The 144,179-nt window shown below is 38.8% G+C and overlaps 1 protein-coding gene across 7 annotated transcripts; it reads left to right on the top strand.

Moving 5' to 3' along the window:
• Nucleotides 1-50,709: 50,709 nt before the first annotated feature.
• On the top strand, nt 50,710-108,628 carry TSC22D2 (TSC22 domain family member 2). 7 transcript variants are annotated; one of them, XM_059064198.2, is made up of 4 exons: nt 50,710-56,039; nt 68,672-68,743; nt 99,803-99,854; nt 101,100-108,628. In XM_059064198.2, exons 1-4 carry the CDS (start codon nt 54,082-54,084, stop codon nt 101,358-101,360), a joined length of 2,343 nt encoding a protein of 780 aa, XP_058920181.1. In that variant the 5' UTR covers nt 50,710-54,081; the 3' UTR covers nt 101,361-108,628. The 7 variants fall into 7 exon arrangements, with proteins under 7 accessions (XP_058920181.1, XP_066889690.1, XP_058920182.1 ...); XM_067033589.1 differs by lacking the exon at nt 101,100-108,628 and adding an exon at nt 95,644-95,724 and having other exon boundaries at nt 99,803-99,851; XM_059064199.2 differs by lacking the exon at nt 68,672-68,743.
• Nucleotides 108,629-144,179: the final 35,551 nt, after the last annotated feature.

Below are 144,179 nucleotides of genomic sequence, written 5' to 3'. Positions count from 1 at the left end.
TCTGACTTACTTCACTTAGTATGATCATCTCTATGTCCATCCATGTTGCTGCAAATGTCACTAGGAAATAGCATTTTAAAAGCATAGTCTCTACCTTGAAGAATTTTACCTAATCAGGAAGAAAAAAATATTGTTTGCTAGCTAGATGTGTGATTAATTATGACTCACACTTCAGTTCTGAGCTTTGCCACTCTACCCTGGGTAGCCCTGGGCAAATCATTTAAATCTCCCCACGCCTCAGTTTTCTCATCTGTAAAATAGAACTAAGAATACCAGTCTTCCCCAGCCATTCAATGAAAATTAATTAATGCTTGAGATTCTCACATGAAATATTCTCTGGATGTACAGAGCGCTATTATACAAACAATAAAATTGTATCTATACATAGCTGGGCATGATTCCCGTGAAAAGAGACAAATTCCTGTAAGCTCTGTATCCTGTCAAGGCCAGGATGCATATCTACCCATTGATGGTGTAGGGCTTAGACTCTGTCCAGCAGAAATATAATGTGACCCACATATGTAATATTAGGTTTTCTCATTGCCAAATTAAAAACAAATAAAAATGGTTTTAATAATCTATTTGATTTAGCCTAATACATCCAAAATATCATTTCAACCTGCAATCCATGTAAGCAAGTACTAATGAGTTCTTTTACATTCTTCTCTCTCTCTTTTTTTTTTTTTAACTAAGCCACTGAAATCTGGTGTGTGTTTTGTACTCACAACACACCTCAGTTCAGACTAGCCAAGTTTCAAGTGCTCATCAGCTACATGTGGCAAGTGGCTCCCATACTGGAGAGTTCAAGTCTAAGAGCTCTTGCAGCACCAGGTTGTGAGTAATGTCCACTGATCCATGTAACTTTGGTTTCTCTTAGGTTATAGGTCAACACAAATATATTCTACATTTATCCTCTGTACTCTTGGGCTTCAGAGAGGATGACGCTAGAAAGTCTTGCTTCTGGTGGCACTCAGAGGAGTGGCATGATGGTAGTGGAAAATGCTCCAGAAAAAAATAAATAAATCTCCCCCACTTCTCCTATCCTCACCGAGGGGTGTCTTGAGACATTTGGGGGCAAGTTCCCTGTGTTTTCTACCATGATCTCCGGAATCACGGCATCCCACAGAAAGCACACAAACACAGCATTACCCCCACAAGGCTCCATTTAAGAACATGCAGTCAGGACTTCCCTGGTGGCGCAGTGGTTAAGGATCTGCCTGCCAATGCAGGGAAAACGGGTTTGAGCCCTGGTCTGGGAAGATCCCACACGCTGCGGAACAACTACTGAGCCTGCGCTCTAGAGCCCGTGCTCCACAACAAGAGAAGCCATGGCAATGAGTAGCCCATGCACCGGAAAGAAGAGTAGCCCCAGCTAGTGGCACCTAGAGAAAGCCTGCGCACTGCAACGAGGACCCATGGCAGCCAATAAATAAATAAATTTAAATAATAAAAGAATAAGGTATCCACCCTACGTTTGGTAGTGTTTATATGTCCCTGCCACTCTCTCACTTCGTCACAGCTTACCCTTCCCCCTCCCCATATCCTCAAGTCCATGCTCTAGTAGGTCTGTGTTTTATTCCCATCCTACCCCCAGGCTCTTCATGACAATTTTTTTTCTTAGATTCCATATATGTGTGTTAGCATACGGTATTTGTTTTTCTCCTTTTGACTTACTTCACTCTGTATGACAGATTCCAGGTCCATCCACCTCACTACAAATAACACAATTTCGTTTCTTTTTATGGCTGAGTAATATTCCATTGTATATATGTGCCACATCTTCTTTATCCATTCATCTGTTGATAGACACCTAGGTTGCTTCCATGTCCTGGCTATAGCAAATAGAGCTGCAATGAACATTTTGGTACATGACTCTTTGAATTATGGTTTTCTCAGGGTATATGCCCAGTAGTGGGATTGCTGGGTCATATGGTAGTTCTATTTGTAGTTTTTTAAGGAACCTCCATACTGTTCTCCATAGTGGCTGTATCAATTTACATTCCCACCAACAGTGCAAGAGGGTTCCCTTTTCTCCACACCCTCTCCAGCATTTATTGTTTGTAGATTTTTTGATGATGGCCATTCTGACTGGTGTGAGATGATATCTCATTGTAGTTTTGATTTGCATTTCTCCAACGATTAGTGATGTTGAGCATTCTTTCATGTGTTTGTTGGCAATCTGTATATCTTCTTTGGAGAAATGTCTATTTAGGTCTTCTGCCCATTTTTGGATTGGGTTGTTTGTTTTTTTGTTATTGAGCTACCTGAGTCGCTTATAAATTTTGGAGATTAATCCTTTGTCAGTTGCTCATTTGCAACTATTTTCTCCCATTCTGAGGGTTGTCTTTTGGTCTTGTTTATGGTATCCTTTGCTGTGCAAAAGCTTTTAAGTTTCATTAGGTCCCATTTGTTTATTTTTGTTTTTATTTCCATTTCTCTAGGAGGTGGGTCAAAAAAGATCTTGCTGTGATTTATGTCATAGAGTGTCCCGCTTATGTTTTCCTCTAAGAGTTTGATAGTGTCTGGCCTTACATTTAGGTCTTTAACCCATTTTGAGTTTATTTTTGTGTATGGTGTTAGGGAGTGTTCTAATTTCATACTTTTACATGTACCTGTCCAGTTTTCCAGTACCACTTATTGAAGAGGCTGTCTTTTCTCCACTGTATATCCTTCCCTCCTTTTTCAAAGATATGGTGACCATATGTGTGTGGGTTTATCTCTGGGCTTTCTATCCTGTTCCACTGATCTATATTTCTGTTTTTGTGCCAGTACCATACCGTCTTGATTACTGTAGGTTTGTAGTATAGTCTGAAGTCAGGGAGCCTGATTCTTCCAGCTCCATTTCTCGTTCTCAAGATTGCTTTGGCGGGCTTCCCTGGTGGTGCAGTGGTTGAGAGTCCACCTGCCGATGCAGGAGACGTGGGTTCATGCCCTTGTCTGGGAGGATCACGCATGCCGTAGAGCGACTGGGCCCGTGAGCCATGGCTGCTGAGCCTGCACGTCTGGAGCCTGTGCTCCACAGTGGGAGAGGCCACAACAGTGAGAGGGCCGCATACCACAAAAAAAAAAAAAAAAAGATTGCTTTTGGGCTTCCCTGGTGGCACAGTGGTTGAGAGTCCACCTGCCGATGCAGGGGACATGGGTTTGTGCCCCAGTCTGGGAAGATCCCACGTGCCGCAGAGCAGCTAGGCCCATGAGCCGTGGCCCCTGAGCCTGCGCCTCCAGAGCCCGTGCTCTGCAACGGGAGAGGCCACAACAGTGAGAGGCCCGCGTACCGCAAAAAAAAAAAAAAAAAAAAAAAAAAAAAGATTGTTTTGGCTCTTCAGGGTCTTTTGTGGTTCCATACAAGTTGTGAAATTTTTTGTTCTAGTTCTGTAAAAACTGCCAGTGGTAGTTTGATAGAGATTGCATTGAATCTGTAGATTGCTTTGGGTAGTAGAGTCATTTTCACAATGTTGATTCTTCCAATCCAAGAACATGGTATATCTCTCCATCTATTTGTATCATCTTTAATTTCTTTCATCAGTGTCTTATAATTTTCTGCGTACAGGTGGATAGCTAGTGGGAAGCAGCCGCATGGCACAGGGAGATCAGCTAGGTGGTTTGTGACCACCTAGAGGGGTGGGATAAAGAGGGTGGGAGGGAGGGAGATGCAAGAGGGAAGATATATGGGAATATATGTATATGTAAAACTGATTCACTTTGTTGTAAAGCAGAAACTAACACACCATTGTAAAGCAATTATACTCCAATAAAGATGTTTAAAAAACAAAAAGAATAAGGTAGTTAAAAAAAAAAAACCAACAGTCAACTTTAAATGACTCCCACTAGAGTTGATGAGAAGTTGAAGTGCAATAAACAGAATCTGTTTTGGTTTTCTTTTTTTCGTTTTAAAACAGAATCTGTTTTGGTTTTCTTTTTTTCATTTTATCTCTTTGTAGGGAAATTACTGTTGGATTTTTCTTTGGTTAGTTGGTTGTTTCCTAATATATATTAAGAGGGACCTAAACCATTGTTGATTTTAAACTTGAAACACATTTGCTTTAGACAAATCCTAACTCAAAAACTGTATTTTTCAAAGTCAATTTCAAACTTCCAAGCCAAAATGTAATATAATATAATGGCTTGCATAGTGCAAAATGCTCAAGAAAAATTATGCATTATGTGGACACGATGGCCATTTCACTCTTCCCACTGATCTTTGGGAAACTCTATCTTTTCTTTCTTATCTCCACATTTCGTATTGAAACTTTAGTTTCCACCTAAACACCAGTCTTGAATTTTGCCCCAGGATTCTGCCTACTACCCGGCCCGAAGCACATTCTCTGTGATCCTCTTCACACAAATTTCTGCCTGACCTTGAGTCTTTCCAAGCTGACCTCAGGTCATCAGATGTTTATTGAACATCTACCAGGAGCAAAACCTTGTACAGGGCACTGCAGGGAACATAAGTATGACAGAGGACTTGCCCTCAAGATGCCTATAACTAAAAGGAGTACTAGAAAACATACATTATTAGAGGAAAAGAAGGGCTGACCCATAACGGAAATACAAAGATTCCTTTATACAAGAATGTTTTAGTCAGCTCAGGCTGCTGTAACAAAGTAGACTGGGTGGCTTAAACATCAAAAATTTACTTTCTCACAGCTCTGGAAGCTAGAAGTTCCAGATCGGGGTCCAGCAGTGTTGGTTTCTGGTGAGAGCTCTCTTCTTGGCTTATAGATAGCTGCCTTCTTACTGGGGATTCACATGGCCTTTCCTGAGTATACATGGAGAGAGAGCAAGCTCCCTGGTGTCTCTTCTTATAACGACACTGATCCCATCAGACCAGCACCCCAGCTTCAAGACCTCATCTAATTCTAATTACCTCTCAAAGGCCCCATCTGTAATACCATCACATTAGGGGTTAGGACTTCAAAATATGAATTTGGAGGGGACATAAATATCCAGTCTATAACAAAGGGTCTCAGAGTAAAGAGACCCTACGCAATGGGTTGATCAGCAAAGACTTTATGAAGGAAGTTGTACCTGACATAACTATTAAGGTGCCCTCCCTTCTGGGCACTAAGAAGTCATGCATCAAGGGCCAAACAGATGAAATAACTTTTGTACATCAGTGCAGCTATTTCTGGTCAATGAGTCTATTACCCTAGCATTCAGCTCGTGTGGCTTTTACCTCTCCTTTGAGCTCCAAACCTGCATGTCCATCCACCTTCTAGACATCTCCACCTTCATGACCCACAAGTATCTAAAACTCAACATTACCAAAACACATTTCATTATCTTCCACCACCCAACTTGTCCCTGCTCCTACCTTCCCCTACAGTTTTGATACCAACACCCTCCACTCAGTCATTCAAGCTGGTAACCTCCTCCTTTCTTAACTAAACTGTCAAATCCACTCTTTATCCTTCTCATCTACATCCCCCTCCTCACAATTTCCACTGCCTGTACCTTGGTTCAGACCATCCTTATCTTTCTTATAAACTACTGAAAGACAATCATTGTTATATTTTAATAATAGCTAGCATGTATTGAGAGCTTTCTATATGGCAGGCTCTGCCCTGAGTGCTTTATAGGTATTGTTTCCTTTAAACTTCACAGCTATTACGATTTGCATTTTACAGATGAGGAAACCAAGTCAACAGAGAGGCTAAAAATGCTTGCCCAAACACACAGCTGCTAAGATAGAGAAGTAGGTGCTGAATCCCAGCAGTCTGAATTCAGAACTTGCCCTCACCACGACCCTAATGTATTCTACCTTATCAGCGGTGAACTCCCTCCTTCCAGACTCCTCACCATCAGTTCTTCCTCTGTTGCCATAATGATCTGTCCAAAATGCAAATCTAATGTCCTCATTCCTGGCTTCAAACCCTTCAACGTCTTCCATTTTCTATAGGATAAAACTCCATGGGACCCAAGGCCACAAAGCCCTCCAGACAGCAGCTCTTTCTTTCCAGCTTTGTCCACTTTTGCTTCCCCACCTCTCTTTTTATTTTAGCACTTCTAAATACTTACCATTCTCAGAAGATGCCTTTCCACTCCATACCTCCAAGATGACCCATGTGCTGTTCCCTTTTCACAGAATATCTTTTTTCATCAATTCTCCTCGTTCCTTCCCCTTCAAACTCCTATGCATTCTTTATATCTCAGCCTGAACAGAGCTTCCCCTCCAGGAAGTGAGCCAGCTAGTTAAAAATCATTTGCTGAAAGGGAATTCCTGAATGATTACTTTGTCAAGTGACCAATTACCCAAATTTATCAAAACATCTAAACTATTTAGAAAGTTTACAACAATTTATCTTGGATGGAATGGTTTCTACGCTTTTGAAGATTTCTGTGGGTAATCGTTGGCCAGGTTAATCAACTGATCCCAGGACCCTGATCTGCAGGTTTTTCCTTCTTTCTCTCTGTGGTTTCTGTGCCCGAGTCCACAGTTGATTGATGCATGTCATCATGTCTGAGATCCCAGGAGATTGTGAGCACCACGAGGGTCTGGCTATGTATTCTTATCTCTTATCCCTGTACCCAGTGGAGTGTAGAATAGGGTAACGCTTTAACAAATATCATATTAAGTTGAAACTTAAGTAGTCAATAAATACGCACTTATAGGTACTACTACCTTTCATTCATAAGGAAAAGGTAAATTATTAAACAAAACAAACTATACATGCTAGAAACTTAGAAGTCATAGAGTATGCATATTCAGGCCTGCTGTTAACAGATTTGGGGTCCACCTGGAGTACAAATGCAAGACCACATACCCACCATGTACAAAATATTTTGATGTTACAAAAGCAATCAAACAAACAAATATTAAATTAAATATATTCTACCTTTTTACCTTGAAAAAGGTAGCTTCAAAATTATCTGGAAAACAGGATTGCATTCAGAACTGCCAATGGTAGTGCGCAGATATCCAACCCCAGACCCTGACCCTTGGTCCCTGGTCCCTGGCCTGTAGTCTGTACTACTTTCTGCCCCCAGCTCAGTTTCACACTATGAAGTCACACACACACACACACACACACACACACACACACACACACACTCCCGTGGACATCCAGCCTCCTGAAACAACTGGCCCTTGGCTACCTTTCGATGCCACAGTGGTGCAGCCCATCCCCTCAGGAGATCAGGCCCTGGAGTGAGCTGAGGTCTTTGGGGCAAAGAATCCCCAGTCCCATGTAACTAGAATCCCCTTGGCTCACTGTCATTAAATATTATGTTGGAAATGGAAAAGTATTTATGGTATATTAAATTTTAAAAGCAGGGTTTGAAGGTTTTAAGACATCTGCCTGATATTCTAATTTTGTAAAAAATTACATATGTATATAGAGGTACATAAAAAATCCAAAGAAGTATACATCAAATTTATTATGGTTGTTATTATCGCCAGGTGCTGGGATCAGGTGTGATATTTTTTTCTTTTTACTTACTTGTATCTTATGTTTTCACTATGAACATGCATTACTTATATCACTTTTTTAATAATAAAAATTAAAATCAAAAACCTTAAAAAATAATATACGTAACACTGGGATAATCCCTATACTGCCTAAGTGAAACATGATATTTTTCACAACCTCAGAAATTTAGTACTTCCTATCCAGGAATAGTAGAGGATTTATAAAATATACCAGAGAACTCACTGGCTAGTGAGCCAAATGCATGAGGCTATTGAGAACCTCCTATTTACAGACATGCGCTCATGAGGCTATGAATGTACACATTTATACTGAGTCATAGAAAAATACTCAAAGTATACAGTGCATATGTGTTCTTCCTGGTGCCGGAATTCTTCGGACAGAGAGCTACTCTGTTCTCCATAGAGCCTGTCACTAGCTCACTGTCTGAATGTGGGCCCCAAACTGTGGAGTCAGGATATAAAACTAGTCATTAGCAAGATGCTTGCAGAGTCTCACAGAATGACCATCTATCTACCTGACTAATATTACTGCACTAACATGGAAGGGAAAGGGAAAGATATTATTTGTTAATAATCAGTGTAATTTTAAGTAGTGTGTGTGTGTGCACGTGCACACACATCATACCCCATGTACATATGCAAATTGAAAATGGAGCCTGGATGTTTATATGCATGGCCTTTTAATAACCTTAGATATTGTTGGGGTTTTTTTCCATTCAAAGTAAACTTCTACCTAGAGATGGAATCAAAATAATCATCATATAAATTTTCAACAGTCTCAGTGAATAATAAATGGACCGAAATATTCCCTCAAAGTTTTCAAGCTATAAATAAATTCTAAACTAAGCTTCTCTGAACTTATTTTTCAGAGTTAGTTTTAAATTAGCATTTCCTGCCATTTGTAATTTTTAAAAAGTGTCACATATAAACAAGAATGTGACAACATTTCTATTTTCAAGGGATTCTATCTAGACCATAAATACTCACTTCAGGATAAACACCTGGGGGAAAAAAAGTCCATTCGCAAAAGAACTGTTTATCTTCTTCATATTCTAAAAAATTGGTGTGTACAAAAATAAGAAAGTATTATACATTCAGAAGGTTTATGCATTCTGTTGTCAATTTTCCCGTGATACTAAAATGGAAATATAATTGCCTTCTTGAGCTACACTGGTAGCAAGTGAGAAATCAAAGAAACATTCTATGGTGAAAGAAAATGAAAAACATTGACCATACTGCCATAACATGCCACATTCACAGTCAAAATCTTGTGTCTATTCAAGATTTACTTGTCTAGGCAGTTCTCTACTGATGGGAAGGATGCATCCCCAAAGCTGGGCATTTGGACACTGGAATATATATATATATGTAAACATACATATATACACACACTCTTGGGATCAATATTAAATTTGGTAGGTAGGTACACAAGATAGCCTTAGAAGCCTATATCTAACCTACAACATAATAGGCTAGCCTTGGAAATTCACCATGATTTATAACATTGTTACCATGGGAAATGAATTCCAAAACACAGCTCAGGAAATCATTTAACCATCCTCCCTCCCCACTTTCCTGCACTTTGGAACACAAGAAGAAAGGAGCATAGTGGCTGAGAATTGCTTCTGGCACCTCAGGGTTAGAGGTGGTCTGTCTCTCTCTGTTTGCTGTTCATTTGTTTGTTTGTTTATTAACTGTGTTTTGTTCTAATTATAAAGGAAATCTATGTCTGTTGCTATAAAAATTAACAATGTAGAATATAGAACTTAAGAAGTGAACATCTCCCATGATCCTATTCTTCTGCTATACCCACACTAACAGTCTGGTGCCCAGTTGTCTTGTGCTTTTTATGTAATTGTTTATGAGCATTGGTATCTTACATTTAAAAAAAGCTATCATATCATACATAGTATTCTGTCAATAGGCACGTGAAAAGATATTCAGCATCATTAGCCATTAAGAAAATGCAAATCAAAATCACAGTGAAATACCACTTCACACTCACAAGAATGGCTATCACCAAAAATAGTACATACTGGGCTTTCCTGGTGGTGCAGTGGTTGAGAGTCCGCCTGCCGATGCAGCGGACACGGGTTCGTGCGCCGGTCCGGGAGGATCCCACGTGCCGCGGAGCAGCTGGGCCCGTGAGCCATGGCCGCTGGGCCTGCGCGTCCGGAGCCTGTGCTCCGGAATGGGAGAGGCCACAGCAGTGAGAGGCCCGCGTACCGCAAAAAAAAAAATTTTTTTAAATGAAGCATTCAGGCTTTCCGGGTGGCGCAGTGGTTGAGAGTCAGCCTGCCGATGCAGGGACACGGGTTCGTGCCCCGGTCCGGGAGGATCCCACGTGCCGCGGAGCGGCTGGGCCCGTGAGCCATGGCCGCTGCGCCTGCGCGTCCGGAGCCTGTGCTCCGCAACGGGAGAGGCCACAGCAGTGAGAGGCCCGCGTACCGGAAAAAAAAAAAAAAAAGTACATACTATTATGGATGCAGAGAAGTTAGAACCCTTATATGCTGCTGGTGGGAAGGTACAGTGGTACATCCACTGTAGAAAATATTCTAACAGTTCCTTGAAGGGTTGAAGTAGAGTTGTCACCTGATGCAGAAATTCCACCTCTAAGCTGTACTGAAGAGAAATCAAAACATATGTCCACACAAAACTTGTACACAAATGCTCATAGCAGCATTATTCACAATAGCCAAAAGGTGGAAACAACCCAAATGTCCATCAATTGGACCGTCAAACTGATAAATGTTTAACTAAAATGTGGTATATCCATATAAAGGAATATTTTTTTCACAATAAAAAGAAATGAAGTACTGATATATGCTATAACACGAATAGCTCTTGAAAATAATATGCAAAGAAGCCAGACACAAAAAGGCTGCATATTGTATGATCCCATTTATATGAAACGTCCAGAATAGGCAAATCCATATGGAAAGAAAGTACAGATTGGCTGGGACAAGGAGGAATAAGGGGTGAAAGCTACTGTGTACAGGGTTTCTTTCTGGGATGATGGAAAGGATCTAAAGTTAGATAGTAGGAGTTTGTGACTCTGCAAATATACTAAAAACTACTGAATTGTGCACTTTAGAAAGGTGAATTTTATCCTGTGTGAATTATATATCAATAAAGTGTTAATAAACTATATATATTAGCTATATGACCTTAGGTGATATAACCTCTGAGGTTTTTTTAAAAAATATGTATTTATTTATTTGGCTGTGCTGGGTCTTAGTTGCAGCTTGTGGGATCTTTTAGTTGAGGCATGTGAACTCTTAGTTGTGGCATGTGGGATCTAGCTCCCTGACCAGGGATAGAACAAGAGCCCCTGGTATTGGGAGGGTGGAGTCTTAGCCACTAGACCAACAGGGAAGTCCTAATCTCTCAGTCTTAATTTCTTATTTCATTAGGGTTCTGTGAGGGTTTATTAATATATATATAAGTTTAATAAATATTGATATATAATCACTCATATTTATGCATACATATACATATATAATCACTATTTTAAGTGATATCTATATATATATAAATGTATATATACGTTTATATATATGCATATATTTATCTATGCATCACTTAACACCGTGCCAGGCACAGAGCAGGCCCTCTGATAATGATAGTTATTACATTAAATTATTTATGCTACATCAAACCTCCTTTTTAACATCATTTTTACGTATTTTCTCATGTAAATTAGCTAGCTAATCGCCATATAATTTCCTCATCTTATATTTGAAAATTATAATTATTAAGCTACTTCTCAGTTCACCTCTCTTCTTGATGAGTAAATCTAGATTTATAACACTTACCTGACCGGTGAGTTTACATTTATCTGCTTGATTTCATTAATGTGTGTCTTGTACTAAACCATTCCAAGAAGGCAGGGTCCATGCCTGTTTTCATTCAGCCCTGAATCATCAGTGCTAGCCCAGGGCCAGACACATGTTAGAGCTTAAGAAATAGTTGTTGAATGAATGAATGAATGAATGGATGGATAGATATTATATCTGCTCAGTGAGTGGCCTTCCTGGAAGTGGGTGGTTCTCAGGAAGGGTTGGGGTGCGGAGAGAAGGTATGTTGTCATACAAGATACAGATTGTCATATCTGAATCACCTGGGGTGATTTTTTTAAGTTACCTGACACCTTCTCTCCAGAGCTTCTTCTCTATCAGAGCTTACAGTGTGCTATTTCAGGGGCAGGAAGGCCCACTCCACCCAAAATACACCTCCTACAACCAGTCACTGGTGACAGAAATTTCTTTCATAGGATACAAAACCTTTCATTCATAATCAGAGATAAATGTTAAGATACAAATAACTTTGGTCACTGTGATACGATAGAAACGCCACTGACTAGACCAGGAGTCAACAAAGCTGGTCTTTAGACCTGCCTTGACTTTGGATATGGGTATATGACAGGAAGGGGGATAAGTACACAGGCTGCCGAGCGTCCAAAGAAGTTGTGGAGAAGCAGAGCACAAGCGGTTGACAAGCACACATGGGATAAAGTGTGTAAGGCTTCATCTTCTCCGCAGTTTTGTTGGAGTCAAGCCTACCTTCTCCTGGGCTCGTCTGCTTTCTGCTCTCAAGGGGAAAAGCTCATATGTCATAATGCCCAAGTTTAGGATCTGCCTTGGCAATTGGGCATCTGACGCTGCCACACATAAGCCAGAAGAATTTCTTGTCTACTTCACTCTTATTTTCCTACATGTGTTCATTGTTTTTAACAGAGCCCTAGTTGCTAGTTCATGTTCACCTTGGATGCGGCCTGATTCCCAAGATCCTCTGCTGTACTCAAACTCTATTTTTACCTTTTTAAACTGTAAAATATAGCACATTGTTTGCATAGAACACAAGTGTACAGTTTAATGGGTTATTATAAAGTCAACATCTGCATAGGTAGCATACGTTTTACATTATACATTACATACATATATATACATTCTGCATATGTAAAGTGTTACATTAATTTTATTAAATGTGAGTTAAACCTCAATAAGAATGTTTAAAGGAAAAACAAAATGAAATAATATATTGTAAACACCTCAGATAGTCCCCACCCATAGTCCCTTTCTAATCACAACTCTTACATTCTTCCCTAAAGAAACCATTACTCTGACTTTTATGGTATTCGCTTTTCTTGCTTTTCTTAATGGATTTATCACTTAAATATGCATCTCTTAAAAGCAGTTTAATTTTATCTGCTTTTGAACGCTCCATAAAGAGAATCATATAACATATGTTACTTTGTAAGGGATCTCTTCCACTTGACATTGTTTTTAGGATTCATTCACATTATTGCCTGTAGCTATAGTTTTTGATTTCTATTTAAATGTAGTATTCTAGTGAATGAATGTTCCATAATTTGTTTATATATTCTACTGTGGAGGGATACTTGGTTTGTTTCCAGTTTCAGGCTATTATGAGTTATACTGCTATGAACATTCACGTACGTGTCTTTCAGTGTCCATGTGCACCTATATCTATTGCATATATGTCTAGGAGTAGGATTATGATAACTTATCTGGTGGTAGGTGCATCTTCACCTTTTTAGATGATATCAAACTACCTTCTGAAATGATTATGAATTTGCTTTCTGACCAAGAGTGTTTGACCTCTGGGCTTAGAAACTCTTGAATAGTGACACCAGCTCCAGTCAATGCCCTTTGGATATTCAATATTGGATTACAAGTTACATTCCTTTAAGGACCAGCCCTACTGCTGGACCAGGTCTCCTGCTACAGAGCTGGTTTCCTCTCTTTCCCACTATATATGAGTTCAAAGGATACCTCATGGCCTACCTCACTCCAGTAATGACAGCTGGACCTTACAAAATGCAAAGAATTCCCAATGCCTGGAATTGTCAGACTTTAAAATTTTAGCTGATCTGGAGAGAAGTAGGCTCTCACCATCATTTTAACATGCATTCCTACCCCATTTGGGGGGTACATTTTCTTTCCTAGTATTTGCTCTTCCTTAGCATTTTCTGATGATTTCTTTCCTATCTACTAGCATGAATTCATTATCTGTTCCTGTGTAGCAAGTCATACCCAAAATTATTGGCTTAAAACAATAAACTTTATCTCACACACTCACTTGTGTAGCTCAGGAATCCAGGAGTGCCTTAGCTGGGTGGCTCTGGCTTAGGGTCTCTCCTGTGGTTGTAGTCAAGGTGTCTACCAGGGCTGCAGTCATCTGAAGGCTCCTCTGGGACAGGAGGACTCACTTGTAAGGTGCTCACTCATATTCCTTGCAAGTTAGTGAAGGCCATTAGCAGAGTACCTCAGTTCCTCTCCTCATAGAGCCTCCATAGGGCTGCTCGAGCGTCTTCATAACATAGCAGCTCACTTCCCCCAAAGTGAGTGATCTGAGAGAGGGAGAGCAAAGAGGAAATCACAAGGCCTTTTATGAAATGGTCTTGAAGTCACTTCTGCCATTTTGTATTCATTAGAAGAGAGACACTAAGAATAGCTTATTTACAAGGAGAGGCGAAGCAGGCTCCATTTCTTAAAGGATGAAATGCCAAAGAACTTGTGGACATGTTTTAAAACCACCACACAACACAATTTTAAATCTCTTGACTTTCACCATTTGGCAAGTACCAAAGTAATTGTTATTTCAGGCATCAATGAATGTTAAAATAACCGAGTAAAAGTTTGATTTAAAAAGCAAACAAGAGGGAGTTCTCTGGTGGTCAAGTGGTTTAGGTTCCGGCGTTTTCGCTGCCGTGGCTGGGGTTCAATTCCTGGTTGGGGAACTGAGATACTATAAGCCTTGATGTGCAACAACAAACAAACAAACAAACAAACAAGAAATGTGTGTAGTTGCAAAGTATCTTCTCACAAGACATCTTAAAATTACAAAGGGAATGATAATAACTTTACAGTGGAAAGACTTAGCAAACGCGACCTTGACCAAGTTATCAACTTTAACATCATCAATAATGAGATGTATCATGTGACTTCCAATATGATGCACTTTCAGTGGTGTTCTTGCCAAAAATGCATAACTTAAATTTAATCATGAGGGAACATCAGATAAGCTAAACCCAAGTTGGCAAACATTCTACAAAAATAACTGGATAGTATTCTTCAATAGTATCAAGGTCATGAAAGACAAAGAAGGGCTGAAAAATTGCCCCAGATTAAAGGAAACTAAGGAAACGTAACAACAAAAAACAAGGTGTGATTTTTGAACCAGAAAAGAAAAATACACTAATCAGACAATGGGTGAAATGTGAATAAAGTTGGTAGACTAGTGAAAAGTATTAGGTCAATGTTAATGTCCTGATTTTAATAATTGTACAGTGGCTATATAAAATGGTAAAAATCGTGGAAGCTGGATGAAGAGTATATAAGAATTCCTTGTATTCATTTTGCAACTTTTTGGTAAATCTGAAATACTTTCAAAATGAAAACAAAAATTAAAAATTATTATAACAAATATATATCTAATTAAAGGATCAGTGAAAAACAATATAAATGATATTGTCCATCAGAAGCTCACTCATCTTTAACAGGGGAAGCTACTGAAAAGAACTACAGTCTTTTTCTATATGGCCTCTATCTCTCCCTGTTTCTAGTCCTACTATGCCCTCCTGATGAAATCCACAACAGCTGCCTTTCTAAAACACATATCCGATCATGTCAATTTTCTGCTTAAACCCTGTCAATGGCTTCTCATATCTTTGAATAAATCCATCTTTCCTAGCAAGGAATCCTCACACAAATCCTTGGCCATAACTATATGGAATTGAACACACTCCCTGAGACATGCCAAGGGTCTCCCACCTCCAGGTCTTTGCATATTTTATTCCCTCTTCTTTGCTAGAAAAGTCCTGTTTTTTCTTGTATATTAATCTCCAAATATCTGTTTGGAAAGCTTTTTTGGACTCTTTTTCTCTTCAAATAGAGGTAAATGTTATATCTCCTGTCCCCTATGGCATTTGGTAAGGGATCTCCTTTGCAGCATGTTGCATTGTGTTGTAAGTAGATGTTTATGCATCTGTTGTTGTTATTGGCATTGCCCTGCTGTTCTTCTGAGTACTATTAGCTTCTAGAGGGCAAAAATCTAAGCTATATTCATTCCCAGCACCTGGCACAGAAACAAACAAATGGTAGGCTTATTAATTGTTTACTGCTATGTAAAAAATTACTCTAAAAATTAGCATCTTAAGGCAACAGTTTCATTATTATTATCATACAGTTTCCAAGGGTCAGGAGCCCAAGAGCAGCTTAGGTGGGTGGGTTCAGGCTTAGGATCTCACAAGGCTAAAATCAAGGTGTCAGGCAGGGCTGCAGTCATCCAAAGACTTGACTGAAGCTGTTGAATCTGCTTCCAAGATAGCCGACTCACAAAACTGTTGACAAAAGGCCTCAATTCCTCATCACATGGGCCTCTCCATAGGCCACTTACTATCACCATAACATGGCAGCAGGCTTCCTCCAGAGAAAGTAGCCCAAGAGAGAAAGGAAGGCAGATATCACAATATTTTTTCTTTTTTTCTTTTTTTCTTTTTTTTGCGGTACGCAGGCCTCTCACCGCCGCCGCCTCTCCCGTCGCGGAGCACAGGCTCCAGACGCACATGCGCAGCGGCCACGGCTCACGGGCCCAGCCGCTCCGCGGCACGTGGGATCTTCCCGGACCGGGGCACGAACCCGCGTCTCCTGCATCGGCAGGCGGACTCTCAACCGCTGCACCACCAGGGAAGCCCAAGCCCAGTATTTTTAATAATCTGTCTCAGAAGTGACCTACCGTCACTGTTGCTGTATTCTGTTGGTCACAGAGAACAACACTGGTAAATGTAGAAGAGTGCCACATATGTCATGCATACCAGGAGGCAGGGATCATTGGGTTCCCTCTTAGTGGCTGACAGCCACAGTAGTACTTACTCAATCTAAGGACATGAATGAATGAATGAATGAATGAATGAAGTGACTTCCTCTGGACCATATCCCAAAGCGCTTAGTAATCAAAGAACCAAAATGAACTCATTTATCTGAAGGCAGTCTTGGCTATAATAAAGTCATCTCCAGATACTGACTAGGACCACGAACAGCACTTGAGAGAGGTTCCCATGAGTAATTCACCCACTCTCTGAATAGAAAGACCTTGTCATTTTTCAGTTCATTTTCGAACTCAGACCAGGGAAGATGCAGTGATTCACCTGAGGTCACTGAGAAGGTCAGGCAACCCAGGAAAAGACTTCCTGTCTACTAAGAATTACCAGTGTGAGTTTTAGATGATCACACCTTCTGGGTGCCGTCCAGTTGTTTAGAATGCTGAGTGTTCTCCTATTTTCATTAAAAGGTGATTCATGGGTCCAAGAAATGGCCAACTCATAGCACATCAATACGTTAAAATTTTTCCTTTTCTAATTTTGGTATAAGACACACTTTCCCCACTAAATCCTAATCTCTGGTATAAAATCTGCCATCCCTGCAGATTTTTATAGAAGATTCTCACATTACTTAATAGCTGTGTACCCTAAAGAACTTATACCTTCACCTTGTCTTTTTGTGTCACGCTAGTTCCCTATATGGACTCTCCTTTCTTTAACTTCTCATATCAACCTATTGTGATTCTACCAGTTCTAGTTCCAGCCAAGTTTCTGCTCCTTCAAGAAGTTTCCCTGATTATTCCCATCTAGAGAGTTCACTTCCTTATTGTATCAACCCTATCTCACAATTTGTTTCACTCTGTGGCACCTGAGTTTGTTTTATAAGTATTTAGGTACATGCAGGACATGTTATACATGCTTTTATTCTCTGGTTCCCCCAAACATTATTATTTAAATAAATAAATAGATATATTTGATTTCCTTTAATAGAATAACATTTAAAAAAATCTCTTTACTCTTGAAAACTCTAAGGTAAATATTTTTGTAATATTTAAACTCTTTTTCAATCTTCTGTTGTTTATTAGATTGTTTATTTTTGCTTTTTGTTGTGATTTCAGATTTTTTCAAATTATTAGACTCTTGAAGGCAGGACCATTATACATGTGCAGTGTTGATACGCTTCTCCTTTAACAAAATTAAACTCACTAATCACATTCATTTCTAAAGCCCTTTGAAAATATGTGTCATGCTTATGGGTGGCCGCATTCCAGAGAACTGAATATGTGCTGCAAAATGAAAGGAGGCTGGGGGTAGGGAGGAAACACTTACAAGGCAAGAGAACTGAGCATGTGCAAAGCTCTGCACTGAGGGAAGGAGGGCAGGGAAGTGAAGTGTTGGAAATGCTGGTGGTCAGTGGGGGCGGGGGGGGGGGATGGAAAGAGAAAGGGAATTTAAGGGAGAGAGGGGAGTTTGGCCACATTCGGGAGATTTCCCCCAGAACCCCCAAATGGAGAGAGAGTGCATTGAAGGAAGGGTACCTCTTACTCAGAGCACTGCTGACTTCCAGGCCCCTTCTGGCATCTCTTTACCAGCCCCCACCCTTTGAGGATGCTCAGACCAAGCTCTGGCTCCTCACACACAGTGACTCCTGAAATTCCAGCCCTTTCCCTGACATGTGATCTGTCACTTTGCATCAGACTTGTAGCTTTGGATTTCTGAGGGGTCGTGTGGTATGATGGAGTCCGATGGACTTGAAAAACTCCTAGCTCTGCTGCGTAGAAGCTGACAGGTTATCCAATCTCTTGAAGCCTCAATTTCCTCATCTATAAATTGGGAATAGTAATACCTACAATGCAGGTATTATTGTGGATCACAGCTACAGGTATCACAGGATTGTTGTGAAAGTTACACATTAGTAGGTACTCAATAAATAACAGCTGTGAAAAGCAGTGTAGCCCAGTTGTTAAAAGCAGAGAGTCTGGATCTAGACTATCTGAGTTTGAATTCTTGTTTCATTACCTACTCTCAGTGTGGTTTGTTTTCTCTGTGCCTCAATTGCCAAATCTATCAAATGGGGATAATAATAGTAGTTTCTATCTCACATAGTTGATGAAAGGATATGATGGTTATAATATAGTGCCTATCACATAAAAAGCATTAAGTAGATGGAAGTAGTGGTAGTGGTCGTTTTTGTTGTTGTTATTATTATAAAAGATGCAGTGGAGGGCAGCAGTTAAGGCTGTGCACTCTAGTGCTGACCGACACGGGTTCAGATCCTCATTCTACTCTTTACCAGCTGCACGATCCCAGAGTCTTCATTTCCTCATCTGTAAATTGGGAATAATAATAGTATCTAGTTCATAAGATGAAATAAATTCCCATAAGCAAAGTACGTAGTGCTTGTGCATAGTAAACAATAAATGTGAGCCACTGTTAGCATAAATTCCAATCAGCCTTAGCTCCAGTTTTTATGCATGTCTGTGGGTAATTTTAAAGCTCGATATTTTGTACAGTTTAATAAACTTAATAGTTAATGTATTCTGTGGTGATTAACCTGAACTACTAGTTCCCTTGGAAATAAGCCAGGCTTTTAACCATAAAAGGTTTTCAACTTGGTCCCAGCTGACCATCTCTTCAGTGTCTATGCATCTAGCAGATGGTGAGCTGCATTTTTTAAACTATGCCTTCCAAAGAGAAGACTGTAAAGTTCTCAGAAGAATTAAATGCCCTCATTACAAAAGAGTGCCACGGTCTCAGCCCTCTCACTCCACTCCATCATGACTGGTACACATAAACGGACAAGACCTCATAGTTAGTCGGAGAATCTCCTCATGTGCTACAGACTGATTTTCAAAGACACACCAAAAGCCAGCCTCTTCAACTCACATTTTTACTTCGCTCTCTGGCTGTACTGCAGTCACAGTACAAGTTGTTCGTTCAGATACCGGAAAGGCTGACAGTCCAGGAAACTTTTTTTTCATTTCTTCAGCCAGTAATCTTGTAGGCCGGTGATGTCACTCAACAATTATGCAATATGACTTAACTGTTGGAGAGGTGACAGGAATTCCACTGACACCAAGATCACAGTGAAACTGCTTAGCTACTAAATTAGTCATATTGTATATTACCGATAAGTCACTTCTAAACTGTGATTAACTGCCAGTTCAAACAGCACCATTGTTTAATGAGGGAAGTCAGGGCCCCATCACTCATAGTTTAAATGATCACATCCAGTTATTCCAGTGTCTGAATAATGCATATGAGGTGCTTATCAAACTTCACCACATCAGAGGCCATTTAAAAAGGAACACAATGTAAAAAGGAAACGCTTTCTATCCCCTATATTTAGGGGGAAATTTGTACAATATCTCCTTGGCTGTATCCTAAATTAGTCATTTCAATCTCTTGATTTCCCCAATCCAAATAGGATGAGAATAGGATCTTGTTCCTCAATGATAACAGGAATTATTTAGTGTTGTTTTCTGCTCTAACACAAGTTGGCTTCTGTCCTACAATCCAGCTACTCTGTGAAAAGGGACTTTTAATTGACCGCAAGCCGCAAGGTAGGTATCACTTATTGCATAATTCAGTTGTTAAAATAATGCTTCAATTTTCCCATTCAAAAAGTAATAGATGCGTGTTAGAAAAAGTTGAGGAAATACTGAAAAGTACAAAAAAAGAAGAAAAGGCCCCACAATCTCACCCTCCCCAAAACAGCCATAACTAAAACTCGGTAAATTTCTTCCAGTCTCAATAAAGAATGAATACAACAGCCTAACAAACTCCTTGCCTGGCAGTGTGGTAGATGCTGGGTGTAGAAAGATAATAAGATTCAATCCCTCTCCCTTAAGAAGCACACAGCTTAATGTAATGGGGTACCTGAACACAAAAGAGGCATTTAGTGCATGCTGGAGAGAACGGAATGTGGAGTGGGGGAGATGGAAGGGATTATCAGAGCAGATTAGGGAAACCCTAGAGCAGCGTGACTCAAAGTATGGTCCACAAAGTGACACCAGATCTTACAAGCTACCTACAGAAACTGAGAGATGGCATGTGAAACTTCTGGAGCAATTTGACAGTAATTGTATGCCTTTTAATCCAATAATAATTTTTAAAATTGGTCCTGTATTTTGCATGTGTTTTTTATTTCACTTTTGTATTTATTTTTATTTAAAAAAAAAATCAGTCCATAATAGATTAGAAATTAAAAATGTAAATCTCCTCTGTCACTATAAATAGTTTGAAAACTACTGTCCCCAGGGACACAGTAGCTTAGCTAAGTATAGGGTAACCAACTGTCCTGGTTTGCACTAAACCTGGCAAAGTCCCAGGCAAACCAGGATGAATTGGCCACCTTACAAGTGTTTAATTCCAAGAAAAAGTTAGCTTCATGAGAGAATAGATTAGATGAAGGGGAAGCAATCAGCAAAGAAATAAGAGAAGAAAACTTCTCTGGGGTAAAAGAGGTTTTAGTCTTTAGGTCAAGAGGGTTCACTAATAGCCAGGTAAGATTATTGAAAAGAAAACCACACTCAGCTACATCCTGTTATTCTTTCTAAATTCCAAGGATCAGGAGAGAAAAATCCGATGAGACTACATACACACAGCAAATTGAAATGAACACAATAAACTAGTAAGGTGGCAAAACACAATATTTATATTATATTCCTTTAACAAAAAGATATTTGCTTTAGCTCCCTGAGCTAAAGAGAGAAAAAAAATAAAGAACTGTCCTTTAAATACAAATATAACAATGAGGGTCATAAAATAGAAATAAAAAACAATACCACAAAAGAGGAAAGTGCAAACATGTTGACATTATTAACATAATTTATTTGATTTGGCATAAAATTTGGCTCTAAGCTTCCTGGTTGGCCATGGGGAGGTTAGGAATTACAATCATTCAGATTGCTGTTATTATGAGGAAGGAAGAAGTATATGAGTTTCTCAGCAAGACATTTTTTCCCGGAGCTGAAATTTAAAACAAATTCTCTCAAAGAGTTTAATATTGGGGACATCAAGTGGGGGTGATAGACTGTACTCAATACTCAACAGCATTTCTACAGCAAATATAGGACTGGATTTCACATACAGGCTTCTTATACGAATCCTCATTAAAGTCAGTGAAGGGTTTCAAGATACATAAATATATTATAGCCTAAAAACATAATTTGAGGGCTTCCCTGGTGGCGCAGTGGTTGAGAATCTGCCTGCCGATGCAGGGGACACGGGTTCGAGCCCTGGTCTGGGAAGATCCCACATGCCGCAGAGCGGCTGGGTCCGTGAGCCACAGCTGCTGAGCCTGCGCGTCTGGAGCCTGTGCTGCGTAACAAGAGAGGCCGCGATAGTGAGAGGCCCGCGCACCGCGATGAAGAGTGGCCCCCGCTTGCCACGGCTGGACAGAGCCCTCGCACAGAAACGAAGACCCAACACAGTAAAAATAAATAAATAAATAATATTAAAAAAAAAAAAAAAAAAAAAAAAAAAAAACATAATTTGATCCAAGGATAGAACTTTGAGTATCCTTAGAGGAGAAGTTGAATAGTATATTACTTAGTGTTCTCTGAATATTATTTTTCTCAGCCAGACTCATGTAATAATATAATTTGAGGTCTCATAATGTCTGAAAAGAAGTTAACTCTGCTGTTCTCTATTGCTGATTGAGGGTACATAAAAAATTCCAGTTTCAAAGGAAACAGAGTTAGACTTTCCGTACCCAGACCTTTCAGCACTGTTATTAGCATTAGACATCAAATTTGTGTGAGATTAGGCTATTATGCTTCACATAATGAATGTCATTTTAGAGGATATAAATAGCGTTAACACTCATTCGTTTTCTTTCTCCTCTGGTACTCTTAATAAATTTAATAAATGTTGTAACACTTTCATTAATGCAAATGGAATTGTTGATCAAAATATTGTTATAATAATCCATCCTAATAATTTTAAGGTAAAGAGACTTCTTTCACATGCCATCCGTTGAAAGAGCAAAAATCAGTTTGCAAATCATGTATGTACCTTATGATCACTTTTTGTAAAATATATATTTGTATAAACATAATATTTATTAATTCAGTTGACTCTTGACCAGCACAAGTGTGAACTGTGCAGGCCCACTTATATGCAGAGTTTTTTCAATAGTAAACACGACAGTACTACACAATCCCAAGTTGGTTGAATCCACAGATGCAGAACCTTCCATATGGAGGATGGACTATAAAGTTTTATGTGGATTTTCAACTGCTCAGAGGGACGGACCCCTAACCCCTGAGTTGTCCAAGGATCGGCTGTACATAAGCATACAAAAAAACATTAGAGAGATAAAATAAAAATATTAACCCTATTTAACTCTGGGTGGCAGGATTTAGGTGACTTTTATTTTCTTCTTTTTACTTGTCCGTGGGTGTGAATAACTTGTATTATCTTTGCAAGTAGAAAAAAAAAAAAAAACAAAACTATCGTTGCTTTACTTAAGGGCATGTAGTGGGACAGCAAGGGATGTCTCTACTCATCCCTAAAGCACATCAGCCAGGACGACTTTCCTGTACCAACATCTACCTCTTGCATCATTAAAGTTACCCTTTAAGGAATTACATGATGATTTTAAGGGTTGGATAGTTTATGAAAGAGTGCAATTTGGGGGTTGGCGACAATCCTCAACTTTGCTTCCTAAGCAGCTATGTGATTTGGGGCAAATTTTCACACTCTTGATTCTCTGGTTCCTCATCTTCAAAATGGAGAATGGACTGTTGTGAGCACAAAATGAAATCACTTGCACATCGTAAAGTGCCTGGAACGAAATAGGTGCTCAACAAATACTATATGCTAATTTGCTTGCCTCATCTCTCAGAGAATTTGTCCTGGGTCTACAGACACTAGTTCTCTTCTCTGCAGTGGTTTCACGTGGACCTGGTTTCACTTCAATAAAAGTGTTGGAAGAGTAAGGAAGTCTCTCTTTTCCCGTGTTCACTAGTTAAGAGCGGAGAAAAGGAGAAAAGGGAAGACTTACTGAGTATCAGACACTACGTTGTCTATGTTACTTTGCTTAAGGAAGGCTCCATATTTTCCTAAACACTTAAACATCTGTGAAGTCTCAAGTTTCTACCTTATTATTAATACATTTACCGCTTGAGAACTATCATCCATTATATCATCATTCACCCTAAAACAGCCTCTTTATTCCTACTTTTATCTTCCAGACTTCTAGTTGTGACACAGAACTTTGGTTGGTCATGTCATTATCACAGGTCACATTTTCAGAACTTCATTTAGGACCCTAGAAATGTAAGTTACATTTTTCCATCACTTCACCTACACGTCAAAATGTCTCCAATTTTTATTTTTTGTATTAATCTGTTGTAATCAGTTCTTCGAATATACGTTAAGCACGGCTTACTTAAATGAGCCTGATTCTATATGGAGAAAATTAGACAAAGAGATAGTGAAATGGGTATCTCTAATCATCAGGCCTTAGTATTGAAAGTTTGACTAGCTTGACCCTTCTAAAAAGAACTGAATCTCATCAAATTTATAATGCAGAAAAGCATTCCAGTACAAGAATGTTTCTGGGTCTATGACAACTTGTTCTCTTTATAACTTTGCTTCAATATTTCAGACAGAGACAGTTAAGCAATTGTAGAGAGGCCTGCAAGACTTGGGAATGGGGCCTCCTTCCTAATGATCTATTGCAGTTGTATTACACAGGGCTTGCACAACAAAGGTTTCTATTTTCCTACTTTTTTTCTGTATCATGTGCCAATGAAGCCTTTTTTTTTTCTTCACTCCCGTAAAACCTCACCCTTTCTCATCTTTTACGCTTTTGTTTCCCTGACATGAAAACTCTAAGAAGGCAAATTGCTAATTGCATCCCTCAAAAACCCCAAATAAATGCAATTAGCCACACAAACATGACCTGCATCTTCTCTCCTGAAAGCTTTCCCAGCAATTTATCTACTAAAGCTCGGATTTTCTCCAAACACATATCCTAGGAAATGTCCCCAGATGGCATGTGATCTTTCCATTTTAGACAAGCTGCCTTGATCAGGTGTCACCCAACTGACCTGCTTTTCTCCACCTTTATTCTCAACACAATGTTGTCTCAACAGACTATCCACCAAGTCCTGGTTTTTCTCCACTGAATTCCATTCTCACCTCTCTCCCTACACCACACCTGCCACATACACTAGTTGCTAATGTACCTTGTGTTATTCCCTCATGATTTTCACAGGGCCTCTGAGCAACCTTGAAGTTTCGTAGCCATTTCTCCAGCGTTCTCCTCCAATACTTTGCCTGTGTGGAGCTTGGCTTCAGGTTTTCATCTCCTCAATTCCATTTTTAGTTTCCAATTGGTTGGGAAACTACCTTGTGCTCTCTACCCCACGCTCACCTTGCAAGCTACTTACCCAGGTCATCTTTATTCATATTTCCCTCACTACTCAAAGAGTAAATCCAGCTCAAAACAGTAAAGGTGAGGAAAGGGGAAGAAATTCATGGGGGGGGGGCCAGCATGCTCTTAGATCACAGATCATAGAGTTGAAGCAATTCTAGTTGCCATCTAGTCCAATTCTGCCATTTCGTACATGATAGGGCTGGGATCTCAGAGTTTAAAATTACAGATCATTCAAATGAGTCAGTACCAGAGCTGCCAGGAAGAGCATTTCCAAGTGGTTAAAATTGCTGACTCTGCAATCACATGGATCTGGGTTCAAATCCCAAGCCGCGTGGTCTTGTACAATTAATTTAAACCCTCTAATCCACAGTATCCTTACTATTAACATGGGGATGATAACACTTGTTTTACTGGATTGTTGAGCTGGATATATGGTAGCTATTAATTATCAGCTATAATCCTGCTCTACTGACTTTTAGTCTAATGCTCTTTACAAGATAATTATTATGTTTCTAGCGCCAGTCTTCCAAGATTCCATTATTAAGATGTATTTTATTTATTTATTTTTTATTTTTGCCTGTGTTAGGTCTTTGTTGCTGCATGCGGACTTTCTCTAGTTGCAGCGAGCGGGGGCTACTCTTCGTTGCAGTGCACGAGCTTCTCATTGCGGTGGCTTCTCTTGTTGCGGAGCATGGGCTCTGGGCACACGGGCTCCAGTAGTTGTGGCACCTGGGCTCAGTGGTTGTGGCTCACGGGCTCTCGAGTGCAGGCTCAGTAGTTGTGGTGCACGGGCTTAGTTGCTCTGCAACATGTGGGATCTTCCCGGACCAGGGCTCGAACCCGTGTCCCCTGCACTGGCAGGCAGATTCTTAACCACTGCGCCACCAGGGAAGCCCCAAGATTCCTTTTATAATCTTGACTAATAGTGGTGTGACTTTGGACACCTTATTTACAAAACTATGTTTCAGTTGATTAATCCATAATGTAAAGCTAATCATAATATCTCGTGTACAGGTAGTTGTGAGGATTAAATAGATAATCCTTATAAATATAGCATTTCACACACTATCTGGCATATAGGAAACAATGAAACATTGAATGGTTCTATATAGTCCTAAATGCTCAGAACAAATGCATGAACGATCAGGATAATCTCCTGCCATGTGCCCTCAAAAACAAATGCAGGGTTATACATTTTGTTCTATTTGGTCCACAGTGTCCATATTCATTCGTTCAAGTTGGGCATTAAACAGAAGGTAGCATTAGGACATGAGAGATGAAAGAAAAGATGTTTTCCACCAAAGCAACAACTCTGAGCAAAGGAGGGAAAGTGTAAGGTCTCCAACACTAATTAATTCTATTTGGTTTCAAAGGCTTCAAATTGACCTCCCACCTATAGTTTCATGCCTTCCTATCCATCAACCTTGCTGCTGCCAGAAATGAAATACTAATTTGAACTTGATTATAATCCTTCCAATTTTACTGCTGCACTTCAAATTCAGAATAAAGACCCCACTGCTTAGCCCAGCTTTCCAGTCTCATCACCATCTCTTCCTGCCATCTTTGCCAGCCTCTATTCCTCCACTCTGCCAACTGCCTTCCCTCAATCACTTGCATTTATCTGAATCATCTGATTCACCTTCAGCCCTTTGCATGGGCTGTTTCCTTGGCCCCAAACATTATATGTCCTACTCGGCCTTTAAGATGCAGTTCAGAGGTTGCCTGTAGGAAGTCTTCTATGACATGCTTTGCCCACTCTCACCTCTGCTGTCCAAGAGCAGAGTTCCTTTTTCGGAGGTCCCAGAGCAGCCTGTGTTTACGTCAAGCACAGCTGGTAGCACGTGGGATTCCATATTTCTTCTTCCTTCCCTTCAGAATGCACATCCCCTGACCTCAGAGGCTAGGCCTTTTGGAGAGCCCACTGTGTGTCAGGCACCATTGTAGGAACTGGAAATACAAAGAACAAGAGAGGGAAGGTTCCCAGTATCTTGGGGCTCATAGTCCAGTGGGGGAAATCAGACAATTAACAAACATAAGGAATTCTCTGGCCGACTCCATACTTTCACTGCCAAGGCCACAGGCTCGATCCCTGCTCAGGGAACTAAGATCCCACAAGCGGCGCAGCATGGCCAAAAAAAGAAAAAAAATAATAAACCATAAATACATAAATGTTTTCAGATAGTGACAGGGGCTATGAAGATAATAAAACGGCATAATGTGCTACAGAGTGAGAAGGGAGGGGAAAGACAGCATAAGATAAAGTGGTCTAATCGTGGCATTTGAGCAAAAAAACTGATGAGGAGCTAATCATTCCTGGGTATATTAAAGGTAAGATTGTTCCAGGCTGAGGGAAGAGTAAGAGCTTGTCAATGTTTGTAGAAGGAAAGAAGGGATTGGTTGAGATCAAGTTCAAGGATGTGAAGGGTACTCAAACCACTCCCATATAGAAACCAGGATATACTAACTTTCCAGTAGAGGAACAAAAGGCAGACAAAAGCACCAAAATTATCAGATCCATCTTAGACTTGGGGTTTTCTGGGGGGTAAGGGAGGAGTGGTCAGGAGCTGGCTGAACTGGTGACCTTAGGGTGAAGTAGGTTTCTATAAACCAGCATTTCCTGAAGAATGTTCCAGAAACATTGGACTAGACCCTGGAGTCACCCTGAAGTTTCAGTTTGGTAAACACTTCTCCTCTTACACTGCTTCTCCCCACCCCCTATGTCCCCACCACCTGGGCACTCACAATGCACATTAGCATATTAAAGGCTCTGAATAACTCAACATTTGGAAAACCTGGTTAACTTTTATTTCTCAAATTAATTTAACCACTGTATGTGTTTTGTTGTTTTGTTTTGTTCTAACACGATACTACTTAAATCCTGCAGACCATTATTCTGTAAAACACATTTTGGGAAGCTCTGGTCTAAATCACTCTCCACAACCCACAAGCCTTGCTGTGGTAATTTCTAGCTTCCAGCTCCATTTTGTTCAGTGGAAGCAGTAAATAAATAAGGGGATATGATTTTTGAAAAGATACAATAGATAGTTTGTTTGCAGGTGTGAAAGTAAAGAATACAAGAGTCTCAGTAAATTTAAATTTCACTACATTTAGTCACCTTAAAATAATTTCAACAGAATTGAAAAATGGTTATTACTTGTAAGGATAAATATGTGTAATATATACTAATATATGTTCTGTGAAGAATAGGAAGTTTAATTACTAAAGGTTAAAATCCAGTTTGAATGCTTTTTTATGCACTGCAGCTTAGTTAGACTTTTAAAATTAAAATTAATTTCTGCTCAGCCAAGCGCAAAACAAATTAAGTCTACTCATCACAAACCCATCTTGCTTATTTTGATTACAACCGTTTTAAATGGCAGAATTATTAAACGCTTTAAGATTAATTTTTAAAAATCAAATACATTAGACTTCATAATAATATAGATACTTAATAGAGGGAAGAAATCGATGTCATAAGCTAATTAACAATGCTGACACTCTCCCAGTAGCTAAAAATAAGACTAAAAGCAAGTTCCTCCAATATCAGGCTGTATTATAATATATTTAAAGTCCATTTGGGAAACTGAATTTGCTTTAGGATTAGATTTTTTTCTAGTAAATCTAATTGTGCAAAATGGTTGTTCCAAACATCCGAAAATGTTAAATTTCAATCATAAAGTTCACCTGTGTATCATCAGAATACACAGAACCCACTTCCTAACTAGTATCACTATCTTTGTCAAATAACTCTTCATAAGTTTCCATTTTCTAATACCTTTAAAATTATGAGTCATCTCAAATAAAAAGTCTCCACGTCAAAATAAGTCACTGAGGGAATGAATGCTAATAGTGTAATAATAATAAACATTAGTAGTATAATTTATTCTGAAACTAAGTTTCATCTGGTAAATATCAAATAAGTTGTTACATTCTCAAAACTGGTCTTCAAAATATAAAAGAGAAGCTTATTCAGCTGATTAAAATACATCTAATAAAATAAGATCAGTACATTGTTAGCTAGAATTAACCCAAGCCACCTGAAATATTGATTTATACAAGCTTCCGGTCAAAATTCACTTTTTAAAGTCTAACTTTTATTTGGTTCGTAATAGTCAATTCAGAATTAGAACTAAGAGGGGTTTTTTTAAACCATATTTTAACAAATGCTTGACTGTTTTCAGCATCTTGATATTTATTCTTTATAGAATAAAGTACTTTAGCACTTACTCCAGTAATCTTTTTTGGAAGTTACTCAGGCAAGGAAGACTATGTAAGAAAATGCTCAATTAAAATGCTCTCTCAACTGGTTAAATAGCATATCTACATATGGCATGCATGAACCCATGTAAAACTCACATTGTTTAGGGAAGGAATGGTATCTTCAATAAATGACACTGCATTGATTAGAAACATAGATAAAAAATGAAAAAAAAGTCTTGATCCTCCACCTAAAACTATACTTAAAAATCAACTTTAGATGTATTATAGATCTAAATGTGAAAGGTAGACTAATATGACTTTTAGAAGAAAATATGAGAATATCTTCATGACCTTAAAATAGGCCAAGATTTCTCAAACAGAACACAGAAAGCACTAACCATCAAAGAAAATATTGATAAATTGGATTATATTAAAAATAAGAACTTCTATTCCATAAAAAGTCACCATTAAGAATGAAAAAGGGGCTTCCCTGGTGGCGCAGTAGTTGAGAGTCCGCCTGCCGATGCAGGGGACGCGGGTTTGTGCCCCGGTCCGGGAAGATCCCACATGCCGCGGAGCGGCTGGGCCCGTGAGCCGTGGCCGCTGAGCCTGTGCGTCCGGAGCCTGTGCTCCGCAACAGGAGAGGCCACAGCAGTGAGAGGCCCGTGTACCACACACACACACACACACAAAAAGAAAGAAAAGATAAGTCACAGAGTAGGAGAAGATATTTGTAGGACATATCCAACAAAGGACTCTTCCAAAGATATAAGGAACTCCTACAAGTCAGTATGAAAAAACAGACAACTCAGAGAAATAGGCAAAAGAGTGGAACAATCATTTCATAAAACAGAATATTCAAATGGCTGGTAAACATATGAAATAGAAATTAAAACCACAATACAATATTACTATCCACCCATCCAAGTGACAAAAGTTTTCTTGGATTTATTTTAAGTGAACATATCACCATTGTAATTTAAAAAAAAAAGATACTTATTATGCATGTGCTTCTGGAGAATTTATACAAAAAGAACAAATACATGGGCCTTATCTGTCTAGGCAAAAGAAGAGTCTCCAGAAATTACATTCAATGGCCTGGAATTTTTACATTTAAAATACCAAGTATTAGCAAGGATATGAAACAAGTGGTCCTCTTAGACATGACTGGTGAGAGAGTAAAATTGGAAGAGCCACTTTGGAAAACTGTTGGCATTATCTAGTAAAGGTAAACATATGTCTCGCCTATAAGCCGACGATCCATTTTTTGGAGAGAAAAGAGGCATATGTCAACCAACAGGTATGCACAAAGATGTTCAAAGCAGCACTATTTATAACAGCTTGGGAGGGGCAAAGGACACAAATGCCCATCAAAAATTGAATGGTTCAATAAATTGTGGTGTAGGCACACAATGGAATACTACACAACCAACTACAGCCATACACAAAAATGGAATGAATCTCACAATCATAATGATGAGAAAAGCTAGATGAAAACAAAAAAACCCCTACATACTGCAGTTTTCATAAATACCTTATTGTATAAAGCTCAAAACCGGGCTGGGGTGACAGAGGAATCTACGGTTTAGAAGTCAGGACAGTGGTAACCCTTGAGATGGAGCACAGTACATGGAAGGGGGCAAGAGGGAGGCTTTGGGGTGCCGGTATGTTTTGTTTCTGGGGTGCCTGTTGTGTTTTCTTGGTTACATGGGTGTGTTCACTTCGTGAACCTTCATCAAGCTGCACACTTAGAATTTGTGCATTTTCTGGATGTTATACTGCAATAAAATTTATACTTTAAAAATCCTGCTGTGTACATAGGAACGGGTCCATGGCATAGTGTTAAATAAAAAGAAGGGTGCAGAGTAGAATAAAACCATGGTCCCTACTGGGGGCAAAAGAGAAAGGAAGAAAATGCATGCGTGGATAGTGGCTGATTGGATGGATAAGCACCAAATAAGCAATTCTCTCTAAGTGTTGGTCCGCTTATTTTTATTTTTGGTACTTTTTCTGGATTTCCTTAAGTGAACATATCACCATTGCAATAAAAAAAAAAAATAAGTGTCCTCTGTACACTCCTGCCAGGATTTATACAAAAAGAATAAGCCAAATTTATCAACACATAGGCTTTATCTAGATAGGCAAAAGCAGGAGTTTTAAGCAACTGCCATTAATGGCCTGGAAAATTGAGTAAAAACATCAACCTGATGGGAAATATGTATTATATGAAATATATTATTGAGAAGCTGGGAAGTAAACTTGGATAAACATGGTCAAGAAATGACTGTCTCTTCAGTGTCAGGAACTTCTCTCTTTAGGAAGTATCTGAGAAATTGCCTCATTTTGCCCATAAAATCCAAGCACATCAATAGCTCCCCTACCACTTGGGCATGTCAACTATCTCATCAGAGGTCCAGTGAGATGCATTTTTATTGCAAAAAGGCACGGGATAATCCAGCTGCCTTTTAGCAGAAGAGCTAGATGAAAGAGTAAATGTTTCCGCCTCCTCACCGTCCTCCTCCTCCCCCTCTGCTGTCTCTTCTCTCACAGCTCCGTCCCTGGCCTCTCATCCTCCTAGGACAGCTTTGCTCTGCCCTGGTGCCTCCTCTTTTTCTTCCCTTGCCCAGTTTGGTCTCAGTCCTGTGGGTACAAATGGGACTGACAGGTCCTAAGCTTAGTTCTCCTAGTGTCCTTGAAACACCAGCTGAGTGAGAGATTTGCCTCCGTCACTCTAAAATTGGAAGTGCAAAGAGATAAGAGAAAGTGAACAATTATCGGTTTCTTCCCGCTCTCCCAGCTCCAGCCCCTCCCCCTCAGTTCCCCAAACCAGGCCCTGCTATAGGGCGAGATGAATGCAGCTGCTAGCTGTTCACACGGCCCCACACTTTTTCACGTGGTAGGTCACAGAGCAGTAGGGAAAGGGAAGTGGTGATGCAATATCCAATGGCCATGCTAGGGGTGGGGGGCCTAGAAAGTTAAGAAGGAAACAAGATGCAGACAGTGGGACGGAGCTTGTGCCCAAGTGGCTGAGAGTGGCCCTTCCCACTATAGCAACAGAAGGTGCAAAAGCAGGTGCCCTGCACGTTACAAAAAGGAAAAAAAAAAAAAAAAAAAAAACCAATAAATGCTTGTACAAGTGAGATTACATATAGCTAAGTTATCTGAAAACCCTGAAATTCTCCAAATATCAGGGATTCACTACAATGATGAAGATAAATGCTTTAGGGACTTTCAGAGCAACTCATATATTTAAAAAGAGTGTAAAATCTCAGGAAAATAAATAGGCATCCCAGAAATTCCCCCAACAGAAACTCTGAAAGCTGCATCTAGACTTTCCATTTCACAGAGACAACGAGGTATGGTGGTTTCCACTGTGCCTCAGAGAAAGGAACAGAAAGGTCGCCTCCTCTCAATCTGCAAACACCTGAAATCCCCCCACTGAGAACTGTGATATCAGAGCACACAGGAAGAGACTTCAGGCCAGAGCCAGGAGGTGAAGAATCTGCTCACAAAAGAAGCAAGGGAAGCTGCTTTTTTGGCTCTGCTGGCACCCCCGCCCCCCAGAACAGAAACACAGTAGGCTAGGATTGTGCTGTGGCCAGTCTTGCCTGGCAGAACTAGGTGGTGAGGTGGGAAAATGGCCTGAGGACACTGACTAGGTTCGAGCATGTGACGTCCGAGGGAGTTCTGGTGGGAGGCAGAAAACAAAACAATTTGATCAAAACGATGTGATAGGAAAACCATGAAGGCAGATGAAAATGACAGGGTGGAAGAGGGGATGCCGGCTGCAGGGAGGTGATGGTCAACAGGCTGAGAGACAGACTTTGAGGGGTAAAGGAAAAGAGTGGAAGGATAGAGGGGAAGGAGGAAAACCTCCCCAGAAGGAACAGAATTCACTGCAGAATACAATCTGAGGCCCGTATCTGAAATTGTTCAGGCCCAAGAGCTGTGGTTTGAGATGCCCTTGTTACACTGGGCAGAGAGTTTTCTTTTGAAATAAATGAACCAGAAATGACCCAAAGGATTTTTGCAAACTTTTTCTTATAGAAAATTGAACATGCGAAAAAAGCAAGCAGAATATAATGACTTTCATGTACCCATTACTCTGATTTGATCATTACCCAGCCAATCATGCCTCATCTACGTCCATCCATTTTCCCCCTTCACATAGGTCTTTTTAAAATTATTGTGGTTAAATATACCGTCATATTAGTTTAAAGCACATTCCACAAATATTACATTATGTATCCCTAAAAAACAAGGATTCCTTTTATTCTTTTAAAATAACCACAATATCAATATTATACCTTAAAAACAATTTCTTAATACCAGGAGATGTTTCATTTCTCTCTCTCTTTTTTTTTTTAAATTTATTTTTGGCTGCATTGGGTCTTCGTTGCTGCGCTCAGTCTTTCTCTACTTGCGGCATGCGGGGGGCTACTCTCCATTGTGGCGCGCAGGCTTCTCATTGCGGTGGCTTCTCTTGTTGCAGAGCACGGGCTCTAGGCGCGCGGGCTTCAGTAGTTGTGGCACACGGGCTTAGTTGCTCCGTGGCATGTTGGATCTTCCCGGACCAGGGCTAGAACCCATCCACATCCCCTGCACTGGCAGGCGGCTTATTAACCACTGCGCCACCAGGGAAGTCCCAATACCAGAAGATATTTTTAAGGCATTTCTACACTAAAGTCTTCTCTCCTGTTGCTGTACACAAAAGCACTCGTGCATTTCAAAAGACCTTAGAAGAGTGAGAGCAAATTTTACAAAGAGAAGGGTCCAGGAGGTGAAGCTGTAGCAGGAACCCTGGGAACAGCAAAGATCCAGCAAAAGAGACTGTACTTGATGGTTTTTCATATAGTACTGCTCTTTCTGGGGCTGTGAAATGGGGGACAAACATCTTGCAGGACTTCATACATCGCTCTAGAAACCTCTGCAGCAAATCAGTAGAAATGAAAAGCCAACATTTGAGCTGTTTTGATGAGCATAAAGAATCAAGAGACCGAAGTAATGGGAAAAAAGGGTCTTTTCTGTTCTGCCTATCTCAAAGGTTGTGAAGATTTTGATGATGCAACCCCAACCTAAAAAAAAAAAGTCTGTTGTATTAAAATAGCATGTGCACCATAAAATATTTTAAAAACAGATATCGTTAGAGGATGAGATTCAAAAATAAAGATAGAAGTTCTCATATTTTTCCCATAGCCTGACAAATCATCGTAGGCCTCTCCCTTCCAGACCACTGCACTTGGCTGTCAGTTTTCCCAAAGTAGTCCTTGAGTGGGTGATAGGGAAGTCGAGGTTTGCAGACTGAAAATGACCCTGGGATACCTGTACAGAGAACAGTAGAGGTCAGTGGTCTCAACCCTGCGGTACATCAGAGTGAGCCTGGGAGACTTTAAGAAATGTGGACACCCAGGCCCAACCCCATACCAAGCAAATCGGTAATTCTGGAGTGCAGTCTGTGCTTTTTGTTTGTAGGTTGGTTTGCTTGGTTATTTTTGTTTGTTTTGTTTTGTTTTTTAAGTACTCCAGGTGATTCTAATGCACAGGCAGGGTTGGAAAAACCACTGCTAGAGGTGTTTTTTAAAAAACGGTTGCTTAATGTGAGAATATTAGCTCTGATTTTAAAGCATTCTATTCACTACTTCCCATTTAAGAGTGGGGAAAATATTTTACTGTACATTAAAGAAAGGGTACAGGATAGTGAGAAGAAAAGAAATGCAGAGAAACTTTTAGGTAAAAAAGCATACCTAGGGCTTCCCTGGTGGCGCAGTGGTTGAGAGTCCGCCTGCCGATGCGGGGGACACGGCTTCGTGCCCCGGTCCGGGAAGATCCCACGTGCCGCGGAGGGGCTGGGCCCGTGAGCCGTGGCCGCTGCGCCTGCGCGTCCGGAGCCTGTGCTCCGCAACGGGAGAGATCACGACAGTGAGAGGCCCGTGTACCGCAAAAAAAAAAAAACAAAAAACAAAAAACAAAAGCAGCATACCTAATAAAATAATAGTGAGGTTCTCTCAGAAAAGGGTGGTTTCTATTTCCATATCCCAGATTCTAATTTATTACATCTTAAACTGCTCCAATTTTGACAGACCTTATTTTCATTTAACCCAGAACACTCATCCTATTAGATTAATACAATTTTCTAATGACTATTTCAAATTGCAATCATGGTTATTTCATATGTCAAAATAATTAATTCTGGCGACTTAAATCTTTTCTGTTTAATCAAGTTTATCTCTCAATTGGGAAGGAAAAAAAAAAAAAAAAAACCTGACCTTAAAAAAATAAAAAGACATTTTCTATCTCTGAGGAACTGACTTCATCAAATTATCCTGAAGGGAAAAAAAAAGTACAAAACTGTGAGCTACAGGCAGCTGGAAAGCAAAATAGTGTACAATGAATGACACACCAAATCCTGCAGGAAAATATGTCCCACAATACATTATTTCCTGTGGCTTCCTGCCTGAGGAACACTGAAGAACAGTAAAAATTCTTCCAGAAATTATTTCCTCAGCTGTCTCATTGATGGATTTAGCACAGGTATTTGGTCAACATGTTAAATCATGGTCAAATCCAAACATGCATATTTACCAGTGTTTATATATCTCATCACAGGGGCCACTTGGTTCCTTAAAATGAAGGTTAAAAGAAACTTGAACTGGATTCCATTCTACCACAAGCCTGGCATGCTGAAATGCTGTGACAAAGCTATCAATTCATTCATCTGAGTGAAAAGCCTGTAAAATCACAGGCCTTAATTTTCACATCCTTAAATGTCACCATTTTACCAATTCCACAAAAGTTATGTAGACATGACTGTACACGCCAGAAGTAAATTGTCGTCTGCAGGATACTTAAAATTAAATGGGCAATCTAAGTATATCTTACGATGTTTAAAGAGACTAAAACGGGCTGGTTCCACAAGTTGCTGACACGATCAATTCTGGGGAGTCGCGAGAGGACCCGTCTGATGGTAGCACGTACCTACTGTAGATGGTATTGTGCATTAGACTGGCCACAGGGAATCTTCATTTAACTAGGGACAGCTTGTCACAACACATCCCAAGTTATGACAGATAATCATTCCAATAATTAATATCTTTATATAATATGATATAGTGCTTTACATTTTTAAATGACTTCTGATTCCTTACCATCCCCTCCTTGAAATGCTCATTGCCACAGTTAAAGAACTCCATAGCTCTCTCTTGGGCTACTACCTATTCTCGCACCTCACTCTAGCCCATTCTCATTGCAATCAGTGTTTTTTGTTTTTGTTTTTGTTTTTTTTTTTGCGGTATGCGGGCCTCTCACTGCTGTGGCCTCTCCCGTTGCGGAGCACAGGCTCCGGACGCGCAGGCCTAGCGGCCATGGCTCACGGGCTTAGTTGCTCCGCGGCATGTGGGATCTTCCCGGACCGGGGCACGAACCCGTGTCTCCTGCATCGGCAGGCGGATTCTCAACCACTGCGCCACCAGGGAAGCCCCATCAGTGTTTTCTTGACAATCCATCTTGGAGCCTGTCAGTCATGTTACTTACCTATAGGATGTCCTACCTCTTGTTTCTTATCTCCACCAGCCTCCCATTTTTACTCCTTCCCCCAGCCACATGGAGCCGCATGCCATCCCCGGACACACTGTTTTGTTCTTAACTCTATTCCTTTACCATATACCATTCTTCTGTCATCCTTCACAAACGTCTTCAAGGTCCCCTTTGCCTGACTGGCAAACTCTCACAAGGCTTTCAAGACCAAGCCGGAGCTTCACCCCGTCTGTGGGAGCCTTTCTGAAGAGCCCCAGGGTTAGTCTTACTAGTTTTTGTGCTGTCTTAACCTTTGTACACTGTTTTATTGTCATCTTATCATCACTGTCTGTTTCCAAATCTAGGTTCCTCTGTCTCCACCAACATCCCTCAATAGAAAATGTGATCCTCCGGGCCAGCTACCCTGTCACAATCAGGGTGTCCCCAGATTGCAGCAGGTTCTCAATTCAAGGAACCAATGAATCTAGTTGATAAATTATTGAAAGGATTTTTGTTCCTGTTTGAGGTAGAGACAAATGCAATACTACAAAGTAGAAACTCAATGCTCTTTCACCTAGCTCAAAGGTGAGAAACCTATTTTACTGTGAACCGGTTCTGGAAAGATCAAAATGGTTACTGGCTGCTTTTTAAAACAATGTATATAAGATGAAAATATTTTTATTGACTGAAAGAACCGCAGTGTGAAAATAGGCACTTCTGTCGTAGGCAGTGAACTGTTACTACCTGTTAAGAGCATATTTGAGAGACAGCAACACAGAGGTAGTTGTTGTTATTGTTGGTGTTTAATTTTGCAACTGGAAATCCATTTCAGGCAGAATCACAAAGCTGAGGAAGTTGCAGGTGGCTCTCCATCAGCCAGGATCATTTATTCTTCGCATCTGGATTAGCAGGACCACAGGACCATGTGGTCCTTATTTCTTAGGAGGACTTTTCTTCAAAGGCTGACTTTTCTTTGCCATCCTCTCTCTATAAGGGGCCTTTTCAGCTTCTCTTCCCAAGTGGATTCTTCTCCACCATTCCACCCCGTTGCCCTTGTGAGGCAGGTGCTAGAGTTAATACTTAACAAGGCAAAAAAAAGAAAGTTGCTCTTTAGCTGCCTCACATAAATAATACCCTCAGGGAAATACCTGTATCTATGAATAGTTGTTTATAAACTATGATTCACAGGTTCTCCAGGGGTTATGTAGCAATTTGGGAGATTGGTTGGATGGGACAAGTTTTGACTATTCCATCACCTACAGGCCTTGAGCTTTTCTGAAGTCTTCCCACGGTACCAGGTCACATGTAACACATAAACACTCAAGTTGTATCTACAAGACATCAAAAAAGCTATATAATTTGAGCAAATCAGTTATTTTCCAAGCATATCCATTTAGAATGGGAGAACTGGTTGTTTCGCATCATTTTAAAGGTAAAACAAGCATGTGTGTGTGTGTGTGTGTGTGTGTGTATACATGGGACTAATAATCTACATTCAACAGTCTGGCATGGCTTATATGCAGTGATGGAGTAAGGCCCGAGTTGCATTGCCCTGGCTCATCTTCTGGGTTCCTTATTGCTCTGTGGGTCTCTGGCAGAGGTGCAGTATGAAAGGCAAAGCACTGGCTTTGTAGACACACAGACCTAAGGTCAACTCCAGCTCAGTCATATGCTACTTATGTGACCTCAGAAAAGTTACCTAACCTCTCTGAACTGTAATTTCTCATCTGTAAAATGGGGCTATGTGATACCCACCTCATAGCAGTCCTGAGTGACTAAATGAAATTATGTTTGTGAAGCACTTGGCAGATATTCAAAACATGTCAGTTCCTTCCCCTCGGAGGTAGTAATCTCCTCACAGGTGCAGAGGAATAATAATTTGAATATTTGTGTGTATATATATATATATTTTAAATTCTATACTTGCTTGTATTCGAGTTGAATAGGTGCCATCATCATATGTTTCGAATTATTATTGCTCTGTCCTTCACACCACACCTCTGCCAGAGGCCCACAGAGTTCTAAGGAACCCAGAAGATGCACCAGGGCAATGCAACTCAGGCCTTACTCCATCGCTGCATATAAGCCATGCCAGACTGTTGAGTGTGGATCGTTAGTCCCACGCAGCTCCCGGAAAGGAAACACCTCGTTTGTTTAGAAGCTCCTTTAGATCAACCTTTACTAGAACACAGCATTAGCCAAAATCCTGACTTCACCAATACAACAAGCAGTTACTTATCACTATAAGAAAAGACAAATTTCCCCACGTTTGGATATTATTAGGTAACCTCCTAACTATATTTTTATGTATTGATAGTTAATTTTATTTCTTCTTTGTTTGCTTGTTTTAATCAAAGTGATACATGCACATAGTTTGAAGAATCCAATTTACACAGTTTGCTGCAACAAATAGCAGCACCTCGTGCCTCCCATCAGTACCTTTCTCCCTACATCAAAGGCACCCATATTCAGTGTTTTTAGCTGCTCCGGACGCTCAGGCTCAGCGGCCATGGCTCACGGGCCCAACCGCTCCGCGGCACGTGGGATCCTCCCAGACCAGGGCACGAACCCATGTCCCCTGCGTCGGCAGGCGGACTCTCAACCACTGCGCCACCAGGGAAGCCCCTTAGCTGTTTTATTTTATTCGTTTGATTAGTTGGTTGGTTGCTGTTTTGGGTGTTTATTCCCAGAACTTTAAGGATGCTATATTTGCCTATACTGCTAATTTTATTTTTTGAAGTACAGGCATATGCTAAGACTTCTCACTGTGGAATATAATACATAGCTTTCTTGCACCACCCTCTCCCTTCCCATCACACACTTCCCCCTCCTTGTCTTTTCATCATTCCATATCACCAGATCATAATTTTGGTTAGATTAATACCTAGTGTTTATGTTACAGTCGGTGTATAAGGGTTATTCATTGGTAAGTTCTACCATTTTTATGCTATAATTCTTCCTTTCTTTTTGGCTCCAACTTGTTCCCTTGCAGTTGGTTTTTGTTTGCTTTGTCCAATATTCCGTGTACTATCATAAACTGAACCCCAAACTCTCCATCAATTTGTTGAGACATTTTTCTGAAAGTGTTCAGATGCATTAGAAATTTTTTGATTTTCACCTTCTTGAAGAAGACTCTCCTTGAACCTTGTTTACCTGCATCAGGCGAGATGGATGGTCCTGGTTCAGGTGCACACTGGCCACCCAGGTTGTCCCTTCCCTATGTCCTGGAACTCCCTTTGCCTGGATGCTCGATCCATTGTCTTCTCCTCTCTTGCTTCATCGTCTCATTTCGGTGGAGCACATTTGGAGGAGCTTCAGAGAATGGGTGTAAGAGTGGTAAACACTTTTTGGAACTCACATGGCTAAAATTCAACTTGTTTTCTGTTTTTACATTCCCAAATTTCTAACCTTTAATTATTTTCTATATCCTCGGAATCTCATCCACTTTGTTAAAAATCTCTTCAACTGGTAGGCCCAAGACTGACAGGAGTATTCCAGTAACAGTCTGGAGAATGTAATGCAAGAATTACTTTGTGATTCCTGAATTTGTACTCTAAATTCCTTTCTGCCACAGTTGTACATTGCAGTTATCATACATTTGTCTTTCCTGCCTACATGTGTTCCTATTTAGGATTATCGACTCTCAATTCTGCCAAGGTCATTTTGAATTCCATTCTTATATTCTGAAGTGTTAATAACCCTGATACTTAGCATCAGCCATAAACTGAGCTTCATAAATATCATCCCAATTACTAATAAAGTACACACGGTACTTCTAGACCCTCAAACTTGCTGCCTTCTCTTCTAATGGCTAATTCCAAAAGATTCCAAACCATTAAACAAGGGCAAAGCTTGATATATATTACATAATTGTTTCTTTATAAAGAAAAGAGTACTTTGATGGTTGAGTTTTAAATCTGGGGGACTTATCCTGGTATTTTTGCAATGGTGTTCAGCTTCTGCTTTTCAAAGGCAATCTCTTCCCTTATTTAAAAAACTAGGTGTTACATAATTCTTTTTCCAGACCTGAAGCATTCATTCTGTTAATACTAAACAGATATAATTAAAGAGGCAGCAAGGCATAGTAAAAGAGCACTTACTTGAAGAGTGAGAGGACTAATGTTACTAGTGTTTCTCTATGACCCAATATTTGTTGGATGTACTAATAATCCAATATCTATTAATCCATCAAATGTGTATTGAGCACCCATTATGTTCAGGTACTGTGGTAGGCATTGGGGCTACAGAGTGAAAAGGACAGACACGGTCCCAGCCTTTGTTAAATAGAACCACAGATACTGAGCAAATAACAAGTTGACCATTACAATAACTTAACCTCTATGAGGCTCAGTTTCCTCATGAATAAAATAAAGGAAATAATAGTACCACCTCATCAGTTCAACTGAGGTAAGGCAATAGAAAAACTTTATTAGCTCTCTTTTTTTCCAGACAAACTACAAACATCTACTAGCTATGATTTCCTAGGGGCAGGGAGCATATCTTACTCATCTTTGTAACCTCAGCAAGTAGGCAGCGCTTGTCAAGTTAGCAGGAACTCAACACGTGGACAGAGCAAACGACAACTCCGAAAGAAGATGAATATATTTTCACGCAATTACAGGTCTTTTCATTTTCTCACCAAGGTTATCCACCTGTTTGTGAACTAACGAACTTTATGTAGTTCAAAAGCACAAGGTAATTTTATAGTAAAATGTTTCCACTTAGCATGTACTCATCATTAATGTATATATGTTTGAATAACTGAAATAATGTAACATTTAAATTTTCATCTATTCCATTTCATATAGCAAGCAATTTTTCCTAAAATAATTTCTGAGGGCAGAGTGCAGTTTCGGGGGTGTTTGACAAAATTATTTGAGATTTTAAAAGCACCTAAATAGGACACTCAAAACAAGTCAATTACTTTAAATTTCAAAATGAAATGCTAAAAAAATTTTTTTTAATTTGACTCTCAAGCAAAGTTTCAGCTTACAGAAAAAATTTTTAACTTCACTAAAACACATTCAAATAAGTGTATGGAAATGTCAACTGACCTGCTTCCCAGCAAGTCTTCAGGATTAATGGACTTTAAATCTTTGGATACTAAAAGTTGTATAGCAGACAGAGAGTTTTACCATGGAAGGTAATTCCTTCCATATTGGCTTTATTCCCCCAAAAGGCCTAAGGGATAAACTGTGATTTCTGTTCTTCTCATGGAACCACACAGTGGAAGGGCTGGAAGGGGGTCTAGGAATTATCCGGTTCAGCCTACTTATTTTTCAGAGGAGGAAAACTAGAGGCCCAGAGAGGTAAGATGATTTGCCAGTTGCACAGCTGGGATTAGAACCAAAGTCTCCTGTTCTCTGGGACAGGAAGTAGCAGCAGCCTGCTGAAAGCATTGCCTGGTATCCCGGGAATTTGCTTGTCTGCTGTGTGGAGATAGTCTGACCCTAGAGAGTCTAATTCCAAGACAGTTACACATACATTCCAGCTAAAGATGCATCTTCATTTTAATTGAAATAGAATGAGAGACCCAACACCTCCAGTTGTTTTGTTTAAGAATAGAAAAATAAAATTCTTCATCTCGTATCATAAAAGCTCTCCTCCTTAATATAAACGCACAGAGAGTCCTCCAGGGAGCCTTATTCAACCACAGCAGAGGTCCTCAACACATCAGCCTAACTGACTGGCGTAACGCAAAGCCTGCGCTGGTTCATTGCTTCTTTCACACGGCAAGGAACTACCTCCGGCCCGCTTTCTTCCCCACTCAAGAACCTCACTAACAGCAACCCTTCTCCTCAAATTCATCCATAACAGGTTTAACCCCTTTCTCTTGGCCTCTCCTTCCACTGTCATGAGATCTCAAAACAAAACAAAAACCCAGAAAGTAGTTCCTCTTCACAAGTTTGGGAACATCTAATCTTGGTGGTTCATAAATTATCAGATGGAGTCAGGGCGCGAACATGGACCTGGGGAGTTCTCAGATCCAGTTCTGACATGGCTCTGATTCTAAACTCTTGAGGAAGTCCTCAGTCCCTCTCAGGTTGACTGTCTTCATCTCCAAACTAGAGGTGATAATCCTTATACCATAGCGTTGTTCTAGAGACTCAATGGAGACACATTTAAGCGTCTACCACACCGCCTGGCACGTGTTAAACACTCATTCTTTTCCACCTCTCTCTGTTGCTCACTTCTCCATTTTCAAGGAACCCCGCTGAATATGCAAGTATTGTCATTTGTTATACAATTCTTTCTACTTTCATGTATATCGGAATTTTCCATTATAAAGAAGTTTTTAATAAGATAACTTAAAATGATCTTTTTGGGAGGTTAGCAATGTTAGTAAATACAAATACTCTTTCAGTCATGTACATTTGGGTAATAATACATTTTAAAATGAACAATAATGTAGAAGCTAGAGAATATCATGTCATTCAAACTGAGACATCTTATAAAATATCCGATGTTCTTAAGGACGTTTCATTCTAATATGTAAGCTATATGGTAAGGCTGTATTAGCCAACCAAGTTAACTATTACGTATGAGATATTATTCTGATTATGTATATACATATTTGGAAAATATTTTTATCAAAAATATTACCTATTTCTCCTTTCAGTTTATGTAATTCAGAATAATTATGGGATTAATTACCCCCAAATTGGGTATCTTTTCAAACAAATTGGTTTTGTCATTAGTTGTCCTATGTATGTAGCCTGAATGGTGATCAATAACTGATAAAATCATATTCAGATTGATACATTTAAATAAAATTAGTGGGTTCATGGTTCAGAAGAAATATGTTTTTATTTTTTGGAAAGTACTATTCTCCACTTAAGAGGCAATATTTTGCCCTTTGTGATAAAAGCTCATGCTTTTTATCTAAGCTATAAAATATAAACATTTTAATCCATGGTTCTATGTGTTTCTTGGGAACAATGTGGTTAAATACTTAGGGCCAACTCACTTGTTCTCTCTAAATTTCAGTTTCCCAAGTTAGATAAATAATAATATCTTACATTTATAATAATACCTTTCTTTTAAAGAGTTCATAATGCATAGGACTACTCTATTTTAAATTCTGGAACATTCCTGTAGACTTAGTTAAGGGCATCTATTAAATGCAGTTTACCAAATAGGAACCATGGCCATGGGCTGAATGACTTGTCCAGGGTCACACAAGGGTCAAATGATATGACACATGGCAAGAGTTTGACAACCGTGAAGTGTTACATGAATGTAAGTTATGATCAGAGATATGAACAGATTCATAATGAGTTCTTACAGTTATTGACTTCCATTCTCAATACTCTTTTCCCTTGATTTTCTAGCCAAAACTAAAATAATACCTGCCACCAAAAAATCTCTAAAACATAGTGAGGAATAAGGAGAAACAGGGAAGTATACAGAACTCCGTGGAAATATGGTGCCATGTTATTTTTATGGATATTAATAGTGACCCTGCTATTGAAATAGCCTCCATGATTCATCTATTTCTTTTTTAAGAATAAAACAATTAATATACTTCAATTTTTTAAAAAAAGAATAAAACAATGAGGTTTGGAATTCTGACCAAACTCTAACTTGGGGCTTGACTTTCAGTACTTCTGAATGTCTCTTGCTGCATCTATTCAATTTCCTAATTGATTAGAGAATTACTGAGAAATCTTGTAGTGCATTTTCAGTATTTGCTACATGATGTTCTCTATATAGCTACAGAATATCAGCAAAACTTGTGTATTATTCTCTCTTATTCTCAGAACTGTTGCAGAGTATAATGAGCTGCTTCAAAGGGGTCCAAAAGCTTCTAATGAAAGGTGTTTAGGACATGCCAAATACCATGGTTGCTATGAAAATTATCAGCCAACTAGAAACATTAGCTATTTTATGCCAAAAACAGTGTTTTAACAATGATTCATTTTTAGTCATTAGATGATTATTCTGAATTCTCATCATCTTGAAACTATATTGGCACCAAGAAAAAAAATATGTTTTCAAATTTGGCTTCTTTTATGTGATGGTTCCATCTCTCATGTACCAACCATAAATTCTTTGCCTCTGGGACTGCAAGTGCTTCAGGATGTAATGGAAAGTTGGTATCACATGGCAAGACATTTGTTCCCATTGCAGAGTGAGGCCAGCTCTGAAATTCAAACCCTAATGAGAACAAGTATGTAAATGAGAGCAGCCAAACCAAACATGAAGAAAACAAAGCCCGAGGATTCTATAAAAGACATTTTTTTCAGCCTAGGTATTCATTAATCCATAGCACTTAGACTCTGTGAATTCAAAACAGAGCCTTTTTTCCAAAGTTTGTTACTATAGTGACATATCTATAAGACCTACATTTTAAAAAAACAAGTGATAAGGACTTTTTAACCCCTAGAGTGGCTCTATTTATTAAATTTTCCTGTGTAAAGGAAGTGTTATTTAAACTAGACTATTATACCAAATATTAAAAATATTTCAATGTGCCTTGAATTAAATATGATTAAGAATGGCTAGTGTCAGTGTGTATTCTTAATCAAAATTTCAATTTTATGGTTTCTACAGAATACTAAAGATACTGTATTCTCAAGGACTTCTGCGTATGATCCAATATACATCTTGCATATTTTCTGAAATATCTGTAAAAAATAAAATTGCTTCAATAAAAATGTTTTAAAAATCTTTGTCTAATAATTTAAATAATTTTTTTTCTTTTTCCTTTTATAGGTACATGTTTTTGCAGGGAATTTCCCACTGTTCCATGATTTTAGGCATATTTATTGTTTTACTTTCATAATATTGAATGAAAATGTAAGATGTTTTAAAAAATGGAAAATTCATTTATTTATACAATATCTATTGAGAATCTAATATGCCAGGCTCTATTACAGATCTTGGAAATACAAGAATGAACAAGACAGGTAAAAAGCCCTTGACCTCTTTGGAACAATCCATTTTAGTGTGGGAAGGTAGACAACAAATAAAAGAAGTAAATACATAATATATTAGAAGGTAATAAGTGCGATAGAGGAAAAACAAAGCAGGAAAGAGGGATGGGTGTGGGAAGAGCTTGTAGTTTTAAATAGTGTAGTCAGGGTAGTCACATTGAAAAGGTGACATATGAGCAAAGATTTGAAGAAAGTGAGGGAATTAGGCATGCAAATATCTCAGAGAATGAGCAGCAGGTACAGTAAGTGCAAAGGTCCTGAGGCAGGAGGGCTCCTTGGGGGGAATCAGGCAATAACTAGCATATTTGAGTCTTACCAAAGCTAAAGCTAAAACGTTTTGTGGACCCATTTATATGTTGGCTGTTGCACACAAAACCAAGACTCCAATCCTGTCCTTTGGAAATCTAGATTTATAAAATCTTAAAACCCGGTCCAGGGAGATCCCACATGCCACGAAGCAACTAAGCCCACGAGCCACAACTACTGAGCCCACGTGCCTAGAGCCCATGCTCTGCAACAAGAGAAGCCACCGCAATGAGAAGCCCGTGCACCGCAATGAAGAGTAGCCCCCGCTCGGCACAACTAGAGAAAGCCCGCACACAGCAAAGAAGACCCAATGCAGCCAAAAATAAATAAATTAATTAAAAAAAAAAAAAACCACCAAATTCTATATGAGATGATGGATGATCACAAAACTTATTGTGGTAATCATTTCATGAAGTATGTAAGTCAAATCGTTACGGCCTACACCTTAAATTTAAAAAACAAAACAAAAATTGCCATCAAATAATAAACGATATATTTCAAAAGTATTGGATAAGGTAAGCAAACCTTTTCCTTTTTGTTTGGAATTTATACCAGTCCGTTCACATTTACATAAAGTCCTATGGTACAAAACATCTAGGTGTTTCTTCTCCCATGTTCAACTAGGAAGATAAATGAACTTGGTGTGCTCCAGAGAAAGTAGTAATGGCCTATGCATCTATCTCTGCTGAAGCTATCAGACTTGATGGCCCTGCTTTGGAGTTTACCACAGTAAGAACTAATTTAACCTTAGTATACAATGGCCTGGAATTGGGAGAAAATAAAGGAAGGAGTGAAGAAAGTGATGAGGCCAGTTGTCACCACCAGTCCACCAGGGTATAGCCTCAATTAAATAATGCTATCTTAGCGTTCGCTTGCTAACAGAGAAATAGCCCATGAAACCGAGTAAAATTCCCTTAAAGGGAAATACGAAGTAGTAATCTCTAAAATAAAGTTAACCCACCAATACCAAAATGTATGGCCTTGCCTCCTACCTCTTCCATAAAGGTTCCTCCTCTGTGGCTCTTTTACGACTCACTGAATGCTTCCAAGTGTCCCTAGATTTATCTATGTATATTTCTATCTCAATGGAAAAATGAGGCTCAGCTCTGAGCCTCCCTAAAATTAGCTCTACTTGTTAGAAGTTCTTCTTGTCAGGTGGTTCTATCACACTTATCTAATAATTGCATTTAAGCAAAACGGTTTCTTTTTTCGCTGTTGTTCAGAGCTGTTTTTTCTTTCTTTTTTTTAAAAATGGGGCATTGCACGTTCTTCTTGAGTAATCAAAATCACTGCCATTAACTTAGTTTAGGGTTTCATTGAGAAAAGGATTTCTCTCTTACAGGTATTAAGCTTTTGTTTTGCTATAAAGTTATTAAATGTCTATATAAGAACTGTCATGTAGATTCTTAGATAGTTCTACCACTTTGGTATGACAAAATTATAGCCCTATAAACTTATCTCTGACTATATAATGAGAAGTTTAGATCTGTCTAAACATAATACACAACATAGTCTAAACTATGAGAGACTAAGAAAACAAAAAGGTTTCTTTTTAAATGTAAGTCAGATCATGTTAATCCTCTCCTTATAACCCTCCTGTGGCTTCCTATTATACTTAAAATAAAATACAGGTTTTTTCACTTGGCCCTGCTCCCTCCAGATGCCTCCAGCTCCCTCCCCACCACACACTGGTTTCTACCTCAGGGTCATTGTCTGCACCTGTCTCTCCTCCTTAAATGCTGGCTATTGACAAGGAGCTTGCCCTTGGCTCAAAAAGCCTTTCCTAGGGCCCACCTGGCACACACCTAAGGTGCCCTGGCTCCCACCTTCCATGACTGCTTTGTTTCTTCTTAACACTTATGAATATTTGAAATTACAACTTTTTTATTTGGTGTCTGTTTCCCTACTAAAACACAAGACCTATTAGAACAAGGGGTATAAGTGTTTTCCCCAAGTCTAGCAAAGAAGCCAACATATAGTGGGCTTCTAAATATGTTTTGAATGAAGGAACAAGTAGATATTTGAAGCTGTTTGTTACAAATATGAGGCTGGTGCTACTAGGAGATTTTTTTCTTTCACCAAAATATAATATTTCAAATGAAATATTAAAAAGCAAAATTATTTTAAACACAGTAGTTAAGCTGAAAGAAATTCAGTAGAGAATATTTGGATAATGTGAATGAGTCATTACCACATAATTTGTTTCTTGAAAATATGCATTTCTGTGGAAAGGGTTGATTATTTTTTCCTTCAAGGGTAGAACCGTTGTATTGATGGAGTACCTATAAAACAAGTAAGAATGAAATTTTTATAAACAAAAAATCTAGAATTAGATCAGTCAGTGAATAAACATTTGCAGTATGCAAAAAAAGAAAAATTAGTATCAAAATCCAGAAAAGACAGGGTGAAGATGGAGAAAAAATTCTAAATATTTGACGATGAAAATATATTTGTATCTAGTCAATTTAGGTTAAAAACAGCTAAGTGTCACAAAATGGATGTCATAGTAATACTATTATGATTATTCATTAGGGATTTGATGACCGCAACTGGAACGACCCTATGGTTAACATTTCACCTTGATTTTGTATTTTCCTTTATTTCCTTCTTTTCCAAAGATCCCAGGCAACAGATGAGGAAGGGAAGTGAGTATTAACTTGCAGAGAAGCAGCTCATTACACGGACATTTTAAGTAATACCCAAATCCTTGTGCAAACATGGGTCATGAGTTGAGATTTTAATGAGAATGAATGCTGTCAAAGTAGGATTTCAAGTATTCTAAAGTTAAATGCTAAAAGTGTTTTGTTTCCAGTGAGGAAAGAACTGGTTTTGAATTAAAATGTAACTTCAAATACAAAGTAGTCAAGATTCTCTGTGCCTTTCAACCCTTTGCTCCTATGAATTAAAAGTAGTCCAATTAGCCAGGTTAGAATGACCAACAGATTATCAGTGAACAACACGTAGACCACCTTCGTGTCCATATAAAGCTTATACAAGTTTCTACACTGAAACACACTTTTTAAAAACTTTGTAAGATGATAATAGTAACATACATAGGGAACTATAACCCAGAAGTCTAGAAATTGGCAATGTCTTTCAATGCTCTTTTGTGTTAAAGTTACAACCTAAAAGTAAAGGTATGTCATCATTTGAAATGATACATAATCACATCTGTGCATACACCAAATTCATATACACAAGAAGGACAGAACAGATGGTGAAGATTTCACATTACCAATGATAGGCCATTAAATGTCTGTAAATAACTAGTTCATCCATGATAGAATATGGCTTCTTCCTAAAATCAGGTGCACTTTATAACTTTCTTTTTAATTAACAAATTGTATTGAAAACATTACTGCTAATAGCATCACATTGAGTTCTATCTCTCCAAAGATGCCAAAACACTGCCACATGTTATTTTTTTCCATCCATTCTTTCTCTGGGGTTGGTAGTTTTAACGCCTCTTTACCACAATGTTGCTTCTTTTTAGTAATGGGGAAACTGAGGGATTAATATAGACTTGTCAGCAGTCAGAAAACAAGTCCATAGCAAAACTGGAGCTTACTCTTGATCTCAAGTTCTCTGCAATTAGGCAACGCAGATTTCTTTTATCCCAAACGGTAACATATAATGTTTTTTTTAAAAAAAGGAATATAGTCATTAATAGATTTTCTATTGAAGTTGCCCTACACTGCAGCATTTAAGCTAGATTTCAAAACCACAGAGCTAATGTTTTAGATTCTAAGTTCCATAATAAAAGAAAACAAGCTTAAATAGAACACTGTATTTATTATTAGTTCAAAATTCACCCTTTTCTTCCACCAAATTGCTCTATTTTGCCTGAACTTCCTTTGGAATTCAAGGAAATCTTCACTATTAAAAAAAGACATCATTGTTTGATACTATATTGAACTCTAGAAGAGTAGCTAATAGAACTTTTCCTACATGTGAAAATTTTACACACTTCATTCTCAAAGTTTGTACATCTCAATCAGATTATGTGTTTCTTTATAAGATTATTCATGGAATTTCATTAGCCTTAGTCCTCTTTTGTTACCCTTTTTCCCCCTTTGTGGATAATATTACACAACGGCTTCACTGCAGGGGGTTATTAATAAGATATAGTTCCAGAAATGGAACCCCAGGTAAATCACAGTAATAAGTCCAGTACTACTTGTTCAGACAACTGATATTTCCAGCAAACGCTTTTTGGAACCTGAAAACTAGTCCTCCACTTTGTATTTTTCTAACAATTTAGTGATAAAAATATAGAAAATAAACATGTTATTTCTAAATCCCAGAAAAATTTGTTGGCTGGGATACAAGCTGTCCAATTCCTAATGCACACAAGGGAACGCTCAATAAATGTCACCGTCTGACTGACAGTACTAATTCTAAAGGTTACTTAACCTAGACAGTTGCTTCATTTCTACTGAAAATATGATTGTCTTTACCCTATCCCACAGTGTTTGGATTAATGTACCATTACTAATTTAAATATGATACGCATTCATTGAAAAAAAAAAGTCAGGTTTTCTTGAGTATTTCTGTAGTTTACATTCCAGGATCTTGTGACGATGAAACAGTTTTCCATCTGGTAACTGATATGGTTAGATGCTAACCTAGCAGAATTTGGGGATAGGATGCGCTCAAATGATGAAAAGATCTTGCTGCCATAGTTGTTTCTTGCTTTGTTTTGTTTTATCTTTTTCCAATCAGCGGAAACAGTCCTTAGTTTCTAAGTCATTTTTCCCCCTGCACTGTTCTTCCTAAATATGCTTCCCATACATTGGTTCAAATTAAGTCTTTGAGGGAAGAACAAAGTGTAGAACAGTCAAGTTGGAGGTCCTTGAGCAGTAACCAAGGAATCCCACAGTTTCCACCTAAAGTTTCTGGGTGCAGGCAGAAAGCCAGGATAGTTGCAGTAAGACCCCTAGTCTTGAGGTATGGAACTCCAGGGATCTCCCCAGTTCCAGTGTGTTAGACTACCGAGTTACTTATTATGAACTCTCCACACACACACATACTTCCATGTACATCCTGCTTTCCATCATTTTATTTTTATTTTTATTTTTCGGTACGCGGGCCTCTCACTGTTGTGTGGCCTCTCCCATTGCAGAGCTCAGGCTCCGGACGCGCAGGCGCAGTGGCCATGGCTCACGGGCCCAGCCACTCTACGGCACGTGGGATCTTCCCGGACAGAGGCACCAACCCGCGTCCCCTGCATCGGCAGGCGGACTCTCAACCACCGCGCCACCAGGGAAGCCCCATCATTTTAATTAGTTACGTGACAGCTTTTAATTTTTTGTGGACCAACCAGAAATTACATAGCTTTTTGCAGTTATATGATTTTTTGCTCTCTATAAAATGATTTCAAACTTATCTGCAACAACCAGAATTCTTATCATTTCTTAAGAGAAGTTTTATGCAATAAGTTCCTTACGTTTTTAAAGAGCAAATGTATAAAAGAAGCTAGGGCCTTTAAAGCTTTTGTAAAACTTACTTTCAAAAGAACTATTTTATTAGTTTAAACACACACAAATCCTTAAATAGATAAATAAAACATTTTAACTTTATAAATCTTATTTTTTTGCTAGATGTCTTTTAACATCTTTAACCCCATCCTTACCAGAAATATAGCCCATTACTGATGTCTTCTAAATTATCTTTGTCATCATCTTCATTTCATAATAAATTCTTTACATGTTCTTTAAGGAGAAACGGTCTTACAGATTACTTTAAGATGATTCCTTTAAATGTGTGATTTAAGAGTATCATAACAAGTAATCAAGAAGTTGACGTCATAAAATAATGTAATGGGACAAGCAGGCATACAATACTTATTTTTCCAAAAGCCGCACAGTCAACATCACCCAATGGTCACCCTTTTTAACAATCTGGGAAATCAATCCAAAATGAAATTAAGTTTTTATAAATTCATATTGGATGTAACCAGTTGATCTAACTTACTGATGGAAAACTCTCTCACAATTACTGAAATTACAGATTTAGAACTGAAATATTCCATTAGCTGTCTCTGCCACAATAGCAGCATAATGTTACACTTTGTTACTTTACTCTCTCCCACCCGCTTAAGAAACAGGGATGTTATTGTGGTCTTATTTCACATCCTGACCTCAGTCACTTGGGTATGGAGGACATGGGTTCTACTAAAGTTAAACGACAAATCTCTGTATATTATTTACAACTAAGGACCTAAAAACTTCTCTGTAAATTTTAATTACCAAAACATCCTTTGGGATAAAAAGTATTTCTATTCTTCAAAGATTAGAGAACTGAGTACAGTGATTAACTGATTTATGTCAGTCATTATGGTATGACTGCTAAAGCTGTAATAGATATGAAATTTTGAATTCCATCAAGACATTTTAGCTTTTACCTAAATGATGTATTAGTATGTCAAAGTTCAAGAGCCGCCTTCCTCTTTTTTTTTTTTTTAAACTATTTAAAAGAATGGCCTTACCATTTTCTTTCGCCAGAAGGCAACTAAGTGATAAATTCTCCAGTACTGTCATAGCTGCTTTCTGGACAGGAAAGGGTGCTTTCTAACTTGTTCTGATTGTTCATGGCCCAATCCAAAACATCTAACACTCTGGCTCCAACTAGGAGTTTTAGAATAAACAAAAGAAAGAGCTACAACTATTTAACGCAGTAGGTTCTACATTTATGGAGCCCATAAGCTGATTTCATGCTGAAAGTAAAAACAATCTCAAGATGTTTAAATGAACTCTTCGATGCTGGAATCACAACAAACTCAGGAAAATTAGGAATATGTTGGTAACCTCCAATCTTTTTTTAAACTGACCTCACCCTGGGCAAGAAACCATCTCCTGATGCCATTGTTGGAGACAGAATTTCTGGCTATAAGATCCTTTTTCTGACTCAATCTGGCTTGCTATTCTTGGTTAATCATCCCCATTTCTCTCAACGTTTCACTCCTCTGACTATAGTGGATAACAATTATTATCAGGAAAGACTTTTTTAAGTGATTCGGTTCCTCCAGCCGTCTCCCTCCTTATCCTAGCTAAACGCCCCCAACCCCCATTCCTATCGCCTTGTTTCACTAAGATTTTGCTAAACATTAGACACAGCAAGCACATGACCTCCAGTCTTCCAGTGTCTCGGAATAAACCGATATAAAAACATTCGATTGGCGCGGCTGTAAGTTTTTCTAGGCTTGGAATTTAAGAGTCTTTAGTTCTTCAACTCTTAAAGACCTATAGCGCAAAATTTAAATTAAAAAAATTTTTAAATTAAAAAAAAAAAAACCGCTCCCCTTTTATAACCTTTAGCCCCGCCCATCGCCCCCCCAGCCTCCACGCGAAACTCCGCAGGAAACCGGAGGGGGCGGGACGGTTGACGTCACGACGCCGGTGCGTCACGGAACGGCGGCGGCTGCGGCGCTGGCGGTGGCTGCGGCAGCGGCGGCATTTTAGTCGGCAGCGGCGGCGGTAGCCGGGCTGCTGTTCCTCCCAGCATCCCTGGCGCGGCCATTTCAGCCCCATCTTGGCTGAGGGGAGGGAGCTGCAGCCGCCGCTTCAGCAGTTTGAATTTCAGTTTCTCCAGAGCCTGCGAACCGGTCGCACCGAGGAGGAGCCGAAGAAGCTACCGCCGCTACCTCACACACCCAGAGCGCCGCCGCTTGCCGGCCGCCGCCCCTCATTCTCTCAAGAGCCGCGAGGGGAGGCCGAGACCGCCGCCGCCGCCCGCCCGCGGGGGTTGCTCCCCCTGTAAGGGGAGGACCGAGCCGGCTTTCCCCTCCCCCGGAGTGGGTTTCCGCTAGAGACAGTCGACATGTCCCTGGGGCTGAGCTCCGGCTAGAGCCGGGGAGGGAGGGCCGCCCGGCCGCACCGAAGCTCCGCCGCCCGCGGCTCCTGGCTGAATCAGGAATCCCCGGTTCCGGACTCGCCACTCCTCCTTCTTCCCTCTCGGCGTCCGAGAGCCCGGAGCTGACGCCGGCACTGGCTCGAGGAGTGGGACAGCACCGCCCCTCACGCCGCCGCCGCCTCCTCCCCTTCGCCCTCCCACTCCCACCCCCAGCCTAGGCCTGCTGACCGCGCGGAGCGCCGAGCTGGACTGACCACGGCGGCCCGGCGACGCGAGGAGGAAGCAGCCGGCCCGCCCCTGGGATCGCGCTTTCGCCGCCACTGGGGGTATTGAATTGAGGCGCCGCGACTTTGGGAGGCGAGAAGGAAGGAGGAGCCGCCGCGCGAGTGAGACGGGGGCAGAGCCGAAGAGACCGACACGGAGAAGGAAACGGGAGGAGGATGTCTCGCGGAGCGACCGACGCACGGATCAACCCGTGACTCTTACAGCGGCGGGCCTCAGACCCCAGCGCGGACGCGGACTTTGTCTTTGGGGGCCCTGCTCTGCCCTTCCTGGTTTCCGGCAAGATCGCAGAGGAGCCGGCGTGCCTCTCTGCCCTCCAGCCTTCCTCACCATGTCCAAGATGCCGGCCAAGAAGAAGAGCTGCTTCCAGATCACCAGTGTCACCACGGCCCAGGTGGCCACTAGCATCACCGAGGACACCGAGAGCCTGGACGATCCGGACGAGTCACGCACAGAGGACGTCTCCTCCGAGATATTCGACGTTTCTCGGGCCACGGATTACGGCCCCGAGGAGGTCTGCGAGCGCAGCTCCTCCGAAGAGACGCTCAACAATGTTGGGGATGCGGAGACTCCCGGTACCGTCTCCCCCAACCTCGTCCTGGACGGGCAGCTGGCGGCCGCGGCGGCCACTCCCGCCAACGGAGGAGGAGCCGCTTCGGCCCGCAGCGTGGCTGGGGCGCTGGCCAGTACCTTAGCGGCGGCCGCCACCCCGGCCCCCTCCTCGGGGGCCCCCGGAGCCCCCCCGGTCGCGGGCCCCTCCGCCGGGCCAGGGACTGCCGCCCCCTCGCAGCCCCCCACCACATGTAGTTCCCGTTTCCGCGTGATCAAGCTGGACCACGGCAGCGGGGAGCCGTATAGACGCGGCCGATGGACGTGCATGGAATACTATGAGCGTGATTCCGACAGCAGCGTCCTGACCCGGTCCGGGGATTGCATTCGGCACAGCAGTACTTTTGACCAGACTGCGGATCGGGACAGCGGCCTGGGCGCCACCGGAGGGTCCGTGGTGGTGGTGGTGGCCTCCATGCCGGGGGCGCACGGGCCCGACTCGGGAACTGACAGCTCCTTGACTGCTGTGTCACAGCTACTGCCGTCGGAGAAAATGAGCCAGCCCGCCCCGGCCCCGCCGCAGAGTTTTGGCGTTGGGCAGCCGCAGCCGCAGCTGCCGCCCGTAGGTGGGGCTGTGGCTCCGAGCTCGGCTCCGCTGCCGCCGTTCCCGGGAGCCGCGGCCGGGCCGCCGCAGATGATGGCAGCCCCGCCGCCCAGCCAGCCCCAGGGCGCCGCGCCTGGCTCCGTCCCCCCGGGGCCCAACGGACAGGGCCTGCCGCTGACGAATGTAAGCCTGGCGCAGCCCGGCCTGGTCCTGCCTCCGCAGCCCGGCCCGGCCGTGGGCGCTTCTGCCGCGCCGACGCCCCAGCAGTTCGCGTATCCCCAGGCTCAGATTCCGCCGGGCCATCTGCTGCCCGTCCAGCCCGCCGGCCAGAGTGAGTACCTGCAGCCGCACAGCCCGGCGCAGCCCTCGTCCGCGGGCGCCGGAGCGGGCCCCGCCGCGGCGGTCGGCCTCCCCGGGGGCCCCGGCCAGAACGCCGCCTCCACGGGCGCGCAGATGATGGGCGCGGCCTCCCTGCCTGGCGAAGCCGTGGCTCCGGGGCCGGGCCCTGCGCAGGGCGGACCCGCCGCGCCCGGTCAGCCGGCCGGAGTGCCCCCGGCTGCCGTGGGAGGCGCGGCGCCATCGGGCCTGGTTCCCGCCGGGGCCGGGCAGCCGCAGCCCGCGCCTCCGCCGCAGATGGGTGGCAGCGGCGCGCCATCGGCAGTGCCCGGCGGCCCTCACGCCGTGGTGCCCGGAGTTACGAACGTGCCTGCCGCCGCGCCCGCTCCCAGCGTGCCTAGTGTGTCTACCACTTCTGTTACTATGCCAAATGTACCCGCGCCCTTGGCCCAGGCGCAGCAGCTGAGCAGCCATCCTCCGGTCAGCAGGAGCGGCAGCATCATCCAGCACGTGGGGCTGCCCTTAGCGCCAGGAGCGGCCAGCGCACCGACGAGTCTGCCGCAGTCTGACCTAAGCCAGTTTCAGACTCAGACCCAGCCTTTAGTCGGGCAAATTGACGATACTAGAAGAAAATCCGAACCCCTACCTCAACCACCACTTTCTCTCATTGCTGAAACTAAGCCTGTTGTGAAGCCTCCTGTTGCAGATGTCCTGGCAAACCCTCTTCAGTTAACACCTATGAACAGTCTCTCCACCTCTGTATTCAGCATAGCTATTCCTGTTGATGGTGATGAAGACAGGTATGGAAATCTTATTTGGAATATTTGATGGGAATGCTTGACTTGACCGGACATTGTAGTTTAGGATGCAACTGTGGGAGGTTCTTTTCTCAATTTGAGGCCCTTAATGTTTCTAAACATAAAAGTTAGTTTGTGTTTAGTAAAATTGATTCATCGGTTCTTGAAAAGACATTAATTTTAGATTACTGATGTTAAAAAAGATGTGTAAGAAGAGAATTGGTGTCACCGTTGTTTAGAAGCACTAAATTGGATAGGAATGCAATATTGTTGATTCAGAAGGGCGGATTTTAGTTTAATCCTCTCAATTTAGAAGTGGTGGCTAGTAGGTTATGCCGTGTAGGAGGAGTGTCTCTTTATTAGATATCAATCACACTTGAACACTTAATGGCAGAGTGTTTTGTCAGTGTGAGTTTTGAGACTGAGAGGTAAAATTAGGTAAACATGTCCCATTCTGGAAAACCAGAAAGCCCTCTAGTAGAGAAAGAACCACGTAAGGTATCTCCTTCAGTGTATCTGGAAAGGCTGGAGAGATAATGGTGAAATGTCAAATCCGGCTTTGAAGATCATATCTTTCTCAGCCCTTTAATAAAAGAGGATAGAAGGTCAGGAGGCTTCCCAGTGACTTCTTTAAGATGCTGCTGCTGCTTTTTTTTTTTTTTTTTAAGCAAAAAGTGTATTGGAAAGATGTTCTTATCTTCCATCAATCTTTTTACTACAGGCAGGGGAGGTAGGAGACTCTTGACAGTAGTGAAAGCTGTAGTTCTTTAAATTAGAGTAACTTTATAGTAAAAGTATGTTAACAGTTGGCTCCCTGTATTTAGGGAGGATGCTTTTAAATAGTTTTAAGGGAAAATTGGTGTATTACTCTACCAATTCTACTGCAATTGATGTTTGGTTATGGTTTAATGAGGATTTTAAGTGGTTTTGAGGAAATGTCACATGAAAATTTGATGTAGTGTGTATAATGCAGATGTTTAAAAACTGACATTACCAGATATTACATTTAAAGATTACAGGGAAAGTTTCAGGTACTTTACATTTAGAAATTTATTTTCTGAGGTTTTTGTTTTGAGAGAGGTTAATTTTAGATGGGTTGAAAGAGCAGAACTATTTTTATAGATTTCTTGAATAATTGGTGTGTGGACTACAATGAGAGCTGTTAAAGCTTTTTCTTTCTATTTTCTTCTGAGTCCCTTCACATTCTTTTCTTTTTCATTTCGAGTAAGTTTTGTGTTTTTGTTATATACTTCTTTTGGTTTGAAAAATGCTCACTGAAATTCATCTTGTTTGCTTTTTGTAATTCAAAGTTCATCTTTTTTTTGTAGGTGACTTGATTGTGGGGAGTCTTTCTTCCATTTGAGAACTCTTAGAGAGTACCACGTGTCCATGAGTGAGCTCAGCTAGCTAGTCATGGAGAAATTTTATATGGATGGGACTACCAAGTAAAGACACTGATTCCACAAGCCACTCAAAAATCCCTCTTTACATTTTCTGCTATATTTCACTTTTCACACGTAGGGGTACACCTGAAATGCCACTTGAGTTTATTTGTTCACCTTTGGTAATAGTCAACAGGCATCTTCCCTTTTTTAGCTGCCAGAAGCCAGTTTTTTGTGATGGGTTGGTAAATAACCATTTGCTTACTACCTCTCTGTTCCTGCTGTACACTGTATCTCTTCAAGAAATGATGACTGGTTTTCTCAACCCCTCACTCCCCAAAAACACATGCACACCTATGAATGAAAAATGTGTTTTCTCTCCTCTTCACACCTCTCAGTTTACAGCATTTGTAATTAACATCCCCCAGAACTTTTTGGTGACGATATGGTATGAAGCAGAGAGATCTGTTGATAAATGGCAACTTTGGGATGTATTCTTTAGGGTATGACCTCAAAGATGCATTTATTTCTTTTCTTACTTTATTAAAAGAGTTGAATTTCAAGAATCTCATTTCCAAACTTGTGACTATTTGAACTACAGATACGATTGTATCAGTGTTCTTATCAATTGTAACAGTTAATCCAGTGCAGGGGTTTACATTTGTGTATAGTCCTATCTTAAATGTGGCGCTTCCCTTCCCCACCCAGTCTTTTAAAATCTTCATTGCTTATCAAATGTGCATTTCTAATTTTTGTTATAGCCTTTTCATTGGTTTCTAATTTAACATGCCAGTTTCCAAGATGTAATCTTACACATTTGACTGTTTTTGTCACTGCACGAACACACCTGGTGAAGGAATAAATCCATTCAGTAGAAATAGTTTGGGTGTCTTTTTAAATTTGTTTTTTAATGGAAAGCCTTTGTAAAAGAAAGGGCATTTTTAAAGTTGTATTCTTGAAATTAAGTAACAGTTTTTCCAGACATATGTTTAAATTACTGAGATGACTACTTTTGAGGAGATAGTACTAACTAAATCGTGATTTTAATGTGATTTTAGGTTGCCTTTTTTTTTTTTTTTTTAGGTTGCCTTCTTAAATTAAAATCTTCGTACAATTTTATTTGCAGTCATTCAGATGTAAAATAAAACATTGGAGTGAGAGGTCTTGAGTAATTATTAATAGGTTGACAAATTTCAGATCCTTAGAAAATATTTGTAAAAAAAGATGTTTGCCTTTTAAAAAACCATTAAGACATTAGTAAACACAGTCTATCTCGTTGAGAAAAGGAAGGAAAATGGAAGATTAACAAAAAGATCAGGTGGTTTAAGTTGATATATTAAGCACCCTGTCTTGTGATTTTGTTTGCGCTACTTAATACAAGGATCTGTATTGGGTCATTCTGAGACCATTTATTTTAAAGAATCAGACCTTATATACTATCACACCTTTAAAAGGGCTGATGGTTGTATATACAAAATAAGAAAACTGTTAAATTTGTGAGTTAACATTGCTGATTGACCATGTGGTATTAATTAGCATGAAGTTGATATATCATTATGGTCAGTTGTTGAGATTCTTCAAATTGATTTTGTGTAAACTGGAGGATATAATAATGGTTGAAAATATAATTCATAAAAATGCATAGACACTTTTACAGTGAACATTACAAAATTTGTTTAAACTACCTACACGCTTAACAGACTCCTATTTGGTAAATAGGGGGAGGTGCAAAATATTACTGGCCCTTTTGGAAAAGGAACATGGTACAGATCATTTTCCATAGATAGCTGACCAGTGTGAACTCTGTAGGCCACATGCCAGGAAATCTTATGAATGGCTGCAATTGTGAACTGTCAACTGCAACCAAAAGACTGTTGAAAACCTGATTGTAAGGATCCTGTAGTGGCAGATATCTTTATATCTTGTTAATAGTTTTATTTGTGTAGTTTGCTAATGACTGCTGATAAAATATTATAAATTGTGAGTGTTAAATGGTATGTCCTGGTATGTGCTATAAATATAGATTTTGTTCATACACTTCATATGTATCTATATAGATGTATTTATGAGATATACATATATACACACTTCTTTTAATGGAGTTTTTTTTTTTTTTAACGTGATGTTTAAGAGAGGATTATGTAAATGTATATCAGGAGGCAGAACTACTCTTTGTTTCAAAAATCTATAGGGAACTTCTTAGAACTCTGAAAAAGTCTTACTGCATTTAGTCTTTAAAAATGAAAGCTCCTTAACTTGAATCTGTATTTCTTTGGGAGCTTATGGTTCTTTATCAGTATTGAAGTGTGAAGGTAATTTTGTCTTGCAGCTTTACAGTTGATGTTTAAATCACATGCCAGGTACTATCTTAGGCCTATCTAAGTAAGTAAGGATTTTGTAATCAAAGTAGTTATTTCCTGTGTATGAGTGACATCATTATTTAGTATAAAAATGATACTGATGCATTCATCAGAGTGCCATGTTGATATGCTTTAGTCATAAACCTGGCTCTAAGTTAAGGAAATTATCATAGATTTCCAGAAAGGCCGATGATCCAAAAGTGCCTGAAATTCCTAAAACCAAGAGTTGTATAAGGGGGAGCATGGCCTTTTTTATTCACAGTGATACACCATTGTTTAAAATTTTGTGTGAACTAAATTGTGTAGGCTGAACATTGGTTAACTTTTTAGGATATATAAGGGTTTTTATGTGTGTGGATAAGACACTCCAGGTAACTAATTTATTAACACTGTCTTTTTCTTGTAAGGGATGGAGGGTATCTTGAACTAAATTGTCTATGAGAAATCATTTTTGTTTTTTCATAGTACTGGTAGTGGGATATATGCTTTCTCCTTTATGAGAATAAATGTAATACCAATGTATTTGTTCTTTGAGAATTCTGATAGCACTGATTTGGAAATGATAAAACATGATACTGGATTTATGGATCTGGTACTTGGTAATTTAGAATAGAGTTTAGTCTTTCTCAGCACCAAAAGAGGTTGGAAGCAGTCATGCTCTATAGAGTCCTCTAGTAACAAAGAGCAGCCCCACCAATCAGATGCTAAAGAAACCAGTGAATTTCTTCCCTGAGGAATGGTTGATAGGGGAGTATAAAAGGAGCTTGATGTTTCTCTCCCGAAATGGTCGAAGCTGGGGCGTTGTGGGAGTAGGAAGTAATGGCAGGTAACCAACACGGAAGTAAAGGTAGTGAAATGACATGAAATAATGGTCTCAGAAGGAATAGGAACACGTGTTAATAGTGAGGAATAGTGGTCTAATTCCTTCTTTAATAATGGTTTTAGACCAGTATGTATTTCCTCTTCCAAACAGATACCGTTTATTTCTTAATTGAATTACTCTTGAAATACAAGAGAGGCTTTACAAAAACAGGTTATGTCTGGTTAAATGTAGCCTGAACTATGATATTTCTAAGTAATTTTTTATTATTGGGAAGATCAGATTTTTAATAAGAAATCTTAATTGATGACAGTATTTAAGGGGTCTGTGTAGCAAATTTCCTGAATTGGAATAAATCCTTTAAGTTTGTTTTTTCTTTATACTAAACCAGTAGACTTGTGATTTGAAGCTTGTGATTTAAATGGTGTAATAGGAATTACCGCATCACAAAGAATATGCATGCCTGAATCATTGGTATAATTTAGGCCTTTCCCACAGCAATTCTGTTGTGTTTGTTTGGCTGCATTGGGTCTTCCTTGCTGCGCTGGGTTTGTCTCCAGCTGCTGCTAGCAGAGGCCACTCCTCACGCCTCCTCATCACCGTGCTCCACGGCGGCCTCTCCCATCACGGAGCACAGGCTCCAGGTGCGTGGACCTCAGCAGTTGCGACACACGGACTCAGTAGCTGTGGCCTGAGGGCTCCAGAGCGCAGGCTCAGCAGCTGTGGAGCACGGGCCTAGCAGCTCCGCGGCATGTGGGATCTTCCCAGACCAGGGCAAGAACCTGCGTCCCCTGCATTGGCAGGCGAACTCCCAACCACTGCACCACCAAGCAAGCTCTCCCACAGCAATTCTTGAACATACCAGATTGAGATTACTCTATTTATTATATTCTTATTCTGGCATTGCTTAGGGTAAAAACTGGGACTCCTCCATAAAGATTTAGGAACAGTAACCAATTTGTATCATTCCTATACATCATTAGGTGACTTTCATAATATTTATACACTTCACATTTGGCTGGTAATATTAAAGGTATATTGATTATCTGCTTTACCTCTAAAAAGTATGTGCATAATTTCTACTTTTAAATCAGGTGAATTAAATTTCATATATGCTACTCTGGATTGCTTATCTCTCAAATTTAAAGCACCAAATCAGATTAAAGTATTTAGTTTTATATCTTTATACTCAAGCTACCCTTTGTTAAAAAGAATGAACTCACATTCTTTAAGTTGTATGTTTATATATGACAGTTATATGAAAATTCTGTAGATTGAATTAATAATTTAATAGTGTTCACCTCAGACATAGACGATTAGTAAATGTCTTGATAATTTATACTCATCAGAGTAGGCAAGACAAGTGAAGTCTGAATGTTAAATTACTTAAAGCCTCCTTTCCTGTAAGTTCTCACTGTACTTTGACTAAAGAGTATTGATGTATAGAAGAGAAACTACGATTAATGTGTCAATTATTATAAATAATGCTGGTGCGTTTTAAATGTTCTTTGTAAAGGTTTAGGCTATCCATCTTCATTATTATACAAGTAAATTGTTTAATCTGTTCATGAAGAATACCCAAAACAAAGTTTAAGGCCGACTAATTTCTTAAGTAGAATTAGAATTCAGTTTTACTGACAGGTTTTGTAAGTTAAACCAAAACAAATCCATGTTATATGGTCTACCTAACTTTTGAAAACAAAACAAAAGCAAAAAAAGGAGAGGGGGGCTCCTCATCAAATCAGTAGTGTGTTTAATTATGTACTATAGCATATCATATGAGTAACCATTATAGACAATGGAGTCAGGCATGCCTGGGCTGAAATTCAGCTGTGCTGCATACTTGAGACATTTGACCTTGAGCTAGTTGTTTAGCCCTCTAAGCCTTGTTTTTCCAAATGAAAAATGGGGATAATACCTACCTTGGAGAGTTTGAGAGGATTAAATGAGGTATGCAAGTGATTTGTGAACAATCATGCATAACCTGAAACAGTATGTATGGCAAACATACATCACAGAAACATCAGTGTTTCAGTGTCTACACTGTTTTCCCAGATCAACTCTTGACATGCTACAAACCATACCAAGAATGTTTGGTTTTGATCCAAAAATGTAATTGGATGGTATGGATATAATCAGAGAAAAGGAGACATTGTTTCAGGCCAGAAAACGCATGATGTAGTTAAGTGGTACAGCAAGTTGTGTTCTAATCCTGGCTCTTCCACCATTTAGCTGATTTCTTTGGTCAAGTCATTTAACTTTCTTGGTTTTCCTCATTGGTAAAATTAGAATTTGAGCCTTTGGTCAGATTTTAAGATTCCCTTGAGTATGAGTCCATACATAGACATGTTTCATGAGAGAGCTGCCAAAGTAAACCTTCCTCTTGGTCAAACCCTTTTCCTGCCCCCAGACTATTGTGTGGCAAAAAATGAAGTTTGCAAATACTCCTTAAGTAGGTTGAATGCCCAGGAAAACATTCAAAGTGGCAATATGTGAATCATTCAACTTTCTTTGTGGTTTCTGAGTAGTAAGTACTGGGATACAGAAATAAAACTATCCTACCTTCCAAGATCTCAGGCTATATGAAAGTAATTACGATATGAAGTTGCATACTTTGATATACGTTATAGGCTGTGATGGAGGAAATTTAAGTTATTAATGGGAACAATTTAGGACATCAAGTCAGATTTGTGTGGGGAGGAAGTAGTTAACTGATCTCTGTTTAAAATTAACTTATTCTCTGCAATAGGCAATACATTTATACAGTTCAAAATTCAAAATATATGAATATAAATCGAAAGCCATTCTGCTACCTCTGTCCTCCAGCCACCCAATTTCTGTCCTCAGAAGCAACCCATTATTACTTTTGCTTTCTTCTGAAGCTAACTCTAGAGTTGAATCTTAAGAGTCATTCAGATTAGGTCACTGAGGAGAGAAGCAGATGATTTTCCAAGTAGAAGGAGAAGGCAGTTTTGTGTAACAATATGGAAGAGTGAGAATATGTCAGATTTGGAACATGATGTGATTAATTTGACGGTAATCAGAGTGAAGGGTTTAAATGTCATGGAGAGAAATGGAAATTATTATTAAGTCTATGGTTGCTGTTAAGGTGTTTCTTGAGGCTTTTATTGTTAAAGTATGTATCTTGGAACCATTTCAATGTGCTTTTTAGTGATTATTGTATTTTTAATTAAAATCTTGTGGTGAAGTTGTGTATAAGGAAATCCTGGGGGAGCTCTGAATCCCAGAGGTGGAATTCTCCAATGGAATATACTCAATAGCTTGTTATACTTGGCTCTAAGTTTATGAATTGTTTGCCTTAAGTGTTCTGTTTGCCTCAGTAGTACCTTAATAATGATGAAATATTTGGTATATGTTTAAGATACTGTACCAAAAGTTGATCTTTATACAGCATATTTGGAAATCATAATCCTATGTTAAACATAGACCAGGCTTAATTGTTTCAGACTGTATGTATATATAATTTCATTTTATCTTTTCAGTAACTGTAATGAGTTTTTCTCCCCTTTTTTATGGATTAAGGAAACCGAGGTGCTGAGGATTTGAGTCACACAGCTATTAAGTCACACAAGGCATAAGGTCAGATTCAGGCCTTCTGACGCCAAAGCCAGTGCTCTTGGATATTCCCAGAGTTAGTTCTGTTTTATTACTTTCCTGACTATAAGATAGGATGAAGGAAAAGCTTCTGTTGCCCTGATCTGTTGTGTTGTAACCCTTTACCTAAAGGATATTTTAAAAATCATTTAAAATCCCTAGATGATAATGTTGGAGATGGCTCTTGTTGTTCCTCAGCTTACTGTATTTGCCCGGTTTCTATTTAGAGATTTCTGAAGTTGAGTTTTGACATAAGAGAAGGAGAAGGTATTTGCTGAGGAGAGGGCTCATGTACCTCATTCCTTAAGCTAAAAGAGTCTTTTAGCTTAGTTTTGAGGTAGAATATATACGTATGTTTTTCCTCGCTATTATAGTTACCCTACAAAGATAGTACCTGAGTTTAATAGGTAGACATATGTCACATTTAAGTTACTTTCTCATGTACTACTTTATGTACTTGGTGATTATCATGACAGACTGTTCAGTATATAAAGTCAGAGAGAAAAGAAGTATTTTGTTCGTTGGTTTTGAAAATTTTCTACAAATAGGAAAACTGTTTTAGGTGAGTCTTCCTAAGAAGTGCTTGATTGGCTTTATATTAAGTTTAGTAGCTTACATTGACATCAAATATGTTGTTAGAGAACAGTTTTCAAATTTTATTTCTTGAGCAGAAGAGAATTTGTGACCAAAGCTGCATAAAATTCAATATTTCTAACACATTTTTAATATCATTTGCCTCTTGGTGCCTTCAGATTTCATAGGCTGTAAACTTGAAATGATCCCCATTAACAGTGTTTTCCATAAACTCTTAATTTCCTCAATTTTATGCCATTCCAAAACAGGGACGTCTTTGATCAGGCCATTCAGTATTTACAGATGGCTCTTTTGAAGTTCTTGATCAACTAGGTTTCACAGACATGACTCCTTTAATCTGTGCTGCTAATCAATGTTTTGAGACTAATTGTTGCTATTTGCGAAAAATCAGTTTATGGATAACATCCCAGCTTAAGTATTCCAGAAATCAGATATTTCATATTTTATAAGACTAAATGTTTATCCTTGGAATCTCAAGTATTTAAAATTTTTTACACTACATAGATTGTATAACTCCATATGGCTTATTCATTTTGAATATATATGTAAAAAGGAATTGTTAACTGCCAGCTTTTGCAACCTAAGTGTATTTGTTGACATGTTCTAAAGACTTTAAGTCCATATATAGTACTGTATTTTATTTCACAGTTATTTTTCTCGCCCCCAAGATATACAACTAACTGCAGATATGTTCTTTTTTCACTTCTACATTTGACCTATGAGAAACATTTCGTTATTAGTGTCTGTGCTGTAAAAATTCTGGAATTTCATAACTAAAGTCATGTGACTTTATTTAAAACCAATTTATTTGGCATTTGAATTTGATTCAGATTAAATATATATGTATATATTTTTCCAGAATCAGGGGATCTGAAGTTCTTCTAAAGAATATCTTCCTTAAAAATATATTGTAAATGTTCTTTAATGAATTTTGAATTCCCGACTTGCAGAATAACTTCCAAGTTTACTCTTTGTTATTTTCTTGTATTTACTACCTTCCTCTTTGTGTCATGTCACTCTGTTTATTTTAAACCCAAAGTCTCCAAACAGACCTGTGTGAATAGCAGACTTATTCCCATATGGTCTTGGGTGAGCCTGGTAAAAAAGCCAAATTGAGTTTTCAGTTGGTTTAGTTGGCTTTCATTTAATTTGGCAGACTGATTTTCTAAGTACAGTGAAAAAAAAGGGGCCTAGCAAATATATCTTGAGAGGATACAAGCTGTTAACTAAACAGTAGTTATCAACCTGTTAATTCTTTCTTGATATTAGTAGGTCCAATCAGTGCCTTTAATTGCCTTAGACCTAGTCAGGAGAAAAGTAGAGAAACAGTTAAAAGAACAGAAAGGAGTTGAAGTAGGGGAAGCAAAAAGAAGTACACACACTGAAGACTCCTAATTAGTCAAACAGTTGCTTTGGTGACATACTGGCATCTAGTGTCTATCTGCCTTTCCCAGATTTGGATCATCTAACAGATTACCCTACTGGTTAAAATATAAAATGCCTTCTAGAAAATATTTTTTTTTACAATTCAGTAGATAAATATAGGTCTTCTTAAAAATTTATTTATTTATTTATTTTTGGCTGCGTTGGGTCTTCATTGCTCCATGCAGGCTTTCTCTAGTTGTGGCGAGTGGGAGCTACTCTTTGTTGCTGAGCACAGGCTCTAGGCATGCAGGCTTCAGTAGTTGTGGTGCATGGGCTTCGTTGCTCCATGACATGTGGGATCTTCCCAGACCAGGGCTCGAACCCGTGTCCCCTGCATTGGCAGGTGGATTCTAACCACTGCACCACCAGGGAAGTCCCCAGTATGTGTCTTTTCAGTTTTGTTTTGTTTGTTTATTTATTTTTGGCTGTGTTGTGTCTTCATTCCTGTGCACGAGCTTTGTCTAGTTGCAGCGAGCCAGGGCTACTCTTCATTGCGGTGCATGGCTTTCTCATTGCAGTGTCTTCTCTTGTTGCTGAGCATGGTCTCTAGGCGCGTGGGCTTCAGGGCTCAGTAGTTGTGGCTGTGGGCTCTAGAGCGCAGGCTCAGTAGTTGTGGCGCACGGGCTTAGTTGCTCCGCGGCATGTGGGATCTTCCAGGACCAGGACTTGAACCCATGTCCCCTGCGTTGGCAGGCGGATTCTTAAGCACTGCACCACCAGGGAAGTCCTGATAATATATGTCTTCATGTCCTATGAGTTTTGAAATGGAATTCTATTGAGTGAGTATTTTATTTGATGATCATTGATATTTGATTGCTATTCCAGTAGAAGTTGGAAATAGTTTTCTTATTGTACTAATAATACTACAGACTCTCCTAAGGCACTAGTTAGTGTCTCAGAATTGCCATGTTGTATCTGAACCTCATTTTGACGATAAAGATAATAACTGTCATTTATTGAGCATTGACTAAATGCCAGGAGCACTAGTTACCTATTACCCTGCAAGGCTAGATGGTAATATCACCATCTAACTGATGGAGACAGACCTAGAGAGGTTAAAATTTAACTCTGTTATATGCTTAGCATAGTGGTTTAAGAGCATAAACCCTGGGACCAGATTGCCACTTAACTAGCTCTGTGACATTGGGCAAGTTACTTCTGTCTGACCCAGTTTCCTTATCTGTGAGATGGTAATAATAGTAGCACCTAGCCCTTAGGGCTGTTGTAGTCTTGAGTTTAATAAATGTAAAGCACTTAGAATAGTGTCTGGTATACAGTAAGCACTTATATTCTTAGCTTGCTACTGTTAATCTGCTACAACACCAGTCAGGAATTTTAGAAATGATGTGGCAAGTTTTTGTTGGCTCCCTATTGTATGGGTTGGGAGTGGCTGGAGACCATGGAAATATTCTGAGGTGGAGACAGAACTGTTAGAGAGCAAGTTTGTCCAAAGGTTAGTCTCCTGAGAACTTCTGAGATGTGAGGTGAAACCAGCATGCTGAGAGCTTGCCCCATTAAGATTCCATAGTTACAGCCCTAGGGAATGTGTCTCCAGGGAATAGTAGAAATGGATGGTGATAATGGTGTATAAGCTCTTACCCCTTAAAAGGGGCACTGTACAAATGGAGGAAGTTAGAAGGCTGCCCTCCAATTGCAGCACCATTTTTTGCCTTAACCCAGAGAAACCACCCATAAATAAATGAATTCTGAAGGTGGAAATTGTGTCAAGTCCAACCCAGAAAAGGACTCATTGGTCACCATCAAATCCTGTCAAATAGGTCCTATGAAGAATTTTCATATCATGAAGCTATTGTTTAACTAATTTTACATGAATACTGTATCTGAGAACAGTTCTGTTAAACTGTTAAATGTGTAGGGATTTATAAAGGCATCTGATACAGAGTAGTTGTTGATTTAGGCTATGAACTGGTCACATTCATATGTATGTAAATGTATATACACACACAACTGGGTGCTAGTTAGTATTTCATTTTATCTGTATTACGCCTTTTTTTTAGAAGTGTGATCCTGAATTGTTGTTAGGGTCTGCTGGATTTTGTCCGGTTTTTAAATTTCTTTCAAAATGTTTTTAATCAAGCTTATGTGGGTTTTTTTTCTTTTTATTAAAGCAGTTGCATTGTATTAGAAATCTAAAATCTTTTAAAAATTTTTTGGGAAATGAGTTTATTTAATTTTTTAAATTTTTATTGGAGTATAGTTGCTTTACAATGTTGTGTTAGTTTCTACCGTACAGCAAAGTGAATCAGCGATACGTATGCATATATCCCCTCTTTTGGATTTCCTTCCCGTTTAGGTCATTGAGTAGAGTTCCCTGTGCTATACAGTAGGTTCTCATTAGTTTTCCATCTTGTTTTGAAAAGTAAGTGATTTTACTGTACTTTCTCAACTTCATTTCCATTTGATTCTTGGATCTCACAGGAATCCTTCAACTGCTTTCTTCCAAGCGTTCCATTTGAACACGATTCAGGAATCAAAGAACCTCTGGGATAGGTATGAATACTTTCATATGGAATGCATACATGCAAAAGTGTATGCATGAACTGCTTTGCACTGTAATGGTTTCTCATCGTTAAAGCTTATCTTTATTATTTGGGGGGGAGAATCACATGGTATCCAGCATGGGACAAAGCAGCAAAATAAACCAAAAGGACAAACTGTATTTTAAATAGAATACAGACATACTTTCCTTTTTACTGCACTTAAAAGTGTATTTTTTGAAGGACTTTTTCTATTGGATTTTATTACATGAAATATCCCCTTACCCATGTGTATTTAATGTAAAAACATTTTATAAAATAAACTACCTACAGTTATTTTAATTTTGCGCCATTTTATATGATTTCTCTGTAAAAGTCGTAGTGACTCAAAGCAAAATGTTTTTTTATATTAAGAAATTGGAGGAGGGAAAGGACTAAGGTATCAAAGTAGTAGTCATTGTTTAATTCTCGGCAAGAAAATTTAACCTTAAGCTTGTTTGCTAGAATTCACCAGATCTGCATTGCTGTTTTATAAACCCCTAAAGCAGTTTGTTTTCTCACAGAAATGTTGTATAAATTTTATTTTTAACTTTTTAAAATATAGACTGAAGTCTTGGAGTTCATGTATGGCAGCAGATACTTTGGTTTATCTTTCTGCTTAATACACATTTTAAGTAGTATATGCTCTGTTCACTTATTTTGCTGAATATTTATTAGCACTCCATCATTCTGTGTCTAATTAATAGAAGTTGAGTGCAAACAATGTTTTTAAAACTCACACAAAGCTTTGTTAGATTCTTTTAACTCTGCCTGGCAGCGCATTTGTGTCCTTTGGCATATGTTGGATAACACTCCTAGACTCAACTGCATCTCTTTCATTAGAATAGAGTATTGCTATGTGCATGTACGTGTCATGTGAAGACATGGTCTACATTGCTCAGGAATGAGGAATGATAACAGTAATTCTTAGGCTTGACTTACTGTATCACTCAAGAAATTTTCTAACAAACTGTCTTTTTGGTGATGTGTTCCTTACTTAAAAATGTTTTTAAATGGTTACTTGTAGAACAAGAAGTTTTAAAATGTATAGTGCTATGTTTATAAATTCAATTTTTAAATTGAATTTGAATTTGTAGCAATATAAATTGAGACATAAATGCAAATTGTGGCATGAAACAAGCATGAAGTTTTAATCATTCAGATGGCTTACCAGATGTAGCCAGGGTGAGTACTTTTGGGGTGTACTTTATACTTTTCCCTTAGAAAAAGGAAAAATAGTACTCTTTAGAAATGTTATAAAATAGTTTTCAGACATATGGTAATTTATTTCAAATAGCTAACTTTCACGAGCTACCATGACATCAGTATGAATAATATCTATTATTTTCATCAAAACAATGTAGAAAGTTTTGAGCTTTATTTTTTATAATTTGGATCTATTTAAAATTTCTTTTCATTATAAAGCAGCCATAGACATTGCCTGTTCATCATTTGTTACAACTAAATACTCCTTATCTGTTTTCTTTTTTAGATGCCAGAAACGTTTAAGGTATCAGAAATCAGGCTAGCTGCTTTATCTATAGTTTCTCATGGGTTGAAAATATTTTCTCTTCTCCTTGGAGCCTCTTGTCCAGAACCAAAGAATTTTAACAGATACTTGGATACTTGTCTATAGTGTGTTAGTGCCAAAATATAATCAAAACTTATATTCTCTATCAGCCATTCTTCACTGTAAGTTGGCATGTTGGTACCAAGGTGACAAGCCCAATGCAGTAGAAACTGACTAGTGGCTTCCTTTTAGCTTTTCAACTAGCTTAATTAATTTTCAGTTGAGAAGAGCAGTAGTGGCTGGCCTTATTAGTTCTAACCATGTACAACTTCAGTTGGCAGGTATCTGCAAACTTTTTCATAGGTTATGAGCTAATAAAGTATTGTGGGACTGTTCATTCGTTTTCTTCGTAGACAGGGGTTGAAGATTAATGTGTGTTAAGCTTTGAAAAATATCTCACCAAGCTGCCTTGTTCATTTTTGACTATTATAAATTTAAGATTTTTAAAATATTATTAATAATTTGGCAATTATCAGTATTTTTCAAGGATGATTCTATTAAATAGAACCATTCAGAGATTTAAGGGACTATAAATTTCTTACATTATCTACTTAAGAGGTATAAATTTGCCTAGCAATGTGGATATATACCATATTTCAGGCTCCTGTTTATGAAATCTTAGAAATCATTTTCAGTAGGGGCAGCTTTAAAGCCCTGTGTCAGTTTTTATTAAACCTGCCGTAGATATGTGAAGATTCTTGGTTTTTGTCTTACTTGAAAGACTGGTATCTTTTCTTCCCCAGAATTCTTTCAGCAGACTATCTTTTAATCAAAATATAAGTAACTAATATACCTTCCTCACATTGACTCAGAGCTCTCTAATGGCCCCTTTGTTTTCTCCACTATTTAAATTAGAGTTAGCAAGTTGGGAAGCTTTCCCTCAGTCTGCTTCTGCCTATATTTAGATATTCTCTTTCCATTGATACCCAATGTTTTATTCAGTTATTATACTAAAGTCGAAGCTCCTGTCAGGCCTTCCTTTCCCTTTTCCTGTAGGTGCCATCATTTTCTGTCTTCTGCATTTGTCATTTGCAGAGTCATCAGGGAATCAGTCAGCTGAAATCATCACCAAATATAAGAATAATAGACACTGATAGCTAAAATAATACAGGGAGCCCAGATTATTTGCATTGACTGTTTATTAAAATGAATAATGTAGCTTTATGGAGATTATCTTACTCTCCAGGAAGCTTTTAAGCCCTGTGCCAATTTTTAGTGATAGCCTAGCCTATTGGCATTTCAGAATAGTAACTTGAAAATTTGACTTCCTGTTTTTTCTTCTTTAAAAAACAGCTTCCCAGACTTAATCATTATTGGCATTACTTTGTTACATCGACAGAATTAGTTTAGAAACCTATTCTGATGATCACTGGGGAGCAGGCTCTCATTGGGAGTCCTTTGTAAAAGCTAAGGGTAAGAATTTATAGCAAACAACTTTACCCTCTTTGTAAATATCAGGTCAGTAAGGTGAAGGGGAGTACTAGAGGGAAGAAACTTTACCTCAGGTTGACTAAAGGAAGAAATCAGGTAGCTTGTAAGGATTTATCCTTACTGATAAACACTTAAAAGTGTTTCTGCCTCAATGAAGAAAATACTTAAATGTAGTTAACAAATGAGAGTAACAGTTGCTAGGTGCACCATCCCCTTGAGTCAGCTTGTCCTTCCTCATGATAGCACCAATATTTAAAGAGAAATGAATAAGGAAAGTAATAAACATGAATTATTAACTTAAAATGAATGAGTAAGCTTATGTCTTTGCTTATGTCTTTTTCTAGATACTTGATGATTGCCGTTAAATTAAGTCTTTATAGTGATTACTTACATCTGTTTACATCTAGTTTCACAATTGTTGTATTAAAATGTTCTTGTTAAATAACCTCAAGTTATTTTGTGCTAGACAAGGCATCCAATATTTCCTGTCATTGTGAGATTTCATTTTTGAAGTTAGGAGTAAATCAGAACTAAACTACTCCTATGACACAATTTGTTTTGTTTCACTTATACTCCAGGAAGCTTGGATACATCATTAACACCCACTTGTTAACCCACATGGTAAAAACTCAGGTTTCAGAATTTGGATAATGTAGTTTTTGAATGCTCGGTGCTAATGACTTTTTAAAAATCTTTTTATTGAAGTATATTTTGTATCAGAAAAGTCCACCATTCATAAATGTACAGCTCAAACTGAACATATCTGCATGACTAGCAGCACCCAGATCAAGGTACAGTAGTATAAGCTCTTCATGACCGCTTCGTGTCCCCTTCCTATTATTTCCCTCCTCTATCTTAACTTGCAGTAAGTGGAATCATACACTATGTATTTTGTGTCTGTCCTCTTTTATCCAGTATTATGTTTGAGGTTCATCTATATGTTTCTGCATAGTGGATCTGAACTACATAATTTTAAAGAATCACCACGGTGGGTTACTTGTTAGAGATTGTTACTGGTTAAATGTTCTCTCCTAATAATTATACTCTAAGTACCTTGAGGATGTAAGCCCAAACTGTTATGTAACCACACCAAATATATTTCCTAATAATTTGTACCTAGTACTTACATAATTTATTATCTGATTATATTTTGACCAGTTTCAGTTAAGGATATCTAGTAGAGGATAATCAGGGATGCTAAAATTTAGAGGAAAAGTTTTTAATGGCCTGTCATCTTTTTAGGACTGGATCTCAGATTTAGATGAAAACCTAAGAACATGCTTATAAAATGTCCAGATGATGTTAAAGCAGGAAGTCATAGCTATCATTGGATGATAGTATTTGTGAATTTAACAGTCTACAGTATGCGGCAATTGAGAAAGTGAAAGAACGTGTATGTAAATTCAGGGAGGTTGAAACTTAAGTTGAATAGGTAGAGTAAAAAGTACCTAGATACTAGTTGGCTGCATTTTACAGTAATTGGTTAGCAAGTGACAAGCCTGCTACAAAAGCTAATGTAATTTGAGGCAATATTTATCTAACTAGAATGAATAGGAAAAGATGGTGACAGACCTATTGTACTCCATTTCTATATGATAGTTACTCTAAATACAAAGCTAACTAGAAAATCTACTTTCTTTATATTCCACCTGGACAGCCAGGTGGGTGTTTCAACAGACCGGCTTGAGCTTACTTTCTGAAAGGAGATGGGCCCCCAGGGAAATAGTCTTGCCAATCACCAGAAATAATAAAGCTGTCATCCTATTAATCAGGAATGTTTGACTTTGAGGTTTAGAGCCAATTACTTTCAAAATCCTTACCTGTGTGGAGTTTTATTGGCCCACCACTTAATTCTAAAGGAAAAAAGAAAAGAGGTAAGAAAAGTTTTGAAATTGATCTCCTTTACTTCTGTTTTGTCTTTGTTGCCCATGATTTTAAGAGAACCTCAAAGAGCTGTGAGTTTGCTTAAGGAATGGAAGGCTAGCAAACTATTGTCTATTAGGAAAGAATTCCCATGTCAGAGACAATTAAGTGGTGGCCACAAATTGGGAAACCAATGATTGGGTAGAATTCGGTCACGCAGAGTGAAAGGACTGAGGGAAAAGGTACCTTCCAGTTAGAGGAAATACTGTGAACCACTGTGGAAGTACAGGGCATATGTGATAAGGATGGTTAAATTTGATTGGTGCATAAAACATGTGAAGACAACAGAGAAGAAATGGTGGATTGGATAGAGATCAGAGATATTAGAAAGGTAATGAAGGCCTGAATTAGGCAATGGAGATGAGGAAAGAATGGTTATCAGAAGGTTAGAATTGAATAATTTTGCTACTGATTAGATATGATAGGGAAGCAGTCAAATTTGACTCCAACGTGTCAGACCTGATTGAGGGAATGGTGGTACCATTAGGAAGTATTAGTGAAATAGTTGGTTTGGGAAGGAGAAAACAGTGATGAGATTTTTGTTTCGAGTCGAAGAGCCAGTGGAAAGTCAACGTGGAAGTAAGTACTCAGGGTTCAGCTTTCGCTGCAGACTTGCAGCTTGGTAGAGAAGTTAAGGCTAGAAGAGATTGAATAATCTTTTATTTATTTGTTTCTTTGTTTATATTATTTTATTTTAGAGTTCAAGCTTTAGGAAAGGCTAACATTTCCTAGGAACAGAGTAGGGGAAAAGAATCCAGCCAGGACCTTGGGCAGCACTACCTACATTTAGAGAACAACAGAAACTTTGAAGAAGATAGTGGTCTTAGAGACTAGAAGATTCTAAGAATATTATTTCCTAACCAAAAAGAAGGGAAAATCTTTGAATCTCTGTTTTGAAAAAATTTTTAATTTTCAATAATCTTACCAAGTTCAACATTTGTGAACATTTAGTCATACTTGCTTTATCATCCTAACATATTATTTAGGAGCCATTTAAGAGTAACTTGCAGATAGCATGTCTATTAACCCCAAAATACTTTAGCATGTTTCCTATTATGTAAAAAATAGTATAATTACCAAATTCAGATTTGTTACACTATTATCTAATATGTAACATACAGTTCATTTTCACATTTTTGCCAGTTGTCCCAATAATGTCATTCATGACCATTTTTTACCTGATCCAAGAGCCTAAACAAGATCACAGATAACATTTAATTATGAAACACCTGTCTTTTTTCCTCCTGTTTTATATAAATAAATAAGTACTTCACATCTATTAGCCTCCTTTAAGATTGTTTAAATATTCACCAAAAAAGGAAGTGCTAATGTTCTGGATGAAATACTGGGAAAAAATGCATCTGCTTAACTAGTACAGTATTACAGGGGCTGGGGAGAAGAGAGAGGAAAGGGAGTACTGCCTAAAATCCAGCTAAAACAACTACTGGGATTAGAGAAATTTTTAAGAGGAGTCTTTTATTTCTCAAAGTTTAGTAGGGGGTGGCAAGAGAAGAACATGTGGATATCAATGTGGGTATATCCCTTAGAACAGAAATTGAGGTATATTCTTACACTAGTTTTTTCTGTACTGTGATTTTTATACATATGTATTAAATTGGGATTTTAATTATCTTGAGTTGAGAAAAAATAGTATAATTTGAAGACATTTTTACTCACCACTTGGGTTCACAAAGTATGTGACTGCTATCCTTTATGGTCTGTTGTATCTTCCTAGTTTTATTGTGATAGTTGGCCTAAGGTGGATTGTCTGCTGCCAGATTTTTAACCATAGATCTGTATCTCATTGTTTGAAGTGGTGTTTCAGTGGATCCTAAGCATTTCTTCTCCTCTTAGCTTTTCTGTGGCTAGCTGAAATGGGACACCTGACATGCTGATATTATTTTCAGCACATGACTGGGCTTCAGAATTGGTGATGAGAAATTATTAACTGCTCATCCACTGTTACATGCTTCTGTTCATGTGTCTACCACCTTCTTCTTTAGTTAGTTAATTTTCTCTACGTAAGTCACCACAGCGTACCTACTCTGAGAGGTCTTGATAATTATTTTCAGCGTGAAATTTGAGAAACAATTAAAAAACTCAGAAATAGTTGGTAAGGTCTCTTTGTTATTGTTGTATTTTAACTTTTCATCAGATGGGTTTTAAGTAAACCAAGGCTTTGAACAGAACAGAAAAGTGTGTGTATAATTTGCTAAACCCATCTTATTTTTTTCCTGAAGAATGTAGAACTCTGTAGTAAAGCTTTTTAAGAAAAGACTGTTACTGAACTTGTTCAGATGAGAAGGAAATTTAAATATAGCCTGAAATTATTGAACCAGAACAAACATATAACATCTGTTTGGGGGTTTTTTCCATTCTAGTTCTTCAGCAATTTAAAAGTATGAACTCATACCTCTTCTATGTATTTAAACCTGCAGATAGTTTTGGCAGCCTATTGAGAAGAAAGAAATGTTAAGTGGAATTATTTTAATATTTTGTTTTCATTAAGATTTGGGTTGGTAGGTAGTTAGATGAGAGAAATGACTGACTCTATTCTAGCTGACATTCTTTGTGTGTGTGCGTGCACTTGTACTAATATTCTAAATCACACAAATCAGGAAATGTATTAGATTTTTGTGATGGATATAGAGCATTTAAATGCATTTGCTTACCAGAAATTAGCTTCTGTGTTTAGGCTTCACTTGACAACTTCTAAAATATTTTCCACATTTGACAAGTAAATTTAAATAGGTGGTAATAATTTAGAATGTGTATTCATTGATAAATATCCTCAAGAAGTAGCATTTTTATGCTGTTTTGTTTCCTGGTTATTGTCAGAGTTTGAAGATCCCCGGTGGTAAATACTAAAAAATTTGGACGATGCTCATTGTATTTTTTTCGGTTTTTAATTGTGATATTTGGCCCAGAAATAGTGGTGCTGTAACCTGTGTTCTGGAAGCCCAAAACATCTTTCTATAAATACATGTCTGCTAGTGGTAATAACAAGATAAAGAAGGTATTCCCTTTCTAGATCTACATACTATTAGAAGGAGAACAGGAAGGGAAAAAGAGTTGTTTCTGACTAATCCCACTCATGTTCACAGTGACTATTAACCATTAATCTTCAGAAAATTTCTGTCTTTATTTACAGCAGCTGTTTCTTAGATATTGCTAACTTAGTCCAGAAAATGTTGCTAAATGTATGTCTGGGATAGTCATAACAGTTTGTTTCAAGAAATTAGACGTTAACTCTTAGGCGTAACATGTGATGATATTTTTTTTTTTTTTTTTTTTTTTGTGGTACGCGGGCCTCTCACTGTTGTGGCCTCTCCCGTTGTGGAGCACGGGCTCCGGACGCGCAGGCTCAGTGGCCATGGCTCACGGGCCCAGCCGCTCCGCGGCATGTGGGATCTTCCCGGACCGGGGCACGAACCCGCGTCCCCTGAATCGGCAGGCGGATTCTCAACCACTGCGCCACCAGGGAAGCCCTGTGATGATATTTTAAATTTTAAGAACATTTATATTTCTTTTATGTTAACTGTAATTAACAAGAGCTCGAAGTCAAATATATAGCTCTGTGTTAACAAAGCCTGCAGGACCTTATTGCATATATTTGAGTAACACACAACTTGCTTCCGCTTACTTTGTTTTTTCCATTTTTATCTTCTCCCACCCCCAATTTCAATTTCCTTTTTTTTTTTTTTTTTTGGTATCCTCTCTATAAGCTGTTTCTACTCCTTTTGAAAGAAAGAAGAGTATGAATCCTTTGTGAATAAGCATGATCTGTTAAAAATATCGATCACTATCTTGTTAGAGCTCCTTTTCAAAGCTGCATTAATGAAATTCTTGCGTATCTTGCACCAGTAGGTGCATTTGATACAATACATAAAATGCTAAAAACCTTTTTTTTAAGTTTTTAACATAACTGATCATTGTCTTAAATTATATCTTGGCTCAACCACAGGTACAAGTTTCCTATAATTGTGTATGTCTTTCTATATGTGAGTTTCTTGGAACACTGTGTGTCAGTGTTCTTATTCTGTTAGGTACGTGTGGGCTAATTTTTTTTCCATAAGTTTATCTTTGATATTTCTAGTCTAATTTCTCCAATACATATGGAAAGACTATATGTAATTATCAGGGGCATGCAGAGTTGCCCCATTTTCCCCTTTTCACCATTAAAAAATAAGCATTTCTGACCTTTACAGAAGCAAGCATTGATCTATATAATGTCTAAGAATTCTCAAAACAGTGTAGTAAACTTTTTAAAGGAATGTGTTTTACACTTTGAAAGTGAAATTTTGTACCAAAAGAAGCTAAGCGCATTCATTCAAATAGCAAGTTCCTTTAGGAACTCTTAGGTATAGGTTTGTCTGATTTCACATATCAGTTTTCAAATAATGACTTGGAAATTGCATGTCATCTACCTCTTTGCCCCTGTGCCCACTCTTTTGTTCTATTAATATAATTTTGCCATAAAATAAGCTAAATAATGGTAAACTTAAGCCTAGTTCTTGCTGGACTATACTATAAGAACTTTCAGTAGCACGTTCTCGGTTAAATGGGATTTTTTTCCTCTCAATTAAAGAAGAATGAAATGATATCTATAGGAAGTGTTCAAGATTTGTTTTTGATAGCAATCTTGCCAGAGATTCAAGATTATGATTGATATATTAGAACAGCTTTCTAAATAAATATTCATTTTTAGGAGAATTCTAATTTTAAGTTAAATTTTAAATGATATCTAATTAATCTTAACTCTGTTACTCATCCACAAGCACTTCAGTTACTCAGTTTTATTTCAGATTTTTAATAAGGATTTCCTACATGTTGGAATTTAGTGATTGAAACTCTTCAGTTGTGAGCCTTTTACTCGGTAACAGCTAATTTTGAAAATGCATGCTCGGGAAAAATTTGATACAGAAGTTTTACATACTTTCAGTGTATACAGCTCTTACGTCCTAAATTTCCTATACACTTGTATGGTGCACACACCCTTAAAATTATCTTTTTCATAAGCTTCACAGTAAAATAACGAAGTCTGCTTTATATGGCTGGTTTAATTCTGTCTTCCAAAGATTTTTTTTTCCAGGCATTTATCATAACAGTGATTGTTGTTGGCAGTTCCTTTAACAAAGGACCCAGTAATCTGCCCTTTAAATGACCAGTTCATCAAAGCCTTACAGACAAGCAAATTACCAGCATTACTGATAGATATATCTCAGGAAGCGTTTACTTTGCTAAATAAGTATTGTATCTTCTCATGAGACTTGTCCTTCAAAAGAGTAAATCATTAAAGTATCTTCTTTTGTTTTTTAAATTATGGTAGTATTTTGGTTGATAGGAGACAAGAGTTGCATGAAAACTTTCTAAAAACATTTTGGTAATAATGTTGATGAAATGACCACAACCTTAAACTATTATTTATCCAAATAAATATGGATTTTTGCCTTCACCAGGTGATTACTGTCTTTTCAAAGCACAGCCTTATAATGTAGTTGTGTGGTTTTATTGAAGTCAAATGTGTTGTGAGATTACATTTGGAAAGATTATATTTGTAAATTGGAAAAATTCTAATAGATCTTCAGATTATATAGAAGACTTTTAAATGACTGTGTGTGTTTAATAGAAAATTTCCATTAAAAGTTAAAATCTATTATAACAACGTAACTCCATCCCCCTGTATTTGGGTCAAATATCTCTGGAGAGATGGCTGCAGAGTTTCCTTTACAGTGCTGTCTTTGAGTTTTCTATCGGTTTGCATGTATTAATCTTCTTGAATAAGGGCCTCCTCCTTTCCCCCTCCCCCTTACCCCATTATGCCATTTTATTTAGGGGGTTAATGTAGGTAAAAATATGCCCATAAATATGTGGGTTGCCTTTTCTGTGGATTACTGGCAACTAAAAATACAAATCAGCATTTTTATCAAACAGAAAATGTTATTAATATTACCTTCCAGCGATTAAAATAGGTGCCCAATTGAAAGCCTTTTTAAAAAATTTAATAAATGTAAGATTATATTCTTAAGGAAGTAAGTTTTACCATTATTAAATCCTCCTGCCCCCAATTTCCTTCCATGCCCATACGCAGATGAGCAGTAGGGTTACTCCTGAATAGGATGCATTGTTATATCTATTATATAAAACACATAATAACATTTCATTCTTTCCATCATGTTCTCCAATTTTAAAATTGGGGATGATAGAGATAGACTAGGATTTAGGTACAAAAATTGAATGCTGTCTTGAGCATTTAAATGAATGATATAGATTATTACTGATCCAGCCACCTATGCTGTGTAAGTCTAGAAATTCATATATGGATGTGGACCAAACCATAGAACTCAAGTGCCATTCTGCAGGACTACAAAGCTCTCTGTACCAAGTTATGGTGTTAAATCTTAATTTCTGGATCATGATCTTAAACCTTTGATTGGTTCCATTTCTACTTGACTCGTTTACTAACAAGTATTCTGATGGCCTGAAAGTCCATGTTATTTAAAGTTTGAAGTATCCATATCAAATATGAAATTATTTTACATTAAAAAATACTTAAGTACAAAATATCAGTTGTGTAATCATGGTAAAACATACAACTTTGCTATAAAAGATTTCTAAAGGCTATTTGATTAAAACACTTATTTACTTAAACTCTTTGCTAGAATTTTTTTTAGAATTCAGCATCGGAGGAGGAATGTGACATAATAATGATCGAAAGCCGAAAGTTTAAAAGTTGTGATGCCCTCACATGGTTGGAGGGTTATTCTAGCTTCTAAGGACTGAATGTTGTCCACAAGAGTGTCTCATCAGGTCATAAATTGGTAAGACTTAATGGATTAGATTTTATGTATTATACCTGATGTTATTGTATTGAGATGAATATTTATGAACAAACTGAGCACATTGTATAACTTAAGAGTATAGTATTAAATATTATAAGTTAAAATTTGGAATTTTAAATACTTGGAGTATGTAATTCTTTCAGAGTCTCATGAGGCTCAAGACCCTGTCTTTGCAGTGGTGTTTAATAATCAGTTTAAAAAATAAAGTGACATCCTATATTATAGTAAGATTATTTAAATATTGCTATTGCATCTGCTGTAGATGCTTACAATATAGTTAGGGGCCCCATATACCGTCTAGTTAATATCCCAAGAGATATTTGAGAAATAATATATTAATCTTTTATTTTTATAAAAAAATTTTCATCCATTTTCTCCACGAAATATAATTTAAATAGTTCTATTACTTGTGGAATTTTATTTTTCTCAATAAAAGGCATTTTTCCTGCCGTCTCTAAAACTAAAAGCCAAAGAAATTTTCTCAGTTCCTAGTTGAGAACACCTAAGATGACAATATCAAATGAAAATGATATATTTGAAGTCAATGTACACTTTTTGTGTGCCCTGAAAAAACATTTCCTTTCAGAACTGTATTCTGCTTAGAAAGCAAAAATTTTCAAATTTGTTTAGTATACCTTCTTATTTTGCTTTGTTTTACACAGCTGTATTTTGTAGGGGGACTCAAAATAATACAGTTTAGATTAGGATAATACTATTTAGATTCGGATATCATAATCTTCAACCTCATGATGATCATATTTTGTGTATGAAGAAAAAGAATCTGGGTTAAGTTATACTTCCAAGGTTATACAGAAAATATTAGAATTAATATTTTCATTAAAATATGGTGCACATATCCTATAAGTCTATCAAAGTTATTTGAAAGTATCATCTAAATAGGCTACAATATCTATTTCTGACCTTATTCTTAACCAGAGATATGATATTCTCTTATACACACACATACCCATTCTGTCTTTTGAATAATATTCTAAATTGTTTCAGATAATACTATTCCATGACTTCATGTTGATCATATTCTGTATATAAACTTAAGGTTCTTAAACCAGTAATAACAATCAATGGTAGTCTGGAAGGAAATACAACAAAACTGTTGTCCCTTATTCTATATATATTTTTCATTTTTATTTTTTTATTTTCTACAGTATATCTGTATAACTTTGGTAGTTAGGCAAATACATTCTAATTTCTTTAGTAGGATATCCATATTTAGTAGTCAGTGGGTGGCCTTCAGGGGATCCTGAAGCCTGTGGAATTTTGGATAGAACTTTATGTATGTTTTCAGTGAAAAGTTCAGAGCATTTGCCAGGTTTTCAAAAACAGCTGAGTAACAATTGCTAGTGAATGTTAGTGTCTAAGGGACAAGCCTCGTTAGACACCCAAGTGTGTGACTTATGAAGAAAGTTTTTAATGAATACACTGATCTGTTAACTCCTACTGATATTTTTCCAAGGCTAGTTTATTATAAGTGACGATTAGACTGATAGAACAAATCAGAGCCTAATTGCTTTTAGTTTAGAAATTGCATTCTGTCCGTCTCTGTGCTCAAGTGTTGATTGGATTTCTCCACAGAGTAGTTGCTTTTTTTTGCTACTTAGTGGTTACTGTGTGTCAGGGACTGCTAAGTAAAAATACTTAGCGTGATACCATAGTAAGTATTTTTTGACATGTTATCTCATTTAGTGTTCACAGCAGTTGTATAGATACTATCAATAGCCTCAGTTTATAGAGAAGAAAATTGAAAGCCTAGAGAGATTAAGCAACTTTTTCGGGTCACATAGCCATTAAGTGGTAGAACTAGGATTCAAATCTAGCTTTCTAAGTGGACCCTGGGCTCTCAATTGGTATGCAGGTATGGAGAGTAACCCTGGAAAACTTGAAGGATAAGGTAAGGGAAAATTTCATGTTGTATGAAGATGTGAATACATAAATTTGATTTCCTTTGAACTTAAGTATTAATGGCAATGGGTCATCCTCATTATAAAACCATCTTTTAAAGCACTTGCCAAAAATAAATTTGGTAAGTTGCTGACTATCCAAAATCATTTATTGTATTGTAAAATAACCTCCATTCAAATTTAATGCTTATACTTATAAGCAACTATATATGTATTAGAAAAGTTTTAGTACTTACTAGAATAGTATTGTACTAAGTGTAACCATTAAGGAATTCACCCTTTAATATTTGGGATTTATAAATAGCAAACACTGGAAGCAGTTTAAAAAGCTACTTCAAGCTGTGAATGTTTCTTGGGATAGGGACATGAATCACATGTAAAACCCCCTACTAAGCCACATCACATTTGCCCTTAGTTGTGAATAATTCTATAAAGAAACCTCTTTTATGTCTACTTTTAAAACATTTTTGCAGCAAAATTTATTTGGGGAGGGGAAATGGATTTTTTTATTGAGCACCTGCTTTGTGCAAATCCTTTTCATTGGTTTAATTTTATCCTCAATGAGCTCCAAACCTTATAACCTTAAGTGTTTATAATAAAGTTCCTGAGTCTAAATATGGCTTAAAGGTAAGTCTACAATAATAGTACTGCTTAAAACAAAAACTGTAAGAATTTTTTTTCTTCAGTTGAATTGAAATAGACTGCAGGTCAAGTATAAACTTGATTGAAAATATACAAACAACGTAATAGGTCATCAGAATATGAGAACCCTATATTAAAAGTCCCCTTTCAGATAATATATTTGTACGCCAGCTTTTTTAGTAGTAATATATGTACCCTTTCAAAATTAAGCTATGGAAGTTTGGGAAATAGAATAAGAACAATTACACCTAATCCATGTTTTTTTTTTTTTAACACAATTGCTATCTCAATGTTTACATATTCCCTTCCAGACTTTGAGCACATATTCATGGATATTAATAGTTGCAATCATGGTTAAGTAGCTTTTAAATAGTTTTTAGTGTTCCAAATATTTGTCCATTTGTACAAAGCTTATACTGATATATATAAGTTTTGAATTTTGGACTGATATTTCGACATCTGTGAAACCATCCTTTCCAGTTTTTCTTCCTATCTCTCTGGTTGTTTCTTCTCAGTCCCCTTGGCAGACTTTTCCTTTCTTTTTGTGCCTTTAAGTATTATTGGTGTACTCAGGATGACGTCCAGACCCACTCTTCACATTCTTCATCATGCTAAGAGCATATAGATGGCTTTGGATGTCCTCTATATGCTGTAGGAAGCCATGTATATGCACTTGGCACTCAAACTCATTACCTGTGCATCTGTCCTTACATTCAAATTTCCCTGATTTTTCAACAGCCAACTTTCATAGCTATCTGATCTTTCATAACCAGTTAATGACAAAGTGCTGCCATGTCTACCTCCTGAGTATTTCTTCAGCATGTTCATCTCTCTCATCATCTATTCAGGGCACAGTCCTTTCTTAATTGGAATTGCAACAAACTTCTAACTGACGTTCATTATTTGAGTTTTCTAAGGTGGCTAACTGTACCTGCTGTTCTTTTTACTTGGAACATTTGTGTGTGTGTATCCTTTTCTTCTCCACCTAACTGTGGCACTTCCTCTACTAAATATTTTTCCTTGACCCTAGATCTTGATTATATGCTCCCACAACACCCTCTATAATCTTGCCCTGTCTGAGCATTTATCACACCTCTAACTTGTCTGTCTCTTTCATTAAATTGTAAACTCTGGGATTATGTTTATTTGATAGTGTATTTCCTTAAAAAGCAAGAGTCAGCTGTAAAAATTAAATCACCTAACTCCTAAGTCAATATTCCTTGAGTATTTTATGACATTTAGATTTAGGCCACTATACCTTACTAATACAGATTACACAGTTAACGTATTAAGTGCTTACCATGTGCCAGACATTCCTGTGTTATGTCACTGAATCCTAGCATCTGGTCCTATTATTATCCTTTGGAGAGGCTAAATAACTTGTGTGAAGTCATATCATAAAAATCATGGAGTTGGGATTCAAACCTGGGTATGACTCCAGAGCCAAAGCCCTTTTCTTTGATACCACCTCCGAGTTTATCTTCTGAGTCTAGAATTATAAATCTGAGTTGGAGGGGAATTTAATGGTCATTTATTCCAACCACTTGTCTCATACTTGAATCGTGTCTGCAACACACCTTCCAAGTTGTCATCTACCCTTTGAACACCTCCAGTGATGTTTACCTTAGCATCCTGGTCTTCTTTCTTTTTCCATTTCATGTTTAAACCTTTTATAAATCCTTCCTGTACAGCAGAGAATCTAAAATGTGAAGCAGAAAAATATCTTGCCATCACTTAAAGATTTAGGAAAGCGATGAGGTTCATGTAAAAATGTAAGCTGCAGTACAGTCTATGAAAACATTGAACCGAGCATATTCTCTAGTTAGTTCTGTTAGTTTTCTTATCTGCTATAATCAAGAATATGGGTTCTAGTTCATGGCCTTAAGTCATCGGTTTTATTTCTAAAGCTCTTTTTCAAAATGGATAAGGAGACATTGCTTAACATCTTAGAGGTCACAAGGATGTTTCCCCTCTTCGAAATTCGGACTCCTTTATATGTGCTTTGATCCACCAGTGTAAAAAGAGTGAAGTACATCTGAATTTCTTCAGAATCCTGGATCTAGTTCACTTAGAACTTTTACTTGTTCATGACACTTGCTTAAAGCCATGACAGTTTGAGTTGTCTTCTTTCTCTGACTTGACCAAACCAGCAAGTCTTTGGCCTCCTCTTTCCACTTTCAGGATAGCTGTTGGTTTCTTTTACTTTTTCCCTTTAGATTCAGTTCTGTCTGTCTATAGAGAATGATATTGGGGAATACCCCATAGCTGGATATTTATTAAGTGTGATTATACAATTAAGCCTTCACTAGATTTACAAAAAGATTTTCCCCTGAATCCATGATTCTGATGTAAAAAGACGTTTGTCAAGATTTTTATCCAAAAGATCATTGAGTTTTTAAAGTCTGCTTTATTTTCCACAAAGTCTCCTATGACTTTGTCATCACCATGTTCCATACATGGAACTGCTAAGTTTTCAGTGGCATAATTTTGTCAGAAGTAACCTGAAAATCCATAGAGCTCTGACTTGTCTTTTCCTCAAACTTAGACAGTTTCTCTACTTACTTCAGTTGCCTATATTATATTAAAAAATGTTATACTTTCTTCCTTCTCAGTGAGAAACAATCAATCAGATGCTTTCATCACAAAAAGGTTTATTGGCTTTTTATTTAAGCTGAGTTTGTCAGGGAGAGAAAAGAAACAAATTCTCAGGAGGTCTTTCCATTTTCACTATGTTCCAGTGATACCCTTAATTAGTTTCTAATAGTTTAAGTAGCCGGTTAATTTCTGAACTTTTTCCTGGCACAGTAAGCTCAACTTGACATAAGTTCATGTTGAATTTACAAAATATAATTAGATAATATATTAAATACTGTATGTTTTATTCCATCTTTTTCTTCAATTAAATGTTCAGTATCAATTATATGCAGAGTGTTGCAATAAGTAGACCCTTGAGATGGACACAATTCCTGCCTTTAAGGTTTAATTCAAGGGAGAAGAACATTCAGTGAAAACAACAAAAGCAGAATTATTTATGGAGGAGTCAGAGGGATGGGGCCTATTGGCAAGAAAGGAAGAGAGCAAAGATTATGTTGGTAAAGCATCCCATTTCATTTCATTCTTATCGCTAGAATCTAAATTGATTTAACAAATTTCAAGTCACGATGTAAGTCTAGAAATCATCATAAAATTTTTACATAAATTGATGCCTACAAACTATTGTAAAGTTCTGCCATTAACCATGTCTATCTTACAGAATTGTTATTGCCTAGAATAATTCAAGGATGTGGATCTAGATTGAAATGAGAAAAAGTAGGGAATTCTTTGGTGGTCCAGTAGTTAGGACTTGGTGCTTTCACTGCGGGGCCCGGGTTCAATCCCTGGATCCCTCAAGCCAAGCAGCCAAAAAAAAAAGAAAGAAAGAAGTGAGAAAAAGTAGTTAGCTGTTAAAAACTTTTTGCCACTGAAAATATACGTATCTGAGTACAGTTCTCCTTGAGTAAAAAAACCTTATAACCCTTTAGATTTTATAATACTGCTACTTTATACTTTTCTTTATTGTCTTATACCAGAATCCCTTTTTGAGTTAGGTGATTCTAAAGCAGTGATTCTCAACTAGAGTAAATGTGGTTTAGAAGCAAAACAACACTTTATCCCACTCCTTTGAATTGTTTTTAGTAATATTTATTGTTGTAACGTCATGTAACACTAAAGAAAGGCATGAGATAGTTTTAGCTAAACAGTGTTTTGGAAGTTTTTATGTTGAATTAAACCAATTCAGTTATATCTCAGTGGGCTTTGGAAAAATTTCCCCCAGTAATTTAAGATTATTTATATTCTGAACAATGAAATTTTGAGATTCTATCGAGGATCAATAAGAATTTTACTAATGTTCAATCCACAGAATGCTGTGCTTAATAAATATTGATGTAAGTTTAAATCTCAAGTCAAACCATTTTTATTAGCGTATATTTTGTGACTGCATTGAATCTTTAACATTTGATTGAGTACAAAGAAATCAAGTAAATTTAAAGCATAACTAGGATTATTTCTTTATTTGGGTGAGACATAAATACAAAGGTTATTTCTTAATATTGATCATAATTTTTATTTGTACGTCACTGCTTCATTTGTAATCCAAGATACACTGGGATGGTAGACCTTATATAGTGTCAAAATCCAAATTGATCCAAAAAATAGAAGGAACAAAAATTTTTTAAGTGTCCACTATTGTGAAAAGTCTCATATAATCCTCACAGTAGTCTTTTAAGGTAGTACAAATTTTACAGATGAGGAAACTGGTTTCAGTATGTTAACTTGGTAGGATCACCTCATTATTAAGTAGTGGAGTTGGGATTTTAAAACCAGCTTGTCTAATTCTAAAGCCTGTATTCTTAAACCACTTTATTACTCTTTGAGAATTCAGCGTTTTGTTTTGGCAGCTGCTGAGAGGTAAGCTGTCTCACCCCCCACAGTGAAGTAGAGAGCAAAAGAGAGTTAGGCCAAGTGGTAGTAAAGTGATAACCTAGACAGTTAGGCCAAGTGGTAGTAAAGTGATAACCTAGACAGTTTTAACTCTTTAGGGCATTTCTTCACAGTACTTTTCTTGTATTTGTTGAAGATCAGCAATTTAATTCTTTGCTCAAACCCAAAGCAACCTAAATTTTTAAAACATCACAAATGCAAAACATTCATTGATTTATTAAAAGTAAGATAGACCAGATTTTTTCCCTGATAGAATATTCTCTTCATCTTATTGAAGGGTAATGACCATGCTTTGGTGCTGTCCCTTAATGAAGCAACTCTCTCTTTTAAAAACTTCATGATACTTTTATTCTTCTGGGTTTATCCCTATTTTGAAACAGTTCCTTGATAACCTCCATTTTCATTTATTACTATCCTTGGACTTTGGGGACAGATTAGGAAGGGACATAAGGTGGCAAAGAAAGATTAATTATTAACCTAGGAACAAAAGCTGGGTTTTAGTCAGATAACTCTAGTGGCTAATTTTGCTTTGTCAAATACATTGTCCATAGAATTATGTTTTTTCTGTAAAGCTATTTTAAATAATATCTCTGCATCTTCAAGAAATGGATATAAATAAAGAGATTAGCTATAACATGAGCAAAAATTATCTGTGTGCTCTTCACTGGTATTTGGCATTTAATATTCAAAGGGATAGTCTCATCTTGACTCATTTGGTTAGGCCTCATCGTGGAAATGGGATTGAGAGGATTTGTCCAAGAATAGCTGCTGAGTTGAAAAAAAGTAGTACGTGGAATGCTTGAGAAAGAAGAGGCAAATGTGAGGCCATTCCGCAAAAGAAATAATTAGCTTTCCCAAGAAAGGGTAGTTTCATCCCATCCCATCTTCTGCAACTCTTTACCTGCTAGTCTCCTCCAGTGTTTTGGCCCTTATTTGTCTTCACTCTTTAACCAAACCCATCTCTCACAATTTGAGCTACCTACACATTCTGATAACTCTCAAATCTAGACGCGTCGCCAGAGATTACTCCAGAGTTCTAGATGCCTATTTCTAGCAACCTTTCCTTATTTCTCAACCTTCTTTCTTTATTTATCCACCACGATCTATATCTCAGGTGTCTCAAAATTCAAAAGTCTCAAATGTAACTTCAAATTTCTCATTTTCATCTCAGGTTTCTCTGCCACTCATTCCTGCATCCCTCAAAAAAATCTAACCATCTTCCTGTGACACGTTAACTATTTCCCCACTCCTTAGTTGCTCCGTGCTAAAAACTGCCGTCGTCCTTGGCATTTTCTCTGTTATAGATGAGTCTCTTTCATTTATCACCCCTCTGATTTCTCACAGACTCTCTGTGCTTCAGTTATAAAAACTTTCACTTTCCCTTGCTTAATCCCTGTGACCAAGCATTTGGCAGCGTCCTGCTATCCCTTATTCCCCTTTGCTTGCTTAGGTAACTTTTTAAAGACCTGTCTTGAGTGTTACTATCCTTCCTTCTCACTAACCCTGCCCCCCCCACACATACACACACATACACGAAACACCACATTTGAGTGGTTACAGTAAGTTTCATAAAAAGTCTCTAAAACTAATGATGAAAGAAAAAAAGCCCAATGAGAATAACTTACCTCCAGTCACAGCAAATCTGAGGTGAGGCCAAGTTGCAGTGTGTCTTTGCTAACTCCACATCTAGTGATCTTCCCACTGCTGGACACTATCTAACTTCATGTTCTTCCACCCAGTATTTGTTGAGTATTGGGCGTGTGGAGAGGCGACAGATTGGAACTTTTTTTTTTTTTTAACAAAAGTGTCACCTAGAAAGGTAAATGTTACTGAGATTTGGCTATTAGGAAATAAGAGGCAAAAGTTTGTTCAGGATTTATGACCTGTTACCTCCAAAGGAATTTGGATTACCTAGGTATATGGATTAGATGTTAATATTAGGCAGCAAGAACATATGGCAAGTATAGTTTCAGACTGAAAATGAAATTAGGGAATGTTTCCCCAATTTTTTGAGTTTAGTTAAAGTAATAGCATTACCCATGTTTATTAAATACCAAGAAGTGCTTGGAAAAAGTCAGTTTTACCATTAAGTGTAGGAAGTGGCTTTGATCTAGTACAGCTACCTCATGTTACAGCTAAAAAAAGGGGGGGGGGCGCCCAGAGTAGCAGTAGCAAGTGATATATTTAGGACTCAAATTCCAAGTATACAGTTTTTGAGTCCAAGTATCTGTGGCATTCTTTATTAAATGGCTGCCAGCCTCATGGCAGATTTTTGTACAGCCAGTAGAGCTTCGTCTGGTAGGAGATAGATGCAACGTTAAAACATAGCCTATGTGGTTAGTGCTGTAAGTGTAGTGTGGAGCATGACTTACTATACTACTTCTGGAAGGGTTAGGGAAGCCTTTACAAAAGAGGAAATATTTGAACTGAAATCTATAGAAGAATGGTAGGGTTTCCACAGAAGTACTTAGAGAGTGAGGAACAGTATGAACAAAGAGAGTAAAAGTAAACCATGGAGGGTCTTAAAGGAGTTTAGGCTATCCAGTTCAAAAGTTGAGCAGGCATTTGGAACTGGGGGTAGTGGGGTGGGATAATGTAAAGGTTAGCATTAGAAATGTATACAAAACTAGTTCCTGATTTTCCCCCCTTTGGCCCATTTGTATGTCATTGCTGAAGAATTCTGAGTTACTTTAGAAATGTTAGATGAATGTAGCTACATAGGTTGTTTTTATAATAGGCCCACTGCCAAGTGAAAATTTATTCAATGCTTGTTGGTCTCTAAAATGAAATGCAAATCTTAAGAGCTTTACGTTTTTGTTTTTATTTCCCTTGACATTCTTTTTGAATTTTATTTTACTTATTTTTTTATACAGCAGGTTCTTATTAGTCATCCATTTCATACACATCAGTGTATACATGTCAATCACAATCGCCCAATTCATCACACCACACCCCCCACCCCCCGCTGCTTTCCCCCCTTGGTGTCCCTTGACATTCTTTTTTATTATGTTCTTTCTCCAGTTTTGTTCATTTTCATATACTTACACCATGAACATTTCCTTAGGTGGTGAAAGTGCTGTGATTTCCTCATAGTCAAAGGGAAGGAATACTATATTGTTAACCTTTTAAAGGAGAACTGATCTTAACTACAAAATGGCTGTTAGACATAGTCCTTTCCCTGGAAGGCTTTTTCTTAATCTTTATCCTTTTCCTAACACAGCTGGAGAAATTTGAACTCATGTGTTTTTAATGTCTTCATTCATATTAAGGATTTTCATTGAATTTTTCTCTTCTATTAAACTTTTGTACTTTGTAGGACAGATAGTCCTTAAAATCAGTATTGAAAACCATAGATCTTTTACTAAAGTATACAGTACTTTAATCACGAAATTCTGATGTTTTTATTTATTTATTTTAAATTTTATTTTATGGCTGTGCTGCGTGGCATGTGAGTTCTTAATTCCCTGACCAGGAATCGAACCCTCGCCCCCGCTGCATTGGAAGGGTGGAGTCTTAACCACTGTACCATCAGGGGAGGTCCAGTAAATTCTGATGTTTTTAGAAGTTGGTTAACCATCAGCTTCTATCCCAGCAGACTAAAGGAGTGGTTTTAGAATATCTAGAATGAATATATGAAACTATCAGTACATCCACTGTTACTTTTCAGTATAACTATGTTATTTAGGTCTTTGTCAGCTATTCTGAACTAGACGTCAGTTGGCAAAATTCCTTTCTAATCCCTCTCCTTTTTTGTACTCTCAGGTACCAGTGTACATCTCAGTCTAGATAATTGTCAATCATAATACTGTTTTCCCAGTCTCCAGGAAGTAAATTAAAGTAGCCAAGACTATAGTTTCAAATTTTTAATTTGGACTTAAGCCCCTTGGTTATGTATCCTTCACTCCCCCATAATTATGCTATCATCAAATTACCTGTTGCTGCTATGTAAACAGTAAAATGAAATCTCTTTCAAGAGAGTCTGCTCTAAATGTAAGCACTCCAACATTGGGGAAAATGCCACCCTCCTCCTACCCCTTTCTCACACCGTTTTGTTTTTCACTCTGACTCAGAGGAAGGAAATAACTTTTTCGTTGTGTCAAACCTTGTCTAATGTTAGTCTAATAAGAAATAACTAACTAGTGTATAAGCTCATTTAAGTAGATATGATTCCATGTTCTTATTACATTTAAGTATTTAACTTGAGATAATAGAATATTAGACAAACTTCCTTAGTTTATTGGACTGTTTGGCCTGTAATGGTAAAATTGCTGTGCTAGTTTACTTTTGTATAAGTCTCCAGTTTTTCCAGACTAAATTTTTACATCTTCCATCTTGACTGTTTTAACAGAAAAAAAATGTTTAGTTTGGCTAGTTTTTAAGTTGTTTCCTTAGAGTGGCTCTTCAAGAAAAAAAAAAAACACAACATAATTATATCAGAATTTTACCACCAAATACTAAAATAATTCTGCCAAAATATCATAACTTCGAAGTGTAAAGAGATCTGGAAGAAGAAGGTAAAGTTAGTATTAATCTTATCTGTACCTTCTTTGGAATTCATTTTTAATGCAACATTGTGTAAGGTTATGTAGCCTATTGTATCTTAGATATTTTTTGGAGAGACTTTTACTGTGTACTTACTAGCATCACTTTGAACAGAAATAACTATACTGGGAGTTATAAACATTATTTACACCATATTTTTAAGTGGTTTTAATTTACCTGTCTGCCATTTGTTCATGTCTTGAGTTTACACTGTACAGGGAAATAACTCCTTCATGAGTCATTTTCATTTTGGAATGTGTTTTTCAGTATTCTTCAAAGTGTAGAGAAAGTAGTCTTCTATCCCTGTTCCCCTTCGGCCTGCCTTCCAGATAAGCACTTAACTAAACAGATAAGCACTTTCTTAGTGTGTGTGTGTGTGTGTGTGTGTGTGTGTGTGTGTGTGTGTCCTTCTAGTCTCTTTATTGTATATACAAGCAAATATAATGTATATTATCTCCTTCTTCATACAAATGATAATATACACACATCTGTACCTTTACCTTTAAGGATCTTCAAGATACATTGTTTCCATCTCAGTACACAGAAAAGCATCCTTGTGGGTTTTTTTTTAATAAACAGCTAGTATTAAATTGAATGGATGACTATACTGTGATTTATTTAACCCCTTCCCCATTGCTAATCAAAAGCCTGCTGTTACAAAGTGTTGTAATGAGTAGTTTTGTAAATACATTATTTCCTATGTATGCAAAAGTATCTATAGGATAAATTCCCACTTGTAGGATTGCTAGTTCAAAGAGTGAACGGTGTGTTGTGTGTAAAATTTATTAGATATAACCAAATTGCTCTCTATAAGGGTTATACCATTATACCACTTTGCACCAGCACTGTAAGAGAAGGCCCATTTTCCCACAGCCTCAATAACTGTGTATTAAATTTTAGTATGTTTGCCAGTCTGTTTAGGGAAATAATATCACATTATAGTTTTAATCTCTATTTTTATTATGAATGAGATGTTGAGTATTTTTTCATGTCTTGTGAATGTTCGTGTGAATTCTACCCATGTTTCCATTTGGGCTTCTTGTCTTACAGATTCCTAGAAGTACTTTATATTTTAGGGAAATTATTAAAGAAGCTTTTTTTTAAAAAAATATTTTGAGGTATATAGTTAGAAAGTCCTCTCCTACTCCTCTCCAAAATAGTAAAGAAATTCTTCCTAAGTAGGCTTTTTAAAGGTCATTAATACAGATGATATGGTTGACTCTGGACAAAGGGGGTCTGAGGTAGGAGAGGGACTTTGTATTGATGGTACACTTTTTTGTGTATACTCTCTGGATTTATTCTTTACCATGTATATTTTTTAAAACTTTTATTTTGAGTAATTATAGATTAATAAGTTGCAAAACAAAAAAAAGTGCAGGGAGGTCTCATGTACCCCTTTACCCAGTTCTTCCCCAGTGATAACATCTTGCATGGCTATAGTATAATACCTGAAGCCAGGAAATTGACATTGGTATAATCCGCAGCATGTGTCCTTTTTTCCTCTTTTTAAATATTCTTTTCTGGTCAGGATTTTGACCTGAAATTAATTAGATGAATGTGAAAATATGCTGAGGGCATTGGTGAGCAAAGTTTTTATCGATGATAAAAACAAATATCAATCTTCATAGAAGTATTTAGCTCAGTTTTCAGTAGTTCCTTGGTAATAGCTTTTTTCACAGTAAGATTTGTTACTTGAGAAAATAATAACATTTAGTTTTGTGAGTAGCCATTTTCCCTGCTTGTTTAGCATGAATAATAGCTTTTATCATCCACAAAAATCACTGATTTTGTGTTACGGATAATAAAAATCTCCATGGGGCCTTTTTGTGCATTTTTTAAATCATGAAATTAAACAGGTTGTTTTTACATTGGTAGAACTTATGGTTAATAATTAGAATATGTACAATTTTGAGTTCTTAGCTTAATTTACTGTTAACTTTGTCTAATAGTTTTATTCTTAACCACAGAGGTTTGCATTTGGCCAGAGATTGTCTACATGAATTTAATCTATTTAGGCTCTTTTTTGGAAGGAGGATTGTTATTTGCTCTTAAATTGTGTTAAAGTGTAAATGTTTTTTAAATTTGTCTTACAGAAGGGTGATGGAATTTTTTTTTTCTTTTTAACCTTTATAGGCTTGCTGAGCTGTAGATTCATTAGATTTATTTTTTTGCAATCAGTGACTTAACAGTTTCTTTCTAAAAAGCAAAACATACATTTCTTAGAGAAGAGGCAAAATGTTGCCCAGATGAGAATTAAAGCATTTTTAGCACTACTGATGTTATAGAGCTTATTGCAGTGGGGCAAGGGGGTTAAGGTTGTAGATGATTTACTGGAAAACAGTACCTGATTCCTGAGGACTGGCCTCCAAGAAAGACTGTAGCTCCAACTTGCAAGTTTAAGAAGAATTGATTTTACCTGGTTTGGGTAAGGGGGCTTTAACATAAGTATTGATATATGAGATTTGCCAGCTCAAATAAGTTCTCATCACAAAACATTTTATTTTGTAATTTGGGGGATTCCTGTAGTGGATTTTTAATTGTGTTGTGATTCAACAGAGAAAGTTAGGAGGGTCTTGGAGTAAGGCAAGGTAAATTTTTTAATAATATTCTGCATATAGATCCATATAATCTTAAGATATCTTCATCTTTCTAACAAACCAAAAGAACGTTTTAGTCCTTAGCAAATAGGTGAACTATACTGGCTGTCTAAAGATCACTGAGCAAGTCCTTTTTCTAAGAAGTGACCTCCCTTGTTTTCAGAGCTGAACCTCTTCTAGGAATATGCTAGATAAGATAAATGGCATATTATGAACATAGTTTAATCTTTGGATCCACGGTTACAGTTTGACAACTAACATTTGGTGCTTGGTTAAAGCACTTTTCACAATGTACACAACGCTGGATTTCTTTTAGGTCATTATAGATAGTTGCTTTCTTCCTTTCACAATCTGACTGTTACGATAGGAAAAGTATATGTTTTGACATTAATTAGGTTAGGTTTTAATCCTCTCCCTAGGGTTGTGTCTGAATAAGTTACTTGGCTTCAGTTTCCTCACCTGTCAAGTGAGAGTGTTGCTCAGGCTTGTAGTAAGGACTCACTCAAGCAGTGTGCGCTGCCATGAGGTGGGCAGTCATTTGTGTTCTTTTTCTCTACCCTGTTGCTTTGTTAATAAGCACTTGTGGGACTTCCCTGGCGGTCCAGTGGTTAAGACTCAGCGCTTCCACGGCAGGGGGGCACAGGTTGGATCCCTGGTCAGGGAACTAAGATCCCACATGCTGTGTGGTTGTGGCCAATAAATAAATAATTTTTTTTAATAAGCATGTGTATTCAGGAGAAAGGAGAAGAAAGACAATGTAGCCAAAATGTAGTAAAGAAGAAATTTGCACTATTTCTATCTTAAACAGTAGCCATGATCATCTCTGTCCACGTTAATAAAGAAAAAAGTTGATTTCTCATAAAAAATTTTTCTTAAATGTGAGATCAAGTTAGCCTAACTGTGCCCTCACTGGTTTTAATTTTTAGAGAGGCAAGACGGGATGATTTGCAGAGTCACTGAGCTGAGAGCATGGATGAAACAGTTAGCCTATTAAGAAGGATGCACATGTAAGAACTTGTGATGCCGGAGCAGAGGTTCCTATCTGGCCTCTTGTCTTCTCAGTGAGATTGCAAGTAATCTATTGTGATAAGAGTAAGCAGGCCTGGGAAGCAAAGCTGTGGTGGGGAGCCAGTTGGGATGAACTAAAAGATGAACAGCATGGAAATCCAGTCTAGCTTGGTGTACCATTGACACTGTTAAGTTTTACTCTTCTTATGAAGGTGATTGTAATTTACTTTATTTAATCACTAAATTCAACCTCATTTGGTTCTTTTGGGAGCCGCGGTTCCAGTAAATGAAAATTCATTATATAAAAAGTCATTTAGTCGTTCTTTTCTCCCCATAGTTCTGTATTTCTGTCCGTTCCCTCCATAGCCACAGTTTTCTATTCATCTAGTAAATGCTAATCCAGTTACGATTTTATTCTAAAAGAGAGACCCATAGTAACAGAAAGTTTCTTTCTTTTTAAAAATTATCCCTTTTTATATAGCACTCTGTAGTTTAACAGAATAGTTACAAAGTCTTAGGAAGCCTTCCCTTAAGGAACTTAAGTTCGTAAACTGGTTAATCATCTAGTTAATAGTGTGGTGAATCGAATAAGAAAGAAAGCAAGGCCTAATACTGTAACATTAGGTCAGGGAAACAAATGAAAGGAAATTATTCATTCTGCTTCGGCTGATCATTCTCATTTTAAAAAGCTTAAAGCCCAAACCACTATGTTGACTTTGAACACAATGGAAAACTTGTTTCCCTCATTGAAACAATATTCTTAAACCATGTTCTGGGATCTTGAAATAGAATACACTCTTATTTGTTTATATTTAAAACTGCCATGTTGGTATCTTTATTAAAAATCAGGCTATTTAAGGCAGTGGCTCTCAAACTTCAGTTTCTTTCAAACCACCTGGAGGAGTTACTAAAATCGATTTCTTGGGTCCCACCTCAAAAGTATCTAATTCAGTAGGTCTGAGTGGACCCGAATATTTACATTTCTAACAGGTACCCACATGATGCTGATGGCTCCTAGTCCAGGGACCACACGTGGAGAGCTACCGATTTATTCAAACTCAAAAACATGTAATGGCTTCCTAACATGAACCAGTAATCGTTTCTAATCCAATTACTATCATATTGACTCTTTCAGTATGCATTTGAGCTCCTATGTGCCAAGCACTGTTCACTTCCTCACAGAGGTGAAGAAGATAATCCACCTCCCTCAAGGAGCTCAGTCCAATCGAGTTAACAGTGGTAGTATTATTTAAACTCACTTAATCTTCACAGGAGTTTTGTGGATTGGGGTATATAATCCTTATTTTAGGTAAAAACAAAAAACAAACAAACAAACAAAAACGAGGTCTAGAGAGGTTCAATAATTTCCTGGAATTCACAGTGAGTGTATGGAGGAGCCAGAATGTCCTGGTTACGCACTATGAAAAGTTTGTGATGATTTTCGTGGGCCACCAAAGGGATGGCATATCTGGTTCTAGCTTAGGAAAGCAGAAGGTGTGGCAGAAGAGGTGGCACTGAGCATCTTACGGAACAAGTTCAAGGTAGCCAGGTGACTTGGGACTGTGAGCACTTCCAGCTGAGGGAGCAGTTTCTGCAAAGCCAGGGAAACTTGAGAGAACATATGTTCCACAGCCTGCAGATAGCTCTGTGAGCCCGTCACACAATATGCCAGCTCGGGTACGAGAGGAGAGGAGACCGTAGAAGGCTGAGGTCAAGGTCGTAAAGGGTTTTGTATACAAGGCTAAGACATTTTTTAAGTAGAGTTAGGTTTTTTTTATTACTACTCTTCTAACTTTCATCTCTAAGCCAGTGGTTCTCAAAGTATGATTTGTCTGGCAACAGAATTGGCATCACCTGGAAACTTGTTAGAAATGCAAGTTCCTGGGCCCGACCCCAGACCTACTGAATCTGAAAGGCGGAGCCCAGCAATCTGTGTTTTAATAAAACACCTAGATGACTCTGGTACATGCTAAAGTTTGAGAAACCTCTGCAGTAGGTTGTAGGATTCTTGATAACAGCCTTCAGAGTGGCCACAGGTGACTATAGTGATAGTAGTTGTATCTGTGACTGATTTGATTCTGTTAAAGTACAGTGTTTAACAAAATTGGAATAGTAATACCGTTTAAGGGACACCTATCTTCAACATAATCCATTTATACTTTGCAAACCTGTTCCTCCTTAGCAGTAAAAGAGATCTGAGTCAGGACTAGAGGTTATTATATCAGCAAAGAATAGGACGCTAATTATTGTTCCTTAGCTGAGGGAATGGTTTGGAAACTGGCAAGGTTTTGTTTTAATTATCAGAAAGGAAGAAGAAGAAATAAACCTTTTTTTTAAGGTTTTTGAGGTTTATTTGGGTTTTTTGTTTTGTTTGCTCATTAATATGTAAAACTGGTGTTAAAGTTAGCATTTAAGATATTCTATTTAAAACTGATGTGTTAAAAGAATTGAATGTATTTAAGTCATGAAATGACTAAAACTATTTCATTTTTTCCTTGACATAGAAGTAAAAAATAAAGTATAATCTAGGATTCTCAGGCAAATTCTAATCTAAATGCCTGTCACTATCATTTTTGCCAAATTATGACCAGTGTTTGGTGAATTTTATCAATATGGTATCTGAACTGAACTTTAAAGTTTATATAGTTCTGTAGTTCATAGTTCCATGGAGCCATACTTTGCCCTCTACAAGCATTTAAAGCCTAACATATATAAGTATTTATTAATGATCTATATATCCTTTCCAGTTATTAGGTATGCAGAAGCCCCTTTTCATCTTGGCAACAAGAAGTGAAGTAGTATGCTGTAATTAATGTGGTTAATGCTCAGATAAACAAGCTGAGTGTTTTCCACGCATTGACTCAGGATTTAAAAGTTCATAGTCCACTGAGGCATTGACACCAGGCCCTTCATTTTACAGATGAGGAAACTGAGGTCCAGGGAGGTTAAATAGTTGATTACTGGTGGTCATATAGGTAGTGAGTAGCAGAACCAGGGTTACAACCAGATCTACTTGGATCATAATAAAAAAGGCACCACTATATCAGACGGGATATTTCTGAGGCTCAGTCTGATAGAACATTGAGGGTCCACATCATCTAAAGCAAAATAGTCTTCAGATATATTAGCACCTAGATTTAGCACTACATACTAAATGAAGAGTATGTAGTCGAAGTTTTGTATAAAGATGGTTTAAAGACCTCTTTTTGTATTGATACAGTAGATTAACATATCCGATTTATATTTACAAGAAAATCTAATAACTATTCTTTAAAGTTTACAAAAACACCAAGAAAAGGATATAGATCCTCGCTACATACATGGGAAAATATAAACTGCCAAAGAGAACAATTATTCAGCCTCCCGTGTCATTATCACAGAAATGCTAAGGTGATATTTAAACTTGGGATGTACTTACCAGCTAGACTATTTCCAATTATTTCTAGGAAAAATTGGTCTAAACCACATACCTTAGTAGGTGGTTTTTGCCAACTAGTAAACTACAGTCAAAGCATACAGGTCTGCCAGAATGTTGAGTTCCTTGTTAACCAACCCTGCAAGTACTGCTTGCCCAAAAGCCCTCTGAATCATTTTTACAAGCCAGTTTTTAAAATTTAAAAACCAGACATTAAAATATAAAATCTATAGTAGAAAAATCATCATCTGAATTTAATGCAATAAGTAATCACTGGAATTTCTACATGAAAGGCAATTAGAATATATAGTTGGTAAATGAAGAGATGTGGAGAGGGTACTTGTTCATTCGAAATGTATCTTAAGTTCACTGAACTGAGAACTCCTGAAAAGAATTGGGAGTTCCTTTTTAAAGTAGCATGTATATGTCATTGGCAAATTAGAAATATTGAAGCTACAAAGATTTTTACAAGCCATCTGTTTATTGAGATCATTTTCAAAACGAGAGCTCTGAGTATGAAATTGTGAGAATAGACGACTAATCTATTTTAAATTACTGTTTTTGGTTTTAAGTGAAACACAATTGTTTTTAATTATTTTAAGAGTTGGAAGGGAGCTTACATTTTTTAGAATAATTTAATGAAATATTCTAATTTTTTCCAGTGCATCTGGGGGAGGTGGTGTAGCCATTGACAACAAAATAGAACAAGCAATGGTAAGTAAAAATTTATAGTCCTCTCATTTCAGAGATTGTTGGGTTTTATCAATTCTAAAAAACAAATACCTAATTTCTTAAACCAAGATGACCAAAGTGTATTTTTTGATAAGGAGATTTGGTTGAAAATGCTAGAATGTTGAGAATTTTTTAGTCTAGAAATACCAGTGGAATAGATATTTCCCCTACTTTAACATGTTACATTTCATGCCATTTTGGGGAATATACATAATCAACATGCATTTGATCCTCTAAATATCTCAGCATCAAAAATAGTTTAGAGACAAAAGACTATTAAAATGAAAACTTCAGTTGGAAATCTTTCCCATCCTTTGGTTATTTACAGTGACTGTTTTACTCAGCTTTAATTAATAGACTTGTTTCTGTTGATTCTGATTTCTGCTATCACTATCAATTTTTTGGTTTTCTTAAAAATATTCTAGTCGGGGCTTCCCTGGTGGTGCAGTGGTTGAGAGTCCGCCTGCCGACGCAGGGGACGCGGGCTCGTGCCCCGGTCCGGGAAGATCCCACGTGCCGCGGAGCGGCTGGGCCCGTGAGCCGTGGCCTCTGGGCCTGCGCGTCCGGAGCCTGTGCTCCGCAACGGGAGAGGCCACAACAGGGAGAGGCCCGCGTATCACACACAAAAAAAATTCTACTCGTATTATTTAAAATATTTTGATTCAAGTTATTAAAACCATAGATAGATTATAAATAAAGGCCATTGGTCTCAAACTATATTTTTTTTAATCCTGAGGTTTTAAAGTTGGAAATTGCAGGTTACTTCATCTCTTAAAGCAGTACTACTATAACTAGTTTATTATCAGACAGTTTAATATCCTTTGTTCTCTTCGTCTGACATCTAAATATATGATTTTAAACTTTTTTTTAAATTCTAAGCTTATATTAATTGACAGTTTAAGGAGCTGGTATTTTTTGAAATCACTCCAAACTTTGAAAATAAAATCCCGTGGGCTTGCCGCCCTAGTTGGGAACTAGATTTTTTCCACCCCATCTTCCTTAGTGTCAGTCAAGAAACAGTAGAAACATTAAAAGCAAGAGTAGGAAAGCTATATAAATGTAGTTTAAATAAACTGTATTTATATTTATAGTATAAATATAAACTATATAAAACTATATAAATATAAAACTGCCTAATGTTTATAAGGTATCAGGTAGGCTAGAACCAAATAGGCAACTCCTTTCCCTTTCACTCTTTTTGACATTCCTAATTTTTGTTCTTCACAGGATCTGGTGAAAAGCCATTTGATGTATGCAGTAAGAGAAGAAGTGGAAGTTCTAAAGGAACAAATAAAAGAATTAGTTGAAAGAAACTCTTTACTTGAACGAGAAAATGCACTGTTAAAATCTCTTTCAAACAATGATCAGTTGTCCCAACTCCCAGCCCAACAGGCCAATGCTGGTAGCACTTCTCAACAGCAAGCAGTGATAGCACAGCCTCCGCAGCCAACGCAGCCTCCGCAGCAGCCGAATGTGTCCTCAGCATAAAGCTTTCTTGCCTCATTAAGAAAAAAACTGAAAGCAATCTACCCTTGTGTGCCACTGGTGTTCCTTCCACTTTATACGAAAGCAAGTAGCCATGCTTCAGTTGTGTGTTTGGCCTTTTCAGTATTAGACAATCATTCTACAAGAGCTTTTCCTCTCTTTAAGATGTCATGCAGTGCTGTTGATGTCCAGTGTATGTCATCAGTACACAAGGAGAATAATAGATGGGGTGTATTCAAGAGAGCAAAGTTAGCATTTTAACCTGGTGCACACGAGTGGGGTCTTTGAAGAGCTTTGGTGGCTCTCCCATGTTTCCTATTATCCATGGATTTACCCTGAGCCTTCCTATCGCATTATAAATAACAGTTCATCTAAAGAGCCACTTTTCTTTCAATATCAGTAACATTTGCCTACATAAGTTTTCATTTATTTGTGTTTTATTTATTACAGGGCTGCTATTTTCATAATGTACATGAACAATGTCACAGAACTTTTTTAATTTTTTTGAATAATTATAAGTATCAGTAAAGGAATTGAAAGACAGGATTGCATTTAATAGACGAAACGTTTAGGCAATAATTGAACAAAAGAATCCTGGCATATTTCTAACACTAATGGCAATTTACCTTCGGTATTTATTTTCAGTAGTCAAGACCCAGCTTGAATGTAAATTTTGTATAGTGTAAGTATGAAGAACATAGTGCAACTGTACAGGTAGTCACCAGTTATTGTGATATAATAAATAATTGGGCTATTTTGATGAAGAAAACTTTGTTCATTTGTTTCTACTTTCTAATAGAGAAATTGCCACGATTCCTCTGCTTTTTGACATTTCGTATGACTTTTTTTTCGGGTGGGAATAAAAAGCTGTGAAATTGTTCAACCTACTTTGTAACCAAAGAAGCAAAGCTGTGTAATGGAGTTGTTTTTGTTTTTTTGTTTTTATAATGCACATTCTTTATGTATTTTTATTTAGTGTTCTCTCGGTCACAATTTTCTTTGCTGTCTAGCATGATCTGCATGACCTATAATCTTTGAACCACTTTCGTACCTCATGTTTTTATCCAGCACTCTTATTGTAATATGTACTAGTCTGTGAACAATGTCAAATAAAAAAGAACGAACAGGTAGTATGGTGGAGCTGAGCTAGTGTACTATACACTAGTTGTAAAAAAAAAAAAAAAAAAAAAAAAATGAAGTGAGCCATCTTTTTGTTCATTTAAAATGGTGTTTTGAATTTCGTATGCAGAAAACGTTTTGTTACATTGCAGATTTTAATGTATTTAATAAATGCAACATGCAGATTAAGTGCAGTGTATACTGAGTATTTAAATTAAAATGTACATTTCATAAATACAGTTTCAAGAGAAAGCATCATTTTGTGTATACTAACACATTAAGTATATGTCAGAAATTGATGTATAAATATATATTTTAACACATTTTCTGAAATTAAACTGCAGTTTTGTTGAAATATTTGGCTCTATATGTGTTCAAAATTTAATTTGATTAGATTTGTATTTTCAGAGTTCCAAATATTCCTTCAATGAAAACCTATGTTATTAATGACTTAATGATGGTTCTTAAATTTTCAAAGTAAAATAATTTAAAGAATGCAAGAATGGTGAGCAATATTTGTACTCAATATTCATATTATGTCAATGACATTTAAGTAGGAAATCCTTGTCTACCAGAACTTTTACTTGAATTCAGAAAGGTGCCTGTAGAAATTAACATGCTCTGTATCCATAGCCAACTAGCTAATCAGGAGTTAATAAGAATCAATAGTTAGGCCTTTGCATTAAAAGAAGATAAGTGTTCTTTATCTGTCTAAAATTAAAACTTAAGTCACAAACTAAATGCATAAAATCAGAGTGTACATGGGATTTCCAATTATTTTATATTCTAGTTATGCTGCAGGATATATTCACTAAAAACACAATTTTAATGTTAATAGAAATAACTAAAGGAACTAAGTACTTAGGCTTGAAGCAACCTAAAGATATGAAGTAAGATTTTTTAATAGAGCCATCCCAGGTGAGCTAGAAAGTGAAACTTCCACGTTGGAATGTTAACCAAAAGTCTCACCGGGTGCACCCCTCACGTGCGAACAGTGTGATATTTAATACAGGTGGAAAAAAAGTATTAGAAAAGGTTGGGCTTTATGTGAAAATATAAATTTTGGTGTTGAGGGTAGAAAAACACATTATAAATGCTAAAGTAATAGTCACAAAGGAAATGATTAATAATGCTTTAAATGGTAATTAAAAGCAATTATTACTACTACATTAAAAAAATCACGATAGAAGAGAGAGCATGAATAGTTCACAGAAGAAATAAACGGCAGTTTCTAAAGGTTCACCCTCTAGTAACCTAAGAAATGCAAGTTAATATTTAACAGATTATTTGTCCTTTAAATAGCAGGACCTAATGTAGAAAGGCAAACTTCCTGTGAACTTCTAGAAAGTAAGATGGCAAAATGTATCGAGCCTTAAATAATAAACTTTTCAACTTAATGACATGAGAAGATACTCAACTACTGGTGCCATGTTCAAAAAATGCAAAACTATAGTAGTGCCTGTCCACTGCTTTCCCAACTCTCCCCCCCCCTTCTCTTGTATGACCCATCCCCCCCGTACAACCCCAGAAATAGCTGTGAAAGGAAACCTGTACATCCAAACTTACTCTCATGAGGCATGCCCCCAATCCAAAGTCAGAGACAAACTTAAGGGTGGGAAAGCTATGTGCTTTTCAGCATCAGATACACTGTATATTTGAAAACAACATCAAGCATTCCTCCAAATTATTAGTTTAGGATCTCAAGTAAATTTCAGTTTTTCCTCAGATATTTAGGGTCTCTAGTTAGCTGGAGTATTAATTTATTGAGATGCCAATTTGGGAGCACAGTCTTGTATGAATGCCATCTGTAATTTTCTCGAAATGCTCATAGATCAAGGTGCCACATACGTGTTCTGTTGGTTTACTTCAACCAACCACAAAATCATAGGTAGAAAATGTTTCTGATATGGCAATGTCTTCAGTACAAACCTAATTTTCCCCAAAGAAAAATCATTTCAAGTAGCTACAATGTGATTTTATAGTTTGATATATACCTCCCTCCCCCCAAGAAATAGAGGGATTGTGAGATATTAAATATATGGTTACTCTAACTCGTAATTTTTCGTTCAAAAATATTAGCTGGATATTTCCAATGTTCTGAGCTAAGCATAAATAAGTATAAAAACAGGAATAAGCGCTTTACCATCAAGCCCTCAGCGATGGGTAATTAAAACTGCCATTATTCACAAAGAATTGTCTCAGGTCAGAGATTAGGGTATTTCTCCAAATTCCAAACCATAGTCACTTCTGGACGTTTAAAAAAACGGGAAGTGGGGAGGGTGGGCGCAGTATCCTTCCAATTAGAGTAACCAAAATACCTGTTCATGAGAATTCATCCTTGTAGAACCAGAAATATCACCTGATTTTCTGGAAACAAATTTTTAAGATGATCTGAAGTCACATTTTAAAGGAAGCTTTATAGCTCAGTGGCAGGCACTTAGTGACATGACTCAATGCTCTTCAATAATCCTTTAAAAGGACAATGCCCAGCCCTCAAGTTTCAGAGTTTAAGGATATAGACAAACTAATAGATATGATGCAATAATAAAGACTTGTTATACACAGTCAAGGATGGCTTTGTTAGGGAAGGTTTCTTCAAGGAGGTGACACCTGAGTCTTGAAGGTCACAAAAGTAAAACAGTGCTCAAAGGCTTAAAGGAGAGCATAAGCAAAGCTCCTTGAGAAAACACAGAACTGTTCCACAGGAGGCACGCAGGCAACGACTGCCTCACCTGAGTAGTTTGGCATCAATTCGGAAAACAGGAATGATTTATTGAATGATTTTAAGCAATGGGATTGTAATCAGAATTGCATTTCAGAAAAATTAATCGTTCCAGTGGCACATGAGAGGTAGTTGGAGAGCTAAAACTAGAAACAAATAATTTAGGAGAGACAATAATAATCCAGAACAGAAATGATGGATAGGCAAAATTATATAGGCAATCTTGGTTCATGAAGGAAGTTTGTCTTGAGTTCTGTACCATTTTTCTCTCCACAGTGAACAGTCCATTCCCAGCATCAGGTGCCTGTTATTTCTTGCTCCAAGGAAAGATCATAGAGCTCCAAGTCTTAGAAAGTTTTAAGACTTTTCCTTCCAACAGCCATATATCTCTATGAGACGAAAGACTTTGTTTCTTGTTAAAGGAATTTCAAGAATTTAGCAAAGGGGTAGGGCGGAGTAGAGAAGCCTTAGCTGTCCCTTTATGCCTCTGTGTAAATCCAGCCCTAAAGGTAAACCAAATTTAGTCTTTTTATACTGGACTAGGATTAGAATGGCCCAGAAGCATGAATTCAAAGTCTGCCACTTAGAGCTAGCCCTTCCTCCCAAGAAAGGATAAAAGGGGTTCTAGACCCACTGCAGATATTGACAGCCCGTCAGAACAGGTTTTGCTAGGCTTTAACCTTTCATTCTTTGACACAATTCAGAAGGTTTCTTTCTGTCCTATAAGCCCCCTGCGTAAGCAAAACTGGACCATTTCTCCCGCCTCCTCCTGCCTAGTAATCCATGTTTTTATTTTCTAGCAATACTAATAGTGTATTATTTAGTGATGTGTATTTGCATCCAATTTTTCCCTTTTTGACATTCCAGTATGCATTCCTGTTTCATTTTTCTCTACAGTTCACAGAATTTTTAATAGTAAAATCTGTTCTTTAAATGCAAGTATTCCTTTCGTCAGTAGAGAGATTACTGTAAAGTGTAGTTTAATGATTTCCTTAGTGGTCTACAATTAGGTTGACATGCTGTGTTCACAAATAAAAATGCTAAGTGAGGCACTATACAAAGTAAGTTAAAGGTCAGAGACATCCTTTTTCTTTAAGAGAATCATCAAAAATAAAAGTAAGACTGTCTTTCAGGATTGGTAATTGTAAGGAGCTGGTATTTTGCACTGGCACGATTTACTTAGTCATAGAATTTGTTCAACATACTTGGGTGGTGAGTTAGCTTTATTTTTCCTTCTCCTCACCAGGGGAACTGATAGTTTTAAGCAGTTTGGGGAATTTTCCCATAATCTGATGTCTTGTGTTGAGCTGTAAAACAGAGCAGTGAAGTTTATGGGCTAAGGCATTCCCCATGAAAGCCAAAGCTACCCCTTTGAAAGAAGGAAGGAAAAGGTGTGCTAACTCAGATCATAAAAATAACTGAATTTTAAAATACGGCAAATGTCACACTTGTACTTTCCTATAAAAAAAGTTGAGTTTACCTTCCTTATTTCCTTCTTTTGCATGTCTGAGATATTTCTGTATAACAACTGTAAAGTATGCTTGCCCACTGCAATCCAAAATGTTTTCCAGATCACATTTCTGTCATTTAACAGGCAAGCAACATATCTATACATAAGGAAGTCCACGAACAGCAAGGGAACATTTTTCTCACACTTGGACATGAAATATCAGGTCAGTGTCTAAATCTAGCGTTCCTACTTTTAAAAATGAAAAAAAAAAAATATATATATATATATAATTTAATCAGATGGCAGATGGACAGAAAAAAATGTGTATAATTTTCTGATGCCCCTGAAGTAAAGGTTTTGTTTTTGAGAAGCTTGAGTTTTTTATTTTATAGAAACATTGTTGAAATGCAATTCAATTCTATTTCAGTTTAGGTGCTGCACCCAGTACTGGATGTTTGGGGATAGAGAGATGAATGAGACATGATTTGTGCACTCCAGGAGCTCATGGTCCAATGTAAAAGTAGAAGCTAGTGTCACATTGTTTTTTTCAAAGTATATGTCACAGTTTGTGGACCTCAGATCATTTGTTGAATGAAAGGTTCTTATAAATGAACAGTAATATTGCCATGCCACGTGATACCATTTGACATTGCCAGGAAAAAACTTTAAATCACCAAAAAGCTTTAATATCAAATACTTCTAGAAAGAGGGGAGCTGGTAAAAAGGATTCCATCTCTATATTTAGCCTGTGAGATGTTCCTTAAAAAAAAAGAAGTAATCTGAAAGAGAAGTTTACACATCTCTTAATACTCTGTAGATAACAGAACTGATTTAATTGAATAGAATTTGTGTGTTATGAATTACATCATCGACTGTCTCATAAAGAATACATTCATTATCTTGGCTGATAAAATCAGCTACCGTTCAATGAACCAAATTAAGAATAACTCAGGTACCTGATGCCAAAATTAAATCTGATAAAGCTGAGAATCCAGAAACAAACACAAATATATATTGAGTAAATGATGAAAATGACATTTCAAACCAATAAGGGAAGAATGGGTTATTCAACAAATAGTATTAAGACCACATAACCATTTGGGAAAAACAATTTTAGATCTCTAGCAAAAATTAAATTCCAGCCAGACTAGCAGTGAGCCTTATGCTTTTTGGTCACATACTCCTTTTAGAAATATCCTTGTGAAAACGCACGTGAGCAAAAAGTTTTACAAATAAGTTATGAAGAGATGCCCAACTTTAGCAAAATAAGGGAAATGCACATTAAAACACAAGAGACTATCTCAGATGCAATTGGCAAGTATTTAAAATAAATATGAATCAAGAATGTGGGGAAACAGGAATCCTACATTGCTGGTGAGCATATAAATTAGCATGGCCACTTTTTAAGGCAGCTGAGTGGTATCCATTACAATTTTAAATTCACATGCCCTGTGACCCAATAATTCCAATTTTTAATGAAACACACTTTACACATTTTTGTTCACAAGGTGGCTTGTATAATGATGACTGTTGTACCTTTGGTTGTAATAATATAAAATTGAAAAAACCAAAATATGCATCAAGGGGACGGAGCATGGTACATGTTATAAAACACTAGGCATCAGTGAAAAAGGACAAGTCCTACATGCACTGACATGAGATGATCTCTAAGATACAATGTTAAATTTTTTTAAAGTTTAGGGGAAAATGGAAGGACAATACATGAAATCCACAAGATACCATTGATGTTAAAAAACATACCACATCCATTCACATACACAAATACTGTATAGTGTACATCTTAAGTACCTAATTGTGTATTATAAAAATGTACAGAGAAGCTCTGGAAGGGTACTAACCAAACTGTTCACAGTAGTTTGGTGGAGTGCATTAGCTTTACCTGCAATGTCTGATGTTTTTGAGTATGCATTCATGTATTGTTTGTGTAATGACAAATTAATAAATTAGAAATAAAATCAAATAGAAGGTGTTTTCTTCTTGTCGCTGCTAAAGTCTCCCGTGGTACTCTGGATTTTATCATCTGCAGGCTTCTCTCCTCCCCACGATTGCTTTTCCCCCTCTCTCCCATTCCTTCTACTTGGCTCTCTCTTCTGGCTTCATCACATCAGTTGCTCACCACATGTCACATGCAATCTGGTTGGGGTCCCCACTGTGACCCCAACCGTTCTTGTCATGGTCACCAATGGTCACTTTTCTACTACAGTCATTCCATTCAATACGTTTCATTCTTATCTTATTGAACTGTTTGACCTAATTTCAGTGTCTTATCACTTGTTTAGTCTAGTAGATAGTTTTCTACCTCTTCGTTTTCCTCCTTTGTATTTTTTTAGGGGTTTCTTTTGTATATATATACATATATATATATGTATATATATATACGTATATATATATATGTATATATATATATATGGCTGAATTTATTTTAACCCAATCTTTGTTTTGTTTTTTTTGGTTTTTTTTTTGGCTGGGGAGGCGGGGCCCGCTCTGCACAGCTTGCAGGATCTTAGTTCCCCGACCAGGGATCGAACAGGGGCCCCCTGCAGTGGAAGCATGGACTCCTAACCACTGGACCACCGGGGAAGTCCCCAATCCATCTTTTTTTTTTTTTTGCCGTACGCGGGCCTCTCACTGTTGTGGCCTCTCCGGTTGCAGAGCGCAGGCTCCGGACGCGCAGGCGCAGCGGCCATGGCTCACGGGCCCAGCAGCTCCGCGGCACGTGGGATCTTCCCGGACCGGGGCACGAACCCGCGTCCCCTGCGTCGGCAGGCGGACTCTCAACCACTGCGCCACCAGGGAAGCCTGAATGGTTCATTTTTAAAAAAATTTTTATTTTTGCGGTACGCGGGCCTCTCACTGTTGTGGCCTCTCCCATTGCGGAGCACAGGCTCCGGACGCGCAGGCGCAGCAGCCATGGCTCACGGGCCCAGCCGCTCCGCGGCACGTGGGATCCTCCCGGACCGGGGCACGAACCCGCGTCCCCTGCGTCGGCAGGCGGACTCTCAACCACTGCGCCACCAGGGAAGCCCCCCAAAACCATCTTTTAATAGATTAATTATCTGATCCCATCTATTATCATTTACTGGCACATTTGGATATATTTCTGCCATCTTGTTTCGTGTTTTCTCCTTGAAATGCTTTTTAGATTCCCCCCCTCCTTTTTTCCCTTTTCCTGTCTTTTAATTGATTGTTTTCTTATTCATTTTTTCTCTCCTCTAATGGTTGGGAGTTATACATTCTATGTCCGTTCTTCCAGTGGTTTATCTTACATTTTTTTATAATTTTGTTGTGGAAATTTTCAGTTATGTACAAAAGTAAAGAGTATAATGAATTCCTACATACCTATCACCCAGCTTAAACAGTTATCTAATCTTGTATTATTTACAATTGCACCCATTTCCCCCATGATCCTCTGGACTATATTGAAAGAAATTCAAGATATCATAACACCTAACATATTTCTAAAATATAACATTTCTAAAATATAAGGTTTCTTTTTAAAAAGAAATAACCATAATACTATTATCCCACTACAAAATTAACAATAATTCATTAATATCATTAAAAATAGAGTTAATGTCTACGTTTTCCCCACTTGTCTTAAATTTTTTCATAGTGCATTTGTTTGAACTCTAATCAAAATAATGTCCATACATTGCAATTGGTTGGCATGCCTTTTAAGTTTCTTTTAACCTACAGACTCCTCACTCCCCTCTTTTTCTCTTGAAATTCTTTAAAAATCAGAGTTTTTTGTCCAGGAGCTTTCCCCAAGTCCAAGTTTTCCTGATTGCATTCTTGTAGAGACATCTACCCCCGTATTTCCGGTAAATTAGTAAGATCTAGGAGCTTAATCAGATTTTGCGTTCATATACATCAGTGGTGGTGTATACTTCCATCACATAATGTCTGGCGGTCTCTATTTTGTGATTTTGGCGGCCTTGATAAACATTACCTAGACCCATTAGCCTATTAATTCTCTCATTCCTCCTCACTCATTAGCAAAACACTTCTCTAAAGAGAAAATTGCCCTTTTCAGTTACTCAGTGACCCTGAGGTACAGTTCATATAAGGAATGCAGGGACTTAATTCTTTCCTTTTATTTCTCAGTTTTCAAAATAATAAGCTGAGTGTCTAGAAAGGAATAAAACTAAATAAGGAGTGATGGAGGAAGACTTCCTCAGATATTTTATTCTGAGAAGAAGGAAGAGAAAATAAAGTGAGTTGATTTGGGTTGGTATATTTCATGTGTTGGTAGGGAGAAACCAGGAAATAATAACCCCAAAAAGCTGAGGATGGGAAATGGCAACCCGAAGACTTGTCTGTTTACAGCTGAGTCTGGAAGTAACTTCTGAGTCAAGAGTACCTTGAGGGGATGTGGGAAGGAAGCCCATATCTGGGCAGAGTCGGGGCTGGTTCAGAAGCAGCAACAGAGGCCAGAAAAAACAGGTCCGGGGGCCCTGAGCATCCAGGAAGTAAAGAGTTACACAAACGAGCAGTGGATTATTGTGTGCTTAGTCTCTGCCAAATGGAGGCTGGAGATACTCCTCTTACAAGCTGACAACAAGCCAGGAAGTTTCCTAAGAAACACAGCATGGGATGGGTAACACTTAGCTTATGCAGCACTACTTCTAAGCAAGGCAATGAAGATCAGCAACACTGGTACCCAAGGGTTCTATTTATTGCCTTTGTCAACTGTGTCTTGACTCTCCTCGAAGATCAGCTGCTTTATCGACTGTCCTTGGTAAACACTCATTGGGAAAGATTGAGAAGGAACCTCTTCCCAGGAATATCAGCCTTTTTTAAAAAATTGGACTGTTGAAGTCTACCCTGTCCTGCCTTCCAGAGAGAATGAACAAGTGAAAACAGCACCAGCTGCAGGAACACGGCCAGCCCCCGGCTTCCAGCGGCCTTGAGTTCCAAACCTGTGAGTCTTGGCTTTTTCCCTGCCTTCAGCTTCCTGAACCCATCCAGTTCAGCATTAGGTAACGACTGTGATGACAGCTGAAGCTCATCTGGGAACGCAGTTTTCCTGGAGGTTTCCTCTGCTCAGATAATCACACCTTGGGAGGAAAAAACTGGTTAATAGAGGCTTCTCCCACTGGATATTCAAGAATGTTGGCTCAGGGGGAGGAGGAGAAAGGACATCAGGGTTCTGGGACCAACATATGAGACATCAAGTTAATAGTCCAAAAAACGTGGGGCAGGAGGGTGCCATTGCTTAGAGCCAGAAGCTGACTGGTATATAACTGAATGAGAAGACCTCCTTTGCCTTTGTTAGCTGGCGACCTTCAAACCCGGTTGCCCTCAAAGGTAAGATCTGTGAGAGCAAGGACTTATGCTTTTTTATTCACAGTTGTACTCCTGGTACCTAATACTATTACTAAATGGATGAATGAATGAGGGTTCACGCTTAGGTTACTGGTTCTTTTAGGTTACTTAGGCTCTTTCTTCTTGAGTTTTCTGATCTGCAAATGTAGCCTGAGATACCAAGTCATAGGTGTGTTGTGAGGATAAAACAAGATGAAATATGTACATCGCTTAACTGGGACCTGGCCCATAGTGAGAGCATGCAGTGAATGCTTTCTCTCGTCTTCCTTTCTTCCTCTTTCTAAGCCATGCTCTCTTTCCTCATCACTTCTTGACCGAAAGCTCTAGGAAAAGATTGGGTGTTTTTTTTTAGGACCTGGGAATAGCACCTATGGTAATAGAGGTCACCTAGATAAGTTAAACCACCTTCTCCAAAATCTTTTTCCCCCTTTATCTCATTAGATCCTCACAACTATCCTTGTAAGTTTTGGGAAAGGAAATATTTTTCTCATTTGACAGATAGGGAAACAGGTTTAGAGAATCCAGAGAGCTTGTAATCTGTCCAAGATCTCAGATCTGGTTAGCGGTAGAACTAGTTTCCAGGCTCTGGAACAAAACCATATCCCATGTTTTTCTCCCAATTGTACTCAAGTGAGTTAGAGGTCACAGGAAGAAAAGACTTTTCTAGAACGAATTATGTTGAAGCTTTACACAAATTATTCCTGTTCATTGATTCATCTATTTTATTTCATTGAGGCAGCTCTGTGATCACAGCATCTGTGATTGAAAAGATGGCCATGTGAGATGGGTAAAATGAACAGTATATGACGATATATCCTCCTTGGATGAAGAAAGGTAAGTCACCATCCATAGAATACCAACCACTCTGCAATTGGCTTACTGATAGCTGATTTCTTCAGCCTCAGTGCAGCGGAGGGGTGCTGACTATTGTTTATTTGTTTGAAGTGTGAATTTTCTTAAGTAGCACATACTCATTAAAAAAATTCCAATGAAGAAGCTTAACTTTAAAAAAAAAAAAAGCCAAAATATCCTCTCCCTACTCATCCTCAACCCCACTCTGCAGAGTTAATCTTTGCTAATAGTTTTCTCTGCATATAACTAAGATACATATGCGTACACACATTGATCTTATACCTTGTAACCTTGTTGAACTCATTTATTGGTTTTAGCAGTGTGTGTGTATGTGTTTGGGAGGTGGGTGAGTTTCTTAGGATTTTCTACATACAGGCCTATGTCATCTGCAAATACAGACAGTTTTACTTCTTTTACAGTCTGAATGCCATTAATTAATTAATTAATTAATATTATTTCATTTATTGCACTGACCAGAACATCTAGTAAAATGTTGAAGAGAAGAGGATATCTTTGTCTTATTTCTGATCATAGGGGAGAAACTTTCAGTCTTTCATGATTAAGTATATTGTTAGCTGTGACTTCTTTTGTATACGTCTTTTTTTTAAAAAAAAAAGCTTTTTTAAAAAATTATATTTATTTATATATATTATTATATATATTATTACATATATTTATTATATATTATATTTATATCTATTTATATTTTCTATTTCCCTCTTCATTATATTAACATTCTCGTCAGTCCTTGTGCATATTTGTAATAGCTAAAGTGCTTGCCTGCTATTTCCATTGTTCATCCTTTCTGGGTTTGATTCTCTCTTTTTTTTTTAATTCACGTTTTTTTAAAAATTAATTAATTTATTTATTTTTGGCTACGTTGGGTCTTCGTTACTGCGTGCGGGCTTTCTCTAGTTGTGCAAGCGGGGCTACTCTTCGTTGCGGTGCGCGGGCTTCTCATTGCAGTGGCTTCTCTTGTTGTGGAGCATGGGCTCTAGGCACTCAGGCTTCAGTAGTTGTGGCACACGGGCTCAGTAGTTGTGGCTCATGGGATCTAGAGCGCAGGCTCAGTAGTTGTGGCGCACAGGCTTAGTTGCTCCGCGGCATGTGGGATCTTCCCGGACCAGGGCTCAAACCCGTGTACCCTGCATTGGCAGACGGATTCTTAACCGCTGTGTCACCAGGAAAGCCCTGGATTTGTTTCTATTTACTTATTTTTCTCCTAATTAAGGGTCACATTTTCCTCCTTTTTCACATCTAGTAATATTTGACTAGATGCTAGACATTGTAAATTTTATATTCTTGATTACTGAATTTTGTTGACTTCCTTAAAAGAGTGTCAGACTTGGGCCCTTCCCTGGTGGCGCAGTGGTTAAGAATCCGCCTGCCAATGAAGGGGACACGGGTTTGAGCCCCGGTCAGGGAAGATCCCACATGCCGCGGAGCAACTAAGCCCGTGTGCCACAACTACCGAGCCTGCGCTGTAGAGCCTGTGAGCCACAACTACTGAAGCCCACGTGCCACAACTACTGAAGCCCATGCACCTAGAGCCCGTGCTCCACAACAAGAGAAGCCACCTCAAGAAGAAGCCCGCACACCACAAGGAAGACCCAGCGCAGCCAAAAATAAATGAATAAAAATAAATAAATAAATAAATTTATTTTTAAAAAAAAATCTGACAGTTAGTTAAGCAAGCTGAGGATAAGCTTAATCTTTCTGAGGCTGATTTTTAACCTTTTGAAAGGGCAGCCCAAGAGTAGCTTTTCCTCTGGAGCTAGTTTAGCCCCTGCTTTTAAGGTATGACTCCTGTCTGGACTCTACAGAAGGCCTGGGTGTTCACTGCAGATTTCACACTGTGGCTGATTGGAATTCAAATAAGCTCTGAGACGTCCATCTTTCAACCCTCTGGTGGTTCTTTGCCTCGTCCCATATAATTTTGCCCTACACATACATGTACAATTGGGTATTGAGCAATATACTCACTGGGAACCCTATGGAATTTTCTGGAGCTATGTCTCCATTCAGCTCCTTCTTCTGCAGCACTCTGCCCTGTAAATTCCAACCTCCTCGGCTTTCCCAAACTCCCATCTCAGTCTTCTCAATTCAGTGACACTGCTGTGCCCTATTTGAGTTTTCCCTCCCTGTGCATTGAGCTAGAAATTACCTCTATGCAGAAATCTAGGGTGACTGTAGGGCTCATCTCATTTGTTTTCCTCCTGTCAGGGATCACAGTTTTGCATTGTTTTTGGTCCAGTGTTTGGAAACAGTTGTTTCATAATACGGTCTCAGTTACTCCATCATTGCCATTGGTAGAAATCCAATTTTTTTTAATTTTGAAAATTTACAAATTTATCCAAAACTAAAACCTGTATAGGCCCATTACTCAAATTTCTTAATTGTCAAGATGAATAAGTTCTGAGAATCTAATGTACAGCGTGGTGACTATAGTTAACAATATACTATTATATACCTTAAAATTGAAAATTGATGAGAGTAGATCTTTAGCATTCTATCCACAAAAAAAAAAGAAAAAAGAGTTAACTATGTGAAGCAATGGATGTGTTCATTTTCTTGATCTTGTAATCATTCCACAATGTACAGGTATATCAAATCATCATGTTCTACACTTTAAATATGTATAATTATATTTGTCAATTTTTCCTCAATAACATTGGATAAATAAATAAATAAAATTTAGTGATTATCAAGATTTTGTGGGCTGAATGGTGGCCCTGCAAAAGATATGCCCACATTCTAATATCCTTAACTTAATCACATCTTTTTTTTTTTTTAATTAATTCTAAAGTCCTCTGATTCTACTTTCAGAGAACTACTTTGTGCTTGGTCTGTTGAGCTAGAGAAGAAAGGGCATGCATCTTAAATTTATTTATTTAATTTATTTATTTTTGGCTACATTGGGTCTTTGTTGCTGCACACAGACTTTCTCTAGTTGTGGCAAGTGGGGACTACTCTTCATGGCGGTGCGCGGGCTTCTCATTGCAGTGGCTTCTCTTGTTGTGGAGCCCAGGCTCTAGGCACACGGGCTTCAGTAGTTGTGGCACGTGGGTTCAGTAGTTGTGGCACGCAGGCTCAGTAGTTGTGGTGCATGGGCTTAGTTGCTCCGCGGCATGAGGGATCTTCCTGGACCAGGGCTAGAACCCATGTCCCTTGCATTGGCAGGCGGATTCTTAACCACTGCACCACCAGGGAAGCCCTAATCACATCTTTTGCCATAAAAGATAATATTGCCTTACATGGCAAAGGAGTGGATATTATCTTATATGGCAAAAGATGTAATTAAGTTAAGGATATTGAGAGGAGGTACTTATCCTGAATTATCCCGGGGGCTCTAAATGCAACTGCATGTATCCTTATAAGAAAGAGATATAGGGAGTTTTGACATAGAAGATGGGGAGGCAATATGACCGTGGAGGCCGAGATTGGAGAGATGCAGCCACAAACCAAGGAAAAGCTGGAGTCAGTGGAAGCTGGAAGGGGCAGAAAATGACTCCTCCCTGGGAGCCTTTGGGGGGAGTACAGCTTTCCCAACACCTTGATTTTGGTCTTTGGGCCTCCAAACTTACAGAGAAAGCATCTCTGTTATTTAAAGCCACCAAGTTTGTGATAATTTGTTATGGCAGCCACAGGAAACTAATGCACATTTCTTTCACTTTTTTTTCCTTACTGAAGTATTTTACAGCAAATCTCAGCTCAAATGTTATCATTTAACCTTTTCTTTTCTCCCCCCTCCCCCATTTCCTGTAAATAGGAGTGTACCTCCAGAGGCCTCCTTAGACTCAAGTCCTCGTTGCTGGCTAGAAGCTTGCTACGAGGTGCTCTGTGCCTCAGACTGCACACATTGGCAGACACACAGTATCTGATTGTTCCTTAATGCATTTTTAATGAGGCCCAGCTTTTAAAATAACTTATGCAATCCCTGCTTAAAGACAATTTCCAAACTAATTTTAAACCCACATTTAAAATGTCTTCCAATCCACCCATAAAAACAGTGTTTCAAATAATATTTGGTCTGAAAATATTCCACTATTCCCATTCACACTTAACAAAATCGTTCTCACCCTTCTTGCTTCTAACTCTGGATTAAACACCTCTAAGCTTCTGTCTCCAGTTAGCACTGAATCACCCATGCTGCGGTTCCCCAGAATGATCAAACAAAACAGGAATAAAATAGACAACTATCAAATAACTGCAGTTTTCCAAGAGGCCTACATTATGCAGTTTTCCAGTACGGACCTTCACTTTTCTCCCTCAGTTGTACTGTAATGAGACTGTATTTATTTTTTCTGGTCACTGTCTCTCTCTCCTCAGCTCTTTACTTTTGCTTCAAAGCTCCCTGACCTCCCCCTGGAAACTCAACCATTTAAGAGTTTCTTCTTTCTCTCTCCTTCACCTCAGAATGCTTCCCTGCCAACCACCAACCTAACAGAGGGCACCAGGCTCACAGTTTATCCCCTGGTCCAACACCTAAGGACCAGGTGTTATTTCAAAATAAACATCCTTTGTGTTACAAGGAAAGTGTGCTGGACTGAGTCAAAGGGCTGAGTTCAAGCCCTGGATCTGGCTCTGGCTCTGTATGTCTTAAATCTTTTTAGGGAAGTTAACATGTTGTAGGATAGAGTTTCCCACCCTGTGAGATGACCTTGTGCAGACATTTATCCAGCAAAAAAATTATATTGACTCCCATAGAAAGTTATTCAAATTTCAATTAATGTCCAATTTGTGTGATTAGGTCACCTCGATTTTGTGTTTCGGTGCCTTTGCGACCTCTTTTAACATTAGCTATTCTTTTTTCTTTTTAATTGTGGTAAAATACACATTATAAAATTGGCCATTTTAACTGGTTTTTTTTTTCTTTTTTTTTTTTTTTTTTTGGTGGTACGCGGGCCTCTCACTGCCGTGGCCTCTCCCGTTGCGGAGCACAGGCTCCGGACGCGCAGGCGCAGCGGCCACGGCTCACGGGCCCAGCCGCTCCGCGGCACGTGGGATCCTCCCGGACCGGGGCGCGAACCCGCGTCCCCTGCATCGGCAGGCGGACTCCCAACCACTGCGCCACCAGGGAAGCCCTTAACTGGTTTTTAAGTGTACGGTTCCGTTGCATTAAATACGTGCACGTGGTTGTGCCACCATCGCCACCATCCATCCACAGAATTCTTTTCATATTGAAGGACTAAAGCTCCGTACTCATGAAACAGTAACTCCACATTCTGCCTTCCCCCCGGCCCCTGGCAACCACCATTCTACTGTCTATCTCTATGAATTTGACTACTCTAAGTGCATAATATAATTGAAATTATTTGCAGTATTTGTCTCTTTGTGACTGGCTTATTTCATTTAGCATAATGCCCTCAAGTTTCATCAGTGTTGTAGCATGTGTCAGAATTTCCTTCCTTTTAAACTATGAATAACATTCCATTGTGTGTATGCACCATATTTTGTTTGCTCATTCATTTATCGGTGGACACTCAGGTTGCTTCCACCTTTTGTTTATTGCCAAAAATGCTGCTGTGAACATGGGTGTAACATTGACTATTCTTCCTTTTAATGAAAAGACGGTAAGGCTCAAGCCTGTCTTCAGTAGATTCCTAAGCATTTAGCTGGAATTTAATAACATTTCAGAGCATCGTCTTGTTTTTATGGTTTTATATTTATGGCAAGTATGCTAGTTTACGAGGGGTGCCATAACAAGCTGGATGACTTTTTAAAAAATTATTACCTTACAGTTTTGGAGGCTAAAAGTCCAAAATCAAGGTGTTGGCAGGGCCGTATCCCTCTGGGACTCTGGGCAGAATCCTTCCTTGCCTCTTCCTAGCTTTCTGTGGTGACCAGCAATCCTTGACGTTCCCTGATCTGCAGCAGCATCAGTGCAATCTCTGCCTTCATCAACACGTGGCCATGTCCACACTGTCTTCCTTTTGTGCATGTCTGTGTCTGTGTCCAAATTCCCCCTTCTTATAAGGACACCAGCCAGACTGGATTAGGACGCACCCTAAGAACACCCATTTTTAACTTGGTAATCTCTGTAATGACTCGATTTCCAATTAGTGTCATATTTGGGGGTGGCAGGAACTAGAATTTCAATATATCTTTGGGGGGGGACACAATTCAATCTATAACAGCAAGGAAAATTTCGTTTCTATTTGTATGGTGATACAGAGCAGTAGAATCAAAATCCCTTAGTGACTACACCTAAAAATGAACAGGCTCTTCTTTAACAAGCGGAAATTGCACGATTCCTTTTCTCCTTGAATTTCCATTTTCTGTTAACGCCACCACAGAATTATAACCTAATGTAGTGGTTCTCAACTGTAGGTGATTTTGTGCCACAAGAGACTTTTGGCAATATCTAGATCATTTTTGGTTGTCATAACTTGGGGCCAGGGGGGAGTGTGCTACTGATATCTAGTTGGTAGAAGCCAGGAATGCTGCTAATTATTCTTAAGAGCACAGGAAAGCACTCCCCGAAACAACAACAGAGAATTAACTGTCCCATAATGTATTGTGGTTAAGAAACCCTGGGCTTCCCTGGTGGCGCAGTGGTTGGGAGTCCGCCTGCCGACGCAGGGGACGCGGGTTCGTGCCCCGGTCCGGGAGGATCCCACGTGCCGCGGAGCGGCTGGGCCCGTGAGCCGTGGCCGCTGAGCCTGCGCGTCCGGAGCCTGTGCTCCACAACGGGAGAGGCCGCGACAGTGAGAGGCCCGCGTACCACACACACACACACACACAAAGAAACCCTGACCCCATATAATACATTCTTAAGCCTAAAAGCCTTTATAACCCTATTCTACCTACTGCAATAAAAATATGTTAATAAGAACCAACATACAGGGCTTCCCTGGTGGTGCAGTGGTTGAGAATCCACCTGCCAATGCAGGGGACACGGGTTCGAGCCCTGGTCCGGGAACATCCCACATGCCACGGAGCAGCTAAGCCTGTGCGCCGCAACTACTGAGCCTGCGCTCTAGAGCCTGTGAGCCACAACTGCTGAGCCCGTGTGCCACAACTATTGAAGCCCGTGCGCCTAGAGCTCGTGCTCTGCAACAACAGAAGCCACCGCAATGAGAAGCCCGCGCACCACAACGAAGGGTAGCCCCCACTCACCGCAACTAAAGAAAAGCCTGCACGCAGCAACGAAGACCCAAAGCAGCCAAAAATAAACAAATTAATTAAAAAATAATAATAATACTGTTTAAAAAGAAAGAACCAACATACGTTTTTGCTATAGACTGAATGTTTTTAATCACCCCAAAATTTTTATGTTGAAATCCTAACTTCCAATGTGATGCTATTAGGGGGTGAAGCCTTTGGGAAGTGATTAGGTCGTGAGAGTGGAGCCTCATGTTCTTATAAAAGAGACTTCAGGGAGATCCCTCACGCCTTCCACCATGTAAGGACACAGCAAGAAGATGGCCCTCTATGAACTAGGAAGTGGGTCTTCAGCAGACTCTGAATCTGCCAGCATATTGATCTTGGACTTCCCAGCCTCCAGAACTGTGGGAAATAAATTTCTGTTGTTTGTAAGCCGTCTAATCTAAGGTATTTTTGTTATAGCAGCCTGAACAGACTACAGCGATTTTCATTACCCATGACCATAAAGTTCTAGGTGTTAAACTTTTTTTCTCTCAATTAAGTTATAATTATATCCGTACACATTGATCAAAAAACCTAAATATGCTAAAATTCATTATGAATTTCAAACTTAAAAAGAGAAGCTGAATTGAAAAAACACATCTTAACAAGATGAATATGGCCGATAATTTTTTAAGTTAACTGGTGAATATTACATACCGGTTGAATGAAACAGATTTAGCTTCAACTCTGTTTCTGTTTTTCATTTTCATGGATGTCAGCTCTGAAAAACCCGGTTGACATAAATAAATGGGAAAGGGAGTTTTGATACAGCAACATCAATCTTTGAATTCATTTGCGTTCTATCCCAAAGTCCAAAGAGTGATCTTTCCTCACATATTACTCTTACTGATCAATAAGCTGAAAACAGCATCAGGTCTTTCTTTAATTTTGCTGAAATCAAAAGAATATTTCAAAATATCTGTTTGTTTGGACCCCACAGATTTTTATCCCCAGGGTAAGGCCACCCAGTAAGAACAGGATGGGGGAGGGGAGAAGGCAGGAGCAAGTTCTCAGGCAGAGTAAAGAGGACCCATTGAAGTTCAGGATCTGAAAACGATTGCCTTAAAACTATCCTTGGGGGAGTTCCCTGCCGGTCCAGTGGTTAGGAGTCGTGTTCTCACTGCCGTGGCCTGGGTTCAATCCTGTTGAGGAACTAAGATCTCGCAAGCCACACAGCACAGCCAAGATTTTTTTAAAAAATCCTTGCCTGGTTCCTTTCATAAAGTCTTCACTCCCCACTTTGAAGATCACCATTATAAAATTTCCTTTTATAATATGCTGATGTAAAAAGCAAACCCCCCAAAATGAGTCAATTTAAAAATAAATCTTGGGCTTCCCTGGTGGCGCAGTGGTTGAGAATCCGCCTGCCGATGCAGGAGACACGGGTTCGTGCCCCGGTCCGGGAAGATCCCACGTGCCGCGGAGCAACTAAGCCCGTGAGCCATGGCCACTGCGCCTGCGCGTCCGGAGCCTGTGCTCTGCAACGGGAGAGGCCACAACAGTGAGAGGCCCGCATACCGCAAAAAAAAAAATAAAATAAAATAAAATAAAAAAATAAAAATAAATCTTAATCAAGAAGTAAGGCAGCGGTACAGGGAGCAAAAATGTTAATGGTGGGTAAGCATTGGGAATCTTGCCACGGTGGATAAAACGTCAGCTTTGACAGCAAACACAAATTTGATTTCTAGGGACCCTGCACAAGTCGCTTTACCACTCTGAGCCTCACTTTCTTAATCTGTAAAATGGCAATAATACACTGTTCCACAGTGTGTTTCTAAGGGTTAAATGAAATTATCTATACACAATGCTTTGTAGACTATAAAAGAAAGTTATAAAGCCTCGATGAAAGTGATGGGAGGGCGTTTCCTTTCCTGCTCACCCTCAATATTAATTGAATTAATGGAAGATGTCTCACTAGAGGAATATCCTCCCTTAGGCCTAAGTCTTGGGCTGAAGAATTCAGATTCAGGAGTTTTATTCTGATATTAGAAACAAATGACCCTGAAGTTAAATTTACAGCATCTTTTTAGCATTTATTTACTCCCTTGCTAAATATAACAATTGGGTCTTAAACCATAAAACTTCATCAAATTCTAAGGTTGCTTCCTACCTCAGAATGCAAGGAAATTGCAGGAGAAAAATACCTAGTGTGTAAGTTTATGCCTGGAAAACTCACTCCTCTGAGCGCCTCACCACACATCCTCCTCTTTTGGATGATGACTGCTCTTCCTGCCACGTGTCTTATCTCATAACTGACACATACATTTGAGGCTATTATTTGTTGTTTACGGTATTATTAAACACATAATATACAAACTTGCTCCTCATAGACTGAAGCCTGAAAGAAAAAAGTTTCCAATGAAAAACAGTCCTGTAGTTCAAAAGCTTTGTGCAAATTAAAAGAGCAGAATTACTGAACAAGTCAACATAAAAATGAATGATCGGGGCTTCCCTGGTGGCGCAGTGGTTGAGAGTCCGCCTGCCGATGCAGGGGACACGGGTTCGTGCCCCGGTCCGGGAAGATCCCACGTGCCGCGGAGCAGCTGGGCCTGTGAGCCATGGCCGCTGAGCCTGCGTGTCCGGAGCAACAGGAGAGGCCACAACCGTGAGAGGCCTGCGTACCACAAAAAAAAAAGAAAAAAAAAAAAGAAAAAAGAAAGAAAGAAAAAAAAGAATGATCGTACCCGTCAGTTTCCAGAAAAATCAGCAGAGAGCTATCAAACAGGATTAATTAAGTATTTTTAGAGGATCTAAGTCAAGAATACATGAAGACCATAAAATGTTTGTATGGTTTGTGTACTTCTTTCTTTTGTTACAGTGTTCTTATATTAAAAATGGGATTTTTTAAAATATTGTACTATGAGTCAACACATAGCAACAGATCTGATATTTTACCACATATAAGATTTTTACCTCCACAAGAGTATTGCAGCTATTAAGCTATGTGATAAAATAAACCCAAAATGCTATTTTTATTTTGAGTTTGCTTTTATGTCACATTTTATAACAAAATATAAAATGAAAACTTTTACTTAATCTCAACATGATTTGTTCTTTGTAAAATATGATGATTTAATTTTTTCACTCATTATTCTTCCTGTTATAAAGATTTTAAAATGCCATAAATTAAATTTATATCATTTCTTGCAGTATAAGCTGTTCGGGAGACATTGTTTTGCTGTCTACTTTAATCCAAGCACACATTGTCTGCCTTGAGTACTTGTGGATATTAGTTGTGGCGTGCGGGTTTTCTCTCTCTAGTTGTGGGGTGTGGGCTCTCTAGCTGTGGCACACGGGGCTCCAGAGTGCATGGGCTCTGTAGTTTGCGGCACATGGGAGATCTAGTTGAGGCATGCGGTCTCAGTAGTTGTGGTGCGCGGGCTTAGTTACCCCGTGGCATGTAGGATCTTAGTTCCCTGACCAGGGATCAAACACATGTCCCCTGCATTGGAGGGTGGATTCTTTACCACTGGACCACCAGGGAAGCCCCCAGTCAAAATACATTCTAATTTTAAGTGTTCTGAGGTCAAATACGTTTCATAAAGATTAAACATTTAAAACCTGCTTGTGTTCTATAGAATTGGCTAGATATATAATGACACAGAAAAATAGCCATGATCTATCGTCTACTGAAAAATTACAGAATAACATCAGTAATAATTTTGTTGTTTAAAGGTTACATGTATGTATATCAAAAAGCATGCATGTATATAAAAAAGAAAATATTCTCCAAATTGTTAGCAGTGATGACGGGGGCATTTAGGGCTGAGAATGGGAGGAGAGTGTCAGAGGATTTTCAGATTTTTATACACATTTTTATTGAATATATTTATAATATGCAGACGTTATTTTTCTAACTTATAAAGATTTTAATTACAATCAACTGGGAATGTAGTTTTAGCAGTAGCAAAACCAAGTCGACTTTGATAGTTAATTTTTTTTAACATCTTTATTAGAGTATAATTGCTTTACAATGGTGTGTTAGTTTCTGCTTTATAACAAAGTGAATCAGCTATACATATACATATGTTCCCATATCTCTTCCCTTTTGCATCTCCCTCCCTCCAACCCTCCCTATCCCACCCCTCTAGGTGGTCACAAAGCACCGAGCTGATCTCCCTGTGCTATGCGGCTGCTTCCCACTAGCTACCTATTTTACGTTTGGTGGTGTATCTATGTCCATGCCACTCTCTCACTTTGTCCCAGCTTACCCTTCCCTGTCCCCATATCCTCAAGTCCATTCTCTAGTAGGTCTGCATCTTTATTTTTATTCCCGTCTTGCCCCTAGGTTCTTCTGACCATTTTCTTTCTTTTTTAAGATTCATTAGTTAACTTTTGAAAGTGGGGTCTCTACCCCACCAAGGTGTTTGAAATTGCCCTGGTGCAGCTGTAAAGGAATTTGAGAACATCTCCTCCAACATCTGCCCCAAACTCCCTGAATCCCAGGAGTTTCCCTTCACTCCCACCCCAGGGCTAATTATTGTAGGCATGCAAGGCTCATTCAATTAGCACTTCTTGAGCACCTACTATGTGCTAGTGTGGAAGTGCCGTGCAGGACTCCAGAGCTAGGTTTTCAGAAGAGACTCAATCTCAGCTGAGGCAAAATGAAAGGAAGGTCATTCAGTTTATGAATGTATAAATAATTTTAGCCTTTTGGGTTCTGGTTTGAAGGGCTGATTTCCCTTGCCTTAGATTTGGTTTCTCTGTAGCACTGTTTCTGCTCAGTAAAATAGTTACCTTCTCCAGACGCTTTTTTTTTTTTTTTTTTTAAATTTATTTTATTATTTATTTTTGGCTGCATTGAGTCTTCGTTTCTGTGCACCGGCTTCCTCTAGTTGCGGCGAGCGGGGGCTACTCTTTGTTACGGTGCACGGGCTTCTCATTGCGGTGGCTTCTCTTGTGGAGCGTGGGCTCTAGGTGCGCGGGCTTCAGTAGTTGTGGCATGTGCGCTCAGTAGTTGTGGCTCACGGGCTTAGTTGCTCTGCGGCATGTGGGATCTTCCTGGACCAGGGCTCGAACCCGTGTCCCTTGTGTTGGCAGGTGGATTCCCAACCACTGCACCACCAGGGAAGCCCTCCAGACTCTTTCTCCATATCTCTTGGTAAAGTACCTCCCAAACTTGTCTGATCACAAAAATCACCAGGGATGTTTGTTAGAAATAAGATTCCAAGGAGCCACCCCAGACCTGCTTACTCTGAAGTACTTTGAAATCACCAAGTGAGTATTATGACCAGGTAAGTTTGGAAAACATTGCCTTAGTTAAATGAATAACTCCAACAGAGTCTTAAAGTTTTGTAACCAGATGAGTCCTAGAGATGTTCTAGGCCAGTGGCTCTAAACTCTAGGGTTCAGCAGAATCACCTAGAACACTCATTAAACCCCGATTGCCGGGCTCCACCCCGACTTTCTGCTACAGTAAATCTGGGATGGGATTGAAGAAATTGCCTTGCTAATAAGTTCTCATATGATACTGCTGCTGGTCCGAGGATGAAACGTTAATGTTCTAGTCCAGTTGCTTTCAATTTTCTTTTCAGCATAAGCCACACAGTAGGACATACATTTTACATCCGAATCCAGGACTCACACATGTGTTCATCTGAAGAGTTTCACGGAACAATACTTAATTCTTACTACAAGCAATGCACTCTGACATTTTATACTTTTTTATTTTATTTTTTTGAAATTCCCTAAATGGATTGTACAATCCAATGACAGGTTGCAACAAGCAATTTAAAAAAACACTGAATGTAGCCCCATCTTGGAAAGGTGAAGGTCAGTAATCTCCACACCTCTTTGTTCATATGCCATTGAGTGAAACATTTTTGAACATGCACTCCCCACTTTTGTATATCTATAAATTATATACTTGTGCTCTCTTGATCCACATATCAAATATTAGTAAAGCTTCATATTTTTTCTTACATTTCAGATGGAAAAATGTAAATAAAGCTTCTAATATTTCCTCCAGCTCCCTAGTGGATGTTCTTAACCCAGGCTTCAGGAGGGAATGCTCCACCTTCAAGATTCAGACACCCCGAGAGATGGAATAAGCAGCCCAAAGTCACACGGCTGGCTCCAGTAAGGCAATTTGGGTTTGTTTGTTTGTTTTATTTTGGCCGCTTTGGGTCTTTGTTGCTGCTCATGGGCTTTCTCTAGTTGCGGCAAGCGGGGACTACTCTTCGTTGCAGTGCGCAGGCTTCTCACTGCGGCGGCTTCTCTTGTTGCGGCGCACGGGCTCTAGAGCGCAGGCTCAATAGTTGTAGCACGCGGGCTCTATTGCGCAGGCGCAGTAGTTGTGGCGCGCGGGCTCTAGAGCGCAGGCGCAGTAGTTGCGGCGCGCAGACTCAGTTGCTGCGCGTGTGGGAACTTCCCGAACGCCTGTCAGGCGGATTAAGGTCCTTTAAAAGTAAGTAGATACTTGTTAAATAGTAGGACAACATTAGCTTTCTTTTGTGCTCCACTTTTTTTAATCCCCAAGTGGTATAGGAAGAAATATGGGGAGTTCCTTGGTGGTCCAGTGGTTAGGACTCAGCGCTTTCACTGACGTAGCCTGGGTTCAATCCTTGGTTGGGGAACTAAGATACTGCAAGCCACACGGTGCGGCCACCACCACCCCCCCACCCAAAAAAGAAGAAAGAAATCTGAATACTGTCACATTTTTGTCAAAAGGCTACCAACTTTCCAATGATGTAATTTCACAGAAGCCTCAAAACGGTGGTGATTCACAGTACCTATGAGACGGGCTTTTCTTGAACAAGGAAACTGGTTCCAATGTCCCCATGACTTTCTAGTTACAATGACAGCTATGCCAGACAGTCTGCACAACAAGACCCTCAGGGAGAAGTTCTGCTGCTAATTTCATTGCGTCCAGTTCCTGATAAGTAAGGAGAAGTGAGCAACAGACACAGGGCTATTTCCCCCTCTTTGTGGTGAGCTGTAGTGACTGAAATTTTTGGATCCCCAAAGAGGCAGGAAACAGGGTCTGCTGTTCCCCAGAGGGCAATTTTGTCTCTGTTCCTACCATAGAACATCTTCACAAGTCTCAGGCAGCAGGCCTGTGACCCACTGTGGCTCTCACACACTCACAGACAGAGGTTTGACTGGCAAAAAGGTTCAGAACAATTATATGGCCACTAGGATGATTATAACTTCCAAATATTATGGAATGAGAAACCCCTAACTTAAAAAAAAGACATAAGGCTAGCTGACTGCTTCTGAATAGTAAATATCTCACCCCCAAAGACAGGACTTGTAAAATTACAAAAAAGAAACTTTAAAAACACAAGTGATTGCTTTACATGGGGTGGAAAAATTTTTCAAGTTGGATGGAAAAAGAAATCTTCGTTTTAATTTTAAACTTGGAATTTTGGAAATAAAAGCAGACCCAGTTCCTAGTTCAGAAAGGGGGTTGCTTGGAGGCTAATCAGCCTTGGAAAGAGCTCTGTGGGATTGCTAGCCTCGGGGCCCGGGGAGGGCGCTTGCCCCAGGACAGACAAGCAGACTAGGCTCCCTCTGTTTCTCTCTCACACTCCAGCCCACCTTTCAACCACTGGTGTTTCACTCTGTGTAGGCCTGTCTGTGTCTGCTTTTTCTTTCTTCCTCTTTTTTTTTCTTTTTTTGGCCTCTGTTTTTCTCTAGTTCATCTCACTCACCCTCTAACTGGCCCTAAGGTAACACGAAAATATATTTACTTTTGTTAAACGTATTTAAAATATACAGGTTTTGGAACCTCCCTGGCAGTCCAGTGGTTAAGACTCCACGCTTCTGCTGCAGGGGACATAGGTTTAATCCCTGGTCAGGGAACTAAGATTCCGCATGCTGAGCGGTGCAGCCAGAATAAAATAAAATAAAATATACAGGTTTCCCAGTATTAATTTTAAAAGTCCTTGATCTGAACACAGTAGGTTCTCTTGTGAAAATTGTGTTTGTTTTGAATTTGCATGTGGTCTTTGATCTATGGTTTTATGCCCTGGAAGGTCAGTGGTTCACTCAGAAGAGAAAAAAAAATTCTCCTTGCCCCTGATTGAGCTTAAGGAATTGTGCAAGTTCAGTATAAAGCAGACTTAGGGAACACTTGAATTAGTTTTGTGTGGGCCCCCCCTGGTGGTTGGAAAGCAGAATACAAACCCTTAATGGAACTGGAAAAAAGTACTCATTTCAGTTCCTCCCTGCAAGTACAGAATCCACAAATAATAAGCCTTGACTGTGTTTCTCCAGTGTCGGTCTCCCTGATGAATTGTAAGCTACAAGAGGACAAGAACTGTGGCTCTGCTTGTTCACTGCTATTTCCTCAGGGCACAGGGCCTTACCTACAGTAAAATCCTCAATAAATAGATCATGAACAAACCAATAAGTGAAAAGCACTTGATATAGTTTAACTTCAATGTCTTTACCGGCCCTCCTGTTGCTCTTGTTCTTTTAATATACCATAATTATGCTTTTCGTATATTCTTTTTTCATATTTTAGTATTGCAGAGAAATCCAGATGAGTCATTCGACTTGGTGCCGTGTTCACTGTCGACACCCCAGGAGGCAGCTGCGACATGGTTGCCATTGCCTGTGCGTCCGTGTACTTGGTTCTGGCTGTTCATGTGATCTTCTCTTCTGCTGAGTGTTATGCACTGTCTTATCGGATGTGTTAAGCTTTATTGCCCTTTAAAATGTCTTCAGAATGTTTACAGTATGATTCAATATTGAAAGAAAAAGTCATTGTATACAAAGAAAGCCCTAGTAGCAAAGGTGTGGTACTTAAGTTTGATATTTGTAAAGCAAATATATGTTGTTGAAGGAATTATTGCAACTAATTTTTTTGCGAAGCAGCAAGCGCTTTACTATCTCTCTCCCCTTCCCCTCTGGTAACCATAAGTTTGTTTTCTATGTCTGTGAGTCTATTTCTGTTTTGTAAATAAGTTCATTTGTATCATTTTTTTAGATTCCACATAAAAGTGATGTGATACTTGTCTCTGTCTGACTTACTTCACTTAGTATGATAATCTCTAGGTCCATCCATGTTGCTGCCAAGAGTAGATGAAGAGGAATTACATTTTGTTAAGGAGGTATATGTAAAAGATTGCCGGTCACCTTGCCACTGAAGAAGTGGTGTGCAGCCAGCGGTGTCCGCAGCATCTGGAAGCTTATTAGAAATGTAGACTGTTGGCCCCGTCGCAGACCTACTGAATCAGGTTCTACATTTTAACAAGACCCCCAGGTGATGCATGTGCCCAGTCAAGTTCGAGAAGCACCGCCTGCCATATCACACGCCAAGAAAGGCACCTGCATTAATCTGGAGACCTTGCCAAAACCTTCAGAAGAGATGAAAGAATTGCCAAAGACATGAGAGATTACTGTGACCAATTATTGCATAGGGACTTCAGCTGAGACACTGTGTCATAGTTTAATTGGCAGCATTCTTTTTCGTTCTTAGTGATACATAATGTAATGGTTCTTCTTACAATTAGGGCCATCTTGGACTTGATGAAATACAGTCGTATTGGTTCAAGACCTTTCTTTTGCTCTAAATTATCATGGTCACGGGTGTGGAGACCCAAGAGGAGTGAATTTCTCACAATTTACAGTCATTCTAGCAGCAAACTCTCAAATCAATAATGTTTTTCAGTTTCAGCTCTTGGGAAAGCCCAGATTAAAGCATCGGTGGAGCACAGAGAGAGAGACAAAGGGCCCTTCTTTGGGGAGAAGAACAGTAATAAGCCACATCTTCACAGGTGATCAAAATGAGTGAAAAAATACTACAATGGCTGGAGATTGATGCAGGGATTCAAAAGGAAGGGAGCTCGAAGAGAAATAATATGCCATAATACTCTTCACTTTGAGAGGTAAATCTTCTTTATACTTTTCAGCTAAAATTTTTTGACATTGCTCATTCTTCATTCTGGTCCACAATGGGGACAGTAAGTAAAAATGAATAGAACTGGGGAGAAATGCAACAACTGGCTCAATGTTAACAACAAGGATTGTTTTTCTTAAGCATCTCTGAGCTTTTATATGTGCATCCATAAGTAACTGTAAAATGTATGCCAATATACTCATTTCAAGCCGTTAAAAATGTTACTTGATATTATAGAGGTTAATTTAAATGCATGGGCTCTGAAGCTATCAAGGTTCATACCAGCACCAGCACTTACTCTCAGTGTGACTTGGGGAAAGAGAGTTAATTTCTCTGGGACTCAGTTTCCTCATTTGAAAATAGGAAAAACAAAAGCTGCTTTAAAGACTTAAGGAGTAAAGCACTGAGAATAGTGTCTTGTTGGATATAATACATGGTCAATAATATGAGATGTGGTTCTGACATTAATAGTATTAGCATTGAGCTTTAATTCTCAAAGTGTAGTCCCTAGACAACTCAGGCCTACTTAATCAGAAACTCTGGGAGTCATGCCTGCAATACTTTGTTTCAACATGCCCTTCAGGTGATTTGACATGGGCTACCGTTTGAGAACACCTGCTCTTTCGTAGCAGTGATCTGAAGTTTGGGCTCCCGACTCTTGAGCTGTTATGGGAAGAGCCAGTGGAGGCACCAAGTCTATTTACAATCTCGTGCAGGTCCACTCTGAAGGCCTGTAACACTGCACCTAAATTGGAATGAGCGAGTGATTGAAGAACAGGTGGTAGAAAGAATCAGGCTACACAAAGAAGAGAAGCCAAATGAACAGGAAAGCAAAGTCCTGGACAAGGCACTCAAAGCACAGCTAGAGGGGAAGCTTGGCCTGCAAGATTCTCACACATGAGCATAGGGCACCTGCTACAGCAAATAATCAGTTAGGAACAAGAAGGGAAAATGTGCCAGAGAAAAGAGGAAACGGCCAGAGATCACAAGGTGACTGAGTTGCAAAATATCACCCTTCACTGGGGTGCGGTGAGACACTGGGAGCTACTGTGAATTCTGTTTAGTTATTGCTTGGGGACGGGTGCCTGTAAAATCTAGGCTACTGACAATCAAGATATTGACAAGGTCTGTAGCTAACTGCCAAGGCCAGCTGCATTTGTTACCTTCTGGGGTTGAATTGCCTCCTGATAATTTGGAGCTAGTTTTCTTGGCTACTTGACCAGGAATGACTAGGCCTTGGCTCCCATTCTTTTGATGCATCTGATCTTTATTTGCTCCTCTTGGCAATGATGAAGCATGACCACTAGAAGTGCTTTAAAGCAGTAAAGTATGGTTTACCAAACTTTAGACGTTGCTGAGGAGTAGATTAGAAACTCAAAGTCACATGTCCAAATGCTGCTTTTTCAGTTTTTGTAGTCTTAGAGAAAATTTTGCTTTGTAGCATGTCAGTTTCACTAAAAGAAGTGAAAAGCCTCTCCCACCCCTTTTCTCTCTTCCCCTCTCACTGCCCCCAGGCCAGGAATAACCCTCTTTCCTTATCTCCTATTAGATCTGGAGATTTCACTGATTAAAACATAAATCCCAGAGGACTATTAAAATGCTTGCCCGATTAAATTGATCACACAATACTTTGCAAACATGTAATGTTCCATAAAATCTCAACTAGAAAGAAATTGTATCTCTGATAAATGGCTATATTTGATGCTACCCCATAACCCTCTACTCTGTTCTCAAGTGAACTAGTCAAGTGTAATTCGTATTGAGTTAGATAGTAGGCACAGAAGAACTGGGGGCCATACAAGGAAGCTAATGCAAGTGATCAGAGGGTTACAAAATCTGACACAATGTACTAGGGAAGACTTTCTTCTAAGACAGTATAGCTGCTTAGAATAAATACACAAATACCTGAAGTGGCCCATAATCCCTTTTCTCTTTACTTCTCCTTCAAAATATATGTTGTCTTCAAGTTACAAAAATATTTAATATAGCAAAAATAATCCAAAAACTCAAAACGGGGAAACAACCCAGGTGTCTATCAATGGATGCATGGATTAAAAAAATGTGGTATATATACACAACGGAATATTAGTCCTCCTTAAAAAGGAAGGAAATTCTGGCACATGCTACAACATGGATGAACATTAAGGACGTTATGTTAAGTGAAATAAACCAGTCACAAAAAGACAAATGCTGTAATGATTCCACTTGTATGAGGCATCTAAATTTGTCAAATTTATAGAAACCGAAAGTAGAATGGTGGTTGCCAGGACCTGGGAGGAGAGGGAAATGAGGAGTTATTATTTAATAGGATAGATTTTCAGTTTTGCAAGATGAAAAATTTTCACAACTATGTGAATATACTTACTGAACTGTACACTTAAAAATGGTAAAGATGGGGCTTCCCTGGTGGCGCAGTGGTTGAGAGTCCGCCTGCCGATGCTTCCCTGGTGGCGCAGTGGTTGAGAGTCCGCCTGCTGATGCAGGGGACGCGGGTTCGTGCCCCGGTCCGGGAAGATCCCACGTGCCGCGGAGCGGCTGGGCCCGTGAGCCATGGCCGCTGAGCCTGCGCGTCCAGAGCCTGTGCTCCGCAACGGGAGAGGCCACAACAGGGAGAGGCCCGCGTACCGCAAAAAAAAAAAAAAAAAAAAAAAAAAAAAAAAGGTAAAGATGGTAAATTTATGTTGAATGGCTAAATGGTAAATTATGTTATGATGTGTATTTTACCACAATTAAAAATAAAAAAGAAATGCAAAAATTATAGAAACAATCCAAAAGGCTAAAGTGTCACTTACATAAGAGACCTACATTTTTTTCTTTATACTTGGCACCTAAAACAAGTTGGACAGTGGCTATTAATGAAATAATACTGTTTTAATTTTGCTGAGAAAAAAACGAAGCCCAGAAAGAGTAGTTGACCTGCCTGAGGTTGTTACCAAACCAAACTTGGGTCCGCTCGCCTGCACATAGAAAGCCAATCTACTAACACTGGGTTGTAGTGAAGGAAATGTGCGTTTATTGTAAAGCATATTGTAAAGGAGCCAATGCAAGGAGAACCCGTGGCTCGTGCTCTAAAACCCCCAAAATCCCCGAGGGGTTTCAGCAAAGCATCTTTAAAGGCCAGGTGAAGGTTGGGGGGTCTCAGGGTATGTGATCAGCTCCTGTACAATTCTCTGATTGGTTGATGGTGACGTAACAGGGTGGTGTCACAAGGGCTGACATTATCCATCCTTAGGCCCCAGTAGGCCTGGGGGCAATGTGCTCACGGTCATCAAGTAGTTAACATCTTCCATTTGGTGGAGGTTTTCACATCTGTAAAACAGCTCAGGAAATGTGCATCAGATATATTATCTAGGTACTTCAGAGAGGAGCTAAAGCAGAGGATATGGGGAAGGGGTCTGCCCTGGGAAGGAAGGCCCCTTACTCCATTACAAGATCACCCACAATAAAAACTAGGTAGACTGCCTCAGCATCTGCTTTCGTAAATGCTGAACTAAACAGCTCTCTTTCAACAGAAAGAGAGGAGTTTAAGAAGAAAAATCTCCTTGTCAATCCAGGGACACCACTGCTGTCCTGCAGATCAAGGGAGACACTGCCACTGTACCCATGAATACCTCTAATGTCTGGACATGTGAGCAAGATTATCCTGTGAGACATGGTAAGCAGCTGCTGCCTGTTAGATCTGAGAAGGGGACAAGGAGAGATGGGCTTGAATTTCATCAGAAGGCTTCGGGCTAAATACAAGAAATTTCTGTCTGCAGAATTAACACGTTGAGGGTTCTGGAAGGAGATGGTAGAATTCTCTGGAATAGTTTTTCTGGAATGTTGTTGGCACAATCCTGTGCAAGGTAAAAGGATGAGGGAAAACCATTCATCCAGGGCTCATTTAACTCCGTGATTCTTTAAGATTATTCACATTCTCAGGAGTTGAAGCTGAGGTCAAGAGGAACCCCTGTGGTTACCAACTCACCTGAGAACAAGGAAGAAGAGGTGAAGTTGTGGTCAAGAAAATTTACCACAGTGTGTGTGTGTGTGTGTGTGTGTGTGTGTGTGTGTGTGTAACACACGGGAGTGGAGCCAGGCCTGAGACTAGGCTCCCCTTTTAACTTTAGGTTTTAGATATGACTATGGTTCCAAATTTCCCACAATGAACAAGTATTACCACCTTAATCAGGAAAGAAAAAAACCCTTCCAGATAAACTTATAAGTAATAACAGAGTGGAGATGAACATGGCCCCTGTCAGAGTGAATGAAGAGTCACAGCCTTGTATAGTCTTTCCCTTGTCTAAATGTACTTTATTTTAGCACCATATTAAAGAAAAATAAAATTAAATCTCCACTCCATGCATGAAAATCAATTTTGGTTACATTAAAGAAAACATGTTTAAAAACACACAGAGAGGAATACCAGGAAAAATATAGAATATTTGTATATCTCTAGATGAGAAAGGCCTTTCTTAACATGACACCAATGCCCCAAATCCTATAAAAGCAACTGGCAGCTCTACATCCATAAAAGTGAAAAACCACCAAGATAAACAGTGGTTCTGGAAATTTTTTGACAAACCATATGTCTGATAAGGGACCTCTGTGTAGAATATTAAAGGAACTATTACAACCCAATAATAAAAAGACAACTCATGTTTTTAAAATAGGCAAAGGATCTGAATACACATTTCTCCAAAGAAGACATATAAATGACCAACCAGTACATGAAAAAATGCTCAACATTTTTAGCCGTCAGGGAAGTGTCAGTTAAAACCAGAATGAGATACCATTTCACACCCACCAGGTTGGCTAGAATCAAAAAGGCAAATAATAGCAAGCGTTGGTGAAGATGTGGAGAAATTAGAACCCTCATACACTGCTGGTGGACATGTAAAATGGTGCAGTTGCTTTGGGAAACAGTCTGGAAATTCTTCAAACAGTTAGATGTAGAGTTACCATATGAGTCAGTTAATGCCACTCCTAGGTATATGCCCAAGAGAAACGAAAACTTATGTCCACTGTTCATACAAAACTTGTACACAAATGTTCGTAGCAGTGTTATTCACAACGGCCAAAAGATAAAAACAACCCAGTGCCCATCAGCTGATGAATGGATAAATAAAATGTGGTATATCAATAGTCGAATATTTTTTGGCAATAAAAAGAAATGAACTATTGATATAAGCTACAACACAGTTGAATCTTGAAAACATGAAAGAAACTAGTCACAAAGGACCACATATTGTGTGATTTCATTTAGATGAAATGTTTGAAATAGGCAAAGCTATAGAGAACAGAAATCAGATTAGTGGTTTCCTAGGGCTAGGAGAATGGAATGACTGGGGGTAATGGCTGAGAGGTCAAGGTTTCTTTTATTTTTATTTTATTTTTTTATTTTTATTTTTATTTTTTTTGTGGTACACGGGCCTCTCACTGTTGTGGCCTCTCCCATTGCGGAGCACAGGCTCCGGATGCACAGGCTCCGGATGCACAGGCTCAGTGGCCATGGCTCATGGGCCCAGCCACTCTGCGGCATGTGGGATCTTCCCAGACTGGGGCACGAACCCGTGTCCCCTGCATCGGCAGGCGGATTCTCAACCACTGTGCCACCAGGGAAGCCCCCAAGGTTTCTTTTTGGGATAATGAAAATATTCTAAATTGATTGTGGTGCTATATGCACAACTGTATGAACATACTAAAAACAGTGTACACTTTAAATGGGTAAAGTGTAAGATGTGAATTATATCTCAGTAAAAATGTTTTTTAAAAAGAATGTTCATAGCACCTTTATTCCTAATAGCAAAAAACTGGAAATAACCCAAGTGTCTACTGACAGTACAATGGATAAATAGAAATTGTCCTGTACTCACACAGTAGAATAATACATAACAATTTAAAAGAATAAACTCTTGGGCTTCCCTGGTGGCGCAGTGGTTGAGAATCTGCCTGCCGATGCAGGGGACATGGGTTTGTGCCCCAGTCCGGGAGGATCCCATGTGCCGCGGAGCGGCTGGGCCCTGTGAGCCATGGCTGCTCAGCCTGCGCATCTGGAGCCTGTGCTCCGCAACGGGAGAGGCCACAACAGTGAGAGGCCCAAGTACCACAAAAAATAAATAAATAAAATAAACTCTTGCTATATGCAACAATGTAGGTGGATTTAACAGACATAAAGTTGAATGAAATAAGCCAGACATAGGGTGAAAGTGATCAAGTATACGTATAGTGACAGATGGTAACTAGACTTTTGGTGATGATCACTTTGTATTAAACACAAGATGTCAAATCAGAATGTTGTACGCCTGAAATGTATGTGATGTTACATACCAATTTTACTGCAATAAAATTTTTAAAATTTCTTTTCCTTAACTGAAGTATAGTTGATGTACAGTAATATTATATGTTACAGGTGTACAATATAGTCATTCACAATTTTTAAAGGTTATATTCCATTTATAGTTATTATAAAATATTGCTATATTCCCCGTATTGTACAATAGATCCTTGTAGCTTATTTTATACCAAATAGTTTGTACCTTTTAATCTCATACCCCCTTTATTGCCCCTCCCCCCTTCCTTCTCCCTGCTGGCAACCACTAGTTTCTTTTGGCTATTCTCTGTATCTGTGAATCTGCTTCTTTTTTGTTATATTCACTAGTTTGTTGTATTTTTTAGACTCCACATGTAAGTGATATCATACAGTATTTGTCTTTCTCTGTCTGACTTATTTTACTTAGCGTAATGCTCTCCTAGTCCATCCATGTTGCTGCAAGTGGCAAAATTTTGTTCCTTTTTATGGCTGAGTAGTATTCCATTGGATATACATACCACATCTTCTTTATCCGTTCATATGTTGGTGGACACTTAGGTTGTTTCCATGTCTTGGCAGTTGTAAATAATGCTGCTATGAACATTGGGGTTCATATATCTTTTTGAATTAGTGTTTCTACTTTTTTGGGGTATATACCCAGGAGTGGAATTGCTGGATCACATCGTAGTTCTACTTTTAGTTTTTTGAGAAACCTCCATACTGTTTTCCACAGTGGCTGCACCAATTTACATTCCCACCAACAGTGTAGGAGGGTTCCCTTTTCTCCACATTCTTGCCAACATTTGTTATTTGTGTTCTTGATGAGAGCCATTCTAACTGGTGTGAAGTGATATCTCATTGTGGTTTTGATTTGCCTTTCCCTGACAGTTATTGATGTTTAACATCTTCTCATGTGCCTGTTGGCCACCTGCATTTCCTCTTTAGAAAAATGCCTATTCAAAAATTCTGCCCATTTTTTAATCAGGTTGTTTGTTTCTTTGATGTTGAGTTGTTTGAGCTGTTGAATATTAACCCCTTATCGGTCATATCATTTGCAAATATTTTTCTCCCAGTCCATAGTTTTCTTCTGATCTTGTTAATGATTTCCTTTGTTGTGCAAAAGTTTTGAAGTTTAATTAGGTCCCATTTGTTTATTTTTGCTTTTATCTCCTTTGTTTTAGGAAGCAGATCAAAAAAATATTGCTACAATTTATGTCAAATAGTGTTCTGCCTATGTTTTCCTCTAGGAGTTTCATGGTTTCTGCTCTTACATTTAGGTCTTTAATCCATTCTGAGTCTATTTTTGTATACGGTGGTAGAGAATACATTCTTTTACATGTAGCTGTCCAGTTTTCCCAGCACCACTTATTGAAGAGACTGTCTTTCTCCATTGTTATTCTTGCCTGCTTTTTCACAGATTAATTGGCCATAAGTGTATGGGTTTATATCTGGGCTCTCTATTCTATACCATTCATCTCTATGTCTGTTTTTGTGCCATACTGTTTTGATGACTATAACTTTATAGTAGAGTCTAAAGCCAGGCCACATGATTCTTCTAGCTCTGTTCTTCTTTCTCAAGATTTTGGCTATTTGAGGTCTTTTGAGTTTCCATGTGTTTTGTGTTTCCAAATTTTAAAATTATTTGTTCTAGTTCTGTGAAAAATGCCATTGGTATTTTGATAGGAATTACATTGAATCTGTAGATTGCCTTGGGTAGTATACTCATTTTGACAACATTGATTCTGCCTATCCAAGAACATGGTATATCTTTCCATCTATTCTTTCAAGTTTTTTCATCAGTGTCATAGTTTTCCAAGTACAGGTATTTTACCTCCTTAGCTAGGTTTATTCCTAAGTATTTTATTCTTTTTGATGTAATGATACATGGAATTGTTTCCTTTATTTCTCTTTCTGATAGTTTGTTGTTAGTGTATAGAAATGCAGCAGATTTCTGTATATTAATTTTGTATCCTGCAACTTTACCTAATTTATTGATGAGCTGTAGTAGCTTTCTAGTGGCATCTTTAGGATTTTCTATGTATAGTATCATGTCATCTGCAAACAGTGACAGTTTTACTTCTTCCTTTGCAATTTGGATTCCTTTTTTCTTCTGATTGCTATGGCTCAAGCTTCCAAAACTATGCTGAATAAAAGTGGCGAGAGTGGGCATCTTTACCTTGTTCCTGATCTTAGAGGAAATGCTTTCAGCTTTCCAACATTGAGTAGGATAGCTTTGGGTTTGTCATATGTGGCCTTTATTATGTTGAGGTATGTTACCTCTTACCCTACTTTCTGGAGAGTTTTTATCATAAATGGTTGTTGAATTTTGTCAAAAGATTTTTCTGCCTCTACTGAGATGATCATGTGGGGTTTTTTCTTCAATTTGTCAATGTGGTGTATCACATTGATTGACTTGTGGATATTGAGAAATCCTTGCATCCCTGGGATAAATCCCACTTGATCGTGGTGTATGATCCTTTTAATGTATTGTTGCATTGGGTTTGCTAACAATTTGTTGAGGATTTTTCTGTCTATATTCATCATGATATTGGCCTGTAATTTTCTTTTTTTGTGTGGTATCTTTGGTTTTGATATCAGGATGATGGTGGCCTTGTAGAATGAGCTAGGGAGTGTTCCTTCCTCTGAAATTTTTTGGAATAATTTCAAAAGATAGATGTTAACTCTTCTCTAAATTTTATAGGATTTGCCCTTGAAACCATCAGGTCATGGACTTTTGTTTGTTGGAAGTTTTTAAATCACAGTTTCAATTTCAATGCTTGTGGTTGGTCTGTTCATATTTTCTATTTTTTCCTGGTCCAGTCTTGGGAGAGAGTACAGGCTCAGTAGTTGTGGTGCACAGGCTTAGTTGCTCCGCGGCATGCGGGATCCTCCAAGACCAGGGATCGAACCCATATCCCCTGCATCGGCAGGTGGATCCTTAACCACTGCACCACCAGGGAAGTCCTCTTTTTCTTTTTTGTGTGTATATCTATTATAGAATTTTGGTTTGTGGTTACCATGAGGTTTTTATATAGTAGCCTATATATAAAAATGATTGTTTTAAGTTGCTGATCTCTTAATTTCAAATGCATTTTAAGACCCTGCATATGTACTCTCCTCCCCTCATGATTACTGTTTTTGATATCATATTTTATATTTAGTTTTGTATATCCCTTAACTGCTTATTGTGGATATAAATAGATGATTTTATTACTTTTGTCTTTTAACCTCCCTACTAGCTTTGTGTGTGGATTATTTCCTACCTTTATTGTATGTTTGCCTTTACTGATGAGTTTTTCATTTGTAATTTTCTTGTTTCTAGTTGTGGCCTCTTCTTTTTCACCTAGAGAAGTTCCTTTAACGTTTGTTGTAAAGCTGGTTTAGTGGTGCTGAACTCTTTGAAAGATTTAATTTAATTTTAATTTTTTTGGCTGCGTTGGGTCTTTGTTGCTATGCATGGGCTTTCTCTAGCTGTGGTGAGTGGGGGCTACTCTTCACTGAAGTGCACAGGCCTCTCACGGCAGTTGCTTCTCTTGTTGCAGAGCACAGGCTCTAGGCACATGGGCTTCAGTAGTTGTGGCTTGCAGGCTCTAGAGCACAGGCTCAGTAGTTGTGACACACGGGCTTAGTTGCCCCACGGCATGTGGGATCTTTCTGGACCAGGGATCAAACCCATGTCCCCTGCATTGGCAGGCAGATTCCCAGCCACTGGGCCACCAGGAAGTCCCTCTTTTAGCTTTTGATTGCCTGTTAAGCTTTTGATCTCTCTAACAGATCTGAACAAGAGCCTTGCTGGTAGAGTATTCTTGGTTGTAGGTTTTTCCCATTCATCATTTTAAATACGTTGTACCACTCCCTTCTGGTCTACAGAGTTTCTACTGAAAAATTAACTGGTAGTATTACGGGAGCTCCCTTGATGTTATTTGTTGCTTTTCCCTTGCTGCTTTTAATATTCTTTCTTTATCTTTAATTTTTGTCATTTTAATTACAGTGTGTCTTGGTGTGTTCCTCTTTGGGTTCATCCTGTATGGGATTCTCTGCACTTCCTGGACTTGGGTGACTGTTTCCTTTCCCATGTTAGGGAAGTTTTCAGCTATTATGTTTTCAAATATGTTCTCAGCTCCTTTCTTTCTCTCTCTTATCCTCCTGAGACCCCTGTAATGCAAATATTAGTGCACTCAGTGTTGTCCCAGAGGTCTCTTAAACTGTCCTCATTTCTTTTCATTCATTTTTCTTCTTTGTTCAGCAGCAGTGATTTCCACTAGTCTGTCTTCCAGATTACTGATCTGTTCCTCTGTATCATTTAGTCACCATTGATTCCTTCTAGTGTGTTTTTCATTTCAGTTATTACATTCTCCATCTCTGTTTGGTTGTTCTGTATGTTTTCTAACTCTGTTAAAAACTTCTCCTTTTTGCTCTGTGCATCCATTCTTCTCCTGAGTTCTTTCATAATCTTTACCATTATTACTCTGAACTCTTTCTCAGGTAGATTGCCTATCTCCACTTCCCTTAGTTCCTTTTCTGGGGTTTTATCTTGTTCCTTCGTCTGAAACATGTTCCCCTGCTGTCTCATTTTGTCTAAGTTGCTATTTGTATTTTTATGTTTGTGGTAGGTTAGTTACATTTCTCAACCTTGGAAAAGTGGCCTTCCACAGGGGATGTCCTACGTGTCCCAGCAGTGCACTGCCTTCTCATCACCTAAGCTATGTGCTGTAGGGGTTCCCCCTAAGAGGGCTACACAGGCCCTTCTGTTGTGGCTGGCTGACTATGTTGGTGGTCTGGTAGAATTGGTTGGCCCCTAGCCCAGTTGGTTGTCTGGCCCTGCCTTGTGCGAATGCTTGTGTGTTGGTTTTCTGCCCTGGCTGCTGGTTAGTGTGTCCTGGCCACAAGGTGGCTGATTGCAGAACCCCGGGGGATTCCAAGGCTAGTGCTGGCTCACCAGTGGGCAGAGTTAGGGTCCAAAGACTCCAGGGCTGTTGCCTCCACACTGGTGGGTGAAGCCAGGTCCTGGGGTTGGTGCTGGACTCCTGGCAGGCAGAGCCAGGTCCTGGAGTCTGGATTCAGGACCCAGGGACCCTAGAGCCGGTTTCAGATTTCTGTGGGTGGGGGGGCGGGATGGGGGGAGAGTGGTGGCAGATCCTAATGCAGTAGGGTTTGGGGTCCAGGGTGTCATGAAACTTGTGTTGGCCTGCTAGTGGCCAGGTCTGGGACCCAGCTGGTCCCAAGGTACAGTCTGGCCTGCAATGGGCAGTCTGGGTCTGAACGCTGCAGGATTGTAGTTTTCTTGCATCTGGTGTCTGCTCCCTGGTGGGAGAGGCTAGTCTAGAGGCTAGTGTAGGCTTCCTGGAGGGCCAGGCTGGTGCCGGCCCGCTGGTAGGTAAAGCTTGTTCTTGGCCCTCTGGTGGACACAGCTGTGTCTAGAGGGTCCAGGAAGTCTTTAGGCAGCCATTCTGCTGATGGGTGGGGCTTTGTCCCCGCCCAGTTAGTTGATTGGCCTGAAGCATCCCAGCACTGGTACCTACAGGCTGTTGGGTGGGGCCAGGTCTTGGCACTGTTGAGCTAGAGGAAGGATTCCAAGATGGTGGCCACTAGTAGCAGTGTCCACATGGTAGAGTGCTCCCAAATATGGCTGCCACCAGAGTCTATGTCCCCAGCATGAATTTCGGCCATCTCTCACGCCCGCCTCTCTGGGAGTCTTTCCAAAACCAGCAGGTAGGTCTGGCCAAGGCCCCTATTAAATTATTGCTTTTGCCCTGGGTCCCAGTCACATGAGATTTTGTGTGTGCACTGTAAGAGTGAAGTCTCTATTTCCCATAGTCCTTTGGGACTCCTGAAATTGAGCCCTGCTGGCCTTCAAAGCCAAATGCTCTGAGGGCTCGTCTTCCCAGTTCAGGAGCCCCAGGCTGGGGAGCCCTACGTGGGGCTCAGAACTCTCACTCCTATGGGAGAACCTCTGCACTGTATTATTCTTCAGTTTGTGAGTGACGCTCGATTATACCGTGAGTCTGCCCCTCCTACCCATCCCATTGTGGTTCCTTCTTTATGTCTTTGGCTGTAGATCTTTTCTGGTAGGTTCCAGCCTTTTTCATCAATGGTTGTTCTGCAGATAGTTGTGATTTTGGTGTGCTCGTGAGAGGTGAGCTCAGGGTCTTTCTATTTTGCCATCTTGGCTGATCAAACTGATCAATAATTTTTTTTTTTTTTTTTTGCGGTACACGGGACTCTCACTGTTGTGGCCTCTCCCGTTGCGGAGCACAGGCTCTGGACGCGCAGGCCCAGCGGCCATGGCTCACGGGCCCAGCCGCTCCGCGGCACGTGGGATCTTCCTGGACCGGGGCACAAACCCACGTCCCCTGCATCGGCAGGCAGCCTCTCAACCACTGTGCCACCAGGGAAGCCCCAATAAAAATTTTTTTAAAAAGAAACCAGGCAGGACTTCCCTGGTGGTCCAGTGGTTAAGACTCCATGCTCCCAGTACAGGGGCACAGTTTGACCTTTGGTCAGGGAAGATCCTGCATGCTGCATGGCATGGCCAAGAAAAAAGAAAGAAGAAACCAACCAAAAAACAGTACATTTTGTATGATTCCATTCAGTGGCAATAGAAGTCAGCAGTGGTTGCCTTTGGGGTATTTCCTGGGAGCAGGCATGAGGCAGACTTTTGAGATATTAGAAATGCTCTGTATCTTATACAAAGTGAAGTAAGTCAGAAAGAGAAAAACAAATATCGTATATTAACACATATACGTGGAACCTAGAAAGATGGTACAAATGAACCAGTTTGCAGGGCAGAAATAGAGACACAGATGTTGAGAACAAACGTATGGACACCAAGGTGGGAAAGTGGCAGGGGGTGGTGGGATGAACTGGGAGACTGGGATTGACAGGTATACACATATATATACAATATGTATAAAATAGATAACTAACAGGAACGTGCTATATAAAAAATAAATTAAATTTAAAAAAGAAACGCTCCATATCTTGATCTGAAAGATGGGTACAAGAGTGTGTGTGGATGGATATATATGTGAAATCTCATTCAGCTGTACAACAAATATTTGTTCACTTTATGTAAGTTAAATCACAATTTTTTAATATAAATTTATTCTATTTATTTTTATTTTTGGGTCTTTGTTGGGTCTTTGTTGCTGCACGCGGGCTTTCTCTAGTTGCAGCGAGCAGGGGCTACTCTTCGTTGCGGTGCACAGGCTTCTTGCAGTGGCTTCTCTTGTTGCAGAGCACGGGCTCTAGAGCGCAGGCTCAGTAGTTGTGGTGCACGGGCTTAGTTGCTCCCCAGCATGTGGGATCTTCCCAGACCAGGGCTCGAACCCATGTCCCTTGCATTGGCAGGCAGATTCTTAACCACTGTGCCACCAGGGAAGCCCCTAAATCACAATTTTAAAAAGCTGTGAAGAATTAGATAAATAAAATTGAAAGCACAATCCCACCAGTCCAGTTAGCCTGAGAACCCCATCACTAAATCAAACTGGGTCATAATGCTTTTCTCTTCTGTGTATTTTTAACTTTTCCCCCTTCAAGGCTGCCTTCAATTGTCAGTTATAACTGATTTCAAATAGATAAAATAGAGGTGATAGGGAGAAGCGGGAAGGGAAGGGAAAGGAGGGGAGAAGAGAAGGAAGAAGAGACCCTGGAAGTTGAAATATCTCTATGCCCCGAGCCCAGCTGCTCTCTAGTCACCAGTTTTGTTTTTCCTTCCTTTCAAATCATTTCTCTTCATATTTCAGAGCTCAGACAGTGCATGAAATTGTAGAATTGCCTTCTCCTGAGGCTGAGACATGCAGTTTCCTGTCAATCAAATCTCAACTTTTTCACGCTTGCTGGCCCCGCTTTTCCCACATATGCTCTTTCCCTCCACTTGAAGAGAAGGCCAAACATTGTATGTTTTTGTCCACTCCAGGACTGGAGTGTAGGCTTCTGTTTCTACCACTCAAGCCGGGGAGGAGGCAAAAGTTAAGATATGAGAGACCTGGGGCAGGAAATAGGGTGCCCTGTGGCCTCAGGGAATGCCCTGAATTACAGAAATAGTT

The sequence above is a fragment of the Kogia breviceps genome, chromosome 5 (genome assembly GCF_026419965.1).
Source record: "Kogia breviceps isolate mKogBre1 chromosome 5, mKogBre1 haplotype 1, whole genome shotgun sequence".
NCBI lineage: Eukaryota > Metazoa > Chordata > Mammalia > Artiodactyla > Physeteridae > Kogia > Kogia breviceps.
Note: the sequence above shows the minus strand (reverse complement) of the source record. Positions and strands in the feature narration are given on the sequence as shown.

Excerpts from the sequence above, each read along its gene's own strand:
- TSC22D2 (XM_059064198.2), top strand. The coding sequence starts at position 54,082 with ATGTCCAAGATGCCGGCCAAGAAGAAGAGCTGCTTCCAGATCACCAGT. Across the intron at positions 56,040-68,671 it reads GTTGATGGTGATGAAGACAG|GAATCCTTCAACTGCTTTCT; the intron begins GTATGGAAATCT and ends TGGATCTCACAG. Across the intron at positions 99,855-101,099 it reads ACAAAATAGAACAAGCAATG|GATCTGGTGAAAAGCCATTT; the intron begins GTAAGTAAAAAT and ends TGTTCTTCACAG.